This window comes from Cricetulus griseus, chromosome X (assembly GCF_003668045.3).
Source record: "Cricetulus griseus strain 17A/GY chromosome X, alternate assembly CriGri-PICRH-1.0, whole genome shotgun sequence".
Lineage (NCBI taxonomy): Eukaryota > Metazoa > Chordata > Mammalia > Rodentia > Cricetidae > Cricetulus > Cricetulus griseus.
In genome coordinates, this window is record NC_048604.1 from 42,687,268 (window position 1) to 42,831,446 (window position 144,179).

Genomic DNA, 144,179 nt, shown 5'->3' on the forward strand with positions numbered 1-144,179 from the left:
TATGAGTGCCCTATGAACAGTAAGCAACCTAATAAAAGAGCACATTTCCTTAAAGTAAGGTGTGGCTGCACTAATTTTACCAATGACTTACTAGCAAAACTGATATGTACAATTTCTTCATCATTTTCTTGAAATTAAACCCCTTTCTCTGGATACTTGCTCTTTAATTACTCCACAATCTAGAATAAAAACAAGGTTTCTACCATGTACACCAGGACCATGCCTTAAAATTGGGATTAGCAAATAGTCCATAAATGAGCAATAGCTGATGCATAGTCAGTCATGTTTTATTTTGTCTCAGTTGAAACTAATTAGTTCTTTTGTTGTATTAAAACAGATAGAGACATTAAGTAAATAACTATCCATAAATATGCTCCAATAAGACTTTATTTACACAAGCAATATCTGTGAACTACCTCTTGGAAGATAGCTGTCCTATAAGCCTAGATCATCTGTGCTATAATGAGAGGGAAGAGAGGGGAGGCAGGAAAGGAGTACAGAATGAAAGGAAAAGCGAACAGAACCAAGAGAGTTATGTCTATATAACTAATGTCATCCTAATTTAGGGACTTTTGTAGAGGTTTGTAGAGTCCTGTCTTGGGTAGAGTTTCTATTATTGTGAAGCGATACCATGACCACTCCAACTCTTATGAAGGGCATAAGAGTTCAGAGGTTCAGTCCATTATCATCATGGTGGGACATGGCAGCGTGCATGCAGACATGGTGGTGGAGAGATAGCTAAGAGTTGTAAATCTTGCATAGGCAACAGGAAGTGATCAGAGACACTGGGCTTATCTTGATCATAAGGAGACCTCAAAGCCTACCCCCACAGTGACAGCACCTACTCCAACAAAGCCATACCCCCTAGTAGTGCCACACCCTTTGAGGAGCATCTTTTTCCAAACCACCACAAGTCCTTTCTTTAGTATACACCTTTTCCCAAGAACTGACTTTCAAAATTTCTCTGCATCACAGTGAATAAATATACTTTCCACAAATTATTCATTTCTGAATGTATCTTGAGTAAGATATTTTAAGAAAAAGATTCTAATAAAAACAGGTATGAGGAAGAACAGGCCTATCAGAAATCTTAGATAACCACTAAAGTTGGCATTAACATATACTCACTAAATGGTCTTGCATTTTTAAAGCTTTGTCCTAAGCAGCCCAACCATGATTGCTGAGATAAAAAAAAATCCAGAGGGTACTTAAGATGTAACATAGTTTTCTTGACAATAAAAATAATCCTATTAAAATAAACCATGGGCTGAAAACAAGGAAGTTGGCTTAACAGCAGGTTTAAGAATGACACCAAGGTCTGTTGATTCCTTGGTATCTTTGACTCCTCTAGCTCCTATAATCCTTCCCACTCTTTTGCAGGGTTCCCCTGATTCTACCTAGCATTTAGCTGTGGATCTCTCCATCTGTTCCCATTGGTTGTTGGTCAACTCCCCTTTGGTGACAATTGGACTAAGCACCAATCTATGAGTATAGTAGAATATCAACAGGAATCATTTCATTGACCTTTTTCTTTAATCCCCAGTCATGTTTAGTTCTATTCTGGGTCTCTGGGCATTCCTACCTCTGGTTTCTATTGATCCAGGCATTGCCAGGTGTGGGCTCCCTCTTATGGTGTGAGACAAAAGTTGACCAGTCATTGACCGCCACAAGTTCTGCACCACAATTGCACAGAGTGTCTGTGTCTTAAAGGCCTGGCAGATTGTAGGTCAATGATTTTTTGGCTGGATTGATGTCCCAGTACCATTATTAAGAGCTTTGCTTGGTTATAGAAGATGCCCAATTCGGGTTCCACATTCCTGATTATTAGTAGACTTTACTAGGGTCATCTCATAGATCCCAGGGAGTTCCTACTGCACTAGGTTTCTACATTTCCCCCTCCTCAATGCCCCACAATTATAGTCATATCTCCTAATACTCTCTCCATCTGTCCCTCCTACCCCCAGCCTGATCCCTCCTGTTCCCATTCCCACCCACCCCCAGTCCATCCATAAAATCTATTCTGTTTCTCCTTCCCAGGGAGATCCATGTTCCCCCACCCCCAAACCTTCCTTGTTTCTTAACCTCTCTTGGTCTGTGGATTGTAGCATGCCTGCCCTTTCCTTAACAACTAATGTTCACTTATAAGTGAGTACATACAATGTTTGTCTTTCTGGGTCTCATAGGGGCTCACAGAAACTGAAGTGACAAACACAGACCCTATACAGGTCTGACCTAGGTCCTCTGAATACACCTTAGAGTTGCATAGCTTGGTGTTCTTGTGGAACTCCAAACAATGAGAGTGGGAAGTATCTCTGTTTCTTCTGCCTGTGCTTGGAACCCCTTTCTTCTTCCTCAGTTGCCACATCCATCCCTGATATGAAGATTTGTGCCCAGTCTTATTTTATCTTGTTAGTCCATGTTCAGTGGATATCCCTGGGAGGCCTGCTCTTTTTTGTTCGTAGGTGGTTGGTTGGTTTTTGGAACGGAAACAAAGGAGGAGTTGATGGGGGGAGTTAGGGAAGGGATGGGAAGGAATGGAGGGATAGAAAACTGCAGTCGGGATATAATGCATGAGAGAAGAATAAAAAATAAAGAAATTTTGTTCTGAAGATAGTATTTCAATCTATAATATGTCATAAGAAAGGGGTGTATAAATATTAAACAATGATGAGTATCTTGCAGTTAAAAAACATTGACATAAAAAACAGCACTACAGAGCCACTAAGCAATATGTCTGCATAGAATAATATTTCTGTAGTAGGCAGCTTCTAAAATTATGCCTCATTTGATACACATATGACCTCACTGATCCTGTGACATTATGGACAACATCCATACAGGTTCCAACTAGACAAAATCCCAGCAATTATTATGGGAAGTGGACAGAAAATTCCACCCCCAATCAAGAAGCTATCTGCAATTGATACCCACTGACAAAGGGAAAAATCTGTTTTCTCCAGTGGAGTGCTACTGGGTATATCAATAATACTCTAGGGCAGGTGCCAAGTGTAGGAGTAGTTGGCCAACATAAACCAGACTATGTTTGAGAGAGAGAGAGAGAGAGAGAGAGAGAGAGAGAGAGAGTGAACTTTTTGTTTTCCTTTGATATTCTTTGTCTTTTTGCCTTGTGTGTGTGATTATTTTTATTTTCATTTGATATTTTATTTTTTAGAGAGAGAGAGAGGAGAGGGAGAGAGAAAGATTAAATAGGTGTGTAGGGAGATGGGAAGGATCTGGGAAGGAATAAGAGAAAGGAAAGAACAATATGATCAAAGTATATTATATGCAAAAATTTAATAAAAAATTTAAAAATAAACTGACTCCTAATGATGCCTGCCTCCTGACACACACATCCTTAGACAATATTGTCATCTTTGAGGTGGGCTGCTACTCTCTTTCAGTGAAGCTAGACTTGGTGACCTGTTTCTGAAAACAGCATATGACAAAACTGATGAATTTATAGATTAGTTTACCAAAAACTGTGATATCTATTTTTATAGCATTCTCTTTCCCTTTCATTTTGTCACATTAATGAATCCAGTGGCTATGCTGTAAGTCGCCTTATGGAAAGCTCATACAGGAATTGTAATTGACAGTGGCCTCTGGAAAAATCCAAAAAGAAACTAATGTCCACAGCCTAATAACCCAGAAGAAACTGAATGTTGTCAATGATCATTCAAGTGTGTTGAGAAAGTTATCATTCTTGATTCAGACCCTCAGATGACTACAGCCCTAGTCAGTGCCTAGACTGCAACCAGTGAAAAACTCTGAAGCATAAAATCCAGCCAAACCATTGCCTGGGGGCCTGACTTGCAGAAACTGAGAGATAACAAATGCATATTTTAAAGACTAAGTTTGAGTAATTTCTTATTTAGCATTAGGACACTAATTTAATTATGTCTATGAATGCAGCTGGCTTAGATCACAGACAACTTGTCCATGCATCCTTGGCATCCTAGAATTCAAGCAGGCTATCTGTTTTTCACACTCTACTAGAAACTGCCTAACCAATAAAGCTGTATTTCCTACCAAACCATATGCTTCTGAGAATCAGAAACTGTATCTATCTTACCTACCACCACATCCCAAATTCTAGCACAGTGACTATTGGCAATGCTGGCTGAATAGATGAATGAGTAGGTGGATGAGCATATGAATACATGATGTTACAGAGGTAATTGACACCATGTATTCTGTGACATGTGGCTTTGGGGCCTTATTCAAAAAATAACAAAACTGTCTTTATTTCACTGTTTCCTTCCTGAGACCATAAATCTCAGTTTGGTGAACCACTTTAGGTTAAAAGTTCAGCTCAATGAACCATGAAGAATAAAATCTGAAATAGAAGAATGAAGGAGGCTTAAAATCAAAAGCAGTTTGTTCTCCAGAAAATACCAGTCCTGCGTCTTTTAAGGCAGGCATATACCACAACCTTACTTATCCAGAATCCAGTAGGCATTCAGATCATTTTACACATTTGCTTAAGCAAATAATCCTGGTTAATTCCATGGCACCTCACTTATATAACTTTCTACTAGGCTACATTTTATATAACATTTTATTAATTCTTTGAGAATAATGCATGCATTAATATATTCTGATCATATTTATCACTATGTCTCCAAGATCCACCATCTGCCCTCCACCTCTTTGCAAACTTGATGTCCATATAGGATCCATTCAGTCTTATTTGTGCTTCCCATACATTAATCAGTGTAGGGCCACCCACTGGAGCATGGACAACTTACCAGGTATCATATAATTAAACAAACTTAACTGCCCCCTCAGTTTTCTCTAGGTTACATTTTATTCTTCAATATTTTTAGGTTTTGAAATGTTTTGATCATAATCACCTCTCCCCAACAAGGTTACATCTTTAATAGTGCTAAAACTGAATTTTAACTTCAGGGTTTTAGGAGAGCTTGCTGTTCAAAGGAAATATATAATACATCCTCTGATAGAACAAGTCATTTTACTTAAACTCTGTAAATCTAGATTTCCACAACCACACTGTCTACTGTTTAAGAAATCATTTGTGTGTTTGTATAACAGTGACTGAAAGCTAGAGGGAGATTTATGGATTAAGTTTACTTAAAGGAATTAAACATGTGATCTCCCAAAAGAGAAAAATTTAAAAAGGGCAACTAGAGTTTATGCAAGATCTATCCTTTGATCTCATCTCTTGGAAAGACTACAAAATTTAGGAATTTAATGACAATTCTGCCATTGAACAGTTAAATATGATGCTCTCCAGGTAGTCGCCCCAGGAACCACATGGTGATGAATGCATTCCTTAGAACTTCAGTCCATACAGAGTTACATTTCTTATTTCTATATCTCCAATGTTGTCAGAATACCTTCCAAATTCCTGCTTTCTTCTATCTGAAGTCCCACTCATGTCCACCTTAACTTACAGATAGTTTTTGCCTGACAAATCATTGTCATTGTACACACATTCAGACTCAACAAGTCTGGAAAGGATCTACTATCTGGCAAGTGAACCAAAATGTGGTAATGTGCCTGATACTTTGGGTAAAAAAATATGTAATAAAATAATACTTTGACAAAATGTATGGGTTCTTTAATGGGTTACTTCTACCAGCTATGTAACATTGTGCCACTTAATCACTCCATTTTAAAAGGAGAGACGACAGTTGTTTTCAGAATTAAAAGCTTGGTTTTTAAAATGTTCATATTTTTATTTCCCCCTTACTATGAGATTCTTTACTCATGCAGTATATCCCAATTACAGTTTCTCCTACTTCTACTTCTCCCTGTCCATCCCCACCTCCCCGCCCATATAGATCCACTTCTTTTCTGCCTCTCATTAAAAAATAATAGGCTTCTAAGAGACAACAACCAAAATTAAATATATATATATATATATATAATAGGATAAACCAAAACCAATCACATCAAATTTTGAAAAGTCAAACCAACAGAAAGAAAAAAGCCTCAGAATAGACACAAGAATCAGAGACCCACTTGTTCACACATCAGGGGTCCTATAAAAATATTAAACTGAAAGCTATAGTATATACGCAGAGGACCTGGTGGAGACCCATGTCTTACTGCTTCAGTTTCTGTGAGTTTATATGAGCTTTCCTCAGTTAATTTAGAGGGCCTTGTTCTCATGGTATCCTCCATTTTGACACTCACAATATTTCTGCCTCCTCTTCTGTGACGTTCCTTGATCTCTGAAGGGAGGGATTTGATGGAGACTTTCAATTTACAGCTGTGTGTTCCAAGAACACACTCCCCCCTCTCTCTCTGTCTCCTCTCCCCTCTCTCCTCTCTCCTCTCTCATCTCTCCTCCTCTCTCCTCTCTCTCTCCTCTCCATAATGTCTGTCTGTGGGCCTCTGTATTTGTTCTATCTGCTGTGGAGGAGGGTGGAGATTCTCTGATACTGGCTGAATAAGGCCCTGGTCTAGGAGTATAGCAGAATATAATTAGGAGTCGTTGTATTGTTACCTATTTAAAACAACAAATAATATTTAGTTTTACCATATGTCTCTGAACTATCTAGTCTCTGGTTCTTGGTCATCCAAGCAGTATCAGGTATGGTTTCCATCTCACCTAGTGGCCCTTATCTAGAACCAGAGTTTGCTTGGTTACTTTGTGGGAGTAACCCACATTTGGCAGGCAGGATAGATTGTAGGTCAAAGGCTTTGAGGTTGGACTGTCATTTACCTTTCTTTTCTAATAGCCTGAGAGTACCAAAGACACTACGATGTAGGAGTGACAGTTTTGTGTAGGCACCAGCTTTCCATATCCATATTCAGTTAGTCATGTGGGTTTTGTCTTTAGCAATGGTGCAGTGCCACCTATCAGTTTGTGGAGAGCAATCCAGAAAGGTTAGAAATAAACAAAGGGACTAGGTTGGATACATAGATTTCTCTGGGAGGTGAAAATAGGATAGATTGTATATGGGTGGACTGGGGATGGGGTGGGGGCAAAAACAGGAGGATCAGGTGGTGAGGGAGAAGGAAAATGGGGTTGAGGGAAGGAATGCAAGGAGAGGCAACTAGAATTGAGGGGCAGTTGAGGGGTGTTATGAAAACCTAGTGCAGTAAAAACTTTAAAAAATATACAAAGGTGATCCTAATGAAGTCTCCAAATAATGAGAGAAACAATGTCCCAACTGGCCAACTCTTGTTGAAGCTTCTAGTATGAGGACTGGTGTATATTCAATTGAGTCATTGGCTGAAAGAGTCTCATGGAATCCTCAAGCAACCCAGACTGTTGCCAAGACAAAACCTTAGTTTTCAAGCCTAGCTCTAATGTCAGTTGCCTCTATAAATTTGGGCAAGTTAATTTATTTTTTATATATAAATTTTATTTAAATTAGAAACAGTATTATTTTACATATCAATTTCAGTTCCTCCCTCCCATCCTTCCATGCCCTCCACTGACCCACCATCCCATCCCCCATCCACTTCCCAGGGAGAGTGAAGTCTTCCATGAGGGATCATCAAAATCTATCAAGTCATTTGGGGCTGGTCCTAGGCCCTCCCCTGTATATCTAGGATAAGGGAGTATCCCTCCATGGTAAATGGGCTCCTGAAGTCCATTCGTGCACTAGGGATACATCTTGGTTCCACTGTCAGAGGAGCCATAGACTGCCCAGTGCTCCTAGCTGACACCCATATTCAGGGGGCCTGGTTTGGTCCTATGTTAGTAACACAGCTGTCAGACTGGGGTTCATGAGTTCCCACTTTCTCAGGTCAGCTGTTTCTTCAGATTTTCCCAGAATGGTCTTGACCCCTTTGTTGGTCACTCCTCCCTCTCTGAAACAGGATTCCAGGAGTTGGGCTAAGTGTTTAGCTGTGGATCTCTGTTTCTGCTTCCATCAGCTACTGGATAAAGGCTCTAGGATGGCATTTAAGGTAGTCATCATTCTCATTATAGGGGAAGGGCATTTAAGGTAGCCTATCCACTATTGCTTAGGTTTCTAGTTGGCGTCATCCTTGTATATCTTTGGACATTTATCTAGTGCCAGATTTCTCTTTAAACCAATAGTGGCTCCCTCTATTGATATGTCTCTTTTCTTTCTCCTATTCCTCTCCCAACTCAATCTTCCTGATCCCTCATGTTCTCCTCCGCCCCCTCTTGTCCCTTCCTCTTTCTCCTACATCCCTTCCCCACCCCACGTTCCCAATTTGCTCAGGGGCTCTTGTTCCTTTCTGCTTCACTGGGGGACTGTGTATGCCTCTCTTAGGGTATTCCTTGTTTCCTAACTTCTCTGGAGGTGTGGATTGTAGGCTAGTAATCCTTTTCTCTATGTCTATAATCCATATATGAGTGAGTACATACCATGTTTATCTTTCTGTGACTCACTTAATATGGTTTCTTCTAGTTCTGTCCATTTGACTGCAAATCAAGATTCCATTGGTTTTTTCGGGTGAGTAGTACTCCATTGTGTAAATGTACCACAATTTCTGTATCCATTCTTTGATTGAGGGGCATCTAGGTTGCTTCCAGGTTCTGCCTATTACAAATAATGCTGTTATGAACATAGTTGAATATATGTCCTTTTTGTATGAATGTGTATACTTTGGGTATATGCCAAGAGTGGAATTGCTGGATCTTGAGGTAGAATGGTTCCCATTTTCAGAAGAAACCACAATACTGATTTCCAAAGTGGCTGTACAAGTTGGCATTCCCACCAGCAATGGTGAAGCATTCCCCTTTCTCCACATCCTCTCAAGGATAAACTGTCATTGGTGTTTTTGATCTTAGCCATTCGGAGGGGTGTAAGATATCTCAAAGTTGTTGTGATTTGCATTTCCCTGATGGCTAAGGATGTTGAGAACTTTCTTAAGTGTCTTTCAGACATGTTAGATTCCTTTATTGGGAATTCTCTATTTAGTTCTGTACCCCACTTTTTAATTAAATTATTTGGTGTTTTGGTGGACTAGCTCATTTAGTTCTTTGTAAATTTTGGAAATCAGTCCTCTGTCAGATGGGGGGTTGATGAATATCTTTTCCCATTCTGTGGGCTGCTGTTTTGTCTTGTTCACTGTGTGTGCCCTTTGCCTTACAGAAACTTCTCAGTTTCAGGAGGCCCCATTTATTAATTCTCGATCTCAGTGTCTGTGTTCAGGAAGTGGTCTCCTGTACAAATTCATTCAAGGTACTTCCCACTTTCTCTTCTAAGAGGTTCAGTGTGGCTGGATTCATGTTGAGGTCTTTGATCCATTTGGGCTTAAGTTTTGTGGATGGTGATAGATATTGATCCATCTTCAATCTTCTACATATGTGCATCCAGTTATGCCAGCACCATTTGTTGAAGATGCTTTCTTTTTTCCATTTTACAATTAACCAAAAGTTAATTTCTTGTTAGTGTTCAAAATAGTATTCTACTCCATAGGACCATTGTGAGGATTAGATAATTTAATAAAGACAAGGAAGTGAGAACAGTGCCTGAAACTTGCTTCTTCTCATTATATTTGTATGCTTATATTTCAAATATTTTCACTCAATTTAATGCCCTTCTTTTGCACTTTTCTTTTTTGGTTTTTTTTTTTTTGAGACAGGGTTACTCTGTATTGTTACACTTATTGCCAAATTCTTCTACTTTTTTTTTAAATCTCAAATGCCTACTCTAGCCATTCATACTCATGTTATTTCATTGTATGCCAACTTGACATCAGCTAGTGATTGAGAAGAGGGGTTCTTAGTTGGGAAAATGCCTCCATGAGATTTACCTGAAGGCATGTCTGTAGGAGCATTTTTTCACTGGCTATTAATGTAGGAGAGCCCAGTCCATGGTGGGAGGTTCCACCTTTGGACAAGTGTTCCTGGGGTATATAAGATTGTGGTCTAAACCTGCCATAGGCAGCAAGCCTGTAAGCAGCTCTCATCCATGGCCTGTATATTAGTTACTGCCACTAGGTTCCTGCCTTGAGTTCCTTCTCTGAATTCCCTGGAAGATGAGCTTATAAACTATAATATGAAATAAACCTGTTCCTTCCCAGTACTTTTGGAAATAGCTTTTTTATCATAGGTATAGAAACCTTAACTAAGAAAATACCATCTAGACCCTCAGCCATACATAAATAAATCACTGGTATGATACAAGATTCTATTTCCTTGAAGGGCATAGTTGCACATGCTTTTATCTCAGCATAGTCAGGCAAATATCTGTGAATTTGAGGACTGTCTTACCTACATAGTGGGTTCCAAGACAGCCAGAGCTACATAGTGAAATCCTGCATCAAAAAATGAAAAGAAATGAATAAAAATGAAGAAATGAAGGGAGGGGGGAGGGAAGGGAGGGTAGGAGGGAAGGGAGGGAGGGAGGGAAGGATGGACAAAAGTACAGAAGGACAAAAGAATGGAAGGATGAAAGGACAGAATGACAGGAGCTTCTAGTTCTTCAGCTGATAACACACATAGGAATACAAACAATCTCTCTAAAATGTAGGGAAATTTAGACATTAGAAATAATTGTATGTTCTGTTTTGTATCTACATTGATGATATTCAGGAAAGTAATTTTTCATTCACACAGGAAAAAAGAATATCTTCTCTCAGAAGTTCTAGAAACTTCAAAAAGACTTGTGGTTTTTCGCCAATTAGCACTAAGGATTTGGTGGAAACCACATAAGCTTTATCAGCATGACTTTCAAGCCGAAAAAGAAAAACAATATTTCATTGCTAATCTTGAAGTCTATATATCATTATCTGACATACACCTCGAGTGTGGCAGAAATGGTTCATAAAGACAGAAGTGGCAGGCAGAGAAATATCATTGTATTACTAGATAACACTGTGAGCCCCCACAGAGGCTGGGTACCAGCATCTTACAAAGAGGCCAACTCATAATGTGACAAGCTCATTAAAGCCATTTATTCAGACATCTTTTACAGTTTTAATGTGGTCACTGTGTGATAGAATCATTTCCAGGGAGGTGGTTCAGCCCCTGCTGAAAGAGACAATTAGTTTTAAGAGAGAAATTCACAAGCAGTGTTTATTCCACAATTCTCCCACTTTCTAATGCTTAATCTTGTATTTCTCCTTTTCTCCTCAGGAAACTGATTTTTTTCTCCCCCTTAGTTTACAAAATGGATGACACCCCCTAGTCACCACACTTAACCTAATATGTGGGTACCCTCAATACTTTCTCCTTTCTAGTGTTACAATGAAACAAAGATCTCTCTGCACTTTAGCATCCTTAACTGCATTCTTTGACCCTCTTGTTTTTGAATATTCAAAATCCTCCCCCCACCCCCTCTCCAAGGCAGAATAGAAATGAAACAGGACTGGTAAAGAACTAAGAGTCCATGAAACCAAGAAAACTTCCAAAAATATACCATGTCTAGAATAAGAAATAATGTCACCAACTAGAATGCATAGACCAGAATGGTAAAAATATTTCCATTTCACATCAGAACATTTGAATTAGCTCAGCAACATCAATCAAGTGGCCAGACTACTAAATAGAATGTTGGTCATGTGCCCCTTCTATAGTCCCTGCTGGCAAGGTGGCTTTAAGCCTAAGAGCATAAATCATAGTCCAAAGAGGCAAAAGGCCTGGTGATGAATTCTATCTTAAATACTCAAGGAATGGCAAACACATTTTACTGGTTCCTTATTGACAAATTCTAAGGAAATGGCAAGAGTGAAAATAGATGGACCTTGAACATGTGGGTTTTGGCTATGGCTGCATGAAGCTTGCAAAATCAGATCCAGATGTGTCACCTTTTCAGCAGGGCTGCATGCAAGGTTCTACCAAAATGAAAGTAGATTGACTATCACCAATAGTGCAAGAACAGTTGGGGATATTAAAAACTGAAAGGCAATTTTAGATTTGGCAAGATTCTCTAGACAGTCCTCTCTGAGTCATTATGAGCCATTACTGTCTGCATTATATAATCAATCCACAAAAGCTAAGCTTTGGCCACTTAATTAGGACATATGGAAGCTGCCCTAATATTGAAGGAACTGTATTGCAAAGGCAGGGCTAAATTAGGAAAAAGGTGCCCAGATTTCAAGCCTAAAAAACTAAATGGCTGTTTTATGGCTTAGTTAAACTATATGGCTAATTAAAAACATAAAATTCCTTCCAGGAAATGAACAACAGGTTTCCTTCTGTCACAAGGCATTTCTGATAACTAGCATGAGTCCAGTAAAAATAGGGGAATTTAAATATATAATTAAAGAGTAACTTACACATCTGTGTGCTTTTCTGCAGCCAAGTGATCACCATGTGTCAGTCCCTTTCTGCAAATTCTCCTCAATGAAGGTGACCCATCATTCAGAAAACAACCAAATAGTGGCCAGTATTTAACAAGTGACTTTAGAATAAGGGTTAGATAACTTAACAATGTAATGCCCCATATTCGGATAACACCTCTAGAGATAGCCTAAATACAATTTTATTGTTACCTTGAGTGTGACCTTGTATAATAAACCTATGTGAATGCAGAGAGAAGGGTTTTATGTTGGAGTATTTGGGTTAAAGGTACAGACAAAAGAATAAGGCATAGGGAAGTATTTACCAAACTTTGTCTAGTTTCCAAATGTTCCTGTTGTTTCCTGCACAAATGTAAAATCAAAATACATATTCAAATTTGGGCAATTTTGAAATTTCATGTTTACAGTCAATTTTCACAAAGTTTTTGGACACACACACATGAATATATAATATTATATATATATATATTATATATATATATATATATTCACATATATATATACATATATATATATTCACAATATTTTTCAAGATGTTCAAGAGTTTGGAAAAGAGTCTGCTTCTGTCATTAATCACAATATTCCCATAGTGTTGTGTTTTAAATTCTGCAATATCCCCAACTAAATTACATCATATTCTTGTAATGTTTTAACAGCAAAACACAATAACTACCTCTAAGGTATAGACTACATCTTTCTTAGCTCTGTCATTTTATTGCCTAGAATATTTTTTTCAAGTGAATTACCAATGAAACTAATGGTTCCATTTTTATGAAAGTAAAACTGAGGCACCATTCCTTCAAAATATTTTCCCTTAGACAAGGAGAAAGTATAAATAATCTTCAGGTTAATGATATATTAACTACTAACATACAAACAAGAAAGTATGGTTCCACTGCTCACTTTTGTGGTGGCTCTAGCTTAGCTGCTTTGCTTAACTAGGCTTTTTTTCTTTTTATGCAATATAAGGATGTTGGTATTTGAGAAGACCTAGCTCTCTGTTTCTTGTTGTATCTTGACAAATGTTTATGATTCCTTAGTGCATCATCGTCATTCAGATACAGGTGATTCAAAACAGTCTGCTAGTGATAAAACAAAAAAGGCAGACAATAAGACCTATTTTGGAATGGAATTCAGAGTCACAGTTCGTTAATGTCCTTCTTTTAAATTCAAATTCTTTCTAAAGAATCAGCATGCATATATATATATATATATATATATATATTATATATATATATATTAGAGAGAGGGAGAGCATGTGTGTGCATTTACTATATTTACTATATATAATTTTGGTATTGAGGTTTTGAGTGAAAATTCTCTGGGTAAAAAAAATCATGATCTACTTTATTATATGAAGGTTCCTGCTGTCTTATTAAAGTCAAAGCTTAATGGGGAGAAATGTCACTAAAATTTGTAAATTTACTCAGAGGTTGTATTCATTTGTCTTACCTGTCATTTAATTATAAGCTAGTGAAATACCACCAGACAAATAAAATAGAATAAGGCCCCTGGAGTTTAACCAAAATGGCCGCATGTCCTGAGGAACAAATGAGCCTACTTTCAACACTGACATGACATTGAGTATCTAGTTGAGTAGAGATTTTAAGAAATTCTAGAGCCTAGTAAATTGGAAACTGGTAAAGACTGACAGAGAAGGAATGCAAAGACAGGACCAGCAGAAAAAAAAATTGTGAAAAAGTTTGGCCTCTGTGCCACAAAATGTGGCATCCTTCTTTCTTAAATATGATGCACAGAGTGTCTGTTGGACAACACTGTCAAATTTTCACTCCCCAGACTTATACCAACTAAAAGTTAACAAATATCCAGACCTCTATCCAACAGCAGAGCTTAAGATTTACCAATTTTGGTTGGGGTAATATGCAAGAGAGCTAATTTCCCCTCTTGCAATTTGCTTTCTAAACATTTGAATTCTCTACATCTGACCTCAATCAATACAAATGATCTAGGACCACTGCATTGTTACAGTACCTGCCTGTTAAGCTAAATTATTCCAAAGCATGTTATCCAGATATCTTCGTGGAAGTCCTGAACTTTACTCAAAAAATCCAGTTATCTTCGAAAATATGAGCAAATATATCTTAACAAACAAGAAGTAAATGTATTGGTCTTGGGGCAATTTTATCTGTATGAAAACAAAAGAAGTCATACAAATCAATTCTTTTTGTGTTTTTTTTGAGACAGGATTTCTCTGTATTGTTTTGGATCCTGTCCTGGAACTTGCTCTGTAGACCAGGCTGGCTTCAAACTCACAGAGATCCACTTGCCTCTGCCTCTTGAGTGTTGGGATTAAAGGAGTGTGCCACCAATACCCTGCACAAATCCATTCTTTAGGTAGCTATTTTCACTGAATATTCCAGAGACAGAATTTGCTATGTAGCCTATGGTTTTATTACATAGCCTAGCCTGCCCTCCAACTCATAATGTATCCACCTCCTGAGTGCTGGCATTATAGACATGGAATACCACACCCAGACCAGAACGAGAGATATTTGCAGAGGAGGATAGATAAAAGGAAAAATATTACAAGAATCTATTATGCATTTAAATAATGGATTTCATTATGACATGTTCATTCATGTAGGTATTATACACCAACCCAACTCACCCCATTACTCTTTTGTCCTATGCTGGTGATCGCCTTCCTATTTTGAAATAGTCCTCCTCCTACTTCCATGGCTTTATGCTCTCAAAGAAGAAATTTTAAAGGTGGATAAGGTTAACAGATGTTATATTAAAACTCTTAAGATTCCTGAAGTGCCCTTCTGGGGAAGACAGGTTGGTTAAATAGAAGAAAGAGGATACAAGTGAAAAATTACTCATGCCATTTGTGGTAGCTTGGACATTTGAGAATGAGAGCAGATCTAGTTATCAGGACACAACAAAGAAGGAAAGGTGGAAAGACTGTAAAAGCCAGATGTCTAGATATTTTTCTTGGGGATGACTGCTGTGAAGAGGTGTTTTCTGGACTGCTGGACTCGTTAATTCAAAGCTCCTGTGGCTAACTGCACAAATCAAGCCAGTCAACAGTCAAGCATGGATAGAGGTAGAGCTTGTGAGCCCCGATCCCTAGCTAAGGAGCTTTTGGCAGTGGCAGTATCTGGCTGGTAGGGAAGGGAAAGCCAGTTTCTTCAGGAATATGATCTCCTGGAGGTTTCCCATGTTCCAATGGGTGGCCCTTCACAGCAGCACTAATTAGACTTAGTGGGTCAAAAAAAGGACATGAAATTGGAAAAGAATGGGGGCATCTGGTAGGAACTGGAGTGAGGTTGTGGGGGTGAATCTGATTTAAATACAACATATACATATGTGAGATTACCAAGGAATTAAGACATAAAATTCAGTCGGAAGTTGTATATGCTGTCTTATTTATAGAATAAACATGTCAGCTCTAATATTACCACTGACTTGTTATCAGAGAAACTCAAGCATATTTATGGAACATTTCAGTATGAATATCTCTTGTAAGGCCCTTGAAGATATTGGGATCATTTATTAACTAGTGACATTTAAGAAAGCATTTGATGAGGAAGAAAAAGAAGAAATAGTCAAATATAATTCCAAGTAAACATTTATTACATTAGGTTTGGAATCCATTTTTTCTCTTGAGGCAATTATCTTTGGATAAATGAGTTACTGAACAAAGCAAACCATTATTACAAGTCAATTCTTCCTATAGACTTTTTTCATGAAGGGAAATTATTATGACTGTTGATCATAATCTGTTATCTATGGAAAAATTTGAAAACTGTAGATTTTATCAGACAAGTTCATTCTTATATCACAATGGTCCCAGTTGGCACGGATAGCACAGGGGAAACAAGGCAAGTCATGACCATTTGGGATAGGTGTTCCTTATGCACGTGGCTCTTGACACAAATATTTTAAATACCTCTGAGCCCATTACCATCTGTGTGTATTCTACTAATGAGCTGTAGCCTAGATGAAGGTCAGTCACTTAGCATTGATTAGTTAGAGGGAGGCTGTTTAATTTCCAAGCCATTAATGAGGCACTCATTCTCATTAGATTGAATCTTCCTCTTGTTAGGGCTAGTAATCTATTAATGGGTCTTTAGCATTTCTTGGTAAAGTCAACTTTCCAATAGAATCACAGCATAGAAACTCAACAGAAGTTGCACTAGCAATACTGTGGCACTCGGATGGAACTAAAAAGTAACCAACACAAATAATCTCTCTTGTCTACCCATTTTTTTTCTTTTGGTGCAATAACCTAGGAATAGCCCTTATCAAATAACTGACAGTGGACACATTGCTCTCTCAGTGAGGGACTTTGTGAACTATCATTTGCAGTAGCCCCCTACTGACTCCCCACAAAAGCAACAAAGTATGACATTTGGTTTCAAAGTTTAGTTAATACACCACAAGTCATTATTTGATTACCATAATATCTACTTGGTTGTTTTATTCTGAGGATCATAAGTGAATTTGTAATCATGCTTGATAAAAATGAAAATGGGTTCCACATGGAACAAAGTGTATATAATTTTAAAATGCACATACCAACACTATTGACTTACATTAAATCTACCAATGCACATATGTCATGTACTCATGATCTGGATTTGTGACTTGCAGGGTCAGCATTGGTAAGTGTGTTTCTTTCAGGGTCCCTGTGTATAGTCTAAAGATCAGATCCTACTGAATCAGACTGGGACTGGATTTCCACACCTACAAATGGTTTCTCATGGACATGGCTGAGAAATAACTGTTGAAGTATAATATGTTGTTTCCACATTTTACTCTGCACTAGATTTCTAAAATATGTGTACAGGTGTTTGCCTACATTAATTTGTGTTCCACTTGTATACCTAGTGTCTGCAGATATCAGAAGATGATGTCAGATCCTCTGGAACTGGAGTTACCATGTGGGTGCTAAACTTTGGTCCTCTGGGAGAGCAGCAAGTGTTCTGACCCACAGAACCATCCTTTCTGATCCTACACTAGGGTATTTTACATCCAGAAAACATGATGATAACTTTTAAATAGTTCTATTAATTTTAAATAATTTTAAATAATAGGAGGTTAAATAAAATGCTAAAATACTGCCATGCATGGTGGTAATTAACTTTAATCTCAGTCCTCAAGAAGCAGAGGCAAGTGGATCTCTGAGTTTAAGGCCAAAAGGGTTTACACAGAGTTCCAGGCCAGCCAGGGATACATTAAAAAGGAAAGTATTAAAAACAGTAAATAAAATACTAAATAAAAGATTACCATTTACAATTATAAAATCCAAGTGTTGCTCTTAGGAATCTGCAACTGTTACCAATCAGTGGTGAATCTAATTTTAGATTTTTCCATGAAGTTAATTTGGATTAATTAAAAGTGGTGAAATTTTTAAGTAGGAAGAAATTATCTTAAAAATACAAAATCATTCTATGAAAACCTTATTAAAAATTTCAGGGCAGAAGTATAAAGAGTCACATTCATAGCTTCCATTCTGAAATGTTTCTTTTTATCCTATAAAGTGTCAGGCAATGCATTAAGGAAATGGGGATATAGGATCAATAGATAAACAGTTTTTGCCATGCCCTCAGAAAAGCCAAGGTCTCACGGGAAAGAAAGCCACTAAGCAAACATGACAAGTAACTGGAAGAAAACTGGGAATTCATGTCATGTCTCCTTTCACAGTACACAAAAACTTGTCAAAGGCTCCAAGAAGTCGCACTATTTAAAGAAAAACGCCCCCTTACTTCATTAAACCCTGAGAAATTGTGTGATCCTAATTGTGCATGGGGTTAATCACAACCTCTCCAATAAAACGGCATTTAAGCACAGAAATGACAGGTGAGTAGGAGTGGTAAGACAGGTGATGTAACACTGCAGACAAAAGGAATATGCCCTATAAGGAAGAATCAGCAAGGGCTGCTATCAGGCTACAACAGAAAGATGGGAAGGATTAAGTTCATGACCAGCTATGCCGGAGTCCAACATTTCCCTTGAGCATGGTCAAATGTTTTCAAGAATTTTCAGTGTAGTGTGGCTCAGATTTGTATTTAGGATCTCTCTGGCTGCAACATAGATTGCAGTTGTAAGAAGACGAGAAAAAATACCTAGCCAATTTTAAATGTTAGAGATAATGTTTACTTGGGTATGGGTATGCTAAAGTCATAGACTCAGTTCTCTAGGGGACAAGTGTCTTAATAAATATATGCTGCTTTGAGGTTAGTTATTCTGAGTTTCTGTTGTGTGGCTTTCCCTGAAGAGATAAAACAAATGTCTACTCACCCCTGATGACTAAACAACAAGTCTACCCAAGTCCAGTTGGTAAACTGATGAGTTTCTGGTTACCTACAGGCACAAGGGTAGGGGCTACTAACAGAAGCATGGCTGACTAAAGGTTTCTGCACCAATAAAAAGGTCCACCATAGCAATGCTGAATGTGTAGAGATCCCTAGAACTTTCAGTCAACTCCACCAGTTTCCTTTGCCTGAAAACTGTTTATTGCTGCATTCATAAGCTTGACGATGGAGCTTGTAGAGGTTGTAACTTTCTGAGTTACAGATTTGAGAAACAACAATTATTTCAATGAGTCCTTCTGAACTTTGACTTTTTAACAAACAGTTCTAGATAGGCAACCCAGGTCATTGTGTATTCTATACATGCCCTGTGCCATTGAGTTGTATCTGCAAATGAAAATTTGGTTTTTATGTTGGGAGAATACAGTCCCAAATGCTCATTTCTGTCTTGCCTGATCAGAAACTCAAATATTATGTTTTATGACAGCTGGTAGAGCTTCCTAGAATAAACAGAGAAATCATCAGAAGTAAAGAGTTGCAATGAGCCTCAAACGCCAAGCCACAACTTACATACAGTGCTCACTTCTTCAGGGAACAAAACAGAAACTCGTCTAGATAGGCTCTACCTATTTAGTGATTCTGTCTCTCCTGGGAAGCATCAGGACATGAATCATTGGAAACAAAGACCCACAAACAAATTTTATAGTGTTGAGCTAAACTTCTAGTTCTTTCAAAAATGACAAAGTATAAATGGAATGCCCTTTAGAAACTGTTTGGTTAAAAACTTCTCTTACAACATTTTGAAATATATCTTATTATCTCCCCAAATTAATAAGCTTTCCAGTTATGCTTTAACATTCTCTACTTTGCCAAGGGTGAAAAATAAGGCCTATATTTGTAGTACACTCAGTTAAACTTGGTTCTTCTGTGTGAATAACCTTTCATAAAACGACATAAATATTTTATAACATCCTCAACATTAAAGAAAACTGCAGGTGACCACAAGTTATAGAAAAGAAAGGAAAAGAATTAAAAAAACCTCTACTGCCTGATGTTACATTTAAACATGAATTCACAAAATGTTTCCCCTGGCCACAAAAGTAGAACCCACCTTGGGACTTCTATCATATTCATTATGTATTTAGTAATTAAACAGTTCTGAACTAAAGAATGTAACAACACCAACAAGACAACTGCCTTCTTTGCAGCATCAAGTATCATAGTAAGACATGTGTAGATCTCCTTTCTACATATTTTCCCCAATTTGATGGTGATTCTTACATAGTTCATAACTGTACCCTATAAACAAATCATTGGAAATCCAATAATTAAGATTTCAGAAGCAGTTATTATACATTTAGTATTACAATCAAATAGGTACAATTTAAGGGTAAGGCCTCTTCCTATTATATTTGCATTAATAATTTCAGTGGTGAATATTAATTGTTAGTTTCACAGTATCGAGAATTACTGATAATAAACTTCTGGGCACATCTGTGAAGGATTTTCTAAATTAGGTTAATGGGTGTGGGAAGTCTCTCTTTAAGTACAAGTGACACTACTAATGGTCAGGTGTTCAGGGCTAAAGAAAAAGGGAGAAGGGGAACTGGGCACCTGCCTCAAATCCTGTCCTGACTTCCCTTGAACAGTTTGAAACTTTGGGCTAGAAATCCCTGGAACCCTGGTAACAGGATTTGTCAGTGTCTTTCATAGGCTATTAGTTGTGTATAAATGAAGTGTGCAAGATTGGTGGGGTCATAGAGTGTAGGTTTTGATTCAGCCAGAGATTTGTTCCGGAATCATTGCAAAGAGACCCTAAAAGGTCATTGAATAAAGCTATGAAGGTAAAACCTAAGTTTCCATGGAGACCCCAGGTTGTTGGAGACAACAGAATTCAGATGTGGAGTACAGCTGACCTAAGAAAGGTGGTAACTGTCCTACAAGCAGCAGGTGTGGGTGCTACTCAAGCTCCTTGAAGTCCAGATATTTCCCTGTTGAGTTTTCATCTTGCTATAACCTGATCTTTCCTTACTAAGTAGCCACAATTTCATTTTGGAATGGAAAGGTTTTCTTTGTGTCATTGTACATTGGAAAATGTGACATGAAGATATCACCTGGCCCAGCGGTGGTGGCTCATGTCCTTAATCCCAGTATTCAGAAGACAGAGGTAGGCAGATCTCTGTGAGTTCAAGACCAGCCTGGTCTACAGAGCAAGTTCCAGGACAGCCAGGACTGTTAGACAGAGAAACCCTGTCTTAAAAAACAAAACACAAAAAGGTCACCCAAGTTTCAGAAACACTATGCACTTACACTTCTGAATAGTGTTGGAACTGCTTAAGACACTATTTGAAGTTATTGCTTAATGAATTTTGCATTATGAGGTATTCACATTCACGAACCTATGGTGACACGGAGAGGAAGATTGCAGCTTAACTGTAACATGTCTGCATGTCAAGTTGACAAAGAAATGGACTTATGATTGTTAATCAACTTGATAGTATCTAGAATCACCAAAAACATCTGAGCGTATCTGAGAGAGTTTCCAATGAAGTAGCAAGGCATAATCTCAAAATGGGGACCACCATTTCATCAGCTGACATCTTAGATTGAAGTAAAAGGATACAATGATCTGAACACAAGCATTCTTCTTGCTGTTCTCTTGGCTGCAAACACAATGTAACTAATTGTCTCCCACTCTTTCCACCATGACTCTGCCACCCTGATGGAATTTATCTTCAAACTCTAAGCCAAAATAAACCTTCCTTAAGTGGCTTTTCTTGGGTATATTTGCCACAGTAGTGAAAAAAGTAACTAATACTTAAGTTAAATGGGCTAAATAGGTGCCCATGCTATAAAAAAACAGTGCATATATGTTATATAGGTACAAATGGGTGAAACTTATCATACAGTAAGGAGATAATCAATATCCATGATTAAATTATAATGGAATACAGTTTTCTAGTTCTTAATTGATTATGGTAGTCTTCTTGAAAGAGAAGTGCAAGTAAAAGCCTAAGTGGACTTTTAAACGCACTCATTTCTGTTAATTACAAGAATCACAAAGGGGGCATCCTTTTATCTCTTGTCAGGATATGGCAAAAGATTTGCTTAATTCATATTTAGTGAATAAATATACCCGAAAAGTTGGCTTTGAACTAGCCGTTATTAATTTTTTCCTTGTCCCCACTCTCCTCATTTTAAAAGATTTTTAAATGTTTTAAGCAAAATAATGCTAATCCTTGAGTGGAAGGGGGTAGGTAGAACCTATATTGACTGCTAATTCCAGTGTGGCCCTAGCTTCTTAAGCAAACTGAAGTGTGGGAGGAGCACCACCCTGTGAATTCTGAATATCAATCATCCCTATTGGCAGGACAAGATACATTGTACTAGGAAGAATAATTTGGGGGAGTTTACTATGTTGAAACTCTTAACTTTGGATGTGTGATATATGAACACTGGCATAACAACTATACTTCTGTCATCTCCTGAAAATACTTTTCAACCACAAGCTTGAATCATTTGTAAAATTGTTCCCATACGGTCAAATGACCCTAAATGTTAGGGCAGGACAGAAAGCTCCATTGACAGTTTCCAATGAAGGCTATCTACTGGTTTAGTGAAAGGCTTTATTGAACCTTGTCACTGAAAGATAATTTTAGAAGCACTGATGAAATACATGAGAGGGGCTGTTAAATCTCTTTCACTGCTACCTCTACCCTGGCTCCTATTACCAATTTATCCTGGAACCTCAGGCCAATTTACTAGTTCCTCCTTGGTCCTCTGGCTCTTCATCTATGAATCTGGAATGAGACTGGTGATTCACATGACTCTAATCATTGAACACTATACACAGCCAACACTAAACAGTAATAACAAAATCTAAAGAAGAAGCTGGTATTTCCACTGAGAACCCATGACACTTTGTATCACAGATCAACGAAAAACCTAAGAATAAAAGCTATATTTCAGGCCCAACATATTTCCCCCTTTTCCTAACACATCTTTAGCATGCTATGTGTCTTCCTATCATGCTATTAGGAGCATTACTCATGCATCCTACAGGGAAGGATCAATTGGATGTTAAAAGTTTAAAATTAATAAAATGATAAAAATGTTCACTCTAGAAATAGCACTGTTGTTGGAATCAACTTAACTTTCAATATACAGGCAAGCAATCATTTACAGAAAGTCTACTTCTAGGCCTAAGGAGGGAAAGCCAAAGCAAAACCTTCCTTCTATAAATCTCCTAGGTCATGCATAGTGTTTTAGCAAAGTGATAGAAAAGCAACTAATGCATAATCTGTCTTCTGTCTTTTTATTAAATGCTCATAATTCCCACATCTTTAGTGTAAAGATTCTACAAAGTAAAACTGAGCAAATGCAGGCAGGTGGCCAAGAAGATAAACTCTTACATCAATTGATCACATTGTTGTATGATCAATTCAATCTAATCAGCAACACCAAAAGCCAAAATCCTTGACCATGAAACAGCAGTTAAAATCATTTCAATTACCTTAATGATTTACATCAATGATGCACTTTCTTCTTGTCACTTAATGTACTTTAAACCAAACTCAGGAAATTATAGCTTATAAAAGCAAAGTAAAGCTACTATGGCATGAAGTGAATGGGAGAAACCATAATCTTCACTCTAATTGTCTTTCTGATCTCTGTTCTAGCCCCTGAAGCAACTCCAAGGTACCCTAGTTTACAGAGTTCAATTGGAGTAGATCATGCCTATATCCTCAGTACTCAGGGGGCTGAGACCTGATGATTGCTGAGAGTTTGAAGTCAGCCTGGGCTACATAGTAAGTTCTAAATTACCCTGGACTACAGTGTAAGAACACTCTCCCACCCTCTCTCCCTGCCCTCTCACTCTCTGTGTCCCTTCTTCCCCCCCTCCTCTCTCTCACACACACAAATGAAAATGGTTTAAACCAAACCCAAACCTCTCATTATTTATTCTGAGAATACTAGGGTTCACAGAGAAAGTATGACTTAACTATAGTGTAGATAATAATACTAGAATCAAAATGTTTAGAGTCCCTCCCCCATCAGCACTTAACCAACAGTGCTCTTCTTGTGTGAGCTAAGGAAGCCCAGTTTCTACTCCAAAGGTGAAGCTCTGCTAGAAGAAGACTGTGCACTGGGTCAGGATATGGCCAGAGATATCCAAAGTATTGAAGTACACTTCAGTTAAAAACTAGCAGATCATTTCTTTCTATAGAATTGGTGTCTTACCAGAGCATGGCTGACTCCTAACAGAAGTACTATCAGCCAAATCACTTCCACACAGTGATTGGCAATTAGCAACTATATATATTTTATTTGGTTCAGCTAAGAAGACAACTTTTAAAAGAATCCATTAGTTCCTGTATGAATGCTCTCTGATGACATTAGGGTAGTCACCAATCTGATTACAGTAGATGGCCAGATCAGGCACCCTCTCCTTTATTGCTAGGAGTCTTAGCTGGGGTCATCCATGTGGATTCCTGGGAATTTTCCTGGCACCAGGCTTCTCCTTAACCCCTAAAGCCCCCCAAAGATATTTCTTTCATTATTCTCCCCATCCATCCCACCCCCAGTCTGCCCAACCCAATCCCATCCCTCATGTTCCCATACCTCCAGCCTGCCCCCATCCCCAGTTTACCCAGGAGAACCCAATCCTAACCAGTCCCACCTTGATGCAGGAAGAGGATCTTGGTGTTCCATGCTTTGTTCAAACCCATGGGAGGCCTGCCCTTTCTGACTGGAGACTAAGGAGGAGTGGATGCTGGCATAGAAAGGAGGTGGGGACAGGGAATGAGAGGGGAGGAGAGATTAGAAACTGGTGGTCGGTACATAAAATAAATGGAAAAAAAAGAATCCAGTAAAGCATTGGAGAAGGATTGGCAATCTTGTATATGTATTTTTAAAGAAAAATGTCACTCTGCTGGGAACCAGCCAATCAAAATATTTAAAGAGATTGTATCCATTCTCCCACCCCAGTTTACAAAATTATTAACAATGCTATTAATAATTTTGAGACACTAACTTCTGACAGGATACAGAAGACTTCTAAATACATTCATGTACTTATTTACTTAACAAATAATTATTGAGTACCCACTATTTTTAGTTCCTCCCCAAAGAATCGAGTGACAATCTTCCAGGACTATGTTAGCTGAAACATAAGTGAAAGAATAATCAAAGCAGAAATAAAATCTTTTGACAAATGATCTCTAAAGGATATTTAGAGTGGAGATTCCATGAACATGTGATGATTTTATTAACTAGATCTATACCGGTGCTTTAACCCTGAGAATATTTTGAATATTTTCTTTTAATCACCTACATTAAGCACCTATCCACCATTTGCTTCATTACACACACATGTACATGAACACACTTTAAATTCTCCTCATCGTGTCTTCATGTCCAGTTTGATTACAAGCCAAATTAAACTTCCATTGCTTTATAGTTATAACATGATTTTAGTCAAAATATATTACCACACTGATTTGCTTAATAAATAAGGTATAAATGTAAACATATGTTGGTTATTTTGCTGTTGATAGCTATTTTAAAGAAGCATATCATACTCAAAGTTTAAGCAGAAAAGGAATTATTTAGATCACACCATGAAATCCAAAAGCAATTCATACACAATAGATACAAAAACTATTTTGAGAAGCAAAAACAAAATTGAAATAACTACAGAGCCTCTCTGGCGACAAAGTTGAAAGGGACAATGCCCACTTAGATATTTAATGGTAGTCATTCTGGCCACTCCACAAAATAGCCTTTTCCTTCCATCTACATTCTTCCCCAAAAGGGACATGTGTCCTATACATAATTAAGAACGAAGTTGAAAATTCCAAGATGAAAGGCAAATCAGCAAAAAAGCCCATGTCAGCCTTGGCATATCAGAGATACAGAATTTTTTGCCCAAGGGTAGAAACTTAGAAATTGAAGTAAACTCAAGAGATCATGTGGTTAAGGATATTGCCCTAGGTAAGAGAATCTCTAACCAATGTAAGACATGATTCTCTTGAAAGCAAATGTCACCCTTAATCTTAAATCATTTCTAACTGAAGTCAGAAGGCAACTCTTTATAATCAAAAATGTTTCATCTCTTTCAAGTCATCATTAGATCTCCCTATTCTAAGACACCATAATTACAGATTTTGTAACCTTTCATGCCAGAGTTTATTTTCTTTTCCTTTCCCCACATATTGCAATGCAGCTGAGATTTTGATTTTCCTACACCTAAATCCAAGGTTATCACTGAACAACAACATGTTTACCCAGTGACATTCAGAGAAATCTGTACTTGGTATGTTCTTCCAATAAATTACTAATGTGCTATGAACTTAGTCATAATAAAATGACAAACTAAATTGTGCAATTAAAATTTTAAATTAATTTCTTTCTAGTTTGATGTTATAAATTACTTTACTTGATATGATAATATATAATTAAGTATATTAAATTTATTAAGAGAGTGTTATGTATGAGGGAAAAGTCTCTGATCAATCATAAAAGAGAAAGAGATAGATTTTAAAGCTTTCATACAGGGCATGATAACATAGAACTTCCTAAAATTGAATTAGATGCATCTGAATGGTCTGTTTAAGGATATATTTTTCTTAATCTCAAGATATTCACAAAGAATAAGATAAGAACTCTCTTAGTATTAATAAAAGTTAATCATTTTCTTGAGTTAGAGGAAACCCAGCCTTTGTGCTTAAATTAGTTTCTAGGTTTGAGATACATACATACATACATACATACATACATACATACATACATACATGAATTAGATAAATTATAATGTAAAATAATAGGCAAGGACTCTCAGTTAAGATACAAGATAGGACAAGAAACTAGAGGCAACTTAAAAAGGAAGCAAAATCATACCAGTGCATCACTCAGTCCTTATCAGAGAAGCTTCCTCCTGCAGTAGATGGCAATTAACACAGAGACCCACAATTGGACAATGCATAGAGAGGAAGAGATGTTGGAACATTCATTTCTAAATGGGATGGCATCATCAAACCCGTCCCCTCAAGGCTCAAGGAATCTATGTAGAAAAGGAGGCAGAAAGATTGCAAGATTCAAAGATGTTACATGATCCAAAAAACAGACTTCCAAACCCCCATAGGACTGATGATGCACATATGAATTCACTAAGGATTTGTCAGCATGCATAAGAACTGCCCAAGTTCAAAACAAACTCCCTGCACTGGGAAATAGAGGTTGAAAAAAGTCCTACCCTTGAGAAGGGAACTGGGATCATCATGTAATTCAATCTTGTTTGTAATTCAAATATATAAAAAATAAAAAACTAAAAAAAACAAGTCCTACCCTTGCCCAGTTGATAGCTTCTGTGTTAGGAAAAATCAGTCTTCTCCAATGGAGTGACATTGACTATGTCAACCACCTTCCAGGGCAGGCCCCATGCCCAGGAGTGGTTGGCCCACAATAAACAGACCACAGTTATTATGGACTTTTTGTTTTGGCTTGGCTTTTTTTGTCATATTGGTCTTTGCTGTGTTGATTTTAAGTTTGGAAGTTGTCCATTGTTTTGTTTTATAGAAATGGAGAGAACATGAAGCTGGGTGGGTATGGAGGAGCTGGGAAGATCTGGGGGGAGAAAAAGAAAATGTTAAAATTATATTGCATGAAAAAGTTTCCTAAATAAAAAATAGGGGAAAATGCACATTAGATTGAAAGTCAAAGTTTTGCAACTTGTACATATAACTGAAATGACCACAAGTGTAGAAAGTTGCACAAACTATTACATAAAGGGAGATTAAATATGGCTGAAGGAAGTCTTTTATGCCAATGAAATGAAAGCTATCAAAATTATATTTATGTATTTAGTAATATGCATATATATATATGTACCAATATCTAATGAAAAAGGAGGCCATAAATTTGGAAAAGAGATAGGAGAGGTATATGGGAGAGTTTGGATGGAGGAAAGGGAATTAGTAAATGATGTAATTAGATGTTCCCCAAGTAAGAGAAATAATTAAAAATAATTAAGCAGAGATTGCTCTCATTTTATTGTAAATTATGAAGATGAGAGTTTTGGAAGCACAAACATGATCAGGAGGTAAATAGAAGGCAAATGCTGGCCACATGTTTAAAGAAATGAGTAAGAAAAGCAAGTCTGCAGCAACAAAGCAGTAATCTAAATCCCAGTTCCTTCTGTGCACGCTAATGAATATGACCAAAAGGAGGATCACAGAGAACCTTTGAAACATTCATGAAAGTTACAGCTATGTACATTTATTCACACTTGCTTCTTCAAACAAATTTTGTTCAATTTCAGAGCATTTGTGGACTCCTTTAAGCCTTGTCCATCAACTACAAATTCCGATTAAGATGGATTAGGCTGATTGCAGTAGGCAGAGTTATGATCCATTAGCAAAAATTTATAAAAGAACAGATTTACTCACTATAATCAAAAGCTTTCCAAAATTAAAGCAGCTGCCTCAGTGGACATTTTGTTCTAAAAGTGAAACTGTCCCCTGGAAAAGAAGGAAGAGGAGAAGAAGAAGAAGAGGAAGAAGGACGAGGAGGAGGAGGAAGAGGAGGAGGAGGAGGAGGAGGAGGAGGAGGAGGAGGAGGAGGAAGAAGAAGAAGAAGAAGAAGAAGAAGAAGAAGAAGAAGAAGAAGAAGAAGAAGAAGAAGAAGAAGAAGAAGAAGATGATGATGATGATTCTGTGGATATTAGCAATAAGTTTCACTCTTTGCCTATCTCATTTTCTGGTGCTTTAAGCATATACTTGCTTTCAATTTTTCTGAATTATTTCATTTTCTTTGACAAGATAAAGGTTGAGCTTCCTGAATGTCAGGTTTATGTAAATTAATCTGTAACCTATGGGTTTGTAGAAAAATCAACATGTTAATTTTATGCAAAGTAATGCAAAAGATCATTTTTGGTTTCTTGCCTTCCCAAGTGGACATTCAAAGTAGCATAAATATTTAAGAAAGTGAAAATGGCAAACAAAGCATTCACTGGGAGCACCAAAAAAGGGCACCACAAAATGTGCAGGGAAGGATCCAAAAAGTCTGATGATACAAGTGTCTTTGAGTAACACCAGTAAGAGGTCAGAGAACAGCAAAGCTGATCTAAATATTCAGGAAATCAAGTACAGAGGAATAGTTCCTAAAACCACCTCAGGAAAGAGAAAAGCAAGATTAGTCAGGGCACAAAGATGTTCATCCTCTTCTTTGTTTTTGTAGGCAAGCAGCTAACCTTTACACCCTGGGCTTCAAAACATGGGGGCCTGAACTCACACTTTCTTAGAGGATGTAGAAAGGCCCCATTCAGATCAGAAAATAATAGCAAGCACAATGACATTCTGGCAACAAATTGTCACAGCCTCTAATAATATTTTATATAGTGTCCTGGTCATGACCTTCACTAGAAATATTGTTTCCTGTTATTTCTTCTAAGCAGCAGGACAAGTAGGTAAATGGCATTTTACTGTCATTCAAAACGCTCTACTCCAGAATATAAAGGAACAATTAGAAAAAGAAGGGAGAAGTGTACATGGTTAAATAAAAGAATTTAAACAAATATGTGTTAAGAGCCCCTTTGATATTGGCAGATACTGGGGGTTAAGTGAGCATCTCCACAAGGCTTCCAGGTTCTTATGCACAAAACAAAGAAATGGACAGAGACATATGGACAGCAGCAGAAGCAGGTAGGCGTATGTGTATGTGTGTGTGTGTTTGCTGATGAGGATGGACTTTTAGAGGTACCGTGTCATGGCCCCGGGCTCTCCGCTCCATGCCACCACAGCCATGAGGTTCTGCCTGAGTGGGGGAGCGTGGGCTTGGAACCTCCTAGCAACCCAGGGGCAATAAAGACCAAACACAGGCATCTTGTCATCTTTAGAGAGCTCTCAGTTCCATGCTGTAAAACTAGAGTCTCTTGTTTATTTAGCATCTTCTTGGCTGTTTATTAACCATGCTTCTATCGCTATGAGGAGGCCATTTCTGTCCTTCTGTTCACTCCTGTCTACTGGATGGCTCCTAACTCTCAGTTCACTTGTTACTCACACTCCAGGCACCTCCACCCAGGTGCAGGCCTATTCAGATGCTTAGGCCTGTAGAGATGCAAACTAGGAGCCATTCTATACTGAGGCTATGGTAAACAATAGCAGACCTGCTAGCATTAGCAATACAATAGTGGGCCAGAGCTCCCAGGTGCTCCTGTTTAGTGAAACCCAGGCTGGATCTCAAGACATTCTATAAGGGAACTATTTTGGTCCCCCACAGTACCCTTCTTAAATCCTCCTTGTCAAAATATGAAAGCCTATGCCCTTAACCATCTCAGTCACAATTCCAAACTGCTAGATGTGATGCTTAGGAAATTTAGGTTGTTCAATAACTTTCTATAGCAAACACTGCTCTTCAAGTCAGCTGGAGTTCAACAAGCCAAAAGCATTTACTCTATTATCCAATATGTACTTACTGATCAACTATGACATGGAAGGCAGTCTACTAGAAACAGAAAATTCAAAGCAACAATTTCTGACTTGCAAAAGTTCATAGATAAAGGACAGCCATACAAATAACTAAATCCCAATATGACCAACAGTAGCACAGAAGCACAAACAAAATGTGACAGGAACCAAGAGGAAGAAAGACAATTAATTCTGGCTGGAAGAGCAGGTCGTGTAGGAGGACTCCACGGAAAGCTACCTGGAGAAAACAATGCTTGAAATAGGTTTTTAAATATGAGCAGTTTTATGAAGACAAAGAGGAAGTAGGAAGGGAATTACACATGAAGCAAAGCAGAAGATGAAGTACCCAGAACTCAGAAGTGAGGAGCTTTTTTCAGAGTGATAAATAACCCAGAATGATTTGTGTGTGGTCTATGAGAGGTATACAGAAACAAGATTGATATCACCTGGGGCTAATGTGGATTATGTATACAGTCTTCAACTTACAAGTTTTCAATACAAGAATATTTATTTGGCAAAAGGCATACTTCAAATTTTGCATGTTGATCTTTTTCCACATTACTTAACATGTAGTATGACACTGGGCAATGTCAGTTACAGTTCACAGTCAACAACATTAACAGGACACTAAAAAATAAAATATTCTCTAGTGTGATATATTGTTAAACTGTGCTGCTTTGAAATGCATTTTAAACTTACAATATTTTCCATATGTGATGTGCTATCAGGATGAAACTATAATAGCTTGAAGAGCATATGTACATATGAGGGCACATTTACATATATACATATGGCATAAATATTTTATATTTATATAAAATAGTGTGTAACCTAGTATGTTGTGAGAATAAGCCAAGAAGGATCTGACATGCAACAGATCATGTACCACAAGATACTTGAATTTTATCCAGTGTGTGGTAGTGAACCAAAGGGTCTGTGTTTCATTCAAAAATATCTTACAGCAAGTAGTTGATCCACAAATATTTATTAGATGATTAGATAAATTCTTACAAATTGCATAATATCTATAATTGTAAAACTCCCCCTGGACATGTTATGGAAGATGAATAGTAGCAGAAGAGTAGCAAAAAGCCAGAGGCTTCAGGTTGTAGCCTTGTGCAATGTTCATGAGGGCAGTGATAAAACGTTGAAGGATGTCAGCAGTGGGGAGTATGAAGAGGAAAGGAGATTTGGCACTTAAATTAGTAGAACCTGATAGTTCTGTAATATGGACAGTTAGGAAGGAATGAGTCCAATAGCCTTATGTTCATCCATGTCCCAACTTATCACTCTGGACTATTTTAAAGATTAACGTAGCTGTGGCCTATTAAACAGCAAGAAGGTTCTGAGTAAAGATCAAGACAATTGCGAATGCTTGGATACTATTCAAGCCTCGGTGAGGGGAGGCAAGCATTTTAAAAGCAGAGTCATTGGGGTGGAGGACTGCCAAAAGCAAAATCTGCCTACCTTGTGGCCTTTCTATGTCTTTAGACTTTGAATTCCTAACTGTAAAGAACTGCTCGAAAAGTAACTTGAGCTGTGCTTTACAGTCTTTCCTTGAGGGAAATTGAAAGATGCAATGAGTCCCTGAGCCGAGAAGCCTTCAGAAACCAGCACTTCATATAGAGTGTGTGTGTGTAAAGATTAGGTCAATTACACCCCGGTGACAAGAAAAACAGTTCTTCCTTCTAATTCCAGGCTCTGGAGACAGCCAAGCAGGGATGGGAAACACACACACACACACACACACACACACACACACACACACAAAAAAAAAAAAACCTCTCTACTTCACCTCTATAGAAGGAATGTGTCACACTGCCACCTGCTGGTAATTCTAAGATCAGAAATAAATATTTCCTGTTGGAAATCATTCGTTCCATTTAGCTGAACATTGAGGAAAACAGAAAAGGAAGCTTCAATTTATAACTAACAGAAATAGATTACACAGTAATTTCTTTTATTCATAATTATAATTTCGGAATTGAAAATGAAGTTGTGATTGGCCCTTCCTCTTACAGCTAATGGGAAGCATTCGAACAAAACCTCCAGGCAGGCCACGAATGTCACAACAACCTTGTCTCCTACTCCCCAAATAACTGATACTCCACAGCCTACATTTCCTTTTTAGCTTCTCGATATATTTCCTATAGTTAAAAAAACAGGAGATATATTTGAAGCACCATCTGTCTAGCTGCTTGTTTCTGTGCAAATATGTTTCCTAACTACTTGGGTCTTATACTATCTGGGCTGCTTGGTACTCAGAAATAGCAATCATTTTACACACCCACACACTTGCTGCTATTGTTCTCTTCTGGGAATACTGTGGCCCATCATTATTCTCAACCCAGATTTTCATATCTGATGTCAAATGGCATCTCTCACAAGAAGCCTTCCCTGATAACTCTGACTATAAGGCAGAAAGAAAATATTCTTCATCAGAACTCTATCTGTGCCTCTCCCATGATTTGGGCTACTTTACACCTTTTATAAGACATAGCCATGTTTTAAGGACAAGAGTCTGAATTTTGGAGTCAGACAGTGGTTTGTGATCTGGACTTGTCCCTGAATAGATGGACACCTCAGATGAACTTGCCCTCTCTGCCGTTTAAATATCTCACTGGAAAATAAGTGTAGTGAAGTGCACACAAAAGTGCAGCATGGCAGAGTAATTAATACCAAGATGCTGCAGTTGGACAAACCTGTGTTGAAATCCTGTTCTACCACTTACTATCTGGAGAGAAGTGATCAAATTATTTAACCATCCAAAGAAGCTCAAAGATCTAGAGCTTCCGCCTGTGTAACTATAAAAGTCAACAAGTGTAGTACCTGCCTAGATCAGTGCTTTCATTCTCATGAGGATCCATGCCTTTTAGCAAACTGCCTGGCATGTACATATGATTAATGTTACTTTCTCCCTTCCTCTGTGAGTCAGGGAGTTCTCTGAGAGCAAGGAGTATGCCTTTACTCATTTTAAAACAAGGTACCCAGAAAAGATGTGTGCCACACTCAGCTTGCATGCTTAGTGCACTAACAATCATCATGTATCTATGATGTTCCTTAGCAGAATTTAGTTTTGTACAACTGTTGTCTTATTTCCTCACAAAGCAACAATGCCAAATACATGCCATTCATCTCAAGGGATTAATGAGAATCTCTGAAAAACCATGTCTCTTGTCTGTAGCCATTTAGGGAGAGCTCACTTACACTTACGATGCAGCTCTTCTAAGTCACACAGGCAGAGGGAAGTAGTACTGGCTCTTCTTTGCCTGGAGGAAGGTCATTGAATGTCAAAGCATTTCTATAGAGGAGGAAAATCTGTGCAATCCTCATAAAACTTTCTGCTTCTCTATGATGGTTTTAAATAAATACATGGAAGAAAGTGGGACATTAATCAGAATATGAAAATGGTAAACTACATATGCAGTATCTATCTGATGGATTAGGGATACCCTGAATGTTTTAAGAAATCCCTGGGTATCAGCTATCCAGAGGTGAAAAAGTACAGTAAGCATTAAGGTGTGCTTTGCAGCAGAGCACGTATTTCGTTTAGTGCAAATTACACCTGTGGAAGGCAGTAGAGTCATAAGGGATGCAGTTTCTCCTGCCATGCCTACATGAGTTGGGTTATGATGGAAAGTCACCCTAGCAGAAATAACAGAAATTCAAAACTCCTCTCCAGCAAATACAATAGCCTTTCATTCTAAAGCAAGAAGAGGAAGGAGCCCACACTACAGTTCATAGCTATTCTTGTGGATGGGATAAATCCCAAATCAAAATTTAAAAAAGATGTAATTTTTTTCTAATTGTTCTCTCACTCTTCAATGTTATGGATAGAAATAAGTCCTAAGTGATACCAAGTTTTCTAACTTCTGCATGCAGAACTGGGTAAAATTCCCACATGAATTAGTTGTTTGCAAACTTTTCAGTTTTTAAGCTCATGAACTATTTCCATTAGTTTAATTATTTACACATTTCCAATTAAAAGAAGCAGTGTCATATAGGACTTCAATATTTCAATTTTAATCATATTAAATACTTGTGATATTACATCATAATCAAAATAATGAACTTACTTATTAACTCACATTTACTGTGCTACTTTTTTGTTGCATAGCTGAAGGGAATAGACAGATTTTCATTACATGGTTTTCTTTCCTATTGAGTCATTCATATTATCATTTCTCTCCCTCTCTCTCTCTCTCTCTCTCTCTCTCTCTCTCTCACACACACACACACACACACAAACAAACATACATTTACACATGGATATGTACAAAGATATGCATACACATTTGTAGAGTTCATTGAATCCAACAAGCACATTCATCATAGGCAAGTGAGAATTTTAGTAAACAAGATGTTTCTTTTATTTTTATTACATGAGGGAAAATTCCGTGACTACATACAGTTATCAAATGTGCAGTGAAAGAACTCATGTATATTTTTAGTGGAAATATAGTTTGTATACTTACATCAGTTGGCAATCTGTTAGGGACTTTAGATTTTAAATGAAAACTGTATACATTTCCAATTTGCCTCTTTTATGGCACTAGGATCTAAGCAATAGGGAAACTCAAGCAGAGAAATTTTTATTATTTTTTTAATTTTTATTTATTTACTTTTTTTGTGTTTTGAGAGAGGTTTTTTCTGTGTAACCCTGGTTGTCCTGAAACTCAGTTTGTAGACCAGGCTGACCTGGAAGTCGGAGATTTGCCTGCCTCTGCCATTTGAGTGATCAGATTAAAGGCATGCACCACCACTGCCTGGCTTTCATGATCATTTGTAAATAGTAAAACTTAATACAAGTGTCTAGTCTCCATAAGTACAGCACATATTTAATTTTAAAACAAACAACAAAATACTGTACAGCATTTATGAATACAAGGAAGATACATATAATCAAGAATTAAGTTATGTGAAGGAACATATTAACTTGAAGAATAGTGAGTTTAGAATGATTGCCATCTGAAAAGTATTATATAATCATTGCTACACACACACACACACACACACACACACACACGCAACCCATCTGGAAGAATTTCCATTACACTTAACTATAAATTAGTTTGGGGAATAAAAATAAGGAGAACACACACACACACACACACACACACACACACACACACACACACACACACACACACACACACGATAGCAAGCCCATTATGGACCAGAAAAGTCTAACTTGGTGAACCAGTGAATTTAACTGTTATTATTTATAGGAACATGGCAGAGGGGTTACTACAGGAACAGACAACAGAAAGATAGCTACATCAACAAGGCTTACTCCACTATGTGTACCAGCTCACTAAAGCTAGGAACTTAGAACACACTGCACAGACTACAGGCAGCTCAACAGGTTGGAGAGCATCCTTTCCAGGTGACTCAGTTCTTTTAAATCTCTTCCAGGCAGCTTGTCTGGTTTCTGCTTCTAGGCTGCTTGCCTGGTCTCAGTCTTCTTAACAACCTGATTCATCTGACAGTAACTCTTAGCAGTCTATACTATTGACACATTCTTTAGGAGGGATTTGCCTAGTGAATCTGGTCAGTTTCAGTGACTTTCTGAAGCTACTTTCAGTTGTTTACTTTCAGTCTTAACCAGCTTCCCCATAAGATAAACTGTTTCTTTTCAATCCTTTCTAGAATATTTTTATTTAAAGTTAGCTATATTCATAAATGAAAAAACAGCAGATACAGATGGGCACTATATCTTCCCATTCAAGTGAAATTATTAATAGCATCACCATCATTATTCTTATTCTTATTATCATGATCTTATTATTGACAAGGTCTCACTATATAGCCCTGGCTAGCCTGAAACCTACTGTGTGGACCAAGCTGGCCTTGAACTCAAAGTGATCACCTTTCCTCTGCCTGCCAAGTGCTGGGATTAAAGGTGTGGTACCACTACACCCCAATTATAGTGTATCATTGACAAAGTCAATGTAAAGGCAGGCAGGTTCCATGTTCAATTTAATTCTCTGATCTTTCTATAACAATGGCTTGATCCTGTTGGTAAGTACAAAGTCAACAAATAAAACCAGAAGATAAAGAATAGCAGATAGTTTATTGTGTGCAGCAGGAAAGGAGAGGCAGAAGTTCTCCTGCAAACACTATCCTGTTTGAATAATGAACCTAGGGTTTCATTTGGAGAGTTGATAAGTAGGAAACACATTAAGCACAGGAATATTCCAGAGAAAGATCGGTTTAAGGTGTGCATGACCAAATTTAACAGGCTCAGCTTACTAACTACACAACACAACATGCAGTTTAAAAAAATATGTTACTGAGCTTGCTCAATTTAAGCTGTAACTGACAGGACGTGCTAAGATTAAAATGTTTGAGCATATTCAAATTAAGGTCTAGTCTGGATAGGTAAATGGTGAGCATGTGCTTCATTCACTGTCTCAGAGTGTTAATGAACACAACACAACAGGCCTTCCCAGTGAGAAATCACCCTGTACACTTAGAGATTACCAAAGATAAAGTTCTTTAATAGTGCTTGTGCAGCTCTGGCTAATATGCAAAGAGGAGCCAGCCTTGAATAGAAGATTTCAATCTTGGAGGAAACTGATACGCAATATCCAGTACCAAAACAGAAGCTACATTTTTTAGTGTTAACATATAATTTAAAACTAATGTAATTTTAACTATAAAATCTTTAAATATCACCAGGCAGTGGTGGCACACACCTTTAATCCCAGCACTCGGGAGGCAGAGGTAGGTGGATCTCTGTGAGTTCAAGACCAGCCTGGTCTACAAGAGCTAGTTCCAGGACAGCCCCCAAAGCCACAGAGAAACTCTGTCTCAGAAAATCCAAAAAAATCTTTAAATATCTGAAAATTAAGTAACACACTTTAATATAATTTTGTTTAAAGAAGAGACTCCAGAAGTAAAAATATATTTTTGAATTACTAATAATGAAAACACAATCTATCAAAATTTATGCTGTGCTGCTAAGATGATTATACTCAAAGAGAAATACCTTTATCAGTAATATGAAATGACTAAAGTCCAGAATAGAAGTTTTATCTTAAGAAATGAGAAACAAACAAATTAAATACAAAGAAAATACAAAAAATGGAGCAACATCAAATAAGTAACAAAGATCAACACATTGTATAAATCTCTAAACAAATCAGAAGACTCAAAAATATATTAATATCAAAAATTAAAGAGGATTTCCAGATCTTATAGAAAATAAAAATATTAAATGATTATGTATAATTATCTGCCAATAAATTTAAAAGTTAGTTAAAACAGATATATCATTTCAAAAGACACCAAGTACCAAATCTGACTTAAAAAGGAAGAGACCATAGTCCTTTATCTAATTTAAAAAAGTCAATGCATCAAGTTGTTGATGTCTAAGAAACAGAATTCTGAGTCCAAATAATTGCTGCAGTCAATAGTATTTATCATTTGAAGATGAAATGACTTTTAAGAATACAGAATTCTCCCCAAGTGATTTTATGAAGCTAGTGCCATCCTCATACAACCTAACGACCGAGGACTATACTACCAAAAAAGTAACTTGACATCATTTTCATTAATAAGGCACAAGAATACTCAGCAAAACTAAGCAAGAAGCAACAAATATTTTGTTGCAAATATCAGATTCATTATATATAACGATAAAAGATGTTTGGGAGGCCTGTACTATTTATTTCTTTAAAACAGATTGACTTGTTGGAAATGCTTGCTGCAATTCATTCTAATTACACAACAAAGGAAAAATCTCATCTCAACCATCATGGAATCAGAATTGGGCGCCAATTCATAATTTAAAAAATTAAGCCTCTCAGTGAATATGGGAGAAGAATGTATGACCATTTTGATTTTTGTGTAGCTTTGTAATTTTTCCAAATCAAAACCTGATTAAACATTAAAATAATTGTACTTGCCCTCCACGAGACAAACTTCCATGTTAATTTTTTGTTTCCTACATGAGAATAATTTCATATTTCTTTCTTACCTACCTAGCTATTCTGTATCAATTATTACAAAAGTCATCATTTAACATTATTTCCATGAAAAATAAGATCTCTACCACTCTATGACCAGAATCGTCAGTCATTTAACTTGGCTGTACCAAACTGTCACCTAGGTGATATATATTTGGGAAAGTTTATGTTGATTGCTAACTTGATGAGACTGAGACTCACTATTGAAACAAGCTTCTGATCATGCCTGTGTGATGGTTTCTACACTGGAATTAAAGAAATAGAAAGGTGCACCCTAAATGCAGGCGTGAGCATAATTCCATGGGTTGGTTCCTAGACAGAATATAAAGAAGAGCACTAGCTAAGTACTAGCTTCTCACTCTGCATCCTGACTACAAATGCCATGTGAAGAACTACCTCAAGCTCCTGATTCCATGACTTCCCCACCATGAGAGACTATGTCCCCAAACAGAAGCAAAAGAAACCCTTCATTAAGGTGCTTTTCACAAACATCTTCTCCTCACAATGTGAAATTAATAAATACAACACTTCTAGGCACATACACCACACATATTGCCATCTCTATTCACTGTGTCCTTTCCCATGATGGTCTTCCTGCCTCTTTCCAACCCTTTCTGGTTCTTCTTGGGTGCAGAGACTTGCTCACAACTTCCTAATCTTCTGTAGAATGTCCACCACTGAACTTATCCTTCTCTGACTCTCCTATCTTTAGAGTCCTGCACTATGCAAGTTTAATATTGAATTAGATTTTCTTGTGTTTTTCTCCAGGAGTTTCATATGTAGCATATTTCAATAAGAGTGCTTACTTCTAGTTAGCAGGATCTGTTAGTTTGTTTTTCTACATTTTATTTTACAATGAATATGGGTGCTTTGTCTGCATGTATGTTTATGAACTATGTACATACTGGAGCCCAAGGCCAGAAGACAGCACCAGATGCCCCTAGGACAGGAGTAGTTACAGATGGCTGTGAGCCACCATGTGGGTACTGGGAATTGAACTCAGGTCCTCTGGAAGACTGAGCACTACTCATAACTTCTGAACCATCTCTTCATGTCTAAGATATGCTATTCTTATTTACAATTTAAGAATCTTTATAGGAAAAAGCTCTATTTGTCTAAATGTGAAAATACATCAAGAATTCTATTTCAGTTTTAATCAGCATAAATGTACATTTTAAACACCATTATGTTCTGAATTATTACTTATTATCACTTCATAGTAACATTTTAGTGTATGACATGGTATAAATACAAATATCATCTTGATAGCTATATATTATTCCATTAGGTTACTATAAATTTATTAACCATTCATTTATCTCCATAAGAGTAAGTACTTTTCACTGAATGAGATTTCATTCCTTGTCCTTCCTCCCCCACACTAGGGCTAATAGAATGCTGCATGGTCAGTAAGAAATTTTAATATACTATGCCTGTGGTCATATAAAACCCAATGAATAAGAACTCTAAAATTATTTCTCTTTCATTTTCTCCAGTAAGCATTTCATTGGATGTGATCCAGGCCACAAGTTCTGACTAATATATGGCTAATCCTCTGCCTACTTTCAACTTGCTCTGAACTTTGTCATTCATTCCAAACATTGTCTTGCAGTACTTCCAGTGACCTAGCCAATCATTTCAACACAACATTTCTTTCCCTCAAAGATCTAATTTCCAGAAGAAAACTCCCCCTAATTAAGAAAATAAAAGTACTCAAGTACCAAGTATTAAAATGTTTCTTTAAATTAAAGGATGGCTGTGTGGAATTTTTCTCCTTGATCTTAGTTCATTACAATAAGTTTATAAAGGATAGGATACTTAATGTTATTCAGAGTTACATAACAATATAATTCACAAGAGAAGTTACTTTGTTTACACTCGGAAGGGATTTGAGAAACTCTCTGGCTTATGTTAGTTCATATAACCTCTATTTCTGCCTTTCTTGTTTGCTTTTATTTATCTAACTGGGAATTTTAAAGGTCATACATTTCTAGTAAAAACAAACAGCTATCCACTCATCAACAACCAAAAATTTCATATCATAAATCTCAAACATAGTAATTCTCTTATTACATAGAGTTGAATGATTTCATGTAAGTCCATTAAAAAAATGTATGTGTAAGTACCTGGTGTGTGCCAGTAGGGCTTCACATCTATCTCACTGCTAGAAACTACATTTTTCCTTACTGATTCAAGTATTTTGGTAGCTTTACAATTTTATTTCCAATTGCAGATCACAGAAAAATTGATTACTGTGGTCATCCTACAGAAGAACTGACTACATGATGACCCAGTTTTGGTACAAACTTAAACACACTATCCTTTAACACTGATGCTTTGTCCTCTGATCTGGACATCCATGCTGGAAGAACTGAATAGCAACAACTGCACAACACAGCTTGCAATTTTGTATACCAGCAACAGAAACAGCAGCAAGGGCAGCATCAAATACCCAAGACAATGTAAGGGGAAAGCCTCATGTCCCAAATGACAACACCCACATGTACTCTGAAAACATCATTTATCAATTTCTACAACCAAGCATATAAGAAGACTTTGAGTGGCCTATTTTTGAGGGAGAATAATTTCTCCAATGAATACTACCAAAACTTATTTTTAGGTACACCAGAAGAGGAAATAGGCATTTTTGCCACTGACTGTTGTCAAGATGTTTGCCAATGTCTTGCCATAAATCTGTAAGCAAAGGAAACTAATTTTAATAGAATATACATTGCAAATGACCTTATCCATATCCTAGACTGAGAAAATAATAACATTGATTGGCATCACAAATGTAACAAACTCATATTTGGCTAACCAGTTCCAGTACTGTTACTTCCTGTGCAAGTTGGGCATGCCCACTAAGACATAGAAACACAGTCTGAGCTGTTGGTTTTTTTCCCTAAAATCATCCCAGACAATGAAATTTGCACCTATATGTTCTAGGAGTAGACTTTTGTTTTACAACTAGTTCAGTTATAGAGCACTTGCCAAATGTGCATTCAGTCCCCTACACTGCAAAACAAAACAATAAAAAACTTTCAACTGTTAAATCATTTCTTCCCATTTGGCAAGGACAGAAATAGGAAGTTTTACCCCTTGGCCTTCTGTCTGATGCATAAGACATGCCCATGGCACAAGAACTGTAGGGTGTTCAGTAAGAGAGATCCCTGTCTAGGATGAACCACACAGAAATGATTAGAGCTTCCCAGTGGGAGCTAAGCAGTCATAAATACTAGTGGAGAGAGGACATAACCATTCTACTGTTTTCAACTCTGGAGAAGGGAAATGATAGAAAAATAGAGGCTCTGTGCTTCTTTGGTGACACTACAAAGAGTAACCTGGATCACTTAATTAACAAAAGCAAAGGACATCATAAACTACATGAAGCAAAACTGAGTGCTAAAGATTTATGAACCATTCTTCAATATTCTTCAAAGATAATGCAACTCAAATAGAACTATTAAAATTAGAGTGAAAATATGTATATTTCCTCCATAAAATAATAATAATAATAATAATAATAATAATAATAATAATAATAACAATAACAACAACACATGTGTATTGATGCAATGAAAGATTTTGATGGGGTAACTAAACAGAAGGGAAGAGTGAGAAGACGTGCTCCCCCATTTTCATCACCTATGGCCCATTTAGCATTCCCAATTCATTTTACAGCCAATTTTACTGTATTACAAAATTAAACAACAGACAAATGTGTAAACAAAAACTATTCAGACAATAACAAGCCAACATTCACCTATGAGATTCTCCTGTCTGCTCTCTATACAGGAAGAAAGAAGAGGAATAACACTGTGCATTCAAAATACTGCCACTGCCCAGATATACAGGAAGTTTTTCTCTGGTGTCAACATTGTTACTGTGCCTAATGAAGCAGCAACTTGATAGGGGGACAAGAGACTGAAAGCAATAAAAAACCCAAGTGCCCCACCTTAAATAAATAATTTCCTGTGTAATATTTCTTTAATAGAGACTTAATTCACTGAGTAAAGAAAGCTAAGATTCCCAGGAAACCACAAATGACCTCACACTGAACAAGTGAAAACAAAGAAGTAAAACATTAAGAAGTTGGTCTCTGAATGTCACCTGTATATCAATAACCTTCTCTATGTATAGAAGCTTTAATTGGCTGTCTCTTCATGAATTAAAAAAAAAACAAAATGTAAACACCTTATTTTATCTGTCTTGCTTTTATTGTGAGTTTTACTTGAATTAAGTGATCATAATGTGGTTGGCTTTTAAAACATTTAATTCAATTTCACCTTTCAGGCTGTACTACAGACATTATGACATAAGTGAGTGAGGAAAATAGGATCTGGTCCAACAGGTTACATTTGCTAGTAAGTAATCTCTCCTAGTGTTTTATTTCAGCCACAACCAATTGGAACCAAGATTAAAAGTGAAAATGTGACAGGAAATGTGAAGGAAGGAAAGCCAGCCATAAACGATGTGCCAAGTTAGAGAGATGATAGATAAAACTTTACACAAATATAGCATAAGAGAGATCCTAATTATTCTAATGTGATGGAAACATAGGAATTTATACGTGGAAGACACACCAATGTGGTAGTCTACCATTAGCATTCCAGAATATTCAAACTTCAGTATTGTTCTTTTATTTTATTCCTCTAGCCAATATTTTGAAATCCTATTAATATGCTATTAACTGAAGAACACTATTTATTAGTTACTTTGATTATCAAGTACATTTTAACCTCAGAAAATAAACATTAAACTCTGAGCCCAACTTAGAAAATACTGTTTTGAAAAATTAGCATGCACTTTATTGCTGTGATTTTAGACTTAATGATAGTAAAGTACATTAATTGAATGGAAATAATGGAATGAGAAATCAGTGGAAAGCCTGACTTGATCTTTTGTTTTTATATAATAATGCATTCTTCAATGCCTTAGTAGAATATTCAGAAAATCAATTGTTAAAACCTCATTCATGCTTTGTAATTATAACTAGGATATGTAATCAAAACTGAAAGACACATCTCCATGTGTTATTAAACAATGATTAAGTTGTGATTGAAATATCTACTGAGGACAGCCAATCTCTTAGTATAATCATGATTGGCTGCTAGACAGCAATGTTCTAGGAATAGGTGTTACTACTCAAGAAAAATTCTCTTCAGGAAATTAACTACTAACTGCTATAATTTGAAACTGAATGTTTTAAATATCTTCCTATTAGGGATTCTGTACAGATAAGGAGAGCTAATGCTCACTGATGTTTTTCAAAAGCATCTCTTTAAAGTATATTGCTGTACAATCAATTAGGAGGCAAAGGATATGTATTTTTTAAAAGATTTCTGCTCTTCTGATTTATAAATGTTTGCTCCCAGGTGTTACTCACCAGCAAATGTAACCAACTCTAAATAGCCCTTTCATATTTTGTGTCTGCTGAGAGTATACTGGTCATTGAATTTTGACAAATTCCACTGGTTTCCCAACATTTTCTCAGTGGTAGACAACAAACTTCATTTTTATTTTGGCTGCTTTCCAGTAGAGCTAGAATGAAAGCACTTTGATTTAAAGACATTCCTAGTTAAAGTCATGGGTATCCTATGAATGTTCGCAGAAACCACACATTTTGACCATACACCAGAAAGTTATAACAACTTACCAGAGTTTCTTTTTGATACCATCTTCAAATTTGTACTGACTGCAGAACAGACCACCAGGGCCAGAAGAAGTGGCAGCTTCATTGTTCACGTTCTTTGGCAGCTGAAACACAAAACAAAAGAAAATCAGAGTTGAGCCACATACACACATTTGCCTCAGTGAAACCACATCTATAAATTGATGTCCCAACCTAAAACTCCAAAATCTTCTGAAACACCATTCAGGGTGTTCAACTTGTAAAGTCTACAAAGGGATTTGAAAAGTCTAAAAGTACCAAATATGAAAAATCTTTGCTTCCGAGTATTTCAAATAAGAGATACTCAAATTTCTAGTGTAGGTTTCAAATATCCATTGCAGAAGTAATAATCTACCAACATTGGGCTTTATTTTCATAGCAGTGGAAGAACATTTGGAAGAACAGAGTTAAAGCATGTGACAGCTCACAGCATAAAACTTCTCAGTAGCTTCAGCTAGAGGCAAAGGGAAAGCTGAATTCGGTCCTTTTGGCTTTCGAGGGCATGAAGATAGGCTCCTCGGTTATTTCTTTGATCTTCGTTAATTTTTGGCTATGACCCAATTATTAGGATCAACTCATTTGTCTATGGATTATTTAAGACCATTTATTTCTCAAGCCATTTGCCCTTAGCCTTCATCCCAAGCTCCTCCTCCCTCGTTTTCATGAAATTAATTTCCAAATACGCTACAGGTATCAGATTCTAAGCTCTCACCAGATTAACCAATTTTAACTCTGATTATCTTGCTTACTCTTTTTCTCCTTTGCTTTTCCTTTTTCTGCTCTTCCCATGAACGGGTCTCACCAGTGTTCTTCATACCTCAGGCTCTAGAATGCCATGCCCTATATAACTATTTACCTTCTTCATTAGACTCATCAGAACACATAACCCTTTTGTTTATTTATGTGACAGGATGGCATTTATACAGCAGTGACAACTACATTCAAAAATGGACAGCACCAAGTCTTAAACATTTGAAATGGAAGAGTTTAAAAGTGTAACAAACAAAAATGGGGTGAACTTACAAAGGGAATTCTCTCTAGAACCATCAAGAGATGTTTTGAAAAAAATCAAAACCATTTTATAGTTTTACCCCAAGTGAGCATCAGAAGATGAGAGGCGGTGTGCCACACATGGTTTATCATCAACCCAGGATAGATGATGACAAAGAAGGTTTGAAAGGTAAAAGCACAATGATCATCGGGATAAAAAATATAAGAAAACCTGGGTGGAAAGACAGGAAGAGCTTCTGGTATCGTTTAATGATGTACAAATATTTTTAAAAGGTTTATTCTTTTATATCGATCTGTACTTGAAGAAACAAAACCTTAGCAGATTATAAAAGTATCAGAGTGATATCAAGTACTGGGTGGGATTCTATATTCCCTGAATTAATTTCAAAATCCATTGAATAAAGAAACATCAGAATATTTCCAGAGTGTGGCTACTGGCTCAGCAAGCCAACATAGCTAGCTCCTTGTTATTACAATGCTCTTGACTCAGCAATAAACAGAGAGGCCTGTGAATAAGGGAAAGAGATCACTCCATACTCATTATCATACATTCTGGACTTCAGCAACCCTGCTACTGTGATAAAGAAACCGCTAGATGACAAGGGACTAAAGTACTTCTTGCCTACTCCAAGCACAGAGACGGCAAAATTTACAGCCAAATGTCCAAATTGGAGTCAGTTTAATCATGCTGGTTAATTTATTTTAACACTTAGCCATGCTATCCTACACCAAAGCTATTATAACTATGATTATATCTTCACTGTTTCTATCTGAAAGCTATCTGAAAGTACCATTAACTTTCCCAGAAAGGACTGGGAATTATTTTGATATCTTATAATTAGTGGGTCACATTGATTACTGAGAAGGATCTTTAAGAATCCATTCACCAAATGGTCATGTTCTTAAATTGCTGAAATATATAGACTATGTCCAGTAACTGATAACTCAGTCTTTAAAAACAGCCTAGAAATATTGCTACCTTTCATAATTAATCCTTCTCTGTTCTTGGTGAAAGAAAAATTTAGTATTTGACTTTAACTAGATAAATTATCACTGGAATATAAGTTAATCCCATTATTATTTCATACATTCAGTTTCATTTCACTTTTCATTTAAGATCAATGAAGATTACAAGAACTGGACATATATACTTATTAAATATATTTATAAACCTGAGCCAAGAACTTTTGATAAACTGTATTTTATACTTACAATTTATTGAGCATTTGTGTATTTCGAACATGTATTACTAGTCTGTTATATAGTATTGTGATCTTTCAAAATTTCATTGTGGCATTATTATCATGATTTTACTTTTCAAGAACATAATAGTTGTGACTTATCCAAGATCATGACAACAGAATATCACAGAAAATGGGTTTTGACTTTGAGTCTGTATTATAAAAGACAAATGTTTTAATGTGTAATAAATTATTTTTCCCTAGACTTTCAATGCTATACCAAGTCATAACGTGATAAATTTTGTCTCCTGAGCATTAAGGAGGTAAATTCCCACTGTAGAGATGTAAGAGTAATACAGTGCTTAGTCAAACAGAATACATTTAATATTTGCCTATATATGGTAAATTGTAAGGGAAAAGAAAGTAAGAGAAGTAGTTTGCAGCATGTTCAACGGGTGATTCAGATTTCCCATTGGAAGACAAAATCTGCCAAACTGCCAATTCAAACAGTCAAAGAAAAAGGCCAGTGTAATCAATCTCCTAGCAGTGTTCATCTGCAGCAGCAGTCAGCCTGAAATATCATCATTGATCAAGGAATGTCGTAGGACTGACCAGTGGGCTCCAAACATACAGTTCCACACATCTGTTTAAATAATAAAAGTGTCAGAAGCAGCTCGAGCTTTCTCATGGAAATCTTGGGTTTATTGTATTATAACTTTCCTCTTGGTGATTTTACAACCAGCTTACCATTGTGTGAAGAAAGTGTATAGGAGCATGCATAATACTTACTATGATAGCAATTTTGCTTCTATTCAATTATTTAGAAATTACCTTTCCCCCAAAAATAGTCTGTTCTCCCTACCATTGTCATAAATATGCAATAGTTCTTACTCCTGTAGTTCATATTCCCCCCAGAGTGCTTTGTGTTCATTGATTCCCTAGAGTTGGCACACAATCACTGCCTCCCAAAGACCATGTGCAAAATTGTAAACAAGGAAGCTGATAGGACAATGGCTAATGAATCCATTAGTATTCCTTTCCTTGGAGTACCAAATTCTGATATAAGTAGTACTCTCTTGACTAGAGAGTCTTTAAAAATGTAATTGAACTAAAGCTTTTGACAGTTGATTGCAATGATGATGTTATTCTCAGGTGATATTCTGATACAGTTTGAAAATTGCCTTCTAGACTTTCTTCTCTTCCTCCTTAAAGTGCCAGACACATTGAGTTGGTAGTTTGTCCTTATATTGTATTTTTGGAAATAAAACAAGCTTAATTTATGGAAATATGAAGACTGACAATATCATCCAATTGCAGAGAACACATATGAATTCTCATAATATTATTACTATCAGGGAAATTCTGGCATCATCACAATATTTTCCCATCATGTATTCATAAATATGGATCACACACACACACACACACACACACACACACACACACACACACACACACACATATATATATATATATATATTATATATATATATATATATATACAAAGTGTTATATATAAATACACAAAGTGTTAAATAATTTCAAAACTTGTTTTCTCAATCCTTGACATCTTCTAATTCTGTTGTTAGGTACAATGAAATCTATTGATCACAGAAATAGTCATAAGGTCCTATTGGATATCTAATTAGAAAGCAAAGATGCAGCAATATTCATGAAGTTCTATTTATAGGAAGCAAAGTTGGTTCTTAATAAGGCTTAAACTGACAAGACCACAACACTTGTCTAATTCAACTTTCAACTAATCATGAAAATTTTATTCTCTATATCACTATCTATCCTATCCTCAAGCACATTTTATCATTTCAAAGTAGCTGCATGAAGTGACAGCTGACTCTGTTGATAGCTGTAGTAGTTGGAAATGGAGGTAAAAAGAGACATGGAGACTAAAACACACAGAGTCAGAAATACAAATTTTGGAAAACATGATGACAGGAATAAACAGAGATAGGACACAGACGGAAAGAAAAATATGCATATAGACAAAAATAGAGATATATAAAACTTACAAGGGAGAAAGAAGAAACAAACTAATAAAAATGAAGATCCAAAATGTTGCCAGATGGCACAAATGGTGATAAAGTAAGGAGGAAGGAAACAGTTACTGAGAGAGAGCAGAAGGGACATAGATAGTAAAAAGAGATGAATATGCAAGGACAAAATGATAATAAGCCAACATGTATGGCATAGAATTTCTTCTCTTTAAACTCTGGTGATTATTAGTCTCAGGGTTTAACTATCAGCATAGTCCTCCAAAAATGAAAATTTTTACTTCCATAACACTCCCTTTCAGCTGGAGGTGGCTGGGTAATTGTGCTTGACAATTAATATAAAACATCTACACTCTGCCCTCTGTCCTGCGGTGGGCACCCAAGCCTCAGGTGAGTCTGGGCACTGCTCTGCCCCCCCCAACCTCCTCCATCAATCCCTGCTTGCTTCTGCCTGAGCCCACCAGAACAAGAGTAGACCTGCCCAGACAAGTAACATATAAAGGCAGACCTATCAGAATCACACCCGAATTCTAAATGGAAAATTTGAAAGCCAAAAGGTCCTGGATAGATATCCTACAAACACTAAGGGAACATGGATGCCAACCCAGAATACTGTACTCAGCAAAACTTTCAATCACTATAGATGGAGAAAACAAGATATTCCATGACAAAACCAGATTTAAACAATACATATCCACAAATCCAGCAATACAGAAAGTACTGGAAGTAAAACTCCAACCCAACAAAGATAACTACACTCACAAACACATAGGCAATAGATATTCCTATTTTGCCAAACATGAAAAAGAAACAGGAGGGCAAAATACACACATAACACCAACACCGACATAAATCCAAACAAACAAGAACCAACAATCAATGGACATTAATATCCCTCAATGTCAATGGTCTTAACCTGCCCATAAAAAATATAGGCTAACAGAATGGAAACAAAGACAGAATCCATCCTTCTGCTGTATACAAGAAGCACACCTCAACTTCAAAGACAGGCATTACCTCAGAGTAAAGGGTTGGGAAAAGATTTTCCAATCAAATGGGTCCAAGAAACAAGCTGGTATATCAATCCTAATATCTAACAAATTAGACTTCAAACTAAAATCAATCAAAAGAGATGGAAAAGGGTATTTCATACTCATCACAAGAAAAGTCCATCAAGATGAAGTCTCAATTTTGAACATCTTTGCCCCAAATATGAAGGCACCCACATTTATAAAAAAAAAAAAAAAACATTACTGAAGCTCGAACCATACATAAAACCACACACACTTATAGTAGGAAACTTCAACATCCTGCTTTCACCACTAGACAGGAGCACCAGACAGAAACTTAACAAAGAAACAAATGATCGAACAGAAGTTATGACCCAACTGGGTTTAACAGATATCCATAGAACATTCCATCCAAACACAAAAGAATATACTTTCTTCTCAGCGCCACAGGGCACCTTTTTTAAAAGTGATCACATACTTGGCAACAAAGCAAAACCTCCACAGATACAAAAGAATTGAAATAATCGCCTGTAACTTATCAGATCACCATGATTTAAAGCTAGAATTCAACAGCAATACAAATGGCAGAAAACCTACAAACTCCTGGGAAGTGAATAACACCCAATTGCACCATTCCTGGGTTGAGGAAGAAATAAACAAAGAAATTAAATACTTCCTAGAATTTAAAGAGAATGTAGACACAACATACCCAAACATATGGGACACCCTGAAAGCAGTGCTAAGAGGAAAGTTCATGGCACTAAGTTCCCACAGGAAGAAACTGGAGAAAAGTCACACTAGAGAATTGACAGAACAATTGAAACGTTTAGAGCAAAAAGAAACAAACTCACCATGGAGAAGTAGAGGCCAGGAAATAATCAAACTGAAGGCTGAAATCAATAAAGTAGAAACTACGAAAACATTACAAAGAATCAATGAAACAAAGAGTTGGTTCATTGAGAAGATCAACAAGATAGGCAAACCTCTCTCTATCCAAACTACCCAAAAGGCAGAGAGAGAGAGCAAGCTAATTAACAAAATCAGAAACAAAAAGGGGATATAACAGTGGACACTGAGGAAATACAGAGAATCTTCAGGTCATACTTTGAAACCTGTACTCCACAAAATTCGAAAATCTAAAGGAAATGGACAGTTTCCTGGATAGATATCACTTACCAAAATTAAACCAAGAACATATAAGCAGTTCAAATGGATCTATAACACCTAATGAAATAGACGAAGTCATCAAAAGACTCCCAACCAAAAAAAGCCCAGGGCCAGATGGCTTCACTGCAGAATTCTACCACAAATTCAAACAAGAGCTAATACCAGTCCTCCTCAAATTGTTCTATACAATAGAAGCAGAAGGGACATTGCCAAACTCTTTTTATGAGGCTTAAATCACTTGGATACCCAAACCACACAAAGATACAACTAAAAAAGAGAACTACTGACCAATATCCCTCATGAACATCGATGCAAAAATACACAACAAAATACTGGCGAATCGATCCAAGAACACATCAGAAAAATCATCCACTATGATCAAGTAGGCTTCATCCCAGGGATGCAAGGATGGTTCAACATATGAAAATCCATCAATGTAATTCACCATAAAAACAAACTGAAAAAGAAAAACCACATAATCATCTCACTAGATGCTGACAAAGGCTTTGACAAAATCCAACATACCTTCATGATAAAGGTCTTGGAGAGACCAGGAATAACAGGAACATACCAAAAATGATAAAAGCAATATACATCAATCCAACAGCCAACATCAAAATAAATGGACAGAAACTCAAGGATATTCTTTTAAAATCGGGAACAAGACAAGGCTGTCCACTCTCTCCATATCTCTTTAAAATTGTAATTGAAGTTCTAGCTAGAGCAATAGGACAAGAAAAGGAGATCAAAGGGATACAAGTTGTAAAGGAAAAAGTCAAACTTTCACTATTTGCAGATGATATGATAGTCTACATAAGTGACCTGAAAAACTCTACCAGGGAACACCTACAGTTGATAAACACCTTCAGCAAAGTAGCAGGATACAAAATTAACTCAAAAAATCATTAGCCCTACTATATACAGATGATAAATTCAATGAGAAAAAAAAATCAGAGAAACATTACCCTTCACAATATCCACAAGCAACATAAAATATCTTGGGGTAACACTAACCAAAAAAGTAAAAGACCTGTACAGTAAGAACTTTGAGACTTTAAAGAAAGAAATTAAAGAAGATACCAGAAAATGGAAAGATCTCCCATGCTCTTGGATAGGTAGTATCAACATAGTAAAAATGGCAATCTTGCCAAAAGTAATCTACAGATTCAATGCAGTCCCCAACAAAATCCCAACACAGTTCTTCACAGACCTTGAAAGAACAATACTCAACTTTATATGGAAAAACAAAAAACCCAGGATAGCCAAAACAACTCTGTACAATAAAGGATCTTCTGTAGGCATCACCATCCCTGACTAGCTCAAGCTCTATTGTAGAGCTACAATTCTGAAAACAGCTTGGTATTGGCCCAAAAATAGACAGATATACCAATGGAATCAAATTGAAAACCCTGATATTAACCCACACACCTATGAACACCTTATTTTTGACAAAGATTCTAAATCTATACAATGGAAGAAAGATAGGTTCTTCAACAAATGGTGCGGGCACAACTGGATTCGGACATGCAGAAGATTGCAGATAGATCCGTATCTGTCACCATGCACAAAACTTAAGTGCAAAAGGATCAAAGATCTCAACATAAATCCAGCCACACTGAAACTTCTAGAAGAGAAAGTGGGAGATATCATTGAACAAATTGGCACAGGAGACCGCTTCCTGAACATTATGCTAGTAGCACAGACATTGAGATCTGCAATTAATAAATGGGACCGCCTGAAACTGAGAAGCTTCTGTAAGGCAAAGGACACAATCAGCAAGATAAAATGCCAGCCTACAGATGGGAAAAGATCTTCACCAACTCCGCATCTGAAAGAGGGCTGATTACCAAATATACAATGAACTCAAGAAGCTGGCCACCAAAACACCAAACAATGAAATTAAAAAGTGGGGTGCAGAACTAAATAGAGAGTTCTCAACAGAGGAATCTGAAATGGCTGAAAGACACTTAAGAAAGTGCTCAAAATCCTTGGCCATCAGAGAAATGCAACTCAAAACAACTCTGAGATACCACCTCACACCTGTCAGAATGGCTAAAATCAAAAAAACCAATGACAATCTATGCTGGAGATGATGTGGAGACAAAGTAACACTCCTCCGTTGCAAACTTGTAAGACCACTTTGGAAATCAGTATGGTGGTTGCTCAGAAAAATGGGAATCAGTCTACTTCAAGACCCAACCATTCCTCTCTTGGGCATATACCCAAATAATGCATGTTCATACAACAAGGACATATGTTCACCATGTTCACAGCAGCATTGTTTGTAATAGCCAGAACCTGGAAGCAACCTAGATGCCCTTCAACTGAAGAATGTAAAGAGAATGTGTGGTACATTTATACAACAGAGTACTACTCAGCAGAAAAAAGCAATGGACTCTTGAAATTCGCAGGCAAATGGATAGAACTAGAAGAAACCATCTTGAGTGAGGTAACCCAGTCACAAAAAGACAAACATGGTATGTACTCACTCATATATGAATTTTAGACATAGAGCAAAGGATTACCAGCCTATAATACTCTTCACCAAAGAAACTAGGAAACACGAAGGACTCAATGGGAAAAACGCATGGACCCCAGGATTGGGAAGGGGCAGGACATCCTGAGCTAATTGGGAGCATGAGGGTAGGGGAGAGGGAGCTGCCAGAATGAGAGGAGGAGAAGAGGAGAAGAGAGGAGAGGAGAGGTGGAAATGGAGGAGCGGAAATAGTGAGTTGGGGGAAGAATAGAGGAGAGAGAGCAGAATGAGAGATACCAATTAGAGGGAGCCACTTTAGGTCCGAGGAGAGATCTAGCACTAGGTAGATTTCCAGAGACCTGCAAGGATGACATGAACGGACAATCTAGGCAATGGTGGAGAGGATAACCTAAATATGCCTCCCCTATGAGACTAATAACTACCATTCTAGAGCCCTCATCCATTTGCTGATGGAAGCAGAGGCAGACATCCACAAATATACATTGAACTGAATTCTGGAACTTAGTTGCAGAGAGGGAGGAATGAAGATCAACGGGCTTGGTAACAGGCTGGTGAAATTCACAGAAACACCTGGCCTGTACAAGGGGGCGCACATGGACCCCAGACTGCTGTATGTGAGGCCAGTAAAGGACTGATCCAGACCCCTGAACATGGATGTCAATGAGAAGGCCTCTGAACTCTAGGGGGCCCCTGGTAATGGATTAGTATTTTTCCCTGGTGTAAGAAGGGACTTTGAGAGGCCATCCCACATGAAGGGATGCACTCTCAGCCTGGACACAAATGGGAGGGCCTAGGCCCGGCCCAAGATGATGTGGTGGACTTTGGGGAGCCCCCATTTAGGGACCTACCATGCCTGGATGCCTGGGGAGTGGAGGGTGGATGGGGTGGGGGTTAGGTCGAGGGTATGGGGGAATGGTGGGGGGAGGGGAGGGAAAGGGAGAGGGGATTGACATGTGAAGCAAGCTTGTTCCTAATTTGAACTAATAATAAAAAATTTTAAAATTAACATAAAATGAAAAGTGCTGCATGTGAAAGGGCTTAGTAATGTTTTTTAAATAAATTTTATTTATTATTTTTAAATAAATCATATATTTATTTATATAAATGTATAAGCAAAGAAATACATGCATGAGAAGGATAAGCACATGTGCAATGAAAATCTAGGAATAAACAAACCATCTTTTTCATGGCACTGAAAAAGGCCTCTCCCCAGGGAGAGGCCTTCCATGGGGGAATCATCAAAGTCTGTCATATCATTTGGGGGAGGGCCGTCCCCCGTGTATCTAGGCTGAGAGAGTGTCCCTCCATGGAGAATGGACTCCCAAAGTCCATTTGTGTACTAGGGTTAAATACTGGTTCCATTGTCAGAGGCCCCATAGACCGTCCAGGCCTCCTAACTGACACACACATTCAGAAGGCTTTGCTCTGTCCAATGCTGGTTCCCCAGTTTTACTACTGGGGTCCTTGTGCTCCCACTTGGACAGGTCAGCTGTTTCTGTGGGTTTCTCTAGCATGGTCTTGACCACTCTGCTTGTCCCTCCTCCTTCTCTACAACTGGATTCCAGGAGCTCAGCTCAGTATGTAGCTGTGGGTCTCTGCTTCTGTTTCCATCAGCTACTAGATGAAGGCTCTAGGATGGCATTTAAGGTAGTCATTGATCTCATTATAGGGGAAGGGCATTTAAGGTAGCCTCTCCACTATTGCTTGATTCTTAGTTGGGGTCATCCTTGTAGGTCTCTGGACATTTCCCTAGTGCCAAATTTCTCTTTAAACCTCTAATGGCTCCCTCTATTATGGAATCTCTTTTCTTGCTCTCCTCTATTCTCCCCCCCCCATTCAATCTTCCTGATTGCTCATGTTCTTGTCTCCCCTCCTCTTCTCCCCTTCTCTTGCATTTTGAATATTTTAATTAACTCATTTATTTTACATCCTGACCACAGTTTCCTCTCCCACTTCTCCTCCCATTCTCCATCTCCCTTCCCTTCTACCTTGCCCCCACATCCACGCCTCTGTTTCTATTCAGAAATGACCAGGCCTCCCATGAGTACCAACACAGCATTGCAAGTCAAGTTGAGGTAAGACTAAGCACCTCCACTTGTATTAAGGCTAGGCAAGGCAATCAAATATGAGAAATAGTTTCCCAAGAGCCAGCCAAAGTGTTAGAGACACCACCTGCTCCCAGTGTTAGGAGTCCAACAAGTAGACCAAGCTACATACACATAAACGTAGAGGACCTAGGTCAGTCGGATGCAGGCTCCCTCATTGTTGGTTCAGATTCTGTGAGTTCCTAGTAGCCAGGTTAGTTGTTTCTGTGAGTTTGCTTGTGATGTTCTTGACCACTCTGGCTCCTACAATCCTTCTATTTCTTCAGTGGGATAATCAAGCTCTGTCTAATGTTCAGCTGTGGGTCTCCATGTGTTTCCATCAGGTACTGGATGAAGCCTCTCTGATGACAATTTGGGTAGTTGCAAATCTGATCAAGAAGATAGCAAGTTTGTGCTATACTACTCTCCGAATTATTTATGACTCTTTGACTTTAGACACTTATACTTTAGGGTCTCATTGTGAATGGTGGGGCCATGCAACTGACTCTGGCCAACTACCTGTGTGTGAAAGTTCTTGCTCATAGTTGTGTAGCATTTCAGGCCACACAACTTATTTGTCATTGTGATACCCTGCACTGCTATCTTTATGTAACTCCTATGGGTAATGTTTTACACAGTGGTTGCTCTATCATCTTTGGTTGTATAATGACTAGTCACTGAGTACAGCTTATGGTCACCATGTTACACAAATGAGACACAAAAATACTGTAAAAACACTGAAATTTGGGGATTGTGACAACAGCATAATTTAAATTATCCTGAAACAATTGAAATGCTATAATCTTATATTGGGGTGAATGTTACATTTTCTGGGCATGTCAACTTTGGCAAATTAATATGATACCTAGAAGAGCAAATAACTATCATCATAGAGAATATATCATGCAAAGAAAGTATTATATGATGTATTCTAGATTCAATATAACCATTTTAATCTACTATCCAGTCATATCTCATTTTAGTGCAGGCTACTTGGTTTTTCTCAGATACTGCAATTTTTATGAATTAAGGGTCTGTGGTAAGCCTGTGCCAATCAAGTACAAGTCCATCCATGCCATTTCCCTAATAGCATGTGTTAATGTTATATCTCTGTGTCACATTGTAGGTATTCTCATAATATTTCACTCTTATTATAACAGTTACAGTGATTTGTTATTAGTGATCTGTGATGACAATGTAATTTTTGTGGGGTGCCATGAACTGTGGCCACAGAAGAAAGTTAATTGACAAATTTTCTGGCTGCTACACAGAGCAGTCATTCTTACATTTTTTCCAAGGACCTCCTTATTCCTTGAGGCACAACAATGTTGAAAATAGGCCAGATAATGATTCCACAGTGGCCTCTCATAATGAAATTCAGATGAAGAGTCCCAAGTCTCTCATTTTAAATAAAAACAAAAGTTAGATATTCTTGCACCACTAGGCAGATTATGAATACAAAGGAAAAGTTCCTGAAGGAGAGTAAGCATGTTATGCCACTGAATTCCATGAATAATATGACCATGAAAAGTTTTCTTGCTGAAATATGAGATTTATGGTCTTGAAAGAAGAGCAATCTGCTACAACATCCCCATAAGCTAATGTCTGATTTGGAATGAGGCTCCTGTTATTCAGTTCTAAGGAAGTTTCAAGACATGAGGAGGTTGCATAGAAAAAGGGTGAAGCTCAAAGAAATGAGGTCTTAAGATTTGAGTGAAGAAATTGTCTCAATCACGTTAAATTGCAAGGTAAAGTAACTGATGCAGAGACTGTAGAAAATTATGTAGAAGCAAAAGATCTAGCCAGGAAATGAAGGAAACTATTACTAAACAACAGATTTTCAATATACATTAAACAAACAACCTTTTATTAGGAGAAGATGCCCTGTAGGACTTTACTAGGTGCTGTCTTACTTTTGATTTTTTGTTCATTTGTTTTGTTTTGTTGTTGTTTGTTTCTGTTGCTGTGATAAAAAAAACTGACTTAACTTGAGGAATGAAAGGGCTTATTTGCCAGACATACAGTCCATCTTCAAGGGAAACCAGGACAGGAGCTAGAGGTAGGGATTGAAGCAGAGACAATGAAAGAATGCTGTGTACAGGCTTGCTTCCTCTGGCTTGCTCAAATACTTTTCCTATACTCCCGAGGGCCACCTACCTAGGGAGAGCCCTGCCCACAGTGGGCTTGGCCCTCCTGCATCAATTTGCAATTAATAACATGCCCACTAGACATGCCCACAGGCCAATCAAATGAAGGCAATTTCTCAATGGAGGTTTCTTCTTTGCAAATATGTCACGTTGAAAACTAATGCTAACAATGATAACTATGAGAGGACATCAACATATGGCTTCAAGTCTTTAAAGGTCAGTCTGATTTTCCCATTAGGAGCTAATGCAGCCAACAACTTTAATTAGAGGCCAGGGTTAATTTACCATTAGAAAATCCCTTAGATCACAAAGAATTCTATATGGATTAATATAGCCAGAATAATATATCTATTTATAGTATGCTTTAATGAACATTTTGAGGTCACTGTTGAAATCTACTTCTAGTAAAAACAAAGATAACCTTTCAAAGTTGTACTGGTAATTGCCAAATCAACTGGTTACCTAAGAGCTCCAAGGAAGATATGGAATAGTGTTAACATTGTTCTTGTGCCTGCAACCACAACATTCATCTACAGCTCTTGGATCAAATACTATAGATAATAAGATTAAAACATCAGGGGATAGTGATGCTCTGGTGGATCCAAGAAAACAAAAGTGTACATCTCCTGGAGAACATCTATTCTTTTTAGATACCATTACAAACATCAGTGAATCAAGGAGAGAAGCCAAAATCAAAGTAGATTAAATGGTATCCTATAAGAAGGAGTTTCTGAGAAGTTGATTCCAACCTTCATGGATAACTGTGGGATTCAATCATTTGGTGTATGAAGTAACTTCAGCTTTGGAAGGAAAAGAGCTAGAATTATAGATGGGACCTAAAGATGTGATTGAATTGCTACAATCTCATGGTAAACAGTTAAGAGCTGTTTCTTGGGGTGAGGAAAAATAAGTAGTTTCTAATTCCTGGTACATACAGTATGAACATGGTGGAAATGACAACAGCAGATTTATAGTATTTTACAAACGTAGTGGAGAAAGCAGTGGAAGGGCTTGAAAAGATTCAATTTTGAAAGAAGTTCTACTGTTGTTAAAGTGATGTCAAACAGCATGACAAACTATAGAGAAATCTTTCAAAGAGGATGAATCAATTGATGTAGGAAACTTCACTGTGGTCTTATTTTAAGAAATTGCCATATGCCACTCCAACTTACAGTAACTACTACCATCAGTCAGAGCCATTAGCATCAAAGGAAGATCCTTTACCAGGAGAAGGCTTATGACCTGCTGATAGTCCAGATAATTTTTGTTGTTTCATAACTAGAAAGTATTTATAATTAAAGTATTTAAGTTGCCTTTTAAAAATGTATTGCTATTCTGAACACTGTAGAAATAAAATTTATAAACACTGGGAAGAATTTATGTTATTCATTTTCTTTTGTTAGTCACTTTGTTCTAGTCATCTGAAACTTATCTCACAAGGCCTACAGGGTATGCCTGAATTTCAAGGGCAAAGATTATTGGATTTTTGTTTGTTTATTTGTTTATTCCCAGTATTATGGTACACATCAAGTAGACCAATGATTCTTGAGTACTGAACAAAGAAACTTTTGCCCTGAACCTGTGGGTTTTTGTTGCTGGAGCTTCTTTCCAGCCTGGTGCTGCTGCCTCGTTGCCCCAAATAAACACACAGATGCTATATTAATTATAAAACTGTTGGTCGGTGACTAGGCCTTCTTATTGTCTAGCTCTGTTTTAATTATTAACCCATTTCTATTAATCTAAGTATTTCCAGTGGTCTTCTCTTACAGAAGGGTCTGAATGTATTATTCCTTCCTCTGCTACATGGCGTCCCTCTCGGACTCTCTGCCTACCTTTCTCAGAATTCTCCTCTTCTCCTAGTCCTACCTATCTTCCTGCCTCTACTGGCTATTGGCCAAATAGTGTTTTATTCATCAACCAATAAAAGAAACATATATACAGAAGGACATCCCCCATCAGCTTTATTATTTCCTATGAAATATCATCATCTCTATTTGAGAAGGGAAGCCAAAGAATCATTCATGTACCTTAAAATAGAAACTATGTTTAAAAAATTATTGGGGAATCAAATGAATCAGCACTCAAAATTATCCTTTATATTCCCCCTAGAAAATACTTTAGACTGAAGAAATTTTCCAAAATAGATAAGTAGAGCAGCAAGTTTAGAAAAAGTCTTTATTAAACATAAATGGAACAGAAAGGAATGGGACAATCAGAGAACACAAGAATGGCTTCTAGGAAAGAGAGATGGGACACACATGAAGCATGGGCTCAGAGAAAATAGTCTTTTAAAACATGAACTATTGTTTTGGTCATAATTACACTGGGGACATTATGGGTTTTGAGAAATGTTATTTTTCCTTTGATGACTAAGAGATTTAAACAAACTTTAAATAACGAGAATAAAGGGAATGATAAAGGAAAAAAAGAACAGAATTGCTCTATAGTGTAAAAATACCAAAGAGATGAAGAAGTAAACATTTCTGGAGTTTAAAGTAATTTGCCATTTTGGGGGGTATCATCTATCTTTACTAAGAAATGGAAGACAGAGATAACTGAAGAAGACAAGTTTATAGATCTTGTGAGAAGTTATCACCTTGAGACTTTTCTATTCTATACCAAAATAGTTACCAAGTTTATTTTGGACAAAGTAGAAGTAGAATTTTAAGGAAGGACAATTAGATCATGAAGTTCTGGTAAAGTCATCATTAACTTTTAGCAACCACTTTTTATTTACTTCATTTTAAACTGGGCTATTTATAGAACATAGAACTTCAATGTTCTGTATTACTTCATTTACAACAGGAATCTAATGAGAATAGCTTAACCAGAACTTTCACAGTTTACCATGATATCATTTTTTCTAATACCATTAATCCTTATACTTTCTCCTTTCTACATTCCAGCTAACTGAGGTTTTATAGTACTTTAAAATGTTCTTAAGTTGAATATAATTGGCCATATGTGAACTTCTGACCCTCTTACATACACACTTTTTCAACACCACTGATTCCCTTCTCCTGGTCTCATACACAGTTTTGTATTCTATAAGCACACTTATAATCCCTTGTTTGCATAAATATAAATATTACAAATTAGAATCCTCATAAGAGAGCAAACAAGGGATTTTTGTCTTTCTGAGAATGAGACACTTCACTTACTATAATCTTTTCATGTTTTATCTATTTTTTCCAAATTTTATATTTCCTAACATTTCACTATAATTCTATTGTGTCTACCTGTTCCTCTGTTGGTGAGCATGCATGATGGTTCTATTTCCTTGCTATTCTGAATAGAGAAATGTTAAACATGAATTCTCACATATGTCTGTGGTAGAATATAGTATCTTTGGGGTTCATGCCAGAGAGGTATAGCTGTAACCCAGTGTATATGAACCAAATAATAAAAAATGTAATGAAAGAAGTATACATTAATGTTATATACATAATGGTATATCCATATGGCAGAATATTATTTAATAACTGATAGGTATGTAAAATTTTAACAATATGGAGAATGTCCACAAAATAATAATAAATCAATAAAGTAAAAGAGTGACATACATACATATATATACATATATATGTAGTATCTACAATATGATTTACTTACAAAAAGAAGCAACTTTAATGTTCAAAATGAGTTTAAATTATATTATATCTCTGGAGTAGTTGTCCAAAACAAAATGGACTCCATTATTTTGTATGTGTGATGGCTTTTTGATTTGTTTTCTTTGGAGAGGGAATATTTTTTGACTTATTGGTTTTTATTTTTAGTTTGTCTGATTTGATTTTTGTTTAGGAGGATTGTTTTTCCTTTTTTGAGAGACAAGCAACATGAGGTTGGGTGAGTAGAGAGATGTAGAGAATCTTGGAGGAGTTGGGAAAGGAAAAAGACTGTGATAAAAATACATTGTATGAAAAAAATAAAAATTAACTATACAAATTATAATATACTGGTCTCAGTTTGGATTTCAACTGCTGTGATGAAACACTGTGACCAAAACACAAGTTGGAAGGGAAAGTGTTTCTCAGATTTCCATATTTGCTTTTCATCATTATAGGAAGCCAGGCCAGGAATTCAAACAGGGAAGGAACCTGAAGTCAGGAGCTGATGAAGAGGACACAGAAGGGTGCTGCTTACTGGCTTGCTCCCCATAGCTTGCTCAGACTGCTTTTTCATTGAAGCCCCAGAATACCAGCCCAGGGTATCTCCACTCACAATAGACTGGACAACTTATCAAATGGGAGTTTGTTCCTGGAAAAAAAAACCTCTCTCTTAGCAGTTGTTCACAACCTGTAGCTTCTGAACTAGGAGTGTGGCCTTGTGTGCTCTCTGCCCATCCATGCTGGAATACAGACTGGTGTTTCCTGAACTTACCAGTGGACTCCTTGGTGTTTGCATTATCAGAAATAAACTATTGATTATCAAACTTAGTAGCCAAGTGCTGGATTATGACAGAGACTCGCAAAGTTATCTGACTCTCTTCCACAGATTGGACAATCTGAGTATCACTTAATTTGACTCACTCAATATATACTAAAAAATATACTATGCATCCCAGTGGGCACAAAAGCTATAATATTTCAACAAAGATAGACATAACATTGTTCTCACACAGGTAATTATCTATTGGGATAATTACACATTAAACAATTAGTCAACTATAATATGTAATTATAATTATAGCATACATAAGGAGATACAGAAGATACATACAAAACCAGTCTAGTATTTAATGGTTCAGCAAATCTTATTTCAAAAGAGACACTTGAATTGAGCATTGAATAATGTAATAGCTGAAACTCTGTTCAAATTCTAATAATGGTTTTGTTGCATGAATAAAAAAATTAAGTAGTCAGAATCCATAGGACATCATAGACCTCAGTAAAAATATTCACATCTTGTCTTGTCCTGGGAGAATTATCCAACAAAAGTTTTATGCAAAGTAGTGATCATATCTCCACTTTGAAACATATTACTCTAACTCCTGTACAAAGAATGAATTAGAAGCAGATGCAGAGCAACTAGGACATTATTCTCCAAAACAGTCAGTCTACCATAGGAAATGTGTTGTCATGCTGGCCATTAAAATAATAGTGAAAAGACATTTCTGAAACACTGTAAAAGATGGGACTAAAGCAAATAGATGAGATAGTCAGAAAGTGGTATTTTTGTACTTTCTTGATTATCAGAAACCGGTGACACAGTGTCCACATACTAATGTGGTCTTGTTTTAGATCATGGCTCCTCTTCTAACAAGATAAGAAAATGTCTGGTCAGAAGTCCAGTATGGAATATATTATAGAACATGTTCATATGAAATATGCCAGCTTAGGGTAAAAATGATAAAGAAAGTTTTATTGATAAAGAATATCTAAGAAGTATGGCTTCATGGCATACTCTCTTATTTCCAGTAGTTGAGAGTCACGTAGATGGATCTCCCTCAGTTCAAGGCCCGAGTTGTCTACATATAGAGCTCCAGGCCAGCCAAGGCTATGTAATGAAGCCTTCTCAAACAAACAAAAATATATCTATAATATAACAGGTAGGTTACAAAACTGAAAATAGTTCCTTCATAAAATACTTTTTAAATCATTTTTTTTAATTTTAAAAGAATCTTTTCTCATTTTACATGCCAAACCCAGTTCCCACTCCCTCCCCTCCTCCTGCTCTCTCCACCTTCCCCTATCCCGCCCCTTATCCACTCCTCAGGGTCTTGACCCCTTTGCTCATATTATCACTCCTCACTCTCTTTTACTGGACTTTGGGAGCTTGGCCTAGTACTCAGCTGTGGATCTCTGTTTCTGTTTCCATTGGCTACTGGATGAAAGTTCTATGATGACCAATTTTTAACCTCTCTCTCTTTTCTAACTTCATCCAAATAATGTCTCTCAGTAAGACATGTCACTGCATCCTTACCTTTTTGCTCCATACCCTATAAAATGACTGTGATTTCTTTTACACTGTGGACCTATGTCTTACATACAGCGTATTATTTGAATTTGGATTGTGTATATTCTTTAAGATCTAGTTTTGTGGCTTAATTCATGCATGTTCCTCCGGAGACTAAAGGGGACATATGAACATCCAGGAATACTGTCAAAGTCTCCTACAGATGAATTTGAAATCAGAATGGTAGAATGATAAATTCAAGCTCCCATCTTTATAAACTGTAAGATCGCATTCAGTCTGAGCCATTGTAAGATTTGCCAAATATTATTCAATTAACTGACTATCAATTAATTGTCCTACCCATCAATAAAATATGAGTCAACATTTACTTTGCATTTCAACCAACACTGATATACTATTGTCATCTGTATTACAGCTTTAGTTGTGAGTTTGTTGTTTATATGTTTATTGTCTTTTTAAATTTGAATTTTTAACTGATATATAAAACATAAAAAATGTAATTTGCAGGTTCAGATCCTTTCAGTTCAGGATCAAAACATAAAAATGGATAATTTAAGGTGTACTAGGTCACATTTCAATACATATAAACATTGTATAATGTTTAATTCTTGGTAAGTATGCATATATACTCAAATATGTGTCATTTCTGTATAGTAAAAATGTTAAAAATCATTTTCAGTAATTTATTTTTCTGTAAATATTATTACTCATATCTTTTGTTTAATTTTCACTTGACTGCTTGATTTTTAAAATGATTTTAATAAAATATCCCTATATCTATTTATAAAAGTTTTTATCAGCAAGAGCATCTTTAAAGTCAAGAAGTATTTCTTAAGGGTTCTGAAAGCCAAAAATATTAACTGTCAAGTAGGATGAATGCTTATTCTAAAAAGAAAACACTAAAACCCAGGTGTTTGAGGAATTCTTTAAAAAAAAAAACCCACAGGAAGTACTTTTTGTCCAAAGAAACATAGAAAAAGATAGTTTATGAAAATTGCCATCTTCAATATCACTGTCTATTTATACAGTGTTTTGACAGTCATTAAGCAAAGAAGATCTGCAGGAATGGGATGGATACACATGAACTACATCAGCGCCTGCCAAAGAGTTGAAGCACTTACAGAGTATGCTCAAGTTGAAGACTCCTTTTGTTATTCTTATCCCTTTGCCATGAATGGACAGGAAGGTACTTGTTTGGAAAATTGTTCCACTGACAAAAGATTCTATATTTCTTACTTACAGTAAATGGCTAGCACCTGGACTCAGCCTGTTAGACAACACTTCTGCAAATGCAAGAAACTGAATGGCAATTCAGCCCCATCCTGGCCCTTTATCCTTCAAATGACTTAGCTGTTTCTTACTCAGTTTTAAAAGTATGGATTTAAAATGGCTTATTTCTCTAGCTTTCTCCCCTAAAAACTCTGAAGGTCTAGGCCAATACCAGTTTCAGGACTAAAAAGGAGTGTCAGGTCTATTTAGTGAATGAGTTAATAGTCTCAGCCAGTGGTACACTAACAATTATTTAACAATCTGCTCTTCACAGAAAGGTTCCAGAAGTCTTTGCAAATTCCTATGGTGTAAATACTGCTACTATGGTTAATCTCAGTGTGCCACTGCTATGTCATTAAATACAGCATATTTTAAAATGGATACAAACATGTTACTAGACAGAACTAGCTGGATCCAGAACATTATTGCCCTCAATTCTGCTTTCTAAGCCGAGCCAGTGTCATAGATGTAATTACATCTATATTTGCTTTAAAACTGTTGTCTATTCAGAATGGATGACATCCTGGGCACATGTTCTATATGACAACCAGCAAGACCAAATGCTAGAGGTGAAGCTATTGCTATTCCCCTTCACCTAGAATTGTCTTCAAGAAATGACAACATAAGTCCCTTACTATTCAGAAGTAAAATGCCACCAATAGATTATCTTAGAATGTGGCTAAACACAAACAGTCAATTATAAAAGCAGGTTCATAGGAATACAAGACTTGGCTGGACAGTGGTGGTGCATGCCTTTAACCCCAACACTTGGAAGGCAGAGGCAGGGGGATCTCTTTGAGTTTGAGGCCAGCATGGTCTACAGAGTGAGTTCCAGGATAGTCAAGACTATGCAGAGAAACTGTCTCAAAAACCAAAACAAACAAAATACAAGACTTACAAAAGCAAATTGAATCTTGGGCCAGCAAGATGGATGAGCATGTAAAGGAGCATGCCACCAAGCCTGGAAACTTAAGTTTGATTCTGGGACCCATATGGTAGAAGGAAAGAACCAACCCCTAAAACTTGTCCTCTACCCTTCACACAAGTGCTCATACATACTCATAAAATAAAATAAAAATGTAAAATAAGGAACCAGAGACTCCTTTGGCATGAGAAGTTGCTTTACAGGCTACAGAAAGAGAAATCTGGACACAAACCTAGCCACAAAACCCTCCACCTACCCTGCCTGCAAGATGTGCTGGGGCAAAGATGGCTCAGAACCTGTGGGAGTAATCAACCAATGTCTGGTTTAACTTGGGGCCCATACCACAAGAGGGAGCCCATGCCCCATACAGCCTGGATAGCTAGCAACCTGAGACTGAATAGCCCAGTCTCAGCCCACCACTGGCAATACATACATACATACATACATACATACATACATACATACATTCTTAGTGATATTCTTCTATACTTATAGATTGGTGCCTTGTTCAGTCATCATCAGAGAAGATTCCTCTAGCAGCAGATGGGAGCAGATGCAGAGACTCACAGATAGACATTATCCAGAGGCAGAGTCTAAACAGGACTTGTCTGTTGGGTCCTTCCCCTCATAAATTGGGAAAACCCACAGAGGGGTGGAGGAACTGTAGGAGCCAGAGGGGTTGGAGGACACCAGGATAACATGGACTATTGAATCAACTAAGCAGGGCTCACATGGGCTCATAGAGACTGAAATGGCAAGCACGGAGCCTGCAGAGTCTGCACCAGGTCCTCTGTGTATAGGTTATGACTGTTAATTTGGTGCTCTTGTGAGAACCCTAACAGGGGAAATGGGGGTGTGTCTGGCTCTTTTGCCTGCTCTTAGGATTCTTTTCCTCTATTGGGTTGCCTTGTGTGAGGGCTTTTGTCATGTATTATTGTATCTTATTGTGTCATGTTTGGCTGATAACTTTTGGAGATCTGCCCTTTCTAAAGAGGAAATGGAGGGGAAATCTGGATAGAGGGGAGGTGTGGGGGGAGTAAAGGGGAGTACAGGGAGGGGAAAATCTGGTTGGGATGTATTTTATATGAGAGAATGTATTTTCAATTAAAAAATAAAAGTTCTAGTAAAGAATGTTTGATAACTATCTAATTCAGAAATCCATCATAACAGAAAATAAGAAAGCAATGTGGTTAAAAATGAAATATAAAAAGTCAGTATTTTTCCTGAAAGAATACAAAGAATGGTTCGTTCATAAGCATTGTTTTTTTCCCATGTCAACAAGAGACACCTACATACTCTCTAGCTATAAATTTGCCTTTGACACAGTAGAAAAGGCACACATTTCTGAGCTCTACCCTCTGGGATCCACTGATCACCACTCTAAACAATTTCACCAAACTAAAGCACAACCCTGAGTTTGCAGTGAGATCTCACATGGGCCAATAAGATTTGCTTTATAGTCATCATCTTAAAGCCTTACATAGACTATTTTCTCAAAGGCCTGTATTGATCCTCAGCAATGTATAGTGAAGGGAAAGCTAAGATACAACCTATCTACTACTCTTGGAAACAAATGATAGTTTCCACCAATTGCTAGTGACTGAACATCATCTCCTTATACAAAACAACAACAAACCAACAACAACAACAACACTGAGCCTGGTGGCATAGGCCTGTAGCCATAGCTTCTACTATAGACTCTGAGGTAGGAAGATTCCAAGTTTGAGGCATTCCTGGGTTACAGGGAGTTCAAAGTCAGTCTGAGTAACTTAGTCTGACTCTCTTTCAAAATAAAATGGAGGGAGTGGACCACAGATTAGTGGTAGAGTGATTATCTAGCATATGTGGTGTCTTGAGTTCCATCCCCAGGACTATGAATTAAAGGGGAAAATGAAAGTTAGTGGTCCTAAGGAGGAAATTATGTTAGTTATTTTAGCATAGAAAAGAAAGATAATCACATTCTGGGAAATTTTCCTAGAATATGAACCAAAGCAGGAGAAAACATTTTTCTTCCTATTCACACCTTCTATCAGGATACATTCACAGTACCCTCTGCTGTTCTGTACAAATATTACAGCAATACCAGGAGGGAAAAGAAAGTCAATACACCTGCCATAAGAGACCCATCACTCAATATTGCAATTAAAGAACTATAAATATTACAAAGCCCTATTAAAGGGGTTTCTACCAAATGTTCTATTTTTCTAAGGAACTGAGATGCAAACAAGCAGAGGACAACTATTGTAATCAAGATGTATTACATGAGATACCCTTCAAGGGGGCACAGGATACTCAAAATGCCATAGTTTCATTAACGGAATCTATATAATGGCTGGTTCAGGGCCAGGGTGTTCTAGTAAAATAAAGTAATAAGGACTGATTAATGTGATTCTTTTTTAAGATAAAACAAAAGGAAGCTAACCAAATCACCTCAATAACTCCATTCCTTGACAACATAAGGCAAACCTACTGAGTATTGGTTACAATCCACCTTGACACTGAGTTAGCTCATGCATTCTCTCTCCCTTCTATTTCTCTTACTTCTCTTGCCCCTATATGTTTTATATATGGGTTATGAAGTATAGATTTCACTCTTGATTTACTAATATCTATTTCAAAATAGTACCAACATCTTCAAATGTATATATAATTAAAATAATTATGCATATATAATTAAAATATCAACTTAGCAAGAATCTCTTGAAGAACTTATCACTTGGCAAATCCTTATTAGATTTTCAAATTTTTATGAAACACAGTTCAGGTGAAATACTATTAAAGCATGGGCTAGTAGTCATACATGGGTACTAAACTGGCTAACAAAATACAATCAGTTAACTATTACAATTGTCCAGATTGTATATCAAGTCTTTTCTCCACTTTCTTGCCAATACTTCTTTCAAAGTTATGTCTTTTTAACTAACTTGCAGCTGCATAGCTTCAAGAAATTCTGAAATGCTATTATTGTACAGTTCAGTGACTATAGAGAATGGTAACATCCTGCATGTTTCAGAAAGAATTTTTAAATATTTTCACCATAACAAGGTGATTTTTTTTAAAAACCAGCAGTCATTCATGATAAACACCAACAATTCTAGCACATGGGATCCCAAGAAAAGAGGATCACAAATTTAAAGCCACTAGGGATTACACAGCCTGCCTGAGCTTTGTTGCAGGACCTTGTCTTAAAACAGGGCAGAGGTTACAGATAATAGTTGAATAAGTACATTTGTTTAATCAGCTTCAAATATTAAATGGTTTATATCTGTCATATACTACACAGTGACCCATTATTGTGTACATTTTTGGGTTGGGGACAGGAGATGAGACCTAAGATGTGCTTGCTAGGTCACCACTCTACCACTGAGCTTTAGCCCAAGCAATAAGTTTAGTATTCTGTATCGGATGGAAAATAAACCTAATTCAAAATAAGTGTTTACTCTATTTTAATGGGCTTACTCTCAGCCACATGCTTTTAAATCATTCTTGGCTTCCTAGTTCCTTTAGAACAAAGGTTAAAAGCATAATATGTCCTACAAAGTGCTTCCTTCCTGCTTTAGTCTCACTTCCAATCAAATTCCCCATTGTTTTCTGTGCTTCAGCTGCCCTCAGCTGCTTTGAGTCTTAGGGATGTTCCAAGTGTTGTCTACTTTCCAGAATATTAGACATGCTCTTCTCCCACTTCTTCTTCTTGTCACTTCTTCATCTGCTTAACTTTTGACATGTTTCAAGCATCATGAAAATTTAAAGTTTCTCTTGTGTGTTTCCTGATTTGCATTATTTCACAAGATCTCACATTTTAGCATTTCTATTGCACATCTCCTCCAAGTACACTGAGTTTACTTGTAAATATTATTCAATGCTTTTCTCTAGTTTATTTATATGTATATATTCTATATTGTACCTAACAGTATAATATATATATACGTATATATATATGTATATGTATATATATATATATATAGTAATTAATAAAATAATGCTTATGGTAATGCTTGACTTCTCCTGTCTTCATTTGTCTTTGTGAGAAGATGTTTTTGTTTTTGTTGTTTTTATTTATTTTTTTTTTACTGAGGCAGGGTTTACCATGTCACCCTAGTTAGCTGGTGTCAAACTCACTATGTTGCCTAAGCTACACTTAAACATGCAGCAATAATCCAGCTTCAGCCTCTCAACTGCTAAGATCAGAAGTGTGAATCACTCTACACTGTGTCCAAATCTTCAATAATCTTTCCCAGATGGCAAAACATGTAATTATTCCATATAGCCTATGCTAACTGAAATTCTATATCAAAATAGAATTTGATTATGATTCCTACCTCTGAATAGGTACAGTAAATGTGCTTTCTTCTTTTTCTACACCATAAAGTTTGATTTTCCAATATTCTGGTGAGTGTTGTAGCCTCTAGTTCCATGCTGTTATGAGACACCAATTTAAACAAGGCCCACACTTGATGTCAGTTTTCTATTGATACCTCTAGGAAACAAATTACTGTATTTTGCATACAATGTGAACTGCCAACATTAATGTCTCTGTCATTTAGTTAGTCCTATAACTAATGATTTATATTGCAATGCCTTTTATACTATTCTCCACTTTACTATGGCTTTTGATTTTCATGAGGATCTTGATCATCTCATCTTCCCTTTCATTGCAGCTTGTGTTATATACCATTGAAAAAGTTTTGTTTGCATTTTTCTTTTTTCTCACTGTTGATTTTTTATTATGAGTTTTCCTTCCCAAATGTCATTACAACAGACTTCTGATCACAGAATTGCTGTCAAAATACAACTGAGAGTTGTCAAGATTTAAAAATCAAACAGAACACATAGAAAACCTTCATATCGATTTCCTCTTACATGCCTCAGAATGGCTAAGATCAATAAAACAAAGGACAGCTCATGCTGGTGAATATGTGCAGTAAGGGGATCACTAGTCCATTGTTGGTGGGAGTGCAAACTCAAACAGTCATTATGGAAATCACTGTGACAGTTCCTAAGAAGATGAGAATCAATCTACTTCAAGATCTAGCTATACCACTCTTGGGCATATACCCAAAGTACTCGCCATCACACAGCAAGAAATCTTGCTCAACCATGTTCATTGCTGCTCACAATAGTCAGAAACTGGAAGCAACCTAGATGCCTCTCAACAGAAGAATGGATAAAGAAAATATGGTACATTTACACAGTGGAGTGTTACTCAACTGTTTAAAAAATGAAATCATGAAATTCAGAGGTAAATTAATGAAACTAGAAAAAATCATCCTGAGTGGGGGAACCCAGACCCAGAAAGACAAATGTGGTATGTATTCATTTATATGTGGACATTAGTTGTTCATTCAATGGTAACCATGCTATAAACCATAAAGTCACATAAGTTAGGTATAGAGTAAGTTACTGTGTGGTAGGGACAGATAGATCTCCCTAAGAAATGAAAATAGAATAAATAGTTATAGATGGATGGGGGGGCTAGAACAGGAGAATCAAGTGGATGGGGTAGGGAGATGATAGAGGAAGACAGGGAGAGACATATGAAATTAAGGGCCATTTGATGGGTAGAGTGGAAATCTATTATAGTAGATGCTTCCTAAAATATATATGAAAGCCATCTAAATGAAATTGCCAAATATTTGGAGGAGACAGTACCACAACTGACAATCTCTTGTCACCAAATGAAGCTTATAAGTACAGCAATTTGGTTATATTCAATCGAGCTGCTGGCCAAATGGATCCCATGGAACTCTCAAATAATCTAGACTGTTGCCAACACTACAGGTTGCTTTCTAAAAACTGACAGCAAGGTCCCATTACTGAAGACAACACACACACACAACTCACTGAACATGAAGAAGTCAAGCAGGTGCCTACATAGAGAACTTACCACTATATGCTAGTTTCATTCATACAAGAAGATACTCTGGATTCTGCCAAGGAAAAACATTAACACCAACCCAACTACAAACCTTCTTTCCACAATATTGTCCTTCCTGCAAAACACAACTAGTGCAGTAGTGCCATAAAGCTTTCAGGAGTAACCAACAAATATCTGATTTGATTTATGGCCTACTCCACAAGATGGAATCCATAGACAATGCTGCTTTAATGACTAATAACCTAAGACTAGATAGCTCAGAGACCTAGGATATAACCAAATACTACAGTTCTAGTAAAGGAACATAGAAATACAATGACTCCTAATGACATTCTGCTATACCCATAGATCATTGTATTGCTCAACTATCATCAGAGAAGCTTCCTCCTGCAGCAGATGGGAACAAATACAGAGACCCAAAGTCAATGCAGACAGTGAGAGACCTTGGAAAACCCAGTCCCAAATTGGATGTCTCCTTGGAGCACTCTGGAGAAGAGTGGGCACAAAGAGTATAAGAGTCAAAGGGGATGGAGGACACCAAGGAATCAAGGCTTTCTAGATACAACAGGATTGGAGTACATGTGAACTCACAGATGTTGTAGCAGCATGCACAGGATCTGCATGAGTCTGCAGCAGATAGGATCCTGGGGTGAAAGAAAAATGGACACATGTCCCAATCCCTAAGCTAGATGCTATCTCCAATTGATAGCCACTTGCAAATGAAAAATTAGTTTTCTCCAATGAAGCCTCAATGGGGAAACAAACCACTCTTAATGGTAGGCCTCATTCCAAGCAGTATATAGCAAACATAAAATAAACTTAACAGCATCTTTGGAGGTTCCTTGTCTTGTAATGAGTTGGTCTCAGCATCTATATCTGTTTCTTGTGCTTTTTCTTTGGGCTATTTTCCTTTTGTTTGTTTTGACTTATTCTAATTTGTTTGCTTTCAATTTATCTATTGTATTGTATTATATTGTATTGCAATTGTTATCCCACAGATACCTGTTTGTTTTCTAATGAGAGACAGAAAGGGGGTGGATCTGGATGGGAGGAGAAGCAGGGAGAACTACAAGGAGTAGAGGGAGGAGAAACCACAATCAAGACATAGTGTATGAGAATATATATTAAATAAATAAAAAGAAAAAGATCACCCTCATATCTCACATGGGAATGAATGGACAACTTAGACTCCCATGTCAGTCTATGTGTTAAGAGTCTTGAAACTTCTTCAACATGGAGCTCGTTGAAGAATAGGTTTTAATCTTTGAGTAATTAATTTGATATCTCAGTCAACATCTTTAAATATATAAAAATATTCACACACAAACATATTCAATACTTCTGGATAAATTTGCTAATTCATTTAAATTTTCTATTAAAACACACAATATATTAGTCATTCTTCTAGGCCCCATGGTGCATCATGCCCTTAATCTCAATTGACTGATTGTCACTGCCTTTATCTCAGGTCTACAACTATCCTCAAAAGTAACTCATACGATCTCCTTTACTCAATCCACTACAAATTAATCTTATAAGACATATAATTTTATTCACTATTCCATTTGATTTTTAATGAACTAATACATTTTCTTTTATATTTGTTCTGTGTCTTTCACTCATGTGTGTTCTTTGTTCAGTAGAAACATCAATTGTAACAAACAGATTCAGAAATAAATCTGCCATATGTTTACTCTCATATGCATATCGTGTGTGTGTGTGTGTGTGTGTGTGTGTGTGTGTGATTATTATAAAAGGGACCATGAAAGGTACAGTGAATCATGCTTATATATACCCTTCATTACCCCACTCAAATCCTACTGGGTTCCACTAGACTTTTTGTTTGATAGTTGATGGCTTCTAGGATGAGCATTATCATTGCATGGGAGCTAATTAAATTTAAGCCACCTATATATTTTTCATAAGTTTTCATAAATTAACACATTTCCCTATGACTTTTACAATCACCCTTAGTGTTATTTGTCCCTCTTTCCCATTTCCCTTTGACTTATCACTCCCATGCCCTCCTCATTAAATCTCCCCCATTTTCCCTTTTCACATCAGGTGTGTTCTGTTATCCTTCTCCATTAAGTTTCCTTCCTTCTCCCACAATGGTTTCTACAGTTTGAGTAACTTCTTTTGGTTAAAGCACTGTCCTAGGAATCCTCTTAATTAAGCTACAATTGTTCTTGAAAGTTGCAGCACATCTTAATCCACACGTAACTGTAGAATTTCATATGAGGTAGTTCATAAAATAGAGGTACAAGAAATTTCATCCAAGAAAGATACTCAAGGATAGATATCTTTGAAATAGAGGGAAAGTCTAGTCAAGATACTGAAGGGTAGCCCAAACATGATCTAACACAAAGGGAGCATGTGAAGGAATTCAGAATAACCACCAACACCAAACACAGTATCCCCCCAGTTCTAATAAAAAGTTAATCTGCATTTCAGTGTCACATTTTACTGTTAATCTTTACCATTATCTCAGACTACAAAACATGAACAATAAGTATGAGGATGTTCAGTTGTCTTCATATACATACTAGTTACTGAGGGTAGTTTCCATGCCATAGAACTACTATGAAACCAATACAAATGCTTCTGTTGCTTTTGGTCATATAAAAACTATATCCCTCCTCTGTCTTTCAACAGCCATAGCAGAAAAGCAAGAGAAAACAAAAATATCTAGACTTTTGATATAAGACAATGATATCTGATGTTGTCAGAAACTTTACCACAAGTAAAATTAAAAATGAAGAATTAATAATACAACTACAATTATCTGTGGCATAGCTATTGATTGACATTTCATCAAAATGGTACTATAAGACCATCTAATGTCTAACCATATATATTCTAAAATCTAATGATCTCATAATTTCCATTAAGTAAAAAAAAAGTCTAGTTCTAAAAGAGTTTCACACATCCTGTACCTATCTAAAGTATTACTATTCCAGAAACCTGCCATGACTCTCATGATTGGGAGATCTGTTAATAGTATCTTCATTCATCTGAACTTCAAGCTAGAAATTCAAAGACATCCCCCACGTCCTCTTCTTTATGGGACACATCCAATTCAATCATTAACATCTCTTATATCTATTTCCTTTTCTCTGAAGTCTGATGATCATTGCCTTGCTTCAGAGAGCCACAGTTTTCCCAACTTGGTTCTTACCAAAGACATGAAAGTGGTTTGTCTTCCTCCATTTTTCTAGCAGCTCTTACCCCTCATCAGAGAAATTTCTTTTTACAGTCATGGTGGTTAATACAGACTTACAACTGGTTAAAGTACAGAGAAAAAGTTACTACAGAGTGTTCATCTCTAGTTGGGAAATCTATATCACACACTCTTCCAAGAGGCCCAGAAATAATCATAGAAGAAGACAAAGGAATATGATAGGAGATAGAGGTTGTGGAGGACAGCTGCAAAACAGTGTTTTCTGAACATGATAGCACATGAAAGCTCACAGCTGTTGTGGTTGCATCATAAGATACACAGATCAAGCCAGGAAAAATTCAAGCCTAAGTGGAATAAGGGTTCATGAAGCCCCACCCCAAAGGTAAGGAGCTACTTTAGTTAATAGTTACCAAAGAAGGATAGTTGGTTATCTTCTGGAATATGGCACTTGATATATTACCCACATGCCAGTGGATGGTCTTATACCCATGCCCATAATGAAAGCACTGTTTGAAATCAGTGGATTAAAAAATAAATACATGAAGTTGGCAGGTAGAAGTGGTGGGTGCTTCTGGTAGGAGTTGGAGGGAGTGTAGTTATGAGTCTGGTTTGACATTGGCAGGGAGAAGTGGTTGCTGCTTCTGGTAGGAGTTGGAGGGGAGCAATTATGAGGCTGATTTGATAAAAATACATTCATGACTCTCTTTCCCTTCCCTCCCCTCTTTCTCTGGCTTCTTCCTAACTCTAACCCCTTTATGAAATACAAACTCATCATATATATGTTCAGAAGGTACTTTCAGCACTTAGTGTAGTCTACCCCTTCTGCATCTCCACTGTCTCTCCAACTGACCCACTGCATATACCAGGTACTTTATATTTCTTACTGCTTTAAAAAAAAAACAGCCTGCTCCTAAGTCTACCACTGCTATATATGCAGATTTCCTTGCAAGGATCTCTTTCAACATCCTGGAAAGTACTCCTCTTTTAAAACAAGAAAACAGTTAACTATCAGGAGCTGCCAAAACAACTCAATTAGTAAAATGTTTACAGAATAAGCATGAGGACCTGAGATTGGATCCACAACACCCTTGAAAAAACTAAACATGGATGTACCTAGGAGGAGAGCAGAAGAACCTCTGGGCCTTGCTGACCAGCCATTGTAGCCAAGGTAGCAAGCTCCAGGTTCACTGTGAGAACCTGACTCAAAAAACTAAGGTCAAGAAGCAATTTAGGAAGACACTTGATGCTGATCTCTACTCTCCAGAGGTGTGTGTACATGCTTACACACACAGACACAAAGACACACACACACACACACACACACACACACACACACACACAGAGAGAGAGAGAGAGAGAGAGAGAGAGAGAGAGCAACAATATAAACTATACAATACACTGTAACAATATAAACTGTACATACACCCACACACAGTAATGATATAAACTCTTCTCCACAGATACCCTCTGAAAAACCTAGATGCATAACAGCATAATGGCAAGGTTGTGCATACAAGCAGCCAAACCAGTCAGTTAGGAGGCAGACAATACAGGGGTAGTTGTTTAGTCACCTGGCTCCTCCTTCAGTAATTTTAATTAACAGTACCAAAGACTGTGGCTCCCTGACTTTGTCTACAGATGTGGATCCTTTGACTGGTATCTCAGTCCTAGTTCCTAACTTAATTACACTCTCGCTATTATCTTCATTACCTTCTTGCAATATCAAAGACAGTTTCTAACCATGAAACCTCTGAAACTAGGTTAGGAAAAACATGTTATTATTTTCATTCACTTCTCATAGAAATGTAGCTTCCATTATGAACTAGTCAACAAATCACAGATAGTATTATCTGTAGCTTTGTCACTAATAGAAATGAAAGATAATTTTATATCCCATTAAAATGGTGGAAAATGTCCCAAAATCTTCTTTATGCTCATTCAATACTTTAAATTATGGTCATATTAGGACATCTGTGAGATTCATTATTTAACATGGCAACAAAAGGCACCAAAATGACTGTGTACAATATGTTTTGAAAATATTTTGATGACTGTATTTCAGTATGCTTGGGTTTCTTTATGTGCCTTTGTATTTTATTTTGTGCATTTATAAAAGATATCTGAGAAGAGTTTTGAGTCTTCACCAGACTTCTAAATGGGACTTGGGAAGCACAAAAAGGTTAAGAAAGGTTATCTATAGCAATGCTTTTCAAATGTCAGCATGTAGAAAAATACCCGAGACTCCTGGGCACCAATCCCAGAGATACTAATTAGTTGGTTATTCAAACGTCTTGATTTTGAACCCCGATCCTTGGGTGATTTTTATATAGGAAGTCCTTAGATATTATTTTGATTAAGACTGACATAGGTTCGAGACCAGCCTGGTCTACAAGAGCTAGTTCCAGGACAGCCTCCAAAGCCACAGAGAAATGCTGTCTCGAAAAACCAAAAAAAAAAAAAAAAGACTGACATAGATACATTTGAAAAATTAAGTACCATTTGTATAATCAGAATTACTCACTTTATAGTTATTCTTTGTACACATTACATCCTGACAGCAGTTTCCTCTCCTTCCACTTCTCCCAGTCCCCTTACCCCACCACCTGCACTCTCTACCAGATCCACGGCTCCTCTGTTTCCCCTCTGAAGACAGCAGACCTCCCAAGGATATCAAGAGAACATGGCATAGCAAATTACAATAAGACTAGGCACAAACCCTCATATGGGTGCTGGACAAGGCAACCCAGTAGAAAGAAAAGGATACCAAGCATAAGCTAAATCATAAGAGATACCCCCTCACTCCCAATATTAGGAGTCCCACAACATGAAGCTATACAACAATAACATATATACAGAATACCTAGCTCAGAACAACACAGGGCTCCTGATTGCCACTCCAGTCTCTGTGAAGTCCTGTGTGCCCCCATTAGTTGATTCTATGGGCTGTGTTCTTATGTCCTTGAGCCCTCTGGTTCCAACAATCCTTACCCCCCAGGTAGAAACTTAGAGCAAGGGAATCTCCCAGGAATCTACAAGGATGACCCCAGCTATGACTCCTATGACTCGTAGCAATAGTGGATATCTAGCCTGAACTAGCCATCTCCTGTGACCAGGCAAGATTTCAACTGGATGGAGTGACCTTCTATCCATAGTCTGTCCTGATCTGAGATGTGCTGGAGTAAGTATGGACTAGAGATTGAGGGAGTGTCAAACCAATGACTAATCTAGCAAAAATTCCATGCCAGGAGAGTAAGCCCACTCCCAAACTGCATGGAGCACCAGAACTGGCTGGATAACCCAAAGATCTAGGATAGGACCAAACATGACTAGAGAAAAAATAGTGTCAATATAATGATACCTAAAGATATTCTGTTATATTCATAGATTGAGACCAATCGTTATCAGAGAGGCTTCATCCTGCAACTGATAGAAACAGATGCAGACCCACAGTCAAATATTAAGCAGAGTGGAAGGAATCCTGTAGAAGAGAGGGAGAAAGGATTGGAGGAGCCAGAAAGGTCAAGGACATCGAATGAAAACTGTCAGAATCAACTAACTTGGGTTCACAGAGGCTCACAGAGACTGAACCAACAATCAGGGAACTAGCACAGAACTGACCTAGGCATTAAATATATGTTAGCAGTTGTGTAGCTTGGTCTTCTTGTGGGATGCCTAACAGTGGGATCAGGGGCTATCTCTGACTCTTTTACTGGCTTTTGGAACCCCATTCCTCATACTGGGTCGCCTTGCCCAGCCTTAATACACGGGGAGGTGCTTAGTCTTACTGCAACTTGATATGTCATGTTTTATTGATACTCATGGGAGACCTGCCCTTTCCTGAACAGAAACAAACAAGGAGTGGGCTGGAGGGTGAGAATACAAAAAGGGCTGAGGTAGAGACTTGGAGGAAAGGAGGGAGGGGAAACTGCACCAAGGATGCAAATTTAATTAATTAATTAATGGAAACAACCTGGGCAGACAAGATAAAGGTACTTACCTCCAAGACTGACAAACTGAGTCCAATCACTATAATCCACATGGTATAAGGAGAGAAATGATTCCTGAAAGTTGTTCTCTAACCTCCATTATGTGCTGTTGCATGCACGTAATATGCATAAATTACATATTTTAATCTATAGTTCTTCTATACATAAATATGGTACTCTCTGGAAAAATAGCAACTGAAAAATTTCACTTATATGGCTACAAAATTAATATCTCATTAATACATGTTATTATGAATTTAAGCAAGAGTGTAAGGATCTCTGATATGAAAAGTATAAAACACTACTAAAGAAAATAAAAGTAAATGGCAAGATAGTCTGTATTTGCAGATTAGAAAAAAAACGATATTTTAAAAATATCCTTAAGAGACAAAACTCCAGCCCACAGAATGGGAAAAGATGTTCACCATCCCCACATCTGACAGAGGGCTGATTTCTAAAACATAAAAAGAACCTAAGAAGCTAGTCTCCAAAACACAAAATAATCCAATTAAAAAGTGGGGTACAGAACTAAATAGAGAATTCTCAATAGAGGAATCTAAAATGGCTGAAAAACACATAAGAAAGTGCTAAACATCCTTAGCCATGAGGGAAATGCAAATCAAAAAACTCTGAAATACCAACTTACTACTGTCAGAATGGCTAAAATAAAAAACACCAATGACAGTCTATGCTAGAGAGGATGTGCAGAAAGGGGAACACTCCTCCACTGCTGGTGGGAGTGCCAACTCATACATCCACTTTGGAAATCAGTATGGCGGTTCCTTGGGAAAATGGGAATCAATCGACCACAAGATCCAGAAATTCCACTCCTAGGCATATACCCAAAGGATGCACATTAATACAACAAGGAAATCTGTTCAACTATGTTCATAGCAGCATGATTTGTAATAAGCAAAACCTGGAAGCAAACTAGATGCCCCTCAACTGAAGATTGGATAAAGAAAATGAGGTACATTTACACAATGGAATACTACTCAGTGGGAAAAGAAACAATGGACTCTTGAAATTCACAGGTAAATGGATTGAACCAGAAGAAACCATCCTCAGTGAGATAACCCAGTCACAAAAAAAACAAACATGGTATGTTCTCACTCATATATGGATTTTAAACATACAGCAAAGGATTACCAGCCTCCAATCCACACTGCCAGAGAAGGTAGGAAACAAGGAGGACACTAAGAGAGACATACATGGTCCCCCAAGATCTCCTGAGCAAGTTGGGAGCATGGGGGAGGGGAGAGATAGTTAGGAGAAAGGGAAGGGAAGAAGAGGAGGGGAGACGAGGACATGAGGGAGCAGGAAGATTGAGTTGGGGGAAGAATAGAGGAGAGCAAGAGAAAAGATACCATGGTAGAGGAAGCCACTATAGGTTTAAAGAGAAATCTGACACTAGGATAATGTTCAGAGATCTGTAAGGATGACCCCAACTAACAATCTAAGCAATAGTGAAGAGGCTACCTTAATTGCCCTTCCCCTATAATGAGATTGATGACTACCTTATATGCCATCCTATAGCCTTCATCCAGTACCTGATGAAAGAAGAAGACACCCACAGCTAAACACTGAGCTGAACTCTTGGAATCCAGTTGCAGAAAGGGAGGAGTACTGAGCAAAGGGGTCAAGACCAGGCTGGAGAAACCCACAGAAACAGCTGACCTGAATAAGAGGGAGCTCATGGACCCAGACTGATAGCTGGGAAACCAGCATAGGACCAACCCAGACCCCCTGTATGTGGGTGTTAGTTGAGAGTCCTGGGCAATCTATGGGACCTCTAGTAGTGGATCAGTATTTATCCCTAGTACACAAATGGACTTTGGGAACCCATTCCACATAGAGGGATATTCTCTCATCTTAGACACAAGGGGGAGGGCCTAGGCCCTGCTCCAAATGGTATGACAGACTTTGAAGATTTCCCCCATGAAAGGCCTCACCCTCCCTGGGGAGCAGAAAGGATATGGGATAGGGGATTTGTGAGGGCCATGGGAGGAGGAGAGGGAGAAGGAACTGGTATTGACATGTAAAACAAGCCTGTTCCTAATTTAAATTAAAAAGGTAAAAAAGAAAAAGAATATCTTTAAGATCTTAATACCCAAAATGATCTAAATGTCCAATGCAATTCCCATAAAATATCAATTCCATTCTCCATATAACCATAAAAGACAATCTTGGGATTCATACTAGATATTATTGACAGCTAATGTTTTTGCATACGTGATAATCTTTTCTTCTAATCAAGGTTCTTCACAAACACCATTAGAAATGATTGTAAGTCTCTAGGTCACCTTTAGATTTCACAAGAGATGAGGTATACCTGACTAATACAGCATATGTCAGTGGCTAGAGAACATTTCTAGTATTAATTACACTCTTCATTCCAAGAAATATTTGTGATAGATGAAATGATTATTTCCCCCAGCATTACCATTAGTGAACTATGTAGTCATGACACTTATGGTACAAAATGGAACTGGCAACATTGCCCACATGTGGAATATAGCTTCATAAAGACATAGAGGAAAATTTGATGGTCTAGTTAAAGGTCTTGTGGTTGCAAATCAAAAATCAGCTAGAATATGTCTCCTTTGATAGATTTTTTTGGAAATGGCACAAATTTTCTCATATCCTAGAGAACTTTTAACTCATACTTGGGCTTTAGATTACAATCTAAGACAGGGAAACTTCTTACAATGCTGTTAGGTAATAGAAAGGTGAAGGTGGGGTGACTGCATATATTTAATTATTACTATACTTCATGTAGTCCTACACTGTGATCTGAAAGGTACTCAGGCATTTGCAAATCAATCAATATTTTCAAGATCTAGAAATGAATTGTTCCAAAATTCTCTTAGCTGGCAACTGTTAATAACTATATGAAGAGGCTAGGAAGAGAATGATATGTGAAAGATGCCTTCCACATGTGTGTATGTGTGTGTGTGTTTATGTGTATCCACTAAATGTGTCTTTTATACTCCCAAACCAAACCAAAATAACATTTTTACTATGAATACTTTCTTCAGCCACAATAATGCCTCAAATATTATACATTAGAAATTTAAAAACTGAACTGATATCTTCTAAGACATAAAAGGATAGAAGCTGTCAATGTTGTTTCAGTTTACCAGTGAACAATAAAATACACAAATATCTCCAAAAATCCCCATACTTCCCTTAACATAATTTATACATGAAAACATAATACCGTGGTTTCATTCTTAGCTAATATGAGAACTTCAGGCCTTGAAAAGAAGAGAATTACTTGAGCTTGCCAGGAGCATAAATATGATACAATCCCAGATTCTATTAAGTCATACATACAAGTGCATTTCAGATAAGGGAAACTATGCTTCATAATTTAAGTGCAACAATGCTTCTGTTTTGATATTATCATAAAGAAATTACTTTTGTTCACAGTGTTATCTGACCTTCATGCAGAAACTGATTAAACTGTTTCCCCTTACAACAAAGACAACTGTAAATGAAAGTTGAAATGAAATATATGGCCTAGCGTCATTGTAGAAAGAGCTTTCCGATTCAAACAAAACACCACCTGAGAAAAAAATCTAGGTAGGCTTATTTTTTCTATTTCATCATTTATGACAGCATGTTGTCACTTTCAGGGACAGATTCAGTATAGCATGGCATGAGTATTTTATATAGTTTATTCACAAGTATTATGTGTATTGAAATGACTTGTGTCTTACAGCTGGAACAAACATGAAAGGAATCTGATGGGCTTTTTGTTGTCATGTATACATGACATTAGAGCAAAGAGGCTCAGTATACTGAACCTTCTGCTCTTGTATTTCTGACTTTCTGGATTGGGGTGAGGCAGGTGTAAATTTTCAAGCATCTCCTCATGAATTTAATGTCATCCCAATATTAGAATTATTTTCACTTACCCATAGAACAATTGCAAAGCCAAAGGAAATGAAGCAGATTAAAGAGACTGCCTTAATTAATGAACTAATATAGGAAAAATGTAGTTTCTAGATTGACTTCATGTTTGCTCATAGTCTTCAGAACATATGCACTTTCCATGCCTGTGTATGTGTATCTTCTCTGTATATGCACAGAGCATCAAAGAGACCTGTATTCCTAGAAATCATTGGTATTGTGTGAAAATTTCTGATTTAGAAAAGTCTTTCACCATAATGATCAATGTGCTCCAATACCTGTATGTTATTAAGTATATTTAGTGATATTTCAGGAAAGGAATATAAACAAAATGAGAGAATAGAGCATTTTCTACAACGTAACTGAAAGCAGTATCATGGACTTTTAAAATTATAAAGGACCCATGTAGTCATCTTGAAAACTCTACTACTTTAAGAACAATGTCAGAAAACTAAAGGCAAACAGATATTTTAGAGGTCATTTAAGTAGCCAGTGATGAATTTCAATTTAGAACACAAATCTCCTGACATACATCCCAGCACTATCTTGTCATCCCCAGTCATACTAAAATACAGACCACAGTTTCTATCTCTTGATAACTACAGTCCTTTAAAATATAAGAACTCCACATACTGGCATATCTATACTGAATATCACTGGTCTAAATTTACAGGGAATACAATATAATGTTCCTATCATCCTTTTTGACAACATTCCATCTGGATTAAAAACAGCAGACATATTCATTACAGAAATGATGATTTCCAAAAAAAGTATTATTAAATGCCTGTGGTGAAATATGCAAAACAAGTCTCATAAATATGTCAGGAATAAAAACCCAAACTCATTCTAATATCGGTAGTACAAAGGAAGTGTCTAGTGTACTAATTAGAATTTGCCTATCATTCTTGTCAATTGTCAATGCTAACAATTTGTTTGAACCCCAAACTCCTGGTTCATTAGTGGCAGTAAGCAAGTGATAACTTGTTAAAATTCCAGTGAGTCTTTTATTTCTCTCTAGGAGAAAAAGGGCTGAATCTGATAACAGGTCTCAAAGTAAAGAGTCTTAGCAAGACAAACAGGTGGCTCACTTTCTCAACACAAATGAGTCAAGCTGTTCATTTCCTCCCTTTTCCCCTGTATTTCTTTTGTAATCATTTTAATTTAACAATATCTTTTAAGTTATCAACCAGATCTTGGTTAACATGATTTACAAAGGTCTGTGTTCACTAATGATAGCAACCCACTTTGAGACTCTCCTCATAATAAACATCTCTTACTAATAAACAACAAGAGTACATGTTAAAAAGGGGAACAAAAACTTCAGGTAATCAAATAGTATTAAGCAAAGTAGTTCTATGTTTGTGGTGCAAAAATATAAAAATAACCTCCAAATATTCTCTGAATACCTCTAAAAGTCAGGCTAGAAATAGCTATATTTCACATCATTATAAATGTAAAAAAACAAACAAACTGATAAACCCTCTGTATTTATCGAAACTATACCCTAAGGGTTTTTTCCGCTGAGTAGTACTCCATTGTGTAAAAGTACCACATTTTCTCCATCCATTCTTCAATTGAGAGGCCTCTAGATTGCTTCCAGGTTCTGGCTATTACAAACAAGGCTGCTATGTTGTGTGAATGTGCATCCATTGGGTATATGCCCAAGAGTGGAATTGCTGGATCTTGTGGTAGACTGATTCCCATTTTCCTGAGGATCTGACATACTGATTTCCAAAATGGCTTATGAGTTTGCACTCACACTAGCAGTGGAGGAGTGTTCCTCTTTCTCCACATCCTCTCCAGCATAAACTGTCTTCTGTGCTTTTGATTTTAGCCATTCTGACAAGAGTAAGATGGTATCTCTGAGTTGTTTTATTTCCATTTCCCTGGTGGCTAAGGATGTTGAGCAGTTTCTTAAGTGTCTTTCAGCCATTTTAGATTAAAAAAAAATGGAATCTTGAAATTTGCAGGCAAATGGATGGAACCAGAAGAAACCATCCTCAGTGAGGTAACCCACTCACAGAAAGACAAACATGTTATGTTCTCACTCATATATGGATTTTAGACATAGAGCAAAGTATTACCACCTAAAATCCACACCGCCAGAGAAGCTAGGAAACAAGAGGGACCCTAAGAGAGATATACATGTTCCCCCAGAGAAGGGAAAAAGGACAAGATCTCCTAAGCAAATTGGGAGCATGGGAGTAGGGGAAAGGGAGTTAGGGGAAGGAGAAGGGGAGAAGAGGAGGGGAGAGGAGGACATGAGGGAGCAGGAAGATTGAGTTGGGGGAAGAATAGATGAGATCAAGAAAAGCGATATCATAATAGAGCTAGCCACTATAGGTTTAAAGAGAAATCTGGCACTAGGGAAATGTCCAGAGATTTACAAGGATGACCCCAACTAACAATCTAAGAAATAATTGCCCTTCCCCTATAATGAGACTGATGACTACCTTATATGCCATCTTAGAGTGTTCATCCAGTACCTGATGGAAGTAGAAGCAGACACACCCACAGCTAAACACTGAGCTGAACTCCTGGAATCCAGTTGCAGAGAGGGAGGTGTGCTGAGAAAATGGGTCAAGACAAGGCTAGAGAAAGCCACAGAAACAGCTGACCTGTACATGATGGAGCTCATGGACCCAGACTGATAGCTGGGAAACCAGCATAAGACCAACCCAGACCCCCTGGATGTGGGTGTTAGTTAGGAGTTCTGAGCCATCTATGGGACCTCTAGCAGTGGATCAGTATTTCTCCCTAGTATATAGATGGACTTTGGGAGCCCACTCCACATAGAGGGATACTCTTTCAGCCTAGAATCACGGGGGAAGTTTTAGGCTCTGCTCCAAATGGTATGACAAACTTTGAAGATTCCCCCATGGAAGGCCTCACCCTCCCTGGGGAGCAGAAGGGGGTTGGAATAAAGGGTTGGTGAGGGGCATGGGAGGATGGGAGGGAGAAGGAACTGAGATTGACATGTAAAACAAGCTTGTTTCTAATTTAAATAAAAAGGAAAAAACTATATACAGTCAAAAAAAGAAAGAAAAGAAACTATATCCTCAGGGCTGAAGAGGTGTCTCAGCAGTTAAGAACACTCACTGTTATTGCAGAGGCCTCATGTTCAAATCCCATTACTCACATATCCAGCAACAATCTGTAAACACAGTTTTATGGGATCCAAGACCCTCTTATGGCCTCTGTGGGTATCATTCATGCACATGTCATGCACATATATAAATGTAAGCACACACCTGTAAGTATAAAATAAAATCAGTAAGTCTTAAGAAATCATATTATCTATATAATCATTTAAACTTTTTGTCTTTATGATTCATATTGCATTCCTATTTTAAGAACTATGGTTTCCTGAAATTAAAAATTTAATTCTTGAGACAGCACTATTTGATGTTATTCAGAAATCTCCAATGGATATAAATACAAGAATCTTTATAAACAAATACAGGTTGTTATAAAATGCACTGGGCCAAACGTATTTCAGATTTATACATTTTTCAGATTTTAGAATACCAGTTAATAGTGAATGTTCCTCTTCAATAAATCCCCAAGTTTTTTGACTGCTAAACTTGCAACTTTTCTTCTGTCCATAAAGCTGTCCACTATTAATCCCATTCAGTTAATTAACCATTGCCTAGTATATAATGTAAATATAATGTAAAGGCTGAATCTTTTCCCTATGGAACTTAAAACATCTTAGAGACCAAAATTTATCTGAATCTAAGAAAATTTATGTTTCTTTCTACATTCCAAAAGTAGGTTTAAGACAAAAGATTTTGTCCCATTAACAATCATACTTCTATTATACCAATGAACATATTTTGCCAGGACTGTCATTATTGCAGCTTTTTGGGCACACTTCTGGGTAGGAATACTCATTACTTTTCTCCCACAGCATCTTGCATAAAACTTTCTAGCTACTGGTGATCAAACTTCCAGATAAGGTGAAGCTTAGTTTCTCAATATCTTATAACCCAAGTGAGTTATCTGTAGTAATGATGTCTTATAATTTTGTTAAAGTAGGCACCTAGGATAGTTAAAAGAAAAGGGACCCCAAAGAGAATGGCACTATTAGGAGGTGTGGCCTTGTTGGAATAGGTGGGGTCTTGTTGAAGGAAGTCTGTCACTGTGGAGGCAGGTTTTGAGGTCTCATATATGCCCAAGCCATGCCCAGTAAGACAGATAACTTGCTGTTGCCTGTAAACCAAGATGTAGGACACTCAGCTTCTTCTCCAGCACCATGTCTGCCTACACACCATGATGTCATACTATGATGATAATGGACTAAACCTCTGAAAATGCAAGCCAAGTAAATGTTTTTCCTTTGTAAGAGTTGCTGTGGTCCTGGTGTCTCTTCACAACAATTGAAACCTTAACTAAGATAGCAGCTAAAAGCGCCTGAAGTACCTTGTAATGTTTTGGGATACTGTGGAACCTTCCTGACCAAAAGGTTGCAGGGAGGTATCCAATACCTGGTACTGAGATTTTTATTTAATAACTTTTGTTTCTGGGGAGAACATTATATGTCCATTAAGCATGTCTCCATTCAAAGCTTTATGTTTAAAAAATAAAGTATGTTTTTAATAGAATTATAAAATAGTAGCTTTTCATACATTATCCTTTCCTCCCACCTGTTCTCCCCTAGCCTCCTCCCTAGCTCCATCCCCACTTAAATGTTTCCATCCTTGGTGTCCTGTCCCTATAGTCTCATGCCACATGTGTTCTGCTGATCTAGACCTGAAACACAGGAGAGATCTCATATCTGGCACTGGAAACTTAGTCAAGAACCCATGACTAGAGAGGCCATTGGCCCTAGGGAAAATCTACTACTGCTGCTGTTTTGCTAAATAGACACATTGTCAAACTACTGTCTCAGAACTTATGTTTACACACATGGATTAATTAAGTTTTCCATCTTCATCATAGAAGTTTCCTTTAACAGTGTGTGGTAGCTAAAAGAGATTCACATGTGGTCAAAGCATGGACAACAAGTGTCTGTGGAGTGCTTAGACCTAAATGGGATATCTATATCATCCCCCAAACACTCAAGGGACATCTCAGAAGAGGAAGTAAAAAGAATTTAAGAGCCAGAGGCTTAGGAGGAATTGCTATGAATAAGATAAGTGTCTTCTGCACTAGACATGATCATTGCAGTGTTGAACTAAATGCAATTGTGATTACCTACACAAGATCTGTACAAGATTAGGCCAGTCACCATTGCATCATACATGCCCCTCTGAGGGTCCATGGGAAGTTAATAGATAATGAAGGAAGGATTACACTATCCTTAGTGTTGTAACCTTTGATAGACAAATTTCCCATATTCCAGTAAACAGCCCCCATTCATGCACATGCAATGAAATGTAATTAAAGTAAGTGGATTTTGTTTTGTGAACAGATATCAGAATAGGAAGGGAATTGCTGAGAAGAATGGTTTCAGTGGGAGAGGGAATGAAAGAGGATAATTGTGGGGCTGAATATGCCTCCAACTAAGTATATACATGTTTAAAATTTAAGACTTTTAAAAAAGTTACTGATAAATTTCTGGTTATAAAAACAATTTAAATTTCTTACTACAAAAAAATAGAGATCCTGGCTTTCCACTTTGGTTTTAAAAAGATGAACATTCAAAAAAGGCTTTCCCCCTTTTCTAATTCCTAATAAACACTAGCTAATCCTAGATATAGCTTGAACCACAAAAAATAAATAAATCCACAAATTCCTGACTTTTATGAAACTGTGAAAAATTTCAGAGGCAGTACCACTGACCTGCACAGAAATGAGATTCAAAAACTAAAGAAGATGAAGAACTTAGCTGTATGTGTGTACAACAGTACATATAGGAGCCATATATTTAGCCATGTAGAACTCAGTGTTGGAGATCCACATACATTTTCAAAATGCTATTGAGACCTAGAAAATCACTGTGAAAGGAAAATTCCATTTCTGCAATAAGTGGAGAGCCAGGTGTTGCACAGCATGGGCTAAGGACAAATGAGGATTCAAAATTCTTCAAAGCACTCATTTTTCTTTTTTCAGGTATGACAGAATGGAAATGTATTTCAAAGCAATAAGACACAGCATTTTGCAACTTTAGAAAAAAATCATCAGGTTCATTAAGCAGCAGTCATAATGGATGTTGGGTATAATCTCAAAGTAATCCTACTTTCTTCTTCCTGTTCTTTTCATGTATTTATTGGCTAGCCAACTCACTAATATGATTAGGGAACATTTTAAATGACACAGGGTCAGAGTATGATTTCCATTGTCAAAGGTTATCTTCCTACATGCTAAATTGGTTTTTCTTAATTTTGTGGTTAGAGACAATTTGGCCGTATCTCTAGCAACCCCTTTGCAATTACATGCCCTTGGGCAGGAGGCATAGGATATATACTGGTGTTGATTCATTTCTATGACTGAAAAATACTCTGTAGCTTTTGCCTTTTTCCCCATTGAAAGGGAGTCAGCAGCATTACTTATGTGGTACATCTGTTCCAACAGTTTTTTTCAGTGGTCTTAAAAGACTGTCATGATAAATATACACAAATAGTAAAGGAGTGGTGATAAATAATATGATCCTTTTACAGAAGTGCTTTACAAAGGTTAATAAGCAGACACCTACATAGAAATTACTCAGGGTGATTTAAAGTTAAAATGTACATCTTTTCCCCACACCAGACCTACTACTACTACTATACAATATCACAGTGCATTTAAGGTCATCCTGAGCCATATAAATTTCACCTCAAACCAAGAGAGAGAAAGATACATAGAGGCAGACACAGAGACAAACAAATACAGAGACAGGCACAGACATACACATCCAGAGAGTGGGGAAAAGAAGAACACTCAGATAGAATATGAAGAGCATTGTCCACTGAAATATTTTGTCACTTAAAGGTTGTTGTCAGAGTCCCCAAGGAGTTTTATAAAAATGTGCATGCCTGTGGCACAGCTTTAGGCTTATGAAATCAACCAGTTCTCAAAGCATAAACCTGGGCTCCTGTGATAGAACTTATGGAACATGGCTTAGGTGATGCTAGCAAACCAGGAACCGTCCTGAATCCTTTACTTGCATCACTCATCTGATCCCACAAAAATGCTTGAAGTTCATTGCTATTATTGTCTTCATTGTGCATGTACAGTAACTGAAGCAGGCTCCCAGAAGGTAAGTGACTTGCCCAGAGCCACAGAGCTAGTTTATATGATATTGACTTGAGCATTTAACTCCAAATTTTTGTTTGGTTCTTTTCGTGGTCCTTTTTTTATTTTATTAGTTCAAATTAGGAACAAGTTGCTTCAGATGTCAATCCCTTCTCTGTATGATTAAGGTCTCTTTATTCCAGAAGACACCAAGGTAAAACACAGGCCAGAGCTAGGTTATAGAACCCAGCCAGCGCGGCCAGAACAAAAGGGCCAGGGTCCCCACGTGCAGCCCCTTAAGAAGCTCCCTTACTTCACCCCGGCTTTCCTTCACCACGCCCTTATGGGCGAGTCCCGGGACCACCTGGTACCTGTCCCAGGACTATTGGGCGGGGCTAGGGTGTCTCCCTACACTTCTCCCTCTACCTCCCCTCCCCCCCCAACATCCCACCTGCCCCTAGCCATCCCCTCTCCATTCCCCAGGAAGGGTAAGGCCCTCAAAAAGGGCTCTCAGGTCCTTTTAGACACAAGGGGCAAAAAGGACAGAAGCATGCTTTTCTTGCCTTCCTGGGTTGAGAAATGAAAAACTGTTTTCCAGTGACCTAAGAAGGCTTACACCACTGGTCAGAAGGAAAGATGATATACAAGATCCTTAGTCAAATACTTTCAGACCTTTTCAAGTGAAAGAAAAAAATAAGGTGAGAAAATTACTTTTAGAATTAAGAAAGGAAAAATGTCTGTAGTTCAGGCATTTCGCAAACAACAAATTGTTTTGGTCATATTAAAGCATTAAAAATTAATACATGATAACTAATATGTTTGGATTGAAAGCCCAAAGAAAATCCTTGTGGGTGTTTCAGAGAAGTTTCTTGTGACCTGATAGCTGGCTATTGCAGGAAATGAAATTTCACAGTCCAAAAGGATATTTAGTTTAGTAGCAGTTAATCTAAGATCTGGGACGAAGCACATACAATGTGAAATTCCAAGAATTTAAACAGCGTATCTCAACACACTAGGTTGAGAATTTTTTACTGAGTTGGTGGGTGTGGCTGGGCATATTTGAATGACAGGGCTACCTGCTGGGAAGCTTAGGAGAAGGAGTCAAAGGAAGAAGAGAAGAAAAGCCTGCAGACTATTATCAACTGTACCCACATTTCTCAAATTACTATTCAATCAGTGCTGCTTGTGGCTCTGTCCTTATCAGAATTTCCCCTACACACACACACCATTTCTTATGTACCTCACTCCCAATTAATCTCCTAAATGACCTTGTTCTACTCTGCTGCTACAGATCCAGTTATACCCTATGATACTCAGAGCCACAAAACAATAGAAAATCAAAATGAAATATGTTTTATCACCTCTACCAAATTCACAATTGATGCATTGATTAAATCTCACTATGACCTTCAAAGTGAAAGGTTACCCTGCCTGTGTTCCTCAGCTCTTTCCGGCATTGCCATTTGAATGTCCTCCCTGTCATTTCTCTCCTACTGTGTAACCAGCTATATAAACATACATATTCTATCATAGCTTTTACATCTGGACAACTATTCATTTTATGAGCATTACAAGTGAAAATGCATGGCCCCACAAGGAATTTTACAGTTGTGCTTTGGGCCTGCATACTTTATGACATTAACAAGAGAGATCCATTAATTTACAGTTCTGTGCTCAGTAGGGGAGCCATATAATATTCTACTTATATTTAGTTCTCTAGAATGTAGTTTAATCAATATGGCACCTCAGGCAACCTAAAATACTGAAGGCAACATAAAAGAAAGGTTGTCGGACCTAGAAATTTTATGTCCACTGCTGGGAACTTAATGCTTTGGAGACTGCAGAGTTATATGTAGCGAGATTATAGTAAAGCCAGTGATGGAAAAAGGTCAAACTGATGTGGATTAAAGGTACGGAGGGAAAGAAGAGACTTTGCTTAGGACCCTGTGCTGGTTAGATTATATTGTCAAGTTGAGAAAACCTTGAGTCACTTGAGAAGAACAAACCTTACCTAAAGAATCCCCTCAACAAGACTGGCCTGTTTCTATGTCTGTAAGAGAATGTATTGACTGATGATTGATGGGGGAGATCTCAGCCCACTATGAGTGGCACCATCCCAAGAGATGTGGGCCTGGGCTAGATAAGAAAGTTAGATGAACATGAGTTTTTTGAGCAAGCCAGTAAAGTGGTACTCCAAAGTTCCTGCTTTCAGTTCCTGCTTTCAGTTCCTACTCTGATTTCCTTCAGTGAAACACTGTGACCTGGAAGTACAAGATGTAGGAAACCATTTCCTCCCAAGTTGCTTTTAGTCGGAGTGTTTAATCATAGCAAGAGAACACAGACTAGAACTGGCCCTAAGGCAGATGTTTCCAGGTTCTATTTCTTGCTTATATACCTCAAGCACTGCTAGTTGTTTTGATAATATTTTCTACCTCTGAGTGTCAAATGTTAATTTTTAAGTAAACATCACCTTGAGCCAATCATTGACCTTTGCTATGTCTCAGGTTCTGGACCTGTCAAGTGGAGTGCAACAATTAAACTGCTTGCCTCATGGTTCCATGACTTCTAGAACCATGCTTTGCTTATCTTAAACAGCTGTTCTGAGACCCCAAAGAAATATTCAAAATGCAAATGCCATAAAAGTTGTGAAGTGCTATACAATACAGTAGCATTTTAAATTATGTACCTCCAAATAAAACCAACAACTTGTACATGCTCTCCAAAATAAAGCAAATGGACTTCCATCCTTCGATTTTCAATTAGTCTCAAGATTTGTGATTGTATTCCCTTGCAATTTTCAGAAGCAAAAAGAATCAAAGATTCAGATTAGGATGTTTATTAAGAAGATACCAAGCCATTTAGAAATGCTGAGCATAATTTGTGTCTTAACCATTTTTTCTACTGCTGTGTGGATCTCCTAAATAGCTTTTTGTTGTTGTTCCATGAACACTAATAAAAATGATAGGAGGGTTGAAACCAAACAGAATTCAATTAAATTTCAATCTATATTCTGTAAAGGGTGTTGTTTCTATGTGTATGCCTAATTTCCTATATGCTATTAATCTCTTTACACAGTTTGCAGACTAGCCACTAGTTAATAGTTTTGGACATGTGATTCATATTTACACATTAAAATCTTCATGTGGTACATGTATGTATGTATGTATGTATGTATGTATGTATGTATGTAGCTAGGGACTGCATCTGCACACATTATGTAAAGACAAAATGATTTTACTTGAATAACAGCCCTTTCTAGTTTCCAAAGAGAAACATTATAGAGGAATTTACCATCAATCAAGAGCCAGTAAATTCTGTGCAGTATATTCACAACACAGACACGAGAAAGAGATGCTTCTTTCTTAAATGTTTATACATTCTGAAAGACAGTGCCAGTTCTCATGACACTGAGACCTGGATCCCAGCACAAAGAGGTCATGGTCAGAGAACACCTGCCTGTAATAGACAGGGATTTTAAAGAATATGTTTGTTTTGTATTCACTGAAAAGTACAATATACTCTGCCTAAATAATTATGCATTTTGTGCATTGCATTGTGAAATGTCTCTTCAATGCAAGCAATCTCTGCTGCTATTTTCACAGCTACAAAATTTAGTAAGGCCAAGTGCAACCACATGAATTCCTGTGTTTTGATAATGCACAGAAATCACTGGACTTAATTAAATCAAATGCAACAAATGTTGACATGCTATTAACTAACCAATTCCTTAGGAGGACTGACTCTTAAGTTTCACTGGAGTTGGAACATAGAGAGTTTTTAAATGAATGCATTAAAAAGACTGATAAAATAGCAATAATTTAGGTTTCCATTCATATTTTGGTGCTAAGTATTGAACACAGGGACTTGTGCATGCTAGATAAGTATTCTACCACTAAGCCACATCTTCAACCATGATTCCATTTATATTAAAGATAAGTACTTTCTTACAATTATACGTTATATATATATTATACATGTCTTGTATATTTTAATATTATACTTTCTTCCAATTAGAAGGTATAATATACTTTGTAGATCATAAGTTCATCCATTGATAGAATGCAATTCAGTATATTTTAGGGCATTCAGAATTTTCAGACATCACAACCATTTTATGACATTTTGTCAGCCCCAAATGAACACAATATTAATTGTCAACTGTACCCTGTTTACCAAACTTCATGAATCAAACCTAGTCATAGGCAACTAATTTTATACCCACATTGATTTGACTATTCTGAACATTGCATATGAAGACAATTATATAGAATTCTTTTATATCTAGTTCCCTTTACTTAGTCTGTTTTCTAATCTCATTTATGCTATAGCAGTGTTTAATTCATTTTATGCTGACAATTGTATGCGTGTGTGCATGTGTGTGCATGAGCATGCATATATAAAAATTTGCCTATCTACTTGCAAATTGGCAGATATTTTAGGTTGTTTTTACTATTTTGTGGTTATTTATAATCAATTTTTTAATTTTAAAATTATTATTATTTTATTCATACAAGTGTTTAGCCTGCACCTATGTGTGTGCACCATATACATGCCTGATACTTTGAAGACCAGAGGAAAGCAACAGATACCCTGGGACTGGAGTAACAGATGATTGTCACCTATCATGTGGGTACTGGGAACTGAAGCTGAGTCCTCTGCAAAACCAAGAAGTGCTCTTAACAGCTAAGTGAACTCTCTAGTTTCATAATCAGTTTCTCTATCAAGTTCTAATTAACAAGAACATCACTCTATATTTAAAATACCACTTTTGACATTTTTATTGCATGTGTTCCTTTACATGTATTTGTGTGGATGTGGGTAGGTGTGCATATGCCACAGTGCCTGTGTGGAGGTCAGGACAACTTGTACAAGTAGGTTCTCTCCTTCTACCTTTGGGTCTTGAGGATCAACCTAAGGTTATCAGACTTGGCAGCAAACACCTTTATCCACTGAGCCATCTCACTAGTCCAAAGTAGTATTACTCTCTATTAGATAATAATTCCCTAGTTTCTTTCTGAGACATGAAAATCAATATTATATATATGGAGAAACTAGTATGCAATGGGTAGAAAATGAAGAGTTATTAAGTATTTGCTGACTCCAGAATTACTGAATAAAAGAAAACATTCCTTTTACCCAAGTTCTTTTAAGCATGTCTTTACCAAAGCTACTTGGATGGCGTGTAATTGAATATTAGAACTGTAAAAGACTATAGAGTTGAAAGTTTCTCAAAAATGTGTTTCAAAAACCACTTGTATCAAAACTCCCAGGGGGGCTTGTTAAAAATGCCTATTTCTGTCCTCCCCCTTGCAGATAATCGGATTCAATAAATCAGACTTGGAGGCCACAGGAAGCTGCCTCTGTAATAAGCACCCCAGATAATTCAAATGCATACTAAACTGAAAATCATTGATCTCATCCAGTCTTCCCACTCTATAGACAAGGAACTTTGAGTCCATTTGGCAAAGTGTCATGCTAAAGGTTACAGAGCTTGGTGTAGGGACAATGACAGGGAATTGAGGTTAGGAATCCCAAAACAGCACTTTCAGTTACCTTGGCTACTCTCTCTTATCACATCTTCCTGCAAATAGGAGCCTCATGGACTTCTTCACAACCATTGGTGACTAACACACCATACATGCTCAGTAAAATAGTTATTTCTTTAAGCTTGGTTCTTTGTGAACTAAATGACTATAGGGTCTCCTTTAGGGCAGTATTTGCTAAAAGTATAAAGTAACAAATACAATGAAAAGAGCACTAGACCCAGGAGGGAGATCTCTACGGTTCCTGACCCAAATGTTGAAAAAGCTCCTAAGTAGAAAACAATCTTCTATCATGGGCTTTGGTGACTAAAGTAGCCCTGTAGTGACATTTCCTGCCCAAGGTCCTGGAACAACTACATACCCACTGTGATCTATTTAAAGGACCCAGGTCTTTTTTTTCATAATATACTTTCTGCCAAGTTTTCTATTAGAAGGAAATTATAAATTACATGAGCTACCACGATGACTAAAAGGCAGTAGGAATATTTTTTTAATGAAAGTTGCTATGCCAATCAGAAAGACTGAGTACAAATCCATTACCATATGTCAGAAAAAATGATGGAATAGCCATTTACTTTTTTCATTTTCCTTTATTTTTGTATTTTTCAAACTATAAAATAGTATTTTATTATAATTAAACAAAAACATGTGAAGAAAACACCTCTTTACCCCTTCTCATCTTCTTCCCATAATGCAACAATTTAGAAACAATCCAAAATTTTCTATCCATTTAAAACAATATATCACTTCATATACACAAAAGACGTGTGTGTGTGTGTGTGTGTGTGTGTGTGTGTGTGTGTGTGTGTGTGTGTGTGTGTGTGTGCTATGTGTGTATGTAAGAGTCCCTTCTAACTTCTCCCACTTAGAAAGTTATTTTTGTCTTCACTGACTGTGAGAAAGTTGTTCCCATTATTCTTCTCTTAGTCAATGAGAATTCTTAGTCAATTATTCAACTTTACCTAGATGGACTACTGTTCTAATGAGAATACCTGTTTGTCTAAACCCTGGCCCCTCAACAGCTACAAATTATTAGGTGTTCTGCTCATATGCACTTAGGTCACTACTAGCTTGCCTCACTACCTAGTCTTAAGTTGACATCACATAGACCCTAACGACCCTATCCTTTCTTCCCACCTCACAGTGTTTCCTCTTCTTGTATAGTTTTAATTCCTGGCTCATTGCTTCTCACAATTAAACTATCTTCAGCTCTCTGTTCCATTGCCTGAATCCTCTGTCCAAAATGGATCAGCACATCTGTCCACTGCTTCTGTTATCACACTGAGCACAGCCTGAAGAAACCATACATATAAATTGATGACTTCCATCTTCATTTGAGAACTCAATACTACCCATTCTTCTGTTTTTACTAGTGGCCTCTCCTCTAAATTCCAAAGTTCTACATCAATAATTCAAATTTCCGACCAACTCCCTCCCAATTTACTCTCAACAAATGACAGTGCCTGGTACTTAACAGAGAGAACAGAAGTCCAACAAAAGCCCTTTTCACCCCTCTACTAAATCTACAGCAAATTTACATGAGCATTCTCTCCCTCCCCCCTCTCTCTCACTTAAACTGGAGAGAAATTCTTCTTAGTGCCTAATTTTAACATATCCATGAAGAAAATTAAGGAGATGAAATTCCTAAGTATAAGATCCTCTACAATTATTTACCTTGAACAAAGGATTATGAAAATTGGGTGAATAATTAAGAGGGCATGTGGGAGTGGAAATAAGGAGACAATGAACATGCCAGAGAGCCAAGTCTAACCATGAAGTAAAATGTAAGAGTATATTTTTGAATTAGAAATATGTGGTCAATCTTTGGAATGGCTACCATGGAAACAGATGGTCCTGAAGAATGAATGGGTTCATGTAAAATCAAATTAGCAACACTGTGAGACCCAGATGCAGTCATAAACCAGGCACTAGTTTAAGAACAGGTAGGTCCTAGCACAGATATTTTTACTGGAAGGTTCAACTGTACAAATACTGGAGCAGAGAAATAGGCTTGATCCAAGAATGGGGAAATATCTATAGGTTTACTGACCAAATAATGAATCCAGAGCATGATGAGCATATCACCAAGAGTAGCACACTATGAAGTTTAGGCTAGATAAGAAAGGAAGCAATATTAGAAAGGAGTAGTAAGCCTCAGCTCTGAAATTATTGTACATTTTGCCTTTCAAAGTACAACTTTCAAATGTATTATGCCATTACCCCATTATTTACAAAATGCATTACCTTCATGGGAGCAGAATTCAATTACTACCTGCAAATAATAACTGAGCTTTTTTATTAACATGTGCCATGGTACTAATATTTTAGGATACATTTTTAAGAAAAGAAAAAAATAAAAGCATTATGTCTGATTTAATTTAAACCTTTAATTGAATTTTGATAGCATGCATGCTATGATAAAGAAGTCACACATCCCAATTATAGAAAATTTGAAAATCTGTTAACACTCTTTACATATATCTGTATATATAGTTATGTGCCATATTTAAAGGCATGGTTTCCAAAGCTAGTCTGGCTTGGTTTCACCACAGGCAGCCATTTCAACAGTTCTTTGACTTAGGAATTATTTTTCTTTTCTTTTGAGATTGTAATATAATTATGTCATTTCTCCCTTCCCTTGTTCAAAACACTCCAATATACCCCTCTTTGCTCTTTTTCAAACTTACAGCCTCTTTTTTTTAATCAGTTGCTTTTATATGACATCATGAATTATACCAAACTTTGTGTTTAAATTTTATCTTCTGAAAAAAAGTGGTGAAATTATTACCAGGCTGGGTATATGGCTCAGAGGTAGAATGCTTTCTCACTATGCTCAAGGCCCTGGTATTAGACCTTTGTACTTCAAGAATCACACTCTTAATTTTCCTTTCACTGCAGTAAATTATGAGAATGAAAAGAATTAATATATGCAAGCTAATTATAACAGTACTCACAATCAGAACCATTCATTAAAAGGTATGTTAAAAGAACTGGGAAGTGATGCTAAATGGAATTTTCCACTTCCAAGAAAATTTAAACATCATCATTTTACAAAAATATTTGAGCACAATACAGAATATTTAAAATATGTCTACAACATAGTTTGTACAAGTTAGACTTGAGAACAATTGTAGACTTACATCTGTCATTTATGTCTCAGTTTACCCTTATTTCTTGTATGTTTCAGACACACATTTTCAGTGTTTATGTAAAATTAGCTATAGAGACTTTAATTTTTATCTTTATTTTTATTAGAAAAATGATTCTTCCAAGTTACTTTACTTTAGTTATATTTTTCTCTTTTTATTTTTCAATTAACCCTTAAATTCTTCTGAAGTTGGCATTTAATTTCGACTAGTTTATCTTTCAACTTATATAATATTCACTGCCACATGGATTGGACATCTGAGAATTTTATACTGAGATACACAATTGTTACTAGAAACAGAACCTGTTATTTACATATTTTAAGAATTTCCAGATGGGGTCTAGCCGAGCAGGGTACTCAAGGCCCCTGCTGGCAGGAAGACAGTCAGGGGCCTACCTGGCCCTTTGCTGTGCCAGTCATGTGAGCCTTATTACAATAAGGAAATATGTGGTGGAGAAATGGGAGAAATGGAAAAACAGAATGGTTTATGCACTGTGGAAAGGAAGAAATAAAGACGGTGAGGAATGGGCAGATGTTGGAGGCCTGTCTGCCCCTTGGGGCCATGGTGAAGGCAGTGAAGAGTAGACTGAGGAGATAGGTCTGCTTGCCCCCTGGGGCCATAGTGATGACTGGGCCAGGCTGCTGCCAAGGGCCTTGTCTGGGGACCTGATCCTACAGTAGCCAGTGTCTGTGTTAATGTCCCTGTCTCCTGTTGCTGTTGAGTGCCATGCTGATTCCATTGGACTGGGCTGCCTCCTGGTCCTGTGTTTGGGTCTACGGTCCATGCTGCTTCTGGGGCCGTAATGATCTGGGCATCCTTTGCCATCACCTGGGACCATGTGACAACCAGGCCTAGGCTGCTGCCAAGATACTGTCTGGGTCCGTGGTCCTATGGCAGCTAAGGTCTGTGTTGATGCCCATGGTGCCACCAAAGGCCACATGAAGCCTTGGGTCTGGGCAGCAACTTATGGTCTTGTTGGTGTCCAGGGGCTAGGCTGCTACCATAGCCATCCTGACCTGAGTGGACAGGGTTACCACTTGGAGCCAGGATGTCAACCAGACCAAGCTGTTGCCTGAGGCCATGTCTGGGTCCATGGCCCAGCTGCAGATGGGGTCTGTGTTGAAGTCTGTGGCTCAGGTTGCCACTAAGACCAATACAGGGGCCCAGGATCTGGAATGGAGCCTGTGGCTTGTTTGGAGTCTAGGGGTCATGCCACAGCAGGGGCCACACAGATAATGGTAATCTATGCTGCCACCCAGGACCATGGTATAATCTGGGCCCAGGCTGATGCTGAAAGTCATGTCTGGGTCCATGGCCCTATAACAGCCAGGATTCAGATTGATGAATGTGGCTTCTGATACCAATGAGTGTCATAAAGATGCCCATGGTCAGATCAGCCACTGGAGTCCAGGTTGGTGGCTGAGAGCCAGAATACATCCAGATGTGAGTGGCCTGTGCTGCTACTCAATGTCATGATGACATCTATGCCAGAGCTGCAGCTAAGTGCTATGTCAGGGTTCTTGGCCCTACTGCAGCTAGGGTCTGTGCTGATGTATGATGCACTTGTTACTATTGAAGGCTGTACAGACACCTGAGATTGAGGGTCATGTTGGTGTCTCAGGACCATAATACTGCTTGGGCAGTGGTGACATCCAGACCCAGCCACTGTTGAAGAACATGCTGGGGTCCATGGTACTACCACCTCCAGGGTCTGTGCTGAAGTCCGGGTCCTGCATTGCCACCAAAGGCCACACAGAGGCCACAACCTGAGGACTTGGTGGCCATATGGCTGCTAGAACCATTCCCACTTGAGTTGCCACTCCTTCCACCCAGAGCCAGGATGTCATTTGGGCCCAAGCTGCTGCCAATGGCTATGTCTGGGTCTGTGGTCCAGCTACAATTGGGGTCTGTGTGGGTGTCTGTGGCCTGGGTCACCTCATGAGGCCTTAGGAACCATGCAAGATGAAATCATAGGGCCATGCTAAGCCAGCCACACCCTTTACTGGCCCTGGGAAAGCTGACCTTGCCTTTCACTAGACACCACAGCAAGAGAGCTGGCCCCTGGATGCTAGAAAGATAGCCCCCACCCCTCACCACAGGCCAGGGTGAACCAACCCTAAGGACATGCATATAGGGGAACTGACTCTAATACTACACACTTGGCAGGATGGATGAAGAGGTTTGGAGAAGCAGGAAAGAGGGAGAAGCAAAAAGTTTTTTCTGTTGTGGTTTTTTGTTTTGTTTTGTTTTGTTTTGTTTTTGGGTTTTTTGTTTGTTGTTGCTTTTGTTACTTGCTTGCTTGCTTACTTTGATGTGTTTCCTTTTGTGGGGGAACAGCATGGATGATGAAGGATATGGGAGACCAGGAGGTGAGCAGAATTGGGTTGTATGGTATGAAACTCCCAAATAGGTCCTATCCCAAAGAATAATACAGACTTTAAAGACCCCCATGGAAGGCCTCACCCTCCCCGGGGAGCAGAAAGGGTATGGGATAGGTAGGGTGTTAGCTGGGGGTGGGGAGGGCAGGGAAGGAGGGGAGGGAGAGGGACCTGGGATTGACATGTAAAATAATTTTCTTTCTAATTAAAATAAAAATTATTTTTAAAAAGAATTTCCATTTATCTTCTTAGAATAAATACTTAGTGAACCTATGAGATCAAAGATGTTTCTTATTTTTGTAGAGACATCATATCAACCTCTAGAAGTGAATCAATTTAATTGAAGCATTAGATCAGTCATATTCTCTCCAAATGATCTATGTAGCAGATTTTGGTATTTCTGAAGGTTAAATGTGTTAGCATTTTTCATTGAGTTTTCAGTTTTCAAGAAATTACTGGGAAACCCCTTAATCTTTAGGTTATAAAATAATAATGAATAAAAGGTTTTAAAATATAAAATATTTTAGTGACATTGTTTCATTTTTCTACCTTTTCAATTTAGATATTTGATTCAGCTGTGAATAAATTGGTTTTAAACAATGAACATGGGTGTGACCTTGTTTAATTTTTCTTCTGTCCCTAAACTTGTGGCCATAAACATATTTACTAAATCTGCATTTTCCTTCTGTACAAATTTGGGATGTCTCATTTACCATTTCTTAAAAACCCAGAGTATACCTGAATTTATTCTTTAGACTCTGTGATGTTACATTTATTTGCCCATTCCTACATAAACACCACAGCCTTTTTATCATTTCTCCAGTGTAATTTATATGTAGTAGCATGGGTTCCTTGTAATTTTTTTCTTCACATCTTCATCTGGAATTTATAGCATTTGGAGTGACATAAATATCCAATTTTCTGTCACAAGAATCAAAATGATTCCTATAATATTACAGAATCACTTGTCTTCTGAGAAGGACACTGTGAACTTTGAACAGTTGCATAAGCTGGTGAATATATATACCTTTGTGTACATGTTCTGGCAGAAATAAATTCCATGTAACTCCTTATGGTGATTTCAGTTTTGCTGCAGCTCCACCTTCCAATAAGAAAATCACTAGCTGCATATGAAACTGAGCACTTGAAATGTGGCTAATGGACTGGTGATGGGAAATTTATTTTACTTAAATACAATCAACTTAAATTTACATGGTTTCATATTTATTGGACAGAGCCCATCTAGAGCATAGTCATTTTTAAAAGGCTGTACTATAATATTTCATTCATTATTGACAGACAATAGACTTTGCAATTTCCCATTTAATTTGAAACTATCTCGTAGATATAGACCTTCAGTCAAACGTTAAAAACTAACTGGCTCTATGTTCTTAAAGCCAACCCCACTATAAGTTCAAGGCCAGCCAGGGATATACAGGGAACTGCTGTCTCAACCCCCTGTACGCCCCCCCCAGAAGTTTATGACCAGTCTTGCCTATATAATGAGTTCAAGGCTAGTTTGTGCTACATGAGACACTATCTTTAAAAAAACACTAATAGTAACAGAAATTTGTGTTCATGTAATTTGTGAGCTAGCTTCTTCTATTAAAAAAGACTTAAAACTACAAAATGATGAAGTAGAAAAGAGTTTTATTCAAGATTCACCTATGGTAAATATTAATAAAATCTAAAGTTATTTTCTCAAAGTTTATCTATGCATACATGTTATTTTGAAAGTGATTCCTAGAATCTTTTATAAAAATATTGTCCATGGTTATTTCTTGATTGTCAGACTGGGGTAGGTTATTCTTTCTTTACTGTGCCTGTCTGTACTGTTCAGACTTCACCTAACCTGATACTATGTATTCATCAAAGCAATGACATTTTGACCATAGAGCAGTTTTAAATTTCCTGTATTTGCATATGCATGTTGCATAGACCCATAACTTCTTAAAGTATGTAAAATATTAAAAGCAGATTTTTCAATAAAATAAAAAAGAAAGTGATGAAAAATATGCAATGGATATTCTCTGTATAATTGGCACTATACAAATAAAGCAGGTAGTGCAGTCTTAATAATGTTTAAAATTCACTGGAGGAGATAAGTGATACACAAATAACAGTAACTGTTGTATAAAGGCCAATGGCATAGAATAGAAAATAACAAAGTGCAGGGGAAATTCCAGGAACAGAAATTATTTCTTGCTATGGGGCATAAGAAAGAAACAACAGAGAGCTGCATGAAATAAGTGATAATTAAACTGTCTCAAGAATATGGTTCATGTTCAACAGGAAAAAAAAGTAGATCAGAGAGGAAAAAGAATAATGAAAGAATGACATAAAGAAAGCATAGAGGATGAGTAACAAAGGTCATGTGGGATGATAAGTGGCCTGGTCTAGATCATCATATGTGCAGGAAAACAGAAATAATGCTTATGAAGCAGAGTGAGACTGAATTCAAAAGGCTTTAGATATCCAGCCAAAGAATTCAAACACAGCTTCGTAGCTAATAAAGAGATAATAATATTTTATCGATCACTGTCACCTGAGATTATGACCCCAGAACAATAATAGATATGTGGTTAAAATATATATTTTTACAGATTATAAATGTTACCCATGTCATTAAGCATTAAGCAAGGTGTAGAAAGGAGGAAAGTCATTAATAGAGCATAAACCAAGTACAACATAAATGTTAAAAATCCATTAAAAAGTATAATGATCTGGATGTTTTCTATATTGACACACATCTAAGTAAGCCATCATAACAAAGAAACCAACTTGAGAACAGTATTTACTACAAAAGGAAGATAATATTACTGCCACAGTAATTATAAAAAATATAATAACTGAGAGATGGCTCAGTGGTTAATAACACTGGCTGCTTTTGTGAAGTTCTTGGATTTAATTACAAGCACCCATGTGATGGTTCACTATAGCCTAACACTACAGTTTCAGGATAGCCAATGCTCTCTTTCTGTACTCCTCTAGCATGGCATGTATGTTGTGCATAGACACGCATGCAGGAAAAATACATACATATATATATAATATATATATATATATATATTATATATATAATTTTAAAATCCCCCAAAATCTAATAAAATAAAACATATAATTTCTGACTATAAAAAAATGAAAAGAGGGAACACATGTGGATCACCATTTATGGGAAGGATGACACAATTTTTCTAAATTAGTAACAAATGTCGCCTAGCACAATGTTTCAAATCTGAAATTTGAGCCCCCAATAAATGATTGGTCATGCTAGAACATAGGTACAATGGTAGATAACTTTCTATGGGTAAAGGTTCATCTATGTAATATACCTTCAATTTTTAGAAATTATTCAAACTTGATAACAATCTGTACTGCTTAGAATCCATTCATTACTCAATACATTTACATAGTTAAAATATTTTAAGTATAAAAGAATTGTACAGTTACTAAAATTGAGAAGTCTCAGGTTTCTAGCCTCATCCTTACTTTATTCTAGAATATTCACATGGAGACTATATAAAATAGGGAAGTATAAACTTTTATAATTATTTTACTAGCTTTAATTATTTCAATGATTGTGATAGTTTGAAAGATAACAGCCTTCAAAGACTCACTGGTAGCAGTACTATTATGAGGTATGACCTTGCTGGAGTAGGTATGGCATGGTGGAAGAAGTGTGTCAAATGAAGTCTTAAATGCTCAAGCTAGGTCCAGTGGCTCTTTCTCTCTCTTCCCACTGCCTCCAGATCCTGATGTAGGATTCTCAGCTACTACTCCAGCAGCTATCTGCCTGCATGCCTCCATGCTGCCTGCCACTATGATAATGGACTAAACTTCTGAACTGTAAGCCAGCCCCAAATAAAAGTTTTCCTTTATAAGGGTTGTGGTAGTAATGGTGTCTCTTCATGGCAATAGAAACCCTAACTGAGACAATAATTATGGTAAAAATTCAGTGAACAAATCAGAATATTAGTAAAAACATGTTTTGAAGACTGAACCAAAGACAGCAAGAATAAACTATTATGAAAGGCCCTGTCAAGAATCTACGAGAACTGAATGGTAGCAGTAATGATGAAAAGCATAGAACACATTGCAGAGACAAAACTCAAAGTATTTAATTAAAGAAAGGATCACAGGAACAGGACGGAGAATACAAGAAGAGTCACAAATGAATAGGATCACAAGTCCTGAGAATATGGAATAGCAGAATCATTAAAGGAAGCAGACAAAAACAAAGATTTACTTGAAAGAAAACATCAAATTACTGTTTGAGTTCAGTTTTCCTTCCATATCCATGGGTTGTACATTTGTCATAAATTCATCATTTGTGATAAAAAATTCATAAAATATCTGTAAATGAACAAGTATACACTTTATTATTGACTTTATTTCCTAAAACAATTTAGTATAATATATATATATATATATATATATATATATATATATCACTGACAGTATATTAGACATAAGTAACCTGGAGATGATTCAAAGTACATGGAAGAATATATACAAGTTGTAGGTATATGATTTTATATAAGGGCCATAAACATCAGTGGATTTTTGGTATACTTGGTGTCTTAGAATGAATCTACCATATTTGTCAAGAAATGACTTTATATTTTATATGCTTATAGTATGCCCAAATAATAAAACAAATCAGGTAAAAGATAAAAAGTAGGCAAGAAACCAAAGTACAGCAACTTGAAGATGGGAGAGTTAAGGGGAAATATGAGGTGAGACGATGGCCAAAGCCATGTTCATTGGAACAAAAAATGTGTTTTAACAATGATAGATAGAAACTTCACTAGAGAAGTCCTGTTAGCACACACTTAAAGGTTAAGTGCAGATTTTTCTTACTTTCACATTTTATTGCTAAAGGTCTCAAACTGTGAAGTATTTAATAATATTTCTACTTTCTTACATTGCCTTTTCACTGAGAAGCATATGGCACTTCACAAATGAAGAAGGCAGTGTGTGCAACCTTCTGACTGTCTCTCATATGATCTTTACTACCACAGTTACATAGATACCCAGACATAAGGGACAGAATGCATTTTCCCCTTAGAATCCTCATGCTGCTACAATTGTCATGGAATGTATTCATATCACCACATCAAGCTTCTTTTAAGGAACAGATGTGAACACACAATTCCATTTTTACTGAAGTGTATTATCATTTTAACCATATTTTGACTCATTTTTCTTTCCCAGCTTTCCCCATATTTTTCCAAATAGCAAATGTTTTGTACTGAGCCACTTCCCTAAGTTATACAACCCAACATTTTAAATAAAGCAACATTTAAACAAGACTGGAATTGTCATTTTATAATTCACAATTTTCAGATGGCCAGGTCCTTCATAACATATCTTCTTAAAGCTAAATAAAACATCACTTGGTTTTGCACCTGTGGATACATATTCCAGGTGAATAACTCAGGCTGTTTTCCAAGTAGCCAGAGAATCAGATGACACTTTAAAGCAATGAATGTGTGTACGGGCTTTATTTCATGTTGGCTAACAAGAAGCTTGCATCCCTTTGAGTAGCTGTGGCTTAGATAACTATTTGCTAAACCAAGCTACCTGCCAAAGCCAGTGTCCAGACACCTCAATCCTCCCAAATCTCCCCCACAGGATTGTTTTAGCTTCTGTACGAAAGATCGGTAAGAGTCCTAAGAAACTGATAATATCCCAGTGTTCAACCTGTGGGCAGCTACCTCACAAAGTTGTTTAAATTCCCATCCTACTTCTCTAATGCCTGACCTCAGTCTGTGGAGCAAAAGCACAGCCAGTCAGCCAAGGCTGAGTGTCACAAAGATAACTCTAGCTGCTATGTGCCTTCCCTTCCTGCCAGCTGGGGCTAGAGTGGGTAAGCCAGGGGGAGCCTTTGATGCCACAGCCTTTTACCCAAATTTATATGCTTTCTATTCAAATCATAGGCTTTCAGCCTGCTCATTTCAGGCTATTTAGCCCAGGACAGTACTGAAAATTGGAAAGTTTATAAGGTAAGCCAGCAGTGTAGCCACTGTTTCAGGTCCAGCCACTGAGCAGTATGACAGCAGTGTGGCCAGATAGCAGAGTTGCTGGAGGAAGCAGAAAAGATTGGATAGGGTAATGGCACGAAATGCCATCTGAAGCCTCCTAGACTTTGAGACACCTGGGAATTTTCAGCTCCCTAGGTCCCAGGCTAATTGCCTGATTTCCATCAGGGGAAGAACGTGTTTGGAGCCACTTGACAAGAAGGAAAGCAGAAAGCAAAGTGTCTGTGACTCTGTAGGCAGAGCCCAGTAGCACAGCGCTATCACGGTAAAAGCTACAAGCCCTGAAATTGTCAGGGACAAAGTCTATGCCCATCACAACCAAGTGGGGAGATAGGACTGTCAGTTGTTTAAATAGTCCCCAATCTCCCACGCCTGTCCTGGACACTTAACCCCCTCCTTTCCAGGGACTGTGTGATTGACCTGTACAATGTCTAAGAAACTTGTAAATTTTCAAGAATACCCTTCCTCTGGATCCCTTCTTTGGGTCTATCTTATTTGCAATGCATGTTTCCCCTGGCCAGCAAAGAAGTAGTATTACTCCTTGAAAGTCTGTACAATCTATGTTTAAATATGTTGGTGAGGGGCAGGTGCTGCTTCCTATTCACCAGCACAATAGTCTTAAACAGACCCCATTCCCAACGTTGCTGCCCCTTTTGTAAGTCCCAGGGTAGCTTTCAGCCCAGATGTACTTTTCCTGTGCTTTATAGCAATGACAATTACTGCAGGGAAGGATGAGTCTTAAACATCTGTTTATTAATGTCTACTGCTAAGTGCCTAGGTTGTACCTGGCTGGGGGTAACTGTAGGGACCAGAAGAAATCACTAGAACTGAGAACATCTCCTCTGCTTTTCTTTATTTCTTTCTTTCTTTCTCTCTTTCTTTCTTTCTTTCTTTCTCCCTTCCTTCCTTCCTTCCTTTCTTCCTTGTGTGACAGTAACATCAAGCTGTTTGTTCCACTTCAGAGGTTCAAATCAAGATAAAGCCACTTGGGGGTTATTCTTTATAAAATCCCTTTCTGAGACCCCCCCTCACAAGGAATCTGAAGGGCAACTTGATAAGGGGCCATCTTCACAGTGAGAAAGGGTTCCTGCAACCTAGAAAATCCCTGCTCAGAGGAGCAGGGAGGAATTTTTTTTCAGGATGAAAAAAGGAACATCTCGCGGTGTACAGGAGCACTCCTTTAAGTTGGAAGGCAGAAGACAGATGGTTCTGGGTCACTAGCAGTCTTGTGCTTCAGCTTCGTTCCCAGATGCAGGAGCCCAGACTGGGAACCCCCTGCTGCTGCACCCAGCAACTACCTGAACTCCAACCTCCGTGGGTTGCTCTCCTGGTCATAAGCAAAATATAAATAAATAAAGTCGAAAGAACCAGTGGGAAATTGCCTTTCAGCCTGCAAAGCTGCGACTCCCCCACAGACCACAGAGATCTTGTTGGAAAAAAACACAAAACTCAGGCTCTCACCTGCCTCACTCATCAAGCAGGCAAGGAGCCCCCGACTTAAAGAGTAAAAAGAAAGTGGCGAGTTTCCAACTGGAGAAACTCGAGCGGGACAACTACGGCTTCTATGGCTTTAGCCTCCCAGATGACCCCGACAGTGCCTATCCCACAAGAGCCAACTCTCTGCCCCGCGCGTGCGGTTAGTGTCTTCCTTACCTGAGTTTTGCAAAACAACCAGCAAGGTCCAGTAGGTCTCAGGCATGTAGATCCATGTGCAGGGCGAGATGGAAAGCCGAGTTCAGAAGAGCAGAGGCTTCCAGGGTGCTCAGTAAAGCTGCCCAAAGATGAGTGGGATGAATGAAGCGTTTGGAACACCGTGTCTCCTAAGCCGTGGGCACAGTCTCCCACCAGGTTCCCTCCACTCCAAGTCCTTAGCCAACGAGGATGCCAGGGAAGTTCGGAAGATTCCTGGAGTTCGGAGAAGCTTCCATGGACTTTGGGAGGAACCTGAGAGGGGACAGGTTACAGGAGGGTTCCTAAATCATTAGGCCCTTTAGTTAGAATGACAGGTATCATCTCTCAGCTCAGTGACTGGATTCTTGAAGGTGCCCGCCTCCAAGATTCTATGGAGTGACTTTGCTTTGGTGCAGCCTCCTTCCAGCCGCACCTCGTCCAAGCCAAAGGGTGCGTGCCACACTGGGACGCCGGGACACGGGGTGCCTCAGCAGGCGGCGCGACCACCGTGCGCAGGGCAAGCGAGCTCCAGAAGGCAGCGGAGCCACCTGCTCAGGCGGGCTGCGGTGCAGGCAGCCCGCATGAACCCCGCTCGCCCGCCTCCCTTCCGCGCCTCTCCAGCGCTTTTCGGAGTCCTCAGGTCGGTGCGCAGAAGCCACTCGCTCCAGCCCTCAAGGAGCGGAGTGAGGGGAGTAAGCCCTGCGCTCCTCTCACATCCTGTCACCGTCGCCAACGCCTCCGAAATATGCCTAGAGTAGGGAAGTGGGAGGGTAGTGGAAGTCACCAGAGCCTGGGCTTCGTTGCTAACAGTTTGGTGCCTCCTGGCTGACTGACTGCAATCGGGAGGTGCGAATTAGAGAAGGGCCACTCTGGCGCGTCACGGCAAAGGGACGCTTCTGCTCCTCCTCCTCTTTCACACCCCCTTTGGATTTGGGAGCGCCAGGAGGGAAGACCGAATGAGAAGAGTGGGGGAGAGAAGCTCCCAACCCCAAGTCCCCCATGCCCTGGTTTAAAAACGCGCTTCTCTTACCTTTCCCGGGAGAAGGGAAGCGTGTCGCTGCAGCGCCGTCTAGCGTCGTTCCCAGTCTAAGCCGCCATAAAGGGTTGAGGCGAGCATTCAGCTCCGTGCAGGTGTGGAAAGTCAGGAAGGCAGAGTTTTTCAGCTTTTACGGTCCCCAGTTTCATCCACTGAACAAAATAACTAGTCCAGCCGGCTATGAACCTACTTGGTTCCATGCAGGTCATAACTTAATGTTTTTAAAGACGAAGGTCACCAGCTTACCTAATTTTAGTTATAATTAAGCTCCCCAATACCTAAGAGAAGTCTTTTCCAGTCCCACCTGTGTTAAAGATCCTGAACTCTCAGGGTTCTCCTGTCCTCCAGGCCTTAGGAGAGGCAGGTGACATTCTGGGAAGTAGGGATGGTCTCACAGCCAGACCCAGAACTGTGATCCCTCTTCCTTAAACCTCAGGCTCATCAGCCATGCTCCTGAACACCTGCTTTCCGAAGTCTGGCAGCCCCCAAACCATTCTCTTAAGAGCTAAAGCAAAGAAAGACTATTATCCAAGAACCTGCAGGATGCAGACCACAGCGGTGCAGAGTGCAGTTTCGACTCGAAGTATCTTCCACAGCATTCCCATGGGTTTTTTAAACCGTGCTGATTAACGTATTTAACAGGATTGCTCATTTAACGGGTCAGCTGAGCGCTGTGCGCTAGAATTTGCTGCTACGCTGAGTTCCTATTAATTTATCTTCCTGTGCACTTTCTCCAGCTGTTCTCCCGAGGCTGCTCCGGTGCTCTGCATTCGCCACAGAAAGCCAGCTAGCGTGGGAGACAGAAACAAGGACCAGGATGGGGTCAGCTCTTGGTGTGCCTTTGCACAGCACAGATCCCTACCTTTCTAGTTGTCTTTCTTTGCCTGACCCCCAATCAGAGTGCACTCAACTTTTAAAATTAAAGCACCCTCACGGGGTGCTTCAAGTTACTCTCCCCTTTTCACCAAGTTCACTTGCTTGCATTCCTCTTCCCCTTATGGATTATTCTTCTAATCGTAATTCACAAAACCTCATGGCATATTCCTTCTGCAACTGGAGTTTAAATTTGGAAATCTTGAGAAGTCATTGGGAAAGGGAAAGTCCTTCTAGGTAGGCAGCAATTGGCAGTGCCAACCATTTACCCTGGTTTTTGTTTATATGCATGCTTGGGAGGAATTGTTTTTGAAACAGGAAATGCCCTACAATTTCCTGTTTGTTAACGATTCCCTGTTTTCACATAAAACACATTTCCCTAGGCAGAGATGGCCAACTGATCCTCCTTTGTCCTTTGTTACAGTGCTCCTGCAAACTTCCCTGCATGCTTGCCCAGCAGCAACCTTCATCTACATTTCCAGCCAATCTGTGCTGGGCCTACATCACCATTACAGGCACTCTGCCACTTTCTTCCATCAAGCTGGCAGACCATCAGCAACACATACAGGGTGTGATCCACAGTAGAAGAACCCCTTTCCCAGACTTTTGTCCCTTGGTTAGGTCACAGGTGTACACACACCAATCTTCAATATAATGCCAGTCCTCAAGCTCTGGGCTTAGATGATTAGCTGAGATGTCTTGGGTGAAGACATATGGCTAAGCTATAAGACCCTTCATTGCATTAGAAGCCAGTAGGCAGGGTTAATGGAACTCATTCACGATACTGGCCAGTGTTATCCCTCAGCAAATCAAATAGAAAGTCTATACATTTAACACAAAACATAGATCTGAGCATGGGGGCACCATGGCTACAATCCTAGCAATGGGAGTCTCAGGCAATAATAGAATTGCTTGAGTATAATGTCAACCTGGACTACACACTGAAAGTCTTGTCTCAAAAATAAATAAATCCCTTAAAGTGCAGTCATGTCGTTGATCAACTTTCTACACCCTGTCCATTCTCTTAACCAGTACCTGTTTATACACTGTACTCTGGACCTTCCGTACCTATCAAAGTATACTTTTTTATGTGACTGCCATTCCTTCAGGACTTTATCTGTTGACCAGGGCTGGTATTTACATCTCATAAATGTTGAAGTCTGGCTAACCTTACTGTCTTAGGTAACATCAGCCTTCACTAGAGACTTTAAGAAAATTTTTCACTATTGGGAATTTAAAGCACCATGGGAGATCAGTGGATTTTCTCTGCATGAGAGAGAGGTTGTTGATTCCTATCAAACAAAGCTGCTTGTTTAGCCAATCCTTGTAGTCTGATTAATGGTTAACCTATGTGATCTCAAAGTAAGTCAGGGCTATGAGGCCAAACAATACAGAAAAGAAATATGCTCAGATCAGAAAATGAGAACAGCTTCAATTTGTGATACTTTATGCTTTAGTCCTTTGTTAAAGCCCCTTCTAATCTATGTACATGACCAATGAACTTGTTACAATACAGACTGCCCAACTCTAATTCTAGGTCTAATGAGTATTTGTGATTAATAAGATTACCAGTTAACTTCATATACACATTAACATTTGGGAAAGCATTTTTTTTTCAACAAAATCCACTCACCAAGCCCAGGAGAGGAAAGGAACAATAAGTTTAATTTCCCAAGACCTACTAACAAGCTCTTTCTCCTTGAGAAGCACCTCAAAACAAGGCCACCTCCATATCTGTTTAGGCTAATTGGGACCAGTCTATTTCAAAACCAAGGTCCATCTTGAAATTATGATATACGCCCTTCCTACAGATGGCCTTGCTGTAGAAATGAATACTCTTGGTTACACAACAGAAATAGGGAGTGTGTAGGTATGACTTAATACCACTCAACTGTTACTGCTAAACTAACAAACCAATCACTGTCTCAATAGGATAAGTTCATAATCTCCCCCAATTAAAAAAATAGACCTTACAGTGTTCTCCAAATCTCAGCTACTTACCGATTGATACTGAGAAGAGCTAGCTGCTATCTAGTGAGGCAAACACCTTTAAAATGTTAACTGGTATGTCCAGCCTGGCAGTGGTGGTGTACACTTTTAGTACAAGTACTGAGGAGGCAGAAGCAGGTGTATCTCTATGAGTTAGAGGCAAACCTGGTATACAAAATTCAAGTTCCATGACAGTTTGGGCATTACATAAAGAAACCATGCCTCAACCTTTCCCAAAAAAATGAAAGAAAAAAGGGAAGAAGGAAGGAACTACAGAAAGAAAGGACAGGAAAAAAAGAACTGGTATGACTGACTTTTAAAAATTTGTATTGAAACGTATTTTTACTACCAAGACAAATTTAAAAACTGTCTCACAGAAAATTAAGAGGAAAGACTAACCCTGAATTATTCACCATGTAACTATTATGTACAAGGTAACTAACATTCATTCTTGTTTCTAAACAGAATTCCTGGGTGTGATGCTTGTTAAAGATTTCTGAAGCCATACCCAAGATCTTCTATATAGAAATTTCAATATTATGTTTCCTTAAGTAGCAAATATATTTCTAAGCAAAACTAGGAACTCATGACCATGAATGAAATTATAATTTTTACTAAAAACTAATTAATCTTTTCTGAAAACAACAAAAAAGAAATACTATAAACAAAGTGAAAATGGAAGCTATGCTCTTACAAATCAATTTCTGAAAAATCAGTCCAACAGAAAAATAGGCAGGGCCAGTGAGAGAATCCAGGAAGTAAAGAAACTTGATATGCAAGCCTGGCCCAGTATAATCCCCAGAACCCAAATAAAGGTAGAAGGAAAGAACCAAGTACACAAGTGGTTCTCTGACCAAACATGTGCCATAGCACACATGTATCCATGCATGGGCACACACACTAACAAACATATATAAACAATAATAATAATAATGATGATGATGATGATGATAAAACATTTAAAAATAGGCAAAGGACATAAAGAAACAGTACAAAATTTTAGGACGAAGTGTGGATGTATAGAATTCAAAAGAATTTTAAACTATTTAAACTATAATGATAAAGAATTAACAGCATATGCAAGCACAAGGAAAAATATATTGTCTCATTAAGGTAGCTAGAGTAAAAAATGAGGGCAATCACATCAGATAACAATGTGCCAATATCTACTGAAATTGCAGCTACATGCATAGTCATATATTCAAAGATATTTCCAGGTGAATACATAAAAACAGGCTACTGTGGCTGCTTTCCGGAAGAGAAGGTGACAGATAACGTGCAATGAGAGACAGAATGATGTTCCATTGCAAATTTTGATACACTGGGTTATTTTTCATATGCTCATTATACAAGTTCCCATTGATATCTTTATTTTGCGATGTAGAGTGCCTCCCACTCCGCAGGGTCTACCATGACTGCTGGTTTAACTAAAGAAACATAAGAAGACATCATCTTATGATTCTGCCATCCAACTGGGTTGCTCTTGCTCCAAGTGGAGTGGATGGTGCAGCAGTAACTAATACAATTGACTTTATATTTAGGAGCGTTAGTTATAAGCATACATTTTCCATTTAACTAATGTTTCCTTTAAAACCACATAACTCTTTATCACTAAGCATTTCATTACATAAACATTGGGACATCCATATGATGGAATGCCATGAAGCTTTTAAATGGAAGGGGACAACTGTGTACTTACTTACATGGAAGTATTTGAAAAACAAAGTGTTAAACAGTGTAAGTTGCAGAACACCATGCATATGCTGCTTCCATTTGGGTTATAAAGATTGAGCAGAATGAGAATAATGTATATCTGTATTTCTTGAAGAAAACACACAAAACTAATTATAATTTTACCTTTGAGAAGGTTTCAGCACTGGACAAAGATAGGAGGAAGATATTTCTGAAAACATTTTATATTGTTCCTGTCCTTACTTGAATGCATTCAATGTGGTACCCCTTCTAAAGTGATTTACATTAATTTTAAATGCAATTTTTATGGTTAAATAAGCTCAAGTAATAAATTAATACATAAGAAATGGGAAACAAGCAACTTCTGGTAATGCATGCCTGCAATCTCAGCTACTTTTGAGACAGAAAGTTCTGTCTGGACTCCAAAGTAAGAGAAGATATGGTCATATTTGATTGCATACATGTACAAAATTCTAAAAAGTTTTTTTTTCTTTATTGGGGTAGCCTGGACAATTTAGAAAGACCCAGCGTGAAAATGAAAGTAAAACTGGAGACCTGAAGATATAGCTCAGTGGTGAAGTGCTTGCCTAACATATGTAAAACTCTATGATCAGTTCCTAGTACTGAGGAAAAAATTGGTAGAGGGTTCAGTGGAAGGAAAAATAGGGTGATGACGGTGAATGTAATCAAACATTATGTTTGAGAATGCATATGTGTTCATAAATAAATTATAATTTAAAAATAAAAATAAAACTCCTGGAATTAAATCTTGTATGAGAAAAGAAAATTTTAAAACAATTTGAACTCTCAAAGACAAAGAAAATAGAGGAAAGGTATAGTTGAAAAGATATGGCAAGTACATTAAAGGTCCAAAGTATAAGGACTGCATATCAGTTAAGAAGTACTGTGGTCTAAATACTCCTGTACACCTGTGAACATTAGGATTGCTAACCTGACAGGTTCTAGAATCACTTAGGACACAGTCCTCTAGGGATGTTCATGAATGGATTTTTTAATTGGGTTAACTGAGGTTAAAAGATCTTCCCCAAATGTGGGTAGCATTATCCTATGTACTTAGTCCAAGGCTGGTTAAATATAAAGCATGATGATGAGAGATGTCTTTCTGTATGCTGGAAATATACGTTTCTCTTATTGGTTGATGAATAAATCTATTCCATCCAATGGACAGGCAGAATATTGCCAGGCGGGAAATCCAAACAGGGTGAAGGAATGGTTAGGTGGAGTCAGGGAGATGCCATGTAGCTGCTGAAAAAGCAAGAGACCCAGCCATCACTGGGAAGTCAAAACCACTTGGAGATACACAGAGTAATAGAAATGGGTTAATAATTAAGAGAGAGCTAGCCAATAGGCCAAACAGTTTATAATTAATATAAGCCTCTGTGAGTTTATTTGGAACTAAACAACTGCAGGACAGGGTGGGACAGAAGCTTCAGCAGGAGGAGGAAATGAAGATTAGAAGGAACAAAGGAAGGAAGGAAGGAAGGAAGGAAGGAAGGAAGGAAGGAAGGAAGGAAGGAAGGAAGGATAATAAAAAGAAAACACACCGTATTTGTTTTGGTAAAAGGGATTGGAATGTTGGCCAAAGATACTGAGAAACAAACATTTTATTAAATAATTATGGAACAAAACAATCAACTATGTTTGGGAATTGATATTTTAATTTTAGCTATAACATTGCTGCATAACCCTGTATCTTTTTAATGACTGAGGAAACTATAGAGTTTGCAATGATCATGCACTTAAGCTACATAATCTGTCTTATTTACAGCTTGTAGTTTCACTACTGTATATTGTCCCCCCACTGGAATTTATAAACTGAAACAAACTTCACCAATTAAAATTTACGTGCAGAAATTCACAGACCTAGTGCCATAGACTCTTAATGTTTTATTGAATATTAGTAGATCATTCTTGATTATGAATGCTTCTTAAGTAATTTTAAAATTACATCGTTTCACCTTCCCTTTCCTCCCAACAAAGCCTTCCATGTAGCTCACTTGCTCTCTTTCAATTTCATGGCATTTCTCCTTTAATTATTCTTATATGTGTGTGTACCTGTATATGTTTTTAAATACAATTTTCTCAATGCCAACCATTCCATATTGCATAACCAATTGGTGTGCTCTTCCCTGGGGAAGACTATTTTTCCTGCTCTCAGCATCCCTCAGTTGCCTAGTGTTGAGTATGCATTTCTTTATTTGCCTATATACCCTTAAGACAATACCCAGTTTTATTTTTTCCTTTATTATGTATGTTTGTTTCACTTGGTTCTGTGGAGCTCTTAACATTGTTCCCCCAACAAATACTTACCAGAAGGAATAATATTCACAAATGTATACAGAACAGACAAGGATTCAGAAACTTCTCTACAAACAGGAGGTTTTGTTGTGAGAGTCACAGTAAAGAAAGTTTTAGAAAGAACCAGAAAAGGCTTCATTGAAGAGGTACCATCTAACAATGGCTTCAAATACAGACTAATATAAAGAAGGAGAATTTCAGGCAGGGGCAGTAATATCAACGCATTCACTTTTCAGCTGTTGAGTCCAATATGTAGCAGACACTATTTTTATGCATTGAATATATAGCACTAAAATATACAGACAACATTCTCTGCTCAAATGGAATTGAAATTCTAGTGTCGTGGTAGTAGTGGACAAAAAAGAAATATATATAAACACCATGTATAATATAGCTTAAAATGTTGTTGTAGAAAACATAAAGCAGGATAGGTGATATGATCAAGGACAAGAAAAATGTAATTTGAAATAAGGTTTCCAAAGAAAGCATCAGAGGAAGTGTATGACTTGAGAAGAATCTTAAAAAGAGAATGTACAGGAAATTTGTCCTTTATCTAGGGAAAAATGTTGCAGGCAGGACTAATAAGAAGTGTAAAGGTTTTGAGGCAGGATCATGCCTAACAAAGAACAGCAAATTGACCAGTGTAACAGTGACTTAATGCAAGTGGTGGGGTTTAAGATGAAAGAAATAATGAGTTCATAAAGTGCAAGATTCAGCAAGTGGATATGACAGATAATTGTTGCACTTTATGAGAAAGGAAGACATGACTGATGTGGCTGTGGCAGGAAGTCTATGGAAATGTGTAAAAGAATGAAAGGCCTGGAAAAGTAGTTTGGGGAAAATTATGAAGAACTTCAAATGTGAGAATAAAGACCTCATAGTGGGAAAGGGAATCTTTTTAGACATTAACTATTAGAAGCCTGAGTCATAAAGATGGACTGTAGAACATCTGGTCTCTTCTCTGTATCCTTTCATTTCCTACCTGTACTTGGAATGGGCAAGACGTGGGGTCAAGAATCAGAACAGCAGTAACAATGGTGCAAGCTTCCCCCTCTATCATCTCAATTTTTGATTCGTCTTGTGACAGGTAGGAGACCTATGCCTGAAACACCATTGTTTTATTTTAAAAAATAGTTCATGTTCTACTATATCATCAGGCAGGAAAATTTCTACTTAAATCTCAGCCAAATCTTTTTATCTTTGGTTTACTACTTACTGAGGCAAGAAATTCTTCATCATCCCCGATTTCTGTGGAGAGTAATAGAAAAATAAGCCTCAGCCTGAAAACCCTGTGTCTCTCACAAAGAAAGGAAGTCAATATTTATTTATTTTTATAATCACCAGGAAACCCTTGCCAAAGGAAAGTCAGATATCAGTAAGCATCAGCACATTTGCCAGAATAGGTGAAGTCAGTTATAAATAGCTTTCTAAATCAAATGATTAGAGCTTGAGCTCTTTATCATTGAAAGAAGAAAATCCTCTGCATTATAATTAAAGAAAATCTCAATCAAAGAGCAAAAAGGCAGAAATATGGAGCAAAAAGTGCAACTGACACAAATTGTTTTGCTGTATTAGTAGCTACTAGTCTCCATAGAGTGATGCTTTAAATTGGAACTAGAATTCAAACAGCAATGCTGCAGGTCAGTTTGCAGCATGAGTGATTTTAAAAGACTGAGAAGTTGAGGCTAATCTTAAAGAAAGAGAACTCCATAAGGCAATTAATTAATGCTGTGTGTTGTTAGAACAACAAGCTCACAGAATTCTAGCAGTTTAGAGCATCAGCTGTCACTTCAACTCATTTGTGGCACAAGAAAAGCTGCTCTTTTTAAAGATGGCTCTAACTGCCTGTCCCAGCTTCTTTAACTGTAGGTCATAGCACATGACTGAATGGATGAGCCTTGAAAATTTTGGCAATAGTGAAAGGTTTCATCTAGATGAACAACAACTAAAATTAAATTCACAATCAAATGTATAATATATCGGAGGTGCTTCTGGCATCTCTCAACTGTGCTGTATCACATGACTTTGTCTTGGCTCTGAAAACATAACATGAGTACTTCACACTATTTATGTTGCTGACTTGAGTTTTCTAAAAAGTTGTTAAATTAACTTTGGCTTAGGATTAGGGCAGAATTCCCAACAATTTCTGAATAGGCCTTAAACATACTTTGCCATTTTGTACTACATATTTATGCAAAGTGACATTTTCAATAGATGATTATGAAATTAAAATATCTATCAAATCTGAAAAATGTTGAAGATGCTCTATATACTTAACTATTAGCTCTAAAGAAAATTTTCATTCCTTTTTAAAAGATTCATTTTATTATTTTAAATTATGTGCAATGTAGGGGGGGTAGTAGTCCTCTGGTTCTTATAGTCCCTGAGCTTCAGGTATGGGTTTGTTGTGTTGTAGATTTATCAACCAGGGCTGAGAAACCTACAATCACTTGTTCTATGCACTTTAACCAATTGTAGCTTTCTGTAATTATCTCCATCTGCTGCAAAGAGAAGTTTCTTTGATGAGAGGTGAGAGATACACTTACCTGCTGGTATAAGGATAAATATTTAGAATGCAGTTGAGAATTATACTAATTTAGGTAATTAACTGTAGTAGTTTTTGCTCTATTATCTGAAATACTGTGGTTCTCAGCCTGTGGGTCATGACCCCATTAGAGGTTGCTGACCTTTTCACAGGGGTTGCCTAAGACCATTGGAAAATAGGTATTCACATTGTGATTCATAACAGTAGCAAAATTAAAGTTATGAAGTAGCAATGAAAATAATTTTATGGGTGAGGGTCACCACAACATGGGGAACTGTATTAAAAGGTTGCAGCATTACAAAGGATGAGAACTACGGCTGAAAGAGCACCTCACTAACCATGGGTGCTTGGCTAGGTCTAATAGTATGGCATGATTTCCCTACTGTTGAATGGGCCTTAAGTCTAATAATACATTTGTCCGTTTTCCAATATTGCAATTTTAGGGATATCCAGCAATGTTAGTTCATAGCTAAGTTTATAGGCATTGCAACTGGGTAATACTGTTGATTTCTTTTCTCCTCTGACAACTTGCATAGCTCCTTTTGGTACTAAGAAATCAAGTCCTTAAGGAGGGGGCATTTGTGTCAGATCCTGAGTCCTGCATCAGAATGTGTGGTGTTTTCAGCAATGGGGACTTATCTTCAACTTCTGTGTGGCAACTAAGGGCAAGAGCAACAGCCTATGTTATTTTGGAAGTCTCTTGGACTCCCATGACCAACAACTAGAAAGGAGGTTTTGCTTGGTAATGGAATTTTTGTTATATAGTCTATGTCCAGCCCCTATAATTTAGTTTTTTATGAAAACATAAGTAAGCACATCCATCTCCTTATCCAAATTTGACTTATTCTTTAATAAATGATAAAATTGTATGTATGCCAAATAACTGATTTAAATTTTTGCTATTATTTAGTATCAGCAAGTGTCTGATAAAAATAACCGTATTTTTGTACCTATATATGCATGCTCACATAAAAATTCTTCAGGAAAAAGGGAGTCACAAGTTGAAAATGTAAACAAACCTTTGATGGTCTATGTTATTAAAAACCATTTTAAGTATCCTCAAAAATCAATTTACCTTCAAGTATATAATGCTGCTGTGAATACTTGAAAAAAAAAGCCTTATGCATGTCAATTTTTACTAAGCTTTTAAAAAAATCTTGATTATTCAGAACATTATTATCTTTTCATTGATATTTTAATATAGTAAGAATCATGGTTCCATAAGAAGTATTATTACAGAACAAGAACAAACTCCACCAGTGGCTTTATCACTTCATGTCAGAAACAGATGGCCTTATATCTGTTTGAAATTTAAAGAGAAAAATCTTTATAAAAGGGACTTAGAAGTCCCTAGTCCATTTCTACAAGTGCCTATTTTGTGCAGTGTAACTTAAAAAAAACATCAAGAGCCATTTGAAGCTGCTGAGAAAAACTGCCCTCAATACCCAGCTCTATACCTACCTCAGATATGAATATTCACATTGTAGAATATGAGACATCTCAGGGATCTGGGTAAGTTTTATTTACTTCCCATGAAGGTACCAAAGAAAGCTCACACTTGTCAAAAATATCACTAATTAACTTTCAAAGGCTGAATTTTCACTTTGTTGGGCTTTCATTACATACTGGGTGTTTTAGATCACACACATTGATGTGAAGCAAGAAGACTTCGTGCACAACATACCCGAGTAGGAATCAGAAAGTCTGAGCCATTTTTCTGTTGCTGTTTTTCAAACTGTACTTCTGTTATTCATCTGTTCCTCATTTGGTATCACTGGTTTTTTTTTTTTTCTTGAAACTGTGATAAATATTGTCACCTGACAAGAATGTGGTACAGAAAAAAAGTTCCTGCAAAGCACTAAATGCCTTTGAGATAAATACCAACTAGTTACTGTCATATTATCAATAATAAGCTAAAAATAATAAGGAGACATGCTTTGTGAAATGTTGGGTTAACATAAAATACACAATCGCAGAAGTATGGATTTAAATCTTGACATTCTACTTTCAATTCCTAGTATTGCCAATCTGTGGTGAGTTGCTGTGAACCTCCATTCTCAGATCCTCTGGGTCTGTCACCTCATGTCACCTCCAGGACTCAAATTCTGTTTCTCTCACTTTTTGTCATGCTCACAATTTCCAGAAACATTAGGGATCAAATGAATTAAGTCTAGGTCAATAAAATCAGTATAAACTTTGAATCTTCTCTAAATTATTCAATAAGAATGTTTCAATAAACATAACTTTATTATACGCCAAACTTTATGTAAAACTACTAATACTTATTTTTTAGAATTTAGAACATTTGCCACTTTATATCATCTTTTACTATTCTTGTCAAGATTATGGCATAAAATGCGATGCTTTAAAATATTTATCATATCATTTCTTCTCACACAATTAAGAGGCTAGTCGCAGTGGCATAAGATAATCCATAGACTTTGATATATACAGTAATGTGAAATTATATATAATGATACCTTTGATTTATATTTTAATTTTAAATGCATAGATAGATTGGTATCATTAAACATATTTTAAGTTTAATAATAAATCAATGCTATATTAATTATTACATTATAAAGCAAGGACATATAAATTATTCATAAATATCTACTGCAAATTGAATTTTTAAAGCTAGCTTTATTTTCCATATTCTGGTCTTATATTAGCCACTAGTGCAAAATAATTCATTTCCCAGCCACTGCTAATATGACTCAGATGGCAGTCTTTACTCAAGATAGGCTTAGGACTGAATGAAAAGAGAAATGTCAATGTAGACCACAGATTAAATGAGAATTCACTTTTAGCAACAGTGACAGAATAATAAATGTTTCCTCAATAGCATAGCATTTGTTTAAAATAATTTAAGCATCCAAATCCTTTATAATGTATTTTTGTATCTTAATGATTTGAAAGGGTAATATTAGGGGATGAGGAAGGACTGAATGCAGGTAATGGACATGAGTTATAAAAGAGGATATCAGGCTAATTGTTCTTCTATTTCTAACTCTGCAGTGGCTTCTGGGGGGTTTGCTGGTGGATAAGTGCATAAGAATATATTCAGTAGTGAAAGTGTGAACTCCAATGCAAAGCCTCACAGTTCAGAATGGCTATTCTAACTGAGCAGAAGCGCTTGGAGACATATAGACATTGGGGCTGGAGAATTTCTGTACATGGTGTTTTTTGTTTGTTTGTTTGTTTGTTTGGGGGGATTTTGCAAGATTTGTAAATAGTTTATTTAAAATAAGCAGAAGAATTTAAACATTCGTGTCTATTATATTTATATTTTTACATTCTAACAATTTTGTGGCTATATAGAATTTAACTCACTATGAGATAACCTTCACAGCTCCCTCTCTATTTGTTCCAGTTCTGTCACATATCTTACTCCTATTCTAAGGACCTTGGTGAGCACAGCAGTCTCACTTCACATCTAGTTGGGTGTAAAAAGAAATGGCAAGGATAAGAATCAGTGAATCTGCTGAATCAGTGGTCTTATGGGAGCTGTGTATTCAACTCCTTAAATATCAGGGATTTTTTTCTCCCTGATCTTGTAGACTGGTGCAGGAATACAGAGTGAAGGGCTGTGACCCTCTTTGTCCTTCTCTATAATACCAACATCACAGGTGAGGAAACCATTGTCAAAATGGCCAATTCCATTCTACTCCTATTTCCTTTTGATACCCTGCCTCCATGAACCTAGACTATCCCCTGACTAACCAATGCCATCCAGGGAGTCAGCTCATCTGGGCTCTTCTGTTTCCATACCGGCACCTATACTTCTAAACATTTCCTGCCTCCAGCCTTTCACATGTGACCTTCCCTTTGTTACAAACCTTGGATCTTGTATTTTTATTTGGAAACAATGGAGGTGCTGCAATGATAAAATGTTTTTCAAAAATATGTACACTAGTATCACAGTTGAATATAGCAAAGGTTCCTGCCATATTCCTCAAGGACAACTTAGTAATGTCTGCTCTGTGGCAATCAGGGAAATTGTTTGGGGACAGACATCACAATCACCTCTCTTATTGATTATCCAAAACTATACAAGGCACCCCTTGTAGAACCAACAAATGTACTATACTCCAACTAATCTCCTATGAAGAAGAACATGTTTTGAAAGATACTTTAATACTTGGCAATAGAAAACACAAAGGAAAATAAGGGTATGTAAGAAAAAGATCTTTTAAATTTTTTCAATTCTTTTTTCCTTTTATTCGTCTCTCATACAACATACCCTAGAACCGTTTTCTCTCACTCTACTCTTCCCAGTTCTCACCACCAGCACTCCTCTCCACCATATCATCTCCTGCTCCATTTTTCTTCAGAAAAGAGCAGGCATCCCAGGGATATCAACCAAACATGGCCTAACAAGTTCCAATAAAATTGGGTACCTCCCCTCATATTAAGGCTAGACGAGGCAACCCAGTAGGAGGAAAAGAGTCCCCAAAACAAACAAAAGAGTCAGAGACAACCCCAGATCCCTCTGTTGGGATTACCACAAGAACACCAAGCTACACAACCATAAGGTATATGCAGAGGACCTATCTCAGACTCATACAGGTTCCGTGTTTGTCACTTCTGCCTATGATCCCCTATGAGTCCTGTTTATTTGATTCTGCAGACTATGTTCTTGTGACATTTTAGGCCCTTCTGATTCCTACAATCCTTCCTCCCCTCCCCCTCTTCTATGGGGTTTTCCTGGCTTTGCCTAGTGTTTGGATATGGATCTTTATATCTGATCCCATCAGTTGCTGGATGAAGTCCCTCTTATGACAATTGAGATAGGCACTGATCTATCAGTATAGCAGAATATCATTGGGAATCATTTCATTGACTTTTCCCCTCAGTTGTGTTTCGTTCTATCCTGGGTCTCTGTGCTGCCCTGCCTCTTGTTCCTGGCCATCCAGGCAATGTCAAGAATAGGCTCCCTCTTACGGTGTGGACCTCAAGTTGGACCAGTCATTGGGTCATTGGTTGGCCACTCCCACAAATTCTGCACCACCAAAAACATGGCACATCTTGCAGGAGGGACAGATTATTTTGTGACTGGATTGATGTCCCTGTCTCACTACTAGGAGCCTTGTCTGGTTACAGAAGATGACCAGTTCAGGTTCCATATCTCCCATTACTATGGAGACTTCACAAGGGTCAATCTTCTACATTCTAGGGAGTTTCCACTGCACTAGGTTTCTACACAGCCCCTCAAAAGGTCCCCAATCCCAGCCATCTCTCCCTCCATCCTTCCCATTCCTGCCTGATCCCTCCTATTCTGATCCTCACCTGCCCCTAGTCCACCCACAAAATCTATTCTATTACCCCTTCTCAGGAAGACCCATGTGAAGAGATCGATCCGAAGTCCATAAGGCTAAGGTTTCTTTATTCAGATAAACACCAGCCAAGCGAAAGCCAAAGCGTGCTCAGAGCTCACAAGCTAGTGTGGCCAGACAGAGAGAGAGCTATCCACGTGTGCGTGGCCCCTTAAGAACCGTTCCACGTCACCTTAGATTTCCCCTCACCATGCCCTCACGGGCGTGTTCCAGCACACCTGTCCGGGCTATTAGGAGGCAGGGCTACAGTTTCTCCCTACACCCATGTGTTGCCTCTTATAATTTATATTACAGCTAATATCCAACTATAAGTGAATACATACCATGTTTGTCTTTCTGGATCTGGGTTACTTCATGCATTTTGATTGTTTTTCTACTTCCATCTAGAAATTTCCTGATGTTATTTTTTAGCAGCTCAGTAATACTCCATTGTGTAAATGTGTCACATTTTCTTTGTCCATTCTTTAACAGACGGGCAGCTAGGTTATTTCCAGGTTCCGACTGTCATGAATAATGCTGCTATGAATATAGTTGAGCAAGTGTCCTTGTGGTTTGATGGATCATCTTTTGGGCATATGCCCAGGAGTGATATAGCTATGTCTTGAAGTAGACCAAGTCTCAATTTTCTGAGAAACTACCATACTGATTTCCAAAATGGTTGTACAAGTTTGCACTACCACCAATAGTGGAGGAGTACTCCACTTACTCCACATCCTTTCCAGCATGAGCTGTCACTTGTGTTTTTGACCTTAGCCATTCTAGGATGCGTAAGATGGAATTCCAGAGTTACTTTGATTTGCATTTGACTGATGACTACACACGTTGAACATTTCTGTAAGTGTTTGTCAGTCATTTGTGATTCCTCTATTGAGAATTCCCTATTTAGATCTGCTTCCCATTTTTAAATTGGATTATTTGGTGGCAGTGTTGCCGTTACCTAGTTTCTTGAGTTCATTATACATTTTGGATATTACTCCTCTATCAAATGTGGAGTTGCTAAAAAAAATTTGCCCACTGTGTAGACTGCCACTTTGTCCAAATTGAGAGTGTCCTTTGCCTTATAGACGCTTTTCAGTTTCATGAGGTCCTATTTATTGGTTTTTCTTAGTGCCTGTGCTGTTGGTATTCTGTTCAGGAAGTTGTCTCCTGTGCCAATGTGTTCAAGGCTATTCCATCACTTTTTCTTCTAATGGGTTCAGTGTTTAGGGAAAATTTGGTGTTTTTATTGGGAAGGTATAATCCTAGTACTTACAACCTCTAAAAGATTTATCCATGCCACAGCCCTTCTACTTTTATAAGAGCAAAACCACATCTTGGATGTGCAGATAACAAGCTATTTCACATTGGACCCTGAGCAGAAAGAGTAACTGTGTCTCTAGCTTTTGTAGAAAGTAGACAATGGGCTAGAGAGATGTCTCAATGGTTAAGATCACTGGATACTCTTCCAGACCCCTGGTTCAATTCCCAGCACCAATGTGGCTGCTCACAATTGTCTGTAACTCTAGTTCCAGGAGATCAACTCATTCTTCTAGCTTCTATGCATACTGACCACATGTGATGCACAGAAAAATGCAGGCAAAGCAGCCTTACACATAAAATCAATAAATTAATATATACATTGACTATTTTAAGTGAAAAAATAGGTATTGTGTAAATTTATAAAGTAATATATATGCATATATTATTAATTACTAAGCCACACATATCTGTCACCTAAAATACAATAGTTTCAGACACATTGGTTCTCATAGAGAGTCTGGGATTCCACTTTGGTCCTCAGCAAACACTAAAGTCTCATTAGCAAAGTGATGAGTTCAAATCTCAAGAAGATTCCTTTGGTGACATTCCTAACTCTTACTGATCCCCAAGGATGTCTGTCCTTTGGAGCCTGTAATGTCTAAATGCTCCCCTGAAGCTCATCAACAAATCATGCCTATACTTTTCTTTAATGCCTTTTATGCTCTCCCCTGACACACACACACACACACACACACACACACACACACACACACACACCAAACCATTAAAAATCTAATCTAATTTAATTAATACATTTCCAATAATGATTTAAGAGGAGTAGTCATATGCAAAACAGATTATGTGAAGCTAGAAACCTGAAAAAAAACTTGGATGAACCAGAACACTAGCAGTCCCAATACTAACAGAGCTATATGACTCTGTTTTCTCAATCATGTGTGGCATAACCTCATAATGTTGTCACAACTCATATATTTACAAATCTTTCCCAAATTTCTGTCATAGTTACTTGTTTCACATTGAAAATTGTTTCCTCACCACTATCCAATATGAAGCCTTTGTCGATATTCATGCTGTAAGACTGCTTTCCCTGGGACATTTTGGTCATTTAAAGCACAGCACAATGTTTCCTTTATCCTATTTATCACCACACTTACAGCTTAAAACGCACCTCAGAGGTACTGTACAAGTACAAAAGCAGTGCTTCCTAGCACATTACAATTCCTAAGAGAACTTTCTAAATCATACCCTTATTTATGACTCTTCCCACACTAATTAAATTGAAATGTGCCATTAGGTGGCCTAGAGGTCTGGAACAAGCTCACTAGTTTTGTTTAAGGTATGAATGAAGATCCCTTTCTACATCTGTGCATATCAGTCTTCCATCTCTATACTTCTTTTAGTTTAAATTCTGCCTTCTGCAGTTTACCTAAGGAGAAACATGAAAATATCTTATAGCAGACATATGTATTACTGCACAGCTGTAATCCTATCACTGAGGAGACAGAGGTATAAAGATTGCCACAATTCCAGTGCCAATCTCGTCTACACAGCAAGTTACAGGCCAGCCAGATGGACATAGTAAGACACTGCCTCACAATAATAAAAAGGTAAATAGCTTATTCAAAGAACTTATAATCTTAATAATACTAACAAACTGTGTTGTATCAAGGCTAAGATATTGGGACAATTATCCCAAGTATAGGAAAAAAGGACATAGACACATACATACATACATACATATAGAGATAACAGATTTATTAATCATGAGTGTGCTATACATGTATGTGTGTATGCCTGTTTGTTTGCCTGTATATAGGTCCACTTGTGCAGGTTCATGTGCAGGCATGAAATTAATGTCATAAATCATCCTCCATCATCCTTCTACCTTATTCAAAGAGGCAGAGTCTCTCAATCATACCCAGAGCTGTACAATATGGCTAGTACTGATTACCCATATGGTCTAGAATTTATCTATGCATTCCAAGGATACAATTTCAGGCATGTCTCCAGGCCCACCCAGAACTTGTGTGAGTTCTAGAGATCTGAATTCTGGTCTTCATACTTACATGGAAAGCATTCCAACCACTGGGCATTCAATCTGGCCCAACAGATACATGTAAGTAAGAACGAATAAAGAGGCCATGAATTTAAAACAAAATAAAGAGGGATATAATGGAAGGCTTTGGAGAGAGGAAAGGGAAGGGGAAAATAATGTAATTATATTATAATCTCAAAAAGAAACAATTTTTAAAAAGAAAGAGCAATGGAGAGCATAAGTAGATTAAAGTACATTATATTTATTCATGGAAATGTTACATAGCTATTTGGGCAATTAATATATGCTAATGTTTGAAAGATTTTTAAATTGAAAAGAAATTTAACAATAAAAATCACTAAAAGTTTTTTCTTGTTTATTATCATCATGTCTCATCATCTATAAGCAATGCTAATGATAAAAACCTTTTCACAAGGACAATTGCTTCTACTGATCTTGGTGCTTAATATGCACCAGCTACCAAACAACCACTTTCAGATCTAAGTGGGGGAAGTGCAATTGCTATCTGCTCGTTGTAACTCTGATTCTGCAATGGTGAGAATAAGAAAGACATCTCTGCATAAAGTATTTTCCTGAGTTGTTAAGGCAATTTAATGGAGAGAAGGCATTCTTTATACTAAATCTGCATAATAAGTTCCCCATTTCCCACAAGAGATATTTCAATAACAACACATTGTACATTTGGTAGTATATGCAATGAATTGACATTACCCACAGCTTCTAGTGTATTATAGATGCAAAGATACAAAGACTTAAGGATTTTGGATGGAAATTAGAAAATTTTAAACTTGTACCATTATCATCTTGCCACTTCGACCATTGTTAATCATCAAAAACAGTATCTGGAAACCTTTGATCTTTCTGTAGTAACATCCCAGCATCCAATCAAGATCATGACTTCTGAGACAATAGATATGCTCTTCAAGTCACCCTTAAATTATGGTTATGTACTTCTCTCTGGGTTACTCACTACCGTTCTTAATGAAACAGAGTTATCATTGTCCCATAATGAACCAGGATGACAGTGTTGTTGGAATACAAGCCTCTAGCTTATTATTCTAGGAAATATTTCTGTGTGGTCATAATTCTGTGTGGTAAACTATTTTAATTAAAGAAAACTGAAGTGATTTTTCCCATTTAAATGGATGTTAAATGGTGTTGCTTGGTACATCCAACCCTTCAAAACTATTTACCAAACAATTTTCATAGTGAACATGATGAAAGTCTCTGCATTGAATATGCATTTTGGTGGCATAATAGCGACAACAAAAATAAATATATTTTAGTCAGGGGTGGTGGCTAACAACTTTAATCCCAGCACTCAGGAGGCTGAGGCAGGTGGATCTCTGTGAGTTTGAGGCCACCTGATGTACAGAGTGAGTCCCAGGACAGTGAGGACTGTTACACAGAAAAACCCTGTCTCAAAAAGCTAACCAAATAAAAAAAATAAAATAAAAATACTTTATGAAAGCAAATGGTACCTACTCCTAGAAAATGATAATACTATTATGGTAAAAATAGCAAGGATAAGAAGCTCTAGGATCTGGAGAAGAACTAAATTTTAAATAAAGTAGCCACAGGAATCTCCATAAATAGGTTGTCATTTTAAGATTCCAAATAAAAGTAAGAGGCTGCGTTGTTTACTTTTCTTTGCCTGGATCATTTCATATTTTAATTTACTATTGCATATTTAAATTTCTAGAAAAAAAAAACAGCCAAAGGAGAATGCTGGTTATGATGTCCTGGAGGGGGAAAAACCAGAAAGATGAGAGATGTTGACCAAGAGGACTAAGGTTCAGGTAGAGAGGGAGATTAGGTTTCTGAAACCCAGGGCAAATGACTGTGATCATTGCTAAAATATGTGTAAAGTGTATTACAAGCAAGGTGTGGTGGCATATGACTTTAATCTAACACTTAGCAAGGTGTGGTGGCATATGACTTTAATCTAGCACTTAGGACACACAGGCAGGCAGGTCTCTGTGAATTCCAAGAAGTCTGATCTACAAAGCCAGTTCCAAGACACCAAGAGCCACACAGAGAAACCCTGTGTCTTCTCAAAAACAACTTCTAACCACAGAAAACAATATATGAGGTTATATATCAGTTAGCTTCATAAAATCACTCCAAAATGAGTGTGTAGATCAGAACACATTATGAAAATGTTCAAATTAAATTATATTGTTTTCTTTTCTTTTTTATTTAAAGTAGAAACAAGCTTGTTGCACATGTCAATCCCACTTCCCTCTCCCTCCCCTCTACCCTGCCCCCAACCCCATATCCCATCCTCTTTCTGCTCCCTAGGGAGAGTGATGCCTTCCATGGGGAATCTTCAGAGTCTGTCATATCATTTGGGATAGAGCCTAGACCCCCCCACCCCATGAGTCTACACTGAGAGAGTATCCCTCTATGAGGAATGAGCTCCCAAAGTTCATTCATATACTAGGGATGAATACTGATCCACAGCCAGAGGCGCCATGGATTGCCCAGGCCTCCTAACTAACACCCATGATCAAGTAGTGTGTGGGTCAGTCCTGTGCTGCTTTTCAAGCTATCAATCTGGAGTCCATGAGCTCCCCCTTGTTCAGGTCAGCTGTTTCTGTGGGTTTCTCCAGCCTGGTCTTGACCCCTTTGCTCATCACTCCTCCCACTCTGCAGCTAGATTCCAGTACTACAGTTCAATGATTAACTGTGGGTGTCTGCCTTTGCTTCCACTGCCTTTGCTTCCATCAGCTACTGGATGAAGGCTCTAGAATAGCACATAAAGTAGTCATCAATCTCATTATAGGGGAAGGGCATTTAAGGTAGACTCTCCACTAATGCTTAAATTGTTACTTGGTGACATCCTTGTATATCTCTGGACATTTCCCTAGTGAAAGATTTCTCTTTAAACCTATAATGGCTCCCTCTATTATGGTATCTCTTTTCTTGGTCTCCTCTATTCTTCCCCCGACTCAAACTTCCTGCTCCCTCGTGTCTTCCTCTCCCCTCCTCTTCTTCCCTTCTATTTCTCATATCTCCCTCTCCCTTCCCAACATGCTGCCAATTTGCTCAGGAGATCTCCCTTGCCCTTTCTCTGGGGGACCATGTATGTCTCTCTTTGGGTCCTCCTTGTTTCCTAGCTTTTCTGGCAGTGTGGGTTGTAGGCTGGTAATCCTTTGCTCTATGTCTAAAAACATATATGAGTGAGTACATAACACAGTTGTCTTTTTGTGACTGGGTTACCTCACTCAGGATGGTTTCTTCTAGTGCCATCCATTTGCCTGTGAATTTCAACATTCCATTGTTTTTTCCACGGAGTAGTATTCCATGGTGTAAATGTGCCACATTTTCTCCATCCATTCTTCAGTTGAGGGGCATGTAGGTTGCTTCCATGTCTGGCTATTACAAATAATGCTGCTATGAACATAGTTGAACAGATGTCCATGTTGTATGAATGTGAATATTTTGGGTATATGCCTAAGAGTGGAATTGCTGGATCTTGTGGCAGACTGATTCCCATTTTCCTGAGGAAACTCCATACTGATTTCTGAAGTGGCTGTACAAGTTTGCACTCCCACTAGCAGTGGAGGAGTGTTCCCTTTTTTTCCACATTCTCTCCATCATAAACTGTCATTGGTGTTCTTGATTTTAGCCATTCAGACAAGAGTAAGATGGTATCTCAGAATTATTTTCATTTTCATTTCCCTCATGACTAAGGATGTTGAGCACTTTCTTAAGTGTCTATCAGCCATTTTAGACTCATCTATTAAGAATTCTCTATTTAGTTCTGTATTCCACCTTATAAATTGGATTATTTGGTGTTTTGGTGACTAGCTTCTTGAGTTCTTTCTAAATTTTGGAAATCAGCCCTCTGCCAGATGTGATGTTGGTGAATATCTTTTGCCATTCTGTGGCTGAAGTTTTGTCATTTGACTATGTCCTTTGCCTAACAGGAGGTCCCATTTATTAATTCTAAATCTCAGTATCTGTGCTACTGGTGTTACGTTCAGCAAGTAGTCTCCCATAAAAATTCGTTGGAGGGTACCACCTACCTTCTCTTCTAAGACATTCAGTGTGGCAGGATTTATGTTGAGGTCTTTGATCCATTTGGACTTAAGTTTTGTGCATGGCAATATATATGGATCTATCTGCAGTCTTCTATATGCCAGCAATCAGTTATGCCAGCACCATTTGTTGAAGTGGTTTCTTATTCCACTGTATAATTTTAGATTTTTTGTCAAAAATCAGGTGTTCATAGGTGTGTGGGTTAATATCAGGGTCCTCAATTTGATTCCATTGGTGTACCTGTCTATTTTTGTGCCAATACCAAGCTGTTTTCAAGACTATAGCTCTTTAGTAGAGCTTGAAGTCAGGGATGGTGATTCCTCCAGAAGTTCCTTTACTGTACAGGGTTGTTTTCACTATCCTGGGTCTTCGTTTCTCCATATAAAGTTGATTATTGTTCTTTCAAGATCTGTGAAGAATTGTGTCGGCATTTTTTCATTTTCCCCTTTTTTATTAGAAAGAAAATTATTCTACATGTCAATCCCAGGTCCCTCTCCCTCATCTCCTCCCCTGCCCACCTCAACTAACGCCCTACCTATCCCCATACCCTTTCTGCTCACCAGGGAGGGTGAGGCCTTCCATAAGGGGTCTTCAAATGCTGTCATATTCTTTGGGATAGGGCCTAGGCCAACCCCCTTGTGTCTACGCTCAGGGAGTGTCCCTCCACGTGGGATGGGCTCGTAAAGTCCACTCCTATGCTAGGGATAAGTATTGACCCACTACAAGAGGCCCCATAGATTTCCAAGGTCTCCTCACTGACATCCACATTCAGGGGGTCTGGATCAGTCCCATGCTGGTTTCCCAAATATCAGTATGGGGACCAAGAGTTTTCCCTTGTTCAGGTCAGCTGTTTCTGTGGGTTTCACCAGCCTGGTATGGACCACTTTGCTCATCAGGCCTCCTTCTCTGCATCTGGATTTCAGTTCAGCTTAAGGTTTAGCTGTGGGTGTCTGCTTCTACTTCCACCAGCTGGTGGATGATGGCTATATGATGGCATAAGAATTAGTCATCAATCTCATTATCAGGAGAGGGCATTTAAGGTAGCCTCTCCTCTGTTGCTTAGATTGTTAGTTGGTGTCATATTTGTAGCTCTCCACACATTTCCTTTTTGCCTGATTTCTCTTTGAACTTATAATGTCTCCCACTATTATATTATCTCTTATCTTGCTCTCTTCTGTTCTTCCCCCAACTCAACCTCCCTGTCCCATCATGTCTTCCTTAACCCTCCTCTTCTCCTCATTCTCCTAGTTCCCTCTCCCCTCCCCATGCTCCCTATTTGCTTAGGAGATATTGTCCCCTTCTGCTTCTCCAGGGGATAATGTATTTCTTTCTTAGGGTCCTCCTTGTTTACCAGCCTCTCCAGCAGCCTGAGCTTCAGGCTGGCAATCCTTTACTCTATGTCTAAAATCCACATATGAGTGAGTACATACAATGCCTGTCTTTTTGTGAATGGGTTACCTCGCTCAGAATGGTTTCTTCTAGTTCTATCCATTTGCCTGCGAATTTCAAGATTCCATTGACTAATTTTCCACTGAGTAGTACTCCATTGTGTAAATGTACCACATTTTTTCTATCCATTCTTCAGTTGAGGGGCATCTAAGTTTTTTTCCAGGTTCTGGCTATTACAAATAATGCTGCTATGAACATAGTTGAATAGATGTCCTTCTAGGAAGAATGTGCTTATTTTGGGTATATGCCTAAGTGTGGAATTGTTGGATCTTGTGGTAGACTGATTCCCATTTTCCTGAGGAATCGCCATACGGATTTCAAAAGTGGCTGTACAAGTTGGCACTCCCACCAGCTGTGCAGGAGTGTTCCCTTTTCTCCACAACCTCTCCAGCATAAACTATCATTGGTGATTTTGATTTTAGCCATTCTGACAGGAGTGAGATGGTATCTCAGAGTGGTTTTGATTTGCATTTCCCTGATGGCTAAGGATGTTGAACACTTTCTTTTGTGTCTTTCAGCCATTTTAGATTCCATTTTAGATTGAGAATTGTCTATTTAGTTCTGTACCCCACTTTTTAATTGGATTACTTTGTGTTTTTTTTAGACTAGCTTCTTGAGTTCTTTGTAAATTTTGGATATCAGCCCTCTGTTGGATGTGGGCTGTCATTTTGTCTTGTTGAATGTGTCCTTTGCCTTACAGAAGCTTCTCAGTTTCAGGAAGCCCCATTTATTAATTGTGGATCTCAGTGTCTGTGTTACTGGTGTTTGTTCAGGAATCAGTCTCCTGTACCAATTCGTTCAAGGGTATTTCCTACTTTCTCTTCTAATAAGTTCAGTGTGGCTGGGTTTATGTTGAGGTCTTTGATCCATTTTGACTTGTTTTGTGCATGGCGATAGACATGGGTCTATCTGTACTCTTCTACATGTTTGCATCCAGTTATGCCAGCACCATTTGTTGAAGATGTTCTCTTTGTTCCAGCGTATATATTTGGATTGTTTGTCAAAAATCAGGTGTTCATAGGTGTGTGGGTTAATATCAGGGTTTTCAACTCGATTCCTTTTGTCTACCTGTCTATTTTGTGGCAATACCAAGCTGTTTTCAGGACTATAGCTCTATAATAGAGCTTGAAATCAGGGATGGTGATGCCTCCAGAAGTTCTTTTATTGTACAGGGTTGTTTTGGCTATCCTGTGTCTTTTGTTTTTCTATATAAATTTGAGAATTGTTTTTTCAAGTTCTGTGAAGATTTGTGCTGGCATTTTGATGGAGATTGCATTGACTCTGTAGATTGCTTTTGGCAAGATTGCCATTTTTACTATGTTGATCCTTCCTATCCAAGAACATGGGAGATCCTTCCATTTTTTGGTATCTTCTTTAATTTCTTTCTTTAAAGTCTCAAAGTTCTTATGATACAGGTAGTTCACATTTTTTGTTAGCGTTACCCCAAGGTATTTTATGTTGTTTGTGGCTATTATAAAGGGTGATGTTTCTCTGATTTCTTTCTCAGCACATTTATTATCAATATATACTAGGGCTACTGATTTTTTAAGATAATCTTGTATCCTGCCATTTTGCTGAAGGTGTTTACCAGCTGTAGGAGTTTCCTGGTAGAGTTTTTGGTTCATTTATGTAGACTATCATATCATCTCCAGTTTCTTCATGTAGGCACTTAGTGCTATGAACATTCCTCTTAGCACTGCTTTCAAAGTGTCCCATACATTTGGTTCTGTTCTGTCTCAATTTTCATTGAACTCTATGAAGCCTTCAATTTTTTTCATTATTTCTTCCTTGAAGAAGGGATGGTGCAATTGCTCATTTTTGAATTTCCATGAGTTTGTAGGGTTTATGCAATTTGTGTTTTTGTTGAATTCTAACATTAAAGCATGGGGGGTCTGATAAGATACAGGAGGTTATTCCATTTTTTGTATCTGTTGATGTTTGTTTGCTATGTTGCCAAGTATGTGGTTGATTTTAGAGAAGGTTCCACGTGGTGCTGAGAAGAAGGTATATTCTTTTGTGTTTTGATGGATTGTTCTATAGATTTCTGTTAAACCCAATTGGGCCATAACTTCTGTTACTTCCTTTGTTTCTTTGTTAAGTTTCTGTCTGGTGGTCCTGTATAGTGGTGAGTGTGGGGTGTTGAAGTCTCCCATTATAACTCTGTGAGGTCTTGTGTGTGCTTTGAGTTTTAGTAATGTTTCTTTTACAAATGTGGCTGCCTTTGTATTTGGGACATAAATGTTCAGAAGTGAGACTTCATTCTGATAGATTTTCCTGTGATAAGTAGGAAATGACCTTCTTCATCTCTTTTGACTGATTTTAGTTTGAAGTCTAATTTATTAGATATTAGGATAGATATTCCAGCTTTTTCTTGGGTCCATTTGACTGGAAAATCTTATCCCAACCCTTTACTCTGAGGTAATGTCTGTCTTTGAAGTAGAGGTGTGCTTCTTGTATGCAGCAGAAGGATGGATTCTGTCTTGATATCGATTTTGTTAGCATGTGTCTTTTTATAGGCAAGTTAAGACCATAAATATTGAGGGAAATTAAGGACCATTGAGTGTTAATTCTTATTTGTTTTGGATTTGTTGTTAGTAGTGGTATTGTGTGTGGATTTACCCAGCTTTTTCTTTTGGCTTTTGTTGAAGTGGATTAATTTTTGCCTATGTTTTTGTGAGTGTAGTTAACTTCCTTAGGATGGAGTTTTCCTTCTAGTACTTTCTGTAGGGCTGAATTAGTGGATACGTATTGTTTAAATCTGTTTTTTTCATGGAATATCTTATTTTCTCCATCTATAGTGACTGAAAGCTTTGCTGGGTATAGTAGTATGGGCTGGCATCTGTGGTCTCTTATTGTTTGTGGAATATCTATCCAGGACCTTCTGGCTTTCAGAGTTTCCGTGGAGAAGTCAGATGTAATTCTGATAGGTTTACCTTTATATATTACTTGGCCTTTTTCCTTTGCTGCGCTTAATATTCTTTCTTTATTCTGTATGTTTCTTGTTTTAATGTTATGTGGTGAGGGGACTTTTTTGGCCCACTCTATTTGGTGTTCTGTAAGCTTTTTGTACTTTCATTGGTGTTTTTCTTTAGGTTGGGAAAGTTTTCTTCTATGATTTTGTTGAATATGTTTTCTGCACCTTTGAGTTGGGTTTATTTGCCTTCTTCTATAACAATGATTCTTAAGTTTGGTCTTTTCACAGTGTTCAATATTTCTTGGATATTTTGTGTTAGGGATTTATTGAACTTAAGATTTTCTTTGATTGATGTGTCTATTTCTCCTAGTGTATCTTCAATGCCTGAGATTCTCTCTTCCGTCTCTTGTATTCTGTTGGTTATACTTGCATCTGTGGTTCCTGATCGTTTACTCTTCTATTCCAATTCCAGAATTCCCTTAGACTGTGCTTTTTTATTGTCTCTATTTCAGCTTTCAAACTTTGCACTGTTTGAATTGTGTCTTGCAATTTTTGGTTCATCTTTTCCTCCCTTTCTTGATTTTTTTGTTTTTTCTTCCATTTCTTTAAGGGATTTTCTCATTTCCTCTTTTAAGGTCTCTATCATCTTCATGAAGTTGTTTTTTGGGCCATTATCTTCTGCTTCATCTCTGTTGGGTTGTTCAGGTCTTGCAGGTGTAGAGGTCCTAGAATCTGGTGGTGTCATATTAGTTCTTCTGTTGTTGAATGTGTTCTTATATTGTTGTCTTTCCATCCCTTCTTCCAGTGGGTGCAGGTGGGAGTCTGTGCCTCTCCTGGTGGATATGGGTCCAAGGTTCTCTTCTGGTGGGTGCAAGCAGGCCCAATACTCTGATGGGTCTCACAGGGGGTGCAGGCAGGTCTGAGACATTTCCTCTCCTGGTGGGTGGGGGTGGGACTAGCACAGTGATATCAGCAGACTCTTGGTTGCTTGGTCTCCTGGTGGCGAGTCAACCTGCCTACAGTCTCCAGGCCAGGAGATCCCAGAGTGGGCAAGCAGAAGTTAGGCTTAAATTACATTTTACAATAGGACATTGACAGAAAAGTTGGATGTGATCATCATCCATGCTAAATGATCATATGTCCATTCAAATTATTTGGTTCCTGTGAAGTACTAATTGGAAATTTTAATATTACATGGAGACAATTTAAAAACAGAAATTCATAGGAATGTGAAGTCTTTTGATCTCCAAAATTCAATAAATTTCTTTTACAAGTCCAAACCACTTCCTATACAAAAGTCATCCCACCATTGCTGAAATATTCCATATGGCTATCAAACCTTAAAGTCAGACTCAGGGGAGGGCATGGGGCATACAAATATATTCCAAGATATTTTTCTTAAAGATTTCATTTATTATGAATTATTCTTTTGATATTTATGAATGTTTTCTCTTTGTGTTTTTCTGTGGATCACATGCAGGACTGGCACCCAAGGATGACAGAAGGGGGAATCAGATTACCTAGAGGTAGAATTACAGACGGTAGTAAGCTGCCATTTTGGGTTCTGGGGACCAAATCTGAAACCTCTGCAAAGTCAGCATATGCTCTTAACCACTGAGCCAGCATATTGCCAACCCTCATTTAGTTTCTTTTCATTTGTATCCCCATGAATTTCAGAAACACATGGAGGGGTAAGTTGTAAAAAAGCTATAGAGATGAGTCTACCTAAAACAATTTCTGGATTCAGTATACTATCTCAGACAGTTGAAGGTGATTAACAACTACAATGATGGTAAAAGCTCTGGCAACATTCTTATTCATAAAACTTAATTCTTCGAAAATGGCACCTAAAGATTCCCAGTGAGGTCAAGACCAGGCTGGAGAAACCCAAAGAAACAGCTGACCTGAACAAGGGGTTGCTCATGGACCCAAGACTGATAGCTGCTAAACCATCATAGGACTGTTCCAGATTCCCTGATTGAGGATGTCAGTTTGGAGGTCTGGTTAATCTATGGGGCCTCTGATAGTGGATCAGTACTTATCCATAGCATAAAAATGAACTTTGGGAGCCCACTCCACATAGAGGGATACTCTCTCAGCCTAGACACACAGGTGAGGGTCTAGGCCCTGCTCCAAATGATATGACAGACTTTTAAGATTCCCCATGGAAGGTCCCACCCTCCCTAGGGAGAAGAAACGGGATGGGATACGGTGTCGGTGGGGTGGGGGCAGGGAGGAGCAGATGGGAACTGGGATTGACATGTAAATGAAGCTTGTTTCTAATTTAAATTTTAAAAAGGGAAAATAAATAAATAAATGAATGAATGAATAAATATTAGAAATTATGCAAGACAGGTTTCACAGAGAGTGAAGCTCAGCTCTGAGTCATTTTTGTACCTCAGACTACCTGAATATGGCTCTGACAATATGCAAAAAGAAACATGTAGAGAAAGGTAGGATAATAGAAAAAATAATTCTGTTTCTGAAATGAACCAAAACTACAAAGCATGCAACTCCAAAATCCACATATTCACATATGATCTCTAATGTGTTATTGTTGAGAGATTGTGGCCTTTAGGAGGGAAGTACCTGTATTAGTCTATTTTCTGATATTATGACACACCTGAAACTAAATAACTTACAAAGAACAGAAATTGTTTCTCATAGTTCTGAGGCCAGCAATGTACTACATCATTTCCTCAGCATCTTCTATCTAGTGAGGTCCTCTCCCTGTGCATTATATAATGGAAAGTAGTATTTAAACTGTATGTTACATTTCACATAGCAAAAGGTAGACAAATGGCTTCTCATATTACAGAGGAGTAACAAAAGGGAAATCCACTTCCACAAGCCTTTCTATACATGGCATTAATTCATTTACTAGGATACTTTCCCTAATACCCAAATACTCCACATAAGTCCCCCACCCATTAGTACTGTTGAACTGGGCACTAAGTTTCAATATAAGTTTTGTAGGACACAAAAATATCCAAATATTCATAGAACAAACACTACAAAACAATGAAAATAGAGCATTGTGTAAAGCTTAAAATTTTAATGATGAGTAAACTAGGCAAAATAACATATAAGCCCATCTACTAATTACTAATCCATTACTAATGATATACACTTCCACGTAAGCACAATTCAAAAATTCATCGATTTACACAGATACATGCTTAAATTGTTAAATTTCAAATAAATGGATGGAGATTCACACCATAAGAATAGGATAATAATTACACAACAGTGTGAGGGAAAGGGAATGAAGAAAGGACAGACATACATATAGAAAAGGTGGGATCAGGTGGTCTGAGCTCCTGAATGAAAAAGTCACAGCACTCTAGAAACTCAGATTGTTTATTATACACAGTTGAACAGAGAGGAAGTTATTTGCATAAAGCTTAACAAGGAGTCAGAGTTTTACATACATATAAACAAGGAGGCAGGATTATTTTATACAGCTAAACAAGGAGACAGGTTAACCTAATCTCAGTAGGGGCAGTCTCTGTAGTGAAGCAGTCTTCAGTCCTTGAATATCTGGGTAGAAAAAGCTACAATGGACATTTGTGTCCACACTGTCAACATTAGCACTGACACCCAAGGAAATTTTGAACATCCCTCTGAGCCTTACCCAGGGAAGGCTTTGCTGCTCCTGTAGAGGTGAGGCATTGGTTACTCAGGGCTTCACTTGCTCCATATTAAAGGCAATATTCTATTCTGTAATCTATAGTATTCTGCAAAAGTTTACTTTATAATAGCTCGCCAGGCTGTACATATATGCTTTATGATATTTTAAATGTGTGTTATATTTCACATGCATAAAGAAATTTTGAAATAAAGCATCACATATACTGGCTGCCTTTGTAATTTTGCGATAGAAATGGGAAAGTCACCACAGAAAAAGGGTCCCTTAATTTAAAAAGAGTAAAGGTATTTAAGAACAGCAGACATTAAGGACAATACTTAACTTCCAAAGACAAAGGTAAAAATTCCAACTGGAATCAGTAGTGCTAGAATTTTAGATTTTAAAACTTGGTATTATTTTTTCTTGCAATATATATTTATATTTTCCTCTCCCTCAATTCCTCCCTGATCCTCCCTACCTTTGTACCTACCCAACTTCATATTCTTTCTCTCTCTTTTTCTTTCTGTCATAAAAAGAATACCAAAGGAGAATGTTATCTAGAATAAAGTAACATGCAAGAGAATTAAGTAGTAGGGAATTACTGTGAGACACTTTGGCTAGAAAATTTATATAGTCACCTATAATACTTAGAACTTATAATTAGGTTAGTTGGGTTTTCTAGATATACAGAGATGTATTTGAGATGGATAGATATTCTTCAAACCTTTCAAAGACCTATAAAATATATGGCATTAAAATGGTTTAGGGTTTTTCATGACAATGAGACACAACTGCTCCTGGCACACCCATTACATCACAAAGGAGGATGGGTATCCAAGAAACTCAATATGGAATTTGCCTTCAACATGGCAAAATTGGCTATTTGGGCAAGAAACCACTTTTGCCTCGACTGTTTGATAAACTGGACATGCAGGACCCACAGGAAAGTGAGTTCTGAACTTGCAAAACAAGACTGTCCTGAAGGGTTCCTGCTTCATGAAGTCTGCCAGACACACTGTGGCCTATAGGCTGAAGATGGATGCTCCAAAGTTACAGAGGAACTTTGGGTGACTGTCCAGGTAGCAACATATCTCTGTTAGATCTAGAGTTTATATAGTATCCTTCTGTGGTCTTTGATCAAGTTGAAGACAGATAGTTATAGTTATAGTTTTCTTTAGTTATTATAAAAGATAAGCTACATATAAGACCTTGGACTCACAAAGATAGGATAGATGATAGAATATTTTCTGTAAATCTTGCTAAATGTTAATGAACTAAATTGTAACTATAGTTCTTACTTGATAACTGTTTTGTTATATATTTTACTATGTTAATGTTAAAACCCTTTTTGACAGAAAAGAGGATATGATGGGGAATGTCCTTCTGTGTATATGTTTGTCTTAGGGGTTGATAAATAAAGTACTGTTGGCCAATAGGGAAGCAAGTTAGGTGGGACTAAGAATCTAGTAGGGTTATGGCAAATGTAGTAAAGATAAGTCTTGTGATCCAGGCAGGAAGTGACATAGCAGGCACACTCAGAATATAAGCAGGGACAAGCAGCACAAAATCGGTCTCTTCCTCCTCTCTTCTCTGTAGAGTCTGCTGCCAGTGTCCTCGAAGATAAGTCTTTTAAAATATATAGATTAATAATTATGGCTGATGGTTAACATTGAGCTACAAAGTAAGAAATCCTAGTCATTGGCCAGCAGCATTGTACATAATATAAGTGTCTGTGTTACTTTGGGCACCCACATGGTGATGGGGCTCAGGCGGCTGGTGGAAAAAGATTTATCATTACAAAGAATGTTATCTAGAATAAAGTAATATGCAAAAGAATTAAATAGTAGGGAATTACTGTGAGGCCCTTTGGCTAAAAATTTAAAACTCCAGTAATGTTATAGCCCTAGCACAATTGCCAACAGTAAGTCACTTCACAGATCAAAAGCTCATAACGAAGGATACTGTAATGCCATGACAGATATATACTACACATTTTCTCCCTAATTTTATCAAGAGGAATATTTAGTATCTTGTCATGATAAGTGTATGCTGATAATAGAGAAACATCTAACATAATTAGGAATTAGTGGACACTGACTGTGATTTACAATGATCCCCAGGGATACATAAAGCCCTGTGATCTATTAACAAATCCAAAGAATTAAGAAATAAGATGACTCCCAATTTTCTGAGATACCACCATACTGATTTCCAAAGTAACTGTACAATTGTGCATTCCCACCAGCAGTAGAGGAGTGTTCCCCTTACTCCACATCCTATCCAACATAAGCTGTCCTCAGTATTTTTGATCTTAGCTATTCTGATAGGTGTAAGATGGCATCTTATAGTCATTTTGATTTTCATTTCCCTGTTAAGGATGTTGAGCAATTTCTTAAATGTCTTTCAGTCATTTATAATTCTTCTGTTGAGAATTCTCTGTTTAGATTTGTACCCCAATTTTAAGTTGGTTTATTCTGTATTTTGATGTCTAGTTTCTTGAGTTCTTGATATATTTTGGAGATCAGACCTCTATCAGATATGGAGTTGGTGAATAACTTTCCCCAATCTGTAGGCTATTATTTTGTCATTTTGGCCTTTGCCTTACAAAAGCATTTCAGTTTCAGAAGGTCCCATTAACTGATTGTTGCTCTCAGTGTCTGTGCTACTGATGTTATATTTAGGAAGTGGTCTCCTGTGCCAATGCATTCAAGGTTACTTCCCACTTTCTCTTCTATCAGGATCAATGTAACTAGATTCATGTTGAGGTCTTTGATCCACTTGGACCTGAGTTTTGTGCATGGTGATAGATATGGACCTATTTGCAATCTTCTACATATTGTGATACTACTCTTGGGCATATACCAAAGGATAAAAAATCATACCACAAGGACACTTGCTCAACAACGTTCATAGCAGCATTATTCATAATAGCCAGAAACTGGAAACAACCTAGATACCCCTCAACCAAAAAAAAATGATAAAGAAAATGTGGTACATTTACACAATGAAGCTGTAAAAACCAGCTGTAAAAAACAATGACATCATGAAATTTGCAGGCAAATGGATGGAACTAGACAAAATTCTGAGTGAGGTAACCCAGACTCAGAAAGACAAACACAGTATGTACTCACTCATAAGTGGATACTAGATGTAAAGCAAAGGCTAACCAGACTACAATCCACAACCCCAGAGAAGCTAGGTAAAAAGGAAGACCTTAAGATGGACACATGGATAGCCTTGGGAGGGGAAATTAGGTGAGATCTACTTGGTAAACTGGTAGCAAGGGAAGATGGTGAAGGGGAGTGGGTAGAGGATAAGAGCATGATGCAAAGGGATGGTTGAGTTGGGGGAGGAATGGAGTGGGAGAGCAATGAAAGATACATCTTGCTAGAAAGAGTCATTATGGGGTTATGGGGAAATCTAATGCTAGGGAAATTCCAGGAATCCACAAGGATGCCCATGGCTAAGACTCTTAGCAGTAGTGAAGAGGATGGTCAAACTGGCCTTCCCCTATAATCAGATTGGTGACTACCCCAATTTTCAACAGAGAGCCTTCATCCAGCAACTGATGGAAACAGATGCAGAGATCCACAGCCAAGCACAATGCCAAGCTCTGGGAATCATGTAGAAGAGAGGGAGGGGGGAATATATAAGCAAGGGAGGTGAAGATCCTGAAGGGAAAATCTACAGAAACAGATGAACAAAGCTCGTGGGAACTCATGAACTTTAGACCAACAGCTGTGAAGCCTCCACAGGAAAGACCTAGGCCCTCAGCATGTGGGAGACAGTTGTGTAGCTAGTTCTACCTGAGGGATCCCTGGCAGTAGGACCAAGTTCTATCCCTGATGAATGAGCTACCTTGTTAGAGCCCATTTCTTATTGTGGGATGCCTTGCTCATCCTTAATGCAGGGGTTTTACCTTATCTTAATGTACTAGACTTTGTTGACTCCCCATGGGAGGCCTTACCTTTTGAGAGGAGTGGATGATGGTGAGTTGTGGGGGGGGGAGTGAGAGTGAGAACTGTGGTTGGAATGTAAAATGAAATTTAAAAATAAATAAAAGAAAACAACAAAGAAATAAGATGACAAATTGGAATGGTAAAATGACAAGATGGAATCGTGGTTATCTCTCTGTTGGTGCAGTGATCTATGAACCAACCCTATAATAATTTCCTCAATTCCAAACTTTTCATGTTGCAATAGTTGCTTTGTAAATGAAGAATGCTTCTGACTGGGTTCCTAACCCTTATAAAAGGACTATTATGGACAGAAAAGCAGTGATAGCTTGTGAAATTTCCCTGGCTACCAAAACAGCAAGCCAAAAATAATGCAATGGACCCATGAGAAGCATAAAATAGTGATACCATCAAAGATGTGGGAGGATTTTTATTCCTTTCATGTCCAATTTAAATACCATATTTTGCTTTCATTCAAGAGCCAGGTTTTAGAAACTGAGAGTCAATTATCTTCAATCAGTTTGATATTCCACTTTGCAGCTGCTCTTCTAGATGTAGTCATTTAAAGAGCCTGGAGAAACTCAACGTAGTATCTAGCACCTGGTATATAGTTAGAATTCTGACCAATACTTTTTTCTTCTATGTACCACTAGGTAGAAAAGACCCAAAGCAGTTTTCATTAACCTACAAGAATAACTTCTCTCTACATTTTCACAATTTTATTTAAAGGACATATTGATTACCTGTTGTAACATAGTAACTAGACTGGGTCTTTTATTATCTCATAAGACATCACTAAATAGCCTGTGTATGTTATTGATAATATCGTGTTCACAATGCATTATGAGCAGGAACTTCATAAATGTTGATAGCTTTAACATAAAATCTCTGAAAATCAGGGGCCTATCATCTCCCAGATGTTTCTGGAGACCACTGGCCTCGGATATGTTGACATGTCTTTTTCAACTAGAAAGATATCTTTCTAAAATATCTCAGACTCCCTACCTATGATAAAGAAGCAAAGCATTTGGGAAGTTTTTAAATTTTTTTATTATTTAATTAGTGTGTGTGTGTGTGTGTGTGTGTGTGTGTGTGTGTGTGTGTGTTTGTGTGCATGCATGCACGTGAGTGCAGGTATCTACAGAAGCCAGAAAAGGGTGCTGGATTCCTTGGAACTGGTGGTTATAAGCCAATGGACATGGGTGCTGGGAACCAAACTCAAGTACTCTGCCATAGCAGTATGTAGTCTTAACCACTGAGGCATCTCTACAGCCCCTATGTAGAGATTTCATTGAGTTATGATTTAACCTGTACTGAATGAGGTTGTTGGGCAATTTAATAGTAATTCAATATTCTGTCAACTTACATCAGACTCATTATATTA

The 144,179-nt window shown here is 37.6% G+C and overlaps 1 long non-coding RNA gene across 1 annotated transcript; it reads right to left on the reverse strand.

The window, feature by feature from the left end:
* Nucleotides 1-43,567: 43,567 nt before the first annotated feature.
* On the reverse strand, nt 43,568-109,515 carry LOC118239417. Its single transcript, XR_004771454.1, has 3 exons — nt 108,729-109,515; nt 107,681-107,971; nt 43,568-43,668 (listed from the first exon to the last, which is right to left on the reverse strand). It is a non-coding gene; the product is annotated as an uncharacterized LOC118239417 (long non-coding RNA).
* Nucleotides 109,516-144,179: the final 34,664 nt, after the last annotated feature.